General features: G+C 42.4%; 2 protein-coding genes across 3 annotated transcripts; both read right to left on the bottom strand.

Moving 5' to 3' along the window:
- Positions 1-4,551: 4,551 nt before the first annotated feature.
- Positions 4,552-70,622, bottom strand: RASSF5 (Ras association domain family member 5). 2 transcript variants are annotated; one of them, XM_075264189.1, is made up of 6 exons: positions 70,437-70,622; positions 58,087-58,196; positions 15,572-15,676; positions 13,434-13,728; positions 5,927-6,042; positions 4,552-4,765 (listed from the first exon to the last, which is right to left on the bottom strand). In XM_075264189.1, the coding sequence occupies exons 1-6, from the start codon at positions 70,588-70,590 to the stop codon at positions 4,613-4,615; spliced, it is 933 nt and encodes a 310-aa protein (XP_075120290.1). In that variant the 5' UTR covers positions 70,591-70,622; the 3' UTR covers positions 4,552-4,612. The 2 variants fall into 2 exon arrangements, with proteins under 2 accessions (XP_075120290.1, XP_075120291.1); XM_075264190.1 differs by lacking the exons at positions 58,087-58,196; positions 70,437-70,622 and adding an exon at positions 34,925-35,256.
- Positions 70,623-77,066: 6,444 nt separating this feature from the next.
- IKBKE (inhibitor of nuclear factor kappa B kinase subunit epsilon) lies at positions 77,067-116,769 on the bottom strand. Its single transcript, XM_075262682.1, has 21 exons — positions 116,664-116,769; positions 111,456-111,576; positions 110,186-110,326; positions 109,826-109,955; positions 105,876-106,057; positions 104,809-104,969; positions 101,662-101,772; positions 100,076-100,255; positions 99,761-99,957; positions 97,910-97,974; positions 96,535-96,626; positions 94,971-95,072; positions 93,734-93,806; positions 92,747-92,856; positions 89,085-89,161; positions 87,732-87,771; positions 87,542-87,643; positions 85,433-85,529; positions 82,050-82,156; positions 81,279-81,350; positions 77,067-77,337 (listed from the first exon to the last, which is right to left on the bottom strand). The coding sequence occupies exons 2-21, from the start codon at positions 111,540-111,542 to the stop codon at positions 77,322-77,324; spliced, it is 2,142 nt and encodes a 713-aa protein (XP_075118783.1). The 5' UTR covers positions 111,543-111,576; positions 116,664-116,769; the 3' UTR covers positions 77,067-77,321.
- Positions 116,770-121,896: the final 5,127 nt, after the last annotated feature.

Here is a 121,896-nt window from a genome sequence, read left to right as displayed (position 1 = left end):
TGAAATTGGACTTCACATCCCAAGCCTAGGGGGACACCAACAGAAGACATTTGCATGACATTGGGCTACAAGTCAGACATCCAGCTACAGGTGTTCCATTGACTTCATGCCACTACTCTCAAAGATGGTGCACAGCAAAACCGCAATGGAAGTGTATCCTCTTCATTGATGATTCCCACTTTTGTCTTGGATGTAATGATAGCCAGACAATGGTCGGGGAAAGTCGTGGACAACACGATAAAGGGATGTCATACCAATCCTATTCTTGGGACAATGGTGTGGGGTGGTTCCAACATGCTACATGCATGGCCTATACATGCTACCTTAGCCTGCATTGTCTCTGGATCTGTCTCCCATCAAGCATGGTTGGAAAATCATTGGTCAGTAATTGTAAAGGGAGCTGCCTTTAGGAAATCTTGATGAGTACCCAAGTGCTTTCAGCATGGCAAGACATTCCTTAGACAATCATTAATAACCTCATTCATGGCATACTAAGTTATATAAGTGCATGTACACTCACCGGCCACTTTATTAGGTACACCTGTCCAACTGCTCGTTAACACTTAATTTCTAATCAGCCAATCACATGGCGGCAACTCAGTGCATTTAGGCATGTAGACATGGTCAAGACAATCTCCTGCAGTTCAAACCGAGCATCAGTATGGGGAAGAAAGGTGATTTGAGTGCCTTTGAACGTGGCATGGTTGTTGGTGCCAGAAGGGCTGGTCTGAGTATTTCAGAAACTGCTGATCTACTGGGATTTTCACGCACAACCATCTCTAGGGTTTACAGAGAATGGTCCGAAAAAGAAAAAACATCCAGTGAGCGGCAGTTCTGTGGGCGGAAATGCGTTGTTGATGCCAGAGGTCAGAGGAGAATGGCCAGACTGGTTCGAGCTGATAGAAAGGCAACAGTGACTCAAATAGCCACCCGTTACAACCAAGGTAGCCAGAAGAGCATCTCTGAACGCACAGTACGTCGAACTTTGAGGCAGATGGGCTACAGCAGCAGAAGACCACACCGGGTGCCACTCCTTTCAGCTAAGAACAGGAAACTGAGGCTACAATTTGCACAAGCTCATCGAAATTGGACAATTGAAGATTCGAAAAACGTTGCCTGGTCTGATGAGTCTCGATTTCTGCTGCGACATTCGGATGGTAGGGTCAGAATTTGGCGTCAACAACATGAAAGCATGGATCCATCCTGCCTTGTATCAACGGTTCAGGCTGGTGGTGGTGGTGTCATGGTGTGGGGAATATTTTCTTGGCACTCTTTGGGCCCCTTGGTACCAATTGAGCATCGTTGCAACGCCAAAGCCTACCTGAGTATTGTTGCTGACCATGTCCATCCCTTTATGACCACAATGTACCCAACATCTGATGGCTACTTTCAGCAGGATAATGCGCCATGTCATAAAGCTGGAATCATCTCAGACTGGTTTCTTGAACATGACAATGAGTTCACTGTACTCCAATGGCCTCCACAGTCACCAGATCTCAATCCAATAGAGCATCTTTGGGATGTGGTGGAACGGGAGATTCGCATCATGGATGTGCAGCCGACAAATCTGCGGCAACTGTGTGATGCCATCATGTCAATATGGACCAAAATCTCTGAGGAATGCTTCCAGCACTTTGTTGAATCTATGCCACGAAGAATTGAGGCAGTTCTGAAGGCAAAAGGGGGTCCAACCCGTTACTAGCATGGTGTACCTAATAAAGTGGGCGGTGAGCATATGTTTGCCCATGGCACTCATACTCAGTACTAAATAAGTTGATATATTTTGAATATTTTTTCCTTTAGCTATCATTTGCATATCATTAAAATATCCATCATGAGATTTCCATAATTCCGAGATTTTTACTTGCTGTTGCAATTTCACTTTTAGGTGAGCACCACATGGCAACTTTGGTTGTAACTCATGTCGCTTGACTAAATATTGCCATGAAACCCTGCTGCTCCTTCAGTGATGTAAATAAATGGAGTTATATAGCAACCTAGAGAAGGTTATAAATGAAATTTTCAGTTGGAAAAAACAAAAAAAAGTGTTTTTTTTTAAAAATGAAAATTGCAGTCGCATTATCCCTTATGTTCCAATGTGACGCCATTCGCTTACATTGCCATGTGGCCCTAGCCTAATCCTATTGAAAGAAGACCTATAGGAACTACCATTAAAGGAGTAAATAATGTTTATACAGGTGTGAAAGTATCATCCACATAAATACCAGGATCCAAGGTTTCCTAGCAGCCAGTGTCTATGCTAACTGCTATGTATTGTTTGGTGTAATTTATCTGTCATGGCCAGAACTAACTTTTCAGTAATATGTGCTACAGTTGTCTTGATGACCTGTTACCCTTAGGGGGGAATTCACTTGGAGTAAAGTATCGCTGATTCTGCCACGATAACTTGTGGCAGAATCAACGCTAATAAAAAGACTCCCATTGACTTCAATGGGTTCCATTTTTTGCGCGGAACACATTGAAATCAAAGGGTTAAAAAGCCTCTCGTTGATTTCAATGTGTTCCACGCAGAAAACGGAACCCATGGAAGTCTTTTTATCAGCGCTGATTCTGCCGCGAGTTATCATGGCAGAATCAGCGCCACTTTACTCCATGTGAATGCCCCTTTAGGCTGGTTCTGTAGTTTTGTATGTAGTAACTACTGTATATTGGGAACAACCTGAGGCCATCTGATGCTCTCACCTAGTGATTTAGACATTGCAATTTTGGATAAGTCAGGACTATGCAGTGCTTTTAGGCGGGCTTTCCATGGTGTAGCAACCACTCTTGGCCCAAACCATGCCAAATGATTGCACAAATTTGTGAGTAATACCTAAGTTCACTCACAAATTCTTGTAGCCATTGAGTACTACAGGTAGGCAGGATTTTAGCCACATGCAATCACCTACATGTCCTGTGATGATGACCACAATCTCTATACTGTTTAAAGCACATAGTATCTGCAGTTTGAGGTGGATAGAGGGGAAACTAATGTGAGCCATGTAGAAAAAGTGACTATGACCATACTGCAGTTCCACTGTATATATGGCATGGCAGAAGATGAAGATTACTTAGGGGGCGTTCACACTTGCGCCCATGTCTGTCCTGTGTCATTCCCCCAGGTTTCCGTCCCAAGCCCCAACGAAACTGGACAGGGGATGGCTTCCTGGTGGTCAGCTTTAAAACCCATTCATTTGAATAGGTTTTAAAAGCAAACTGCTGGTGTCTGTTTGCAGTCTCTCCACGGTGAAACGTATTTTTGCAAAATACCAGGGATTCTACATAGAGTAGCCTGCAATAGAATCTGGTGAATGACAGGACAGGGAGCCTTCACAAGGCTCCCCGCAGTCATGACAACGGGATCCCGGCCCCGGAGCTTCCCCTGGGAAAATGGCACCTCAGTCAGCTTTGACCGAGGCGCCGGAGGGGTTAATGCCCACGATCAGTGTGGGCACTGACTGTGGGCATTAGCACTGGGTGTCTACTGTACAAAACAGTAGACACCCGGCATCTATGGCGGCCGCCATGTTTAAACACCCGGCATCCGCTATAATAGTATGGTGGATGTTGGAAAGAGGATAAAGTAGCAGAAATGATTGCTCAGAAAGGGTTGGGGCTAGATAAAAAAAAAAAAAAATTCAATTGCACCAGAATCAGTGTTGCAGCACCTACTGAAGAATGCAAAGAGGAGTTGCAGGAAGTAGTGAAATGTCCCCTGTATATTTCTTGTAATATGTCTTCCTTATTGATAAAACCTGAAAATAAAGCAACTTCAAACTATTTATTTCCACCTGAAATCAGGGTCATTTCTTTGTGCAGTAGTTTAGAAAAAACTAAAAAGAACATCGCTGTTCATTCATGTATAAATATATCTATCTGTTTAATAAATGAAAGCTATTTGCAGGTTAATACTTGTAAGGCTTGTTTCTTGACACTTCATACCTTATCATGGCAGAAAAACATTACTGTATTCCAGGCTTGTTAACAGTTCATCCAGTTATATAGACTTTTCACATTTAGACTTTTGGCTACTAAAGCTAAAATATCCCCTTAAGCATACCACCCGCAACGGCGTTTCTAAGCAGTCAAAATGGCTTGAAGCAGAGTTCACTATTCACTCACTATTGAATAACTTCACTTTGTGCAATAAATAAATAAATAGTACAATTATTTAATGGGAGGAATAGACATGGCTGCCACTGGAAAGCTCTGCCAGACCACCGAGATTTACAAAAAGGTTATTATGGCTCTTGATCTTCTTGACCTGACATGTGCCAAGCTCCTGATGCCTTGTTGCAAGGTGGATCTCAGGGACATCTTGACTTTCTTGTAAGTATAAAATACAATTTAAAGGCTATGACCCTGAGATGTTGGAGCCGTTGTGTTGGTCCATAACATAAAACTAGGTGTCTTAATGGGTCAAAAAGTGCAAATTACTCCTGCCTTTGACGTGTCCATTGAAGGCACAACTGTAATTATTATTCTCCTTCCTCGCCTTATGTCTTGGAGGTAGACGTCTACAAAACCAATAAATGTTTTTTTCAGCAGATGATCTCTGGATGCCACCTCCAAAAGGATAAAAATCCTTGTCTTCTCCATTGGAGAGTTTAAGTTACTGAGGTTTCATTGTAGCAACTGTGAGAGCTTCTTGCAAGTGCTGACGAAAGGCTGCATATTTCTTTTGCACCTGATGTACTTTCTCCTTTTCTTCTTTGTCCAAAATAAGCAAGAAGTTTTGTAGTTCTGGAACTGTAAAGGCTTCCCACTGTTAGGAGATAACATATAACAATTGTAGGTAACTTGGAAGTTGATTCCATAAACTACTAAGGCCTGGTTCAAATCTGCGTTCAGTATTCCGTTTGGGGAGTCCACTTGGGGACCCCCCGAAAGGAATACCAAACACATGACTGGTGCGGAAAGCACAGAGACCGCATTATAGTCTATGGAGTCCGTGTACTTTCAGTGCTCACCGCTTGCCAATGCGTTTGGTATTCTGTTTGGGGAGTCCCCATGCGGGAACGCAGATCTGAACCAGGCATAATCTGGACTCACAGGACTAAAAACAACATTTTGCTGTTGTAAAACTTATTTCCAGCTGTAATTTGGTTGTATAAGGGTGTGTTCACATGATGTAACATGCCGCGTGATCTGGCACGTATATGGCGTGTGCGAGTTTGCGCGCCGTAAAAGCTCCTATTGATTTCAATGGGAGTTAGGATTGTATTCGCCGCGTGATTTTGCAGCCGTGATTTTGCAGCCGCAAAATAACATGGTGCATACGATCCTAACTCCCACTTGAAATCAATGGGAGCTTTTACGGTGCGCAAACTCTCTCGCCGTATACTTGCCAGATCACGCGGCATCTTACATCGTGTGAACGCACCCAAAAAGGAAGCCAAATTGTATATAGATTGCAGGTAAGTCACAGTCGCATAACACTTGCATTGTTGTCTACACGGCCAAAGTTACATGCAAATTGCAACCAAAAAATCCGACATGATTGAATTTTACAATAGCACAAGAGTGCAAAGCAGCCATATAGATCATTAGATGTGATGTCACATTGCAATCTTCATGTCTTACCCCACTTGTAAACTTGTATAAGTAATCTACCTCCACCCAACATCACCCAATTACTTTAAAGCCTTAAAAAAAATCTGGAAGCTGAGTTGCATGGTGCTATTTGCCTGGGCTCTCATATGATAAAGCCATAAATCTACCCGCACAACTGACAGGAATAACAGAAATAATTTTCAACAAGATTTACTTTTTATTCTGTATAGGAGCTATTTAGTTAAAATAAATTGACCAGTGAACATGCTACTGCATTTTCACAAGGCCGCTGCATTCCCAGCCGCATTGTTTACACCATGTGGGGCTCCGGCCTAAAATGAAAAAACAAGGTTTTGTTTTACAAAATACTCACTTGGACTTCTCCTGTTTCATTTTCCTTTAGTATGAAGCTGAGCTTTTCAGTTTCTGGTCCAGCTAAAAGCCGCAAGTACAGTGGATGCTCTGTAAGTGCAAGTTTCTGAAAGAGAACTAGAGAACTGTAAGAGTTAAATTATGTAATGGCCTAAATGTCAACCAAATACAACCAAACCACACACAAATGTAAGCTGACATGTTTCAAGAAAAGTTGTGTTTTCAGGTTACTCTATACGTACACTAAGGCCTCACACATACGGCCATACTGCAGTCACATCTGTATTATGACTGAACTTTTTTCCCCTCAGTTGAGGTGTACAAACACTAAATGGGAATATCTCTGCGCCCTCGTGGTGATTTACCTATAAACATGTTTGGTAAAGTATACTGACTAAAATTATATACTTACCATATAATGGTCAATTGCAAATTCTGTATTTTTACATAAAAACTTAAAAGCTCTTAAAAGCTAATTTGCCATTTGCCTTATTTTATACTATATATACAACATTCAATGTAACCTTAGTTGGCTAGGGCTACAACATTGTGTTATGTCATTGTGTGTAGCGCTGAACACAAACAAAGCATTTATGTATATGGGGGAGTTTGACAAGATAAACAAGACCTTGGCCGACACAAAATAGCCTTAGGTGGAATACTCTCTTAGGTCCTTACCCAAGATTGGCCGATATCAATGTTTACAAGGCGACACTGGTTTGTATGCATCACAAAGACACATGACCACAGAGACCCAATCACAGGCCTTTAGTGGTCCCTCACATCAGGCAAGGTTTTCTAGAAAGAGGGCAATACTATGATTGTCCAAATGGCATTACCTAGTTGCACCCATTAGCTGTGTCGCTTATTGCGTGATTCAACATACAGTCTTCATGCACAATATTGTCGTCACATTGAGCAGGAAGGTTCTCATCTGCACCTTTGGGTCTTCTGTCTAGACCTCTATTGCTACTAGTCTGTCTGTCCATGCAGTACAATTGTTGAATCTGATGAGCAATGTGGCAATTCCATTTTGTGGCTGAGAATCAATTACAGTGAATGTTGAGCACAAACCAGTGTGAGAACTAGACAGTTGCTGTTTCCACCCTGGACTGTCGTTCTCACGCTGAACAAGTTGTATTGTTCTTGTCATATTGGACTGCTTACGTTGTTCCCAGCTGAGCAAACGGCATTAACCTTTATTGTGCTGAACATCATTGTAGTTATGTGCTTCTTTCTACCCCACCACCTAATATAGAGCTCTGCATAAATAGTTTTAGCTCTGTAACATAATTCTCAGTGAACTCATCCAATAGGTTTTTGGTTTTTTTGTCAAAAATGCAAATGGTATATAAAATAAGAAAAAAAACTGCTCTTAATACCCCTTACTATGCAAATAAGAATACATGAAATAGATTTAAAAAAATAAAATAAAACCTCAAAGGGATTTGCATTTCTTCCACTCGGCTTCCATTCAGGATCAATTATTTTAACTGCAGTATGTCAAGCATTAAAGAACAGCTAAATGAATCACTTGTTCCTATGGTGTGTGACTGCAGAGCCTACCGCCTGATGATTGGCTCCTACCGCATGTAATCTACAGTGCACCCACTCACTCATTTCTCGCTTCTATTTTTCGCCCACACAGGTACTCCAATTATTTCTCCTCTTCCACGTTGTTCCTTTCTCTCCACTGACTTACTGGCACACATAACAGTATATGACTAATGTGTTATATACTATCTCAGTTTTTGCTGCCAGGATGATTGAGCAGTAGTATTGAGTAGTATGCAACTTTCATAACATGAGGAAGGTCAGGGGCCACACGGTGGCTCAGTGGTTAGCACTGCAGCCTTGCAGCGCTGGAGTCCTGGTGTTCAAATCCCGCCAAGGGCAAAAATAAAAACATCTGCAAGGAGTTTGTATGTTCCTCCCAAGCTTGTATGGATTTCCATCCCATATTCCAAAGACATACTGATAGGGAAAAAATGTACATTGTGAGTTCTATGTGGGGCTCAAAATCTACATAAAAAAACCAAAAACATAAGGAAGGTCACATGGAACAAAAATGGCTTTCAGACCCTCACTGGCCAGCAACATACCCAGGACAAATCCCAGCAGCGAGAGCTAATACACGGTAAGTTATTAGACATACTGTCAGACCAAAAATTACAGGTGCAATAAAAACAGTAAAATGTATCAGCATTATATTCTAACATTTTGGGCGATTCTCTCTTGATGTCTTCAAACATTATTTTTGCTAAAGTAGACTACAGTCTAACAAATTACCCATGCCCTACTAACATTTGCTGATAACTTCCCTTTCCATATCATGAATCCCAGTAGATTACTCCTTTAGGATAAGGTCCCACAGGATGGAAATGCTGTGATTTGCCCGTGCGAATCCCATGCCAACTTTGGGGTAAAAACTGGCGCTTAAGGCTAAGGCCTCATGGGATGTCCTGCAGCAAAAAAGCGCTGCAGGAAAAACCGTGGCAGCAACGCATTACAGTTCATCCCGCAGGCATTTAGATTCCTTATTCCCTAAGCTTTACACATCTTAAGCAAGCCAACAAACCCCACACATCTTAAGTATGATGATAGTAAAATAAAAAAAAGTAATTAAGTTTTGTTATGCATGTAAAACATGAGTTTCACCTCAACATCAAGGCATCCCCCTAAAAGGGAATGGTATTGCTGGTGGTAGCCATGGGCCATGACTCTCTTTATCCTTCTTGACTGATACTTCTATAGTTTATAGAAAGTGTCCTTGTCAGTACTGGTAGAAGTTCAGGTAGTCCACGTTCTTCTGGATGTCACTTACATATGTCTTCAGTCATGGTTCTGAGCAGGGAGCAGATATAATAAATGTGAGCAGTGCCTGGCAGGGTTGTAGAATGGCATCAACCCAGCAGTAATACTAGTATCTGCTCCTTTGCACTGTCAGAGCACTACATAATGACTTCTAGCAGGCCACTGTATGTTTCTAACTAAACTGTTGGGGTCATGAGGGCCTCACATCCTGTAGCTGTTCCCAGACCAGCGCCATGCTTGACTGGCATTCACCAAAGAAAACTGGCAGGTCGGCAAGAGCTTCCCATTCACAAGTAATCAAAGAATCTGGAATATCCTTGGATGGTTACACAAACCTCATGATAGCCAACAGTACCCTGACTGCTGTTAGGCGTCAGGATGAACTCCTCAGTCATTATAAACCTTACTTGTGCTGTCAGTGGCCCTGGGCTGTTCAGAAAGTTTGCAATCCTCCTTAGTGCCAATGATTTCCCCGACCGTATAATCATATGCAGTCAAATGGAACAGAGAGAAAATCTAAAACTATTACATCTAGTGACATGTTCTTGGATTGTAGACACTAGGCCTTTGGCCTGAACTGTCCAGGCGTGATGAGATAATTTCACCACTCATCCCGCTTACTCATGAATTATGGGCCACTTTAGGTGAATAGACTATGTGGAAAAACAATGGAGCAGAGAAAGCAGTTGACTTGTTTGCTCTGCCACGGTATTGATAACGCTTAGTTATCTTTAGCCACTGCTAAGTAGATGACAAGGCTTCCCTGCTGTGTCAGGGATGAGCACTTCGAAGGAACCTTGTGCATTGCTGTTTGCTATATTCCCTGAGGAGTCCTCTCTATTAGATTAGAGGGACAAAACGGGATAGAAAAAGGGACCTAACAATTTGCCTTAATCAGAGAGAGTTACGAGACCACCCTTGTTAGGGTCGAACTCTAATTTTGGGGTGTTAGGGTAATATTTAGGACTAATTCCCTATGGTTTCTTTTTACTAACTCTGACTCCCCACCTAAACCTTAATCCCTTAGAGGGCATTCACACTACCATCAGTGTCCGACAGGTAGTGTCTGCTGCTAATGTCCGTTCAAAATCTTGCACGGACATTAGCAGAGGACACTAGCTGTGTCCATGACATTTTTCATTCATTTAAATGGGGATTGGGTGCGTTGTTTTACACTCCGTGCCTGTCCTTAAGTGTCCGTTCCTAAAGATGCCCGACTTTTCAAGTGGACAGAAAAAACCTACATGTCAGGTTTTGCTGTCTGCTTGAAAAATCGGACATCTTTAGGAAAGGACACTTAAGGACAGGCGTGGAGTGTAAAACAACGCACCTGATCACTATTTAAATGAATGAAAAATGTCACGGACACAGCTAGTGTCCGATGCTAATGTCCGTGCGAGATTTTGAACGGGCAATAGCAGCGGACACTACTTGTCGGACACTGACTGTAGTGTGAACGCTCCCTTAGACTGCTCTTGGATATATCCTTGTAAGGCAGTTTCAATTTATTTCATTGAATATCTGTAGTAAGTTATTACCAGTTGGACATATTTGAATTTTTATGCTATGATTATGAATTGTTAAAGGGGTCATCCGGTTTTGAACATTGATGGTCTATCCTTAGGATAGGTCATCAATATTAGATCTGTGATGGTCCAACAACCAGGACTCCCACAGGTCATTGATACAGAAACAATGTGGTTCACGGTATTGTTTACACTCGTCATACAAACTGTAGCAGTGAGTGTGGGTACAGGAGGGAGCTGCTGCATAGATTTAAATGGGACAGCACTGCAGTATGTAAACTCGCTGCTACAGTTTCTGTACTGGTGACCTGTGGGAGTCCCGGGTGTTGGGGACTCCTGCAGATCTAATGTTGATGGCCTATCCTAAGGACAGGCGATCAATGTTAGAAATCAGATAACTCCTTTAAGTTTTCATTTATTTTCTGGTACCCTTGCTTTGAACTTATTGTAGTGTGGGGTGTAATAGATTTTTGATATAGGTGTCTTTTTACTTTGCCTTGTTGCATTTATGTTGTCTTCATTATTCACTATTTTAGTACCATAGTACCGTATAATAAAGTTAACACAGTAGTAACACTTTATGGCAACAATTTAAAAAAAAATTGCTTTTTTACATTTTTGTCTCTCCCAAAAAATAAAATTAACAATTGTTATCTACCATAAAATGGTATGAATAAAAATGGCAACTTGTCTTACAAATAAAAAAAATACTTATATGTCTATGTTGATAGGAAAATAGAAAAACTTATGAGTGTTGCTTTTGAAATGCAGCAATGAAAAAGTGATTAAAAAAAACTCAAAATAGGCCAAGCCTTTACTTATTCATATTATGACTGTTCCTTTCCATACAAAATGTTTCCTTCCCTTCCATTAGAATGAATGGAAACCCTAAGGCTGGCCAGAATCGCCGCGATTTACCTGCAGTTTTGGAAATTGCAGCATGTCAATTATATCTACGGAAACACTGACAGCGTCCTCGTAGATATAATGGTAACAGAAAGTACACGGAGGAGAACTCAGTGAACTTTTTGTTTAAAGCAATGCGGGAAGAACTGTGATGCGTTCCCGCCTCAGTTTTAAAGTGCTGCGGATTGTCCCTCGGGGCCTTAGCCTAAGAGGAGTTTCCATTGCTAAACTTCCATGTAAACTTAATTCGTGTGGGTAGAAGTCCCATCGCCTTGTCCAAGTAGTTCCCAACAGCACATGGGCATGACTAAATGAGTAACAAACAACAACAAATTAACATAACAAATGTATGACTGATAGATACCTTCACTAATTTCTATATTTGCTCACTGAGGCTACTTTCACTCAACATTTCCCTCCCATTCCACAAGAAGAGCAGCTTTGGATTACCGTTGTCAGCTCCAACATGTAAAATAATGTGCAGACTAATTCAACAGGACTAATCCTTCATGCCTTTATATCACCGTTAGAAAAATATTGTTAAATGACTGCAAAGAAAGTCAGATAGAAAGACCATGACAGCTGACCACGACAAAGGGGAACTTGGAATGTTAGCTGTCTATTGACATGCAGCAATATAAGGAAGCCTTCACATGGAGTTATGCTCCGCTCATTCTGAACGTAAACTCGTTCAGAGTGAGCGGCGTTAAAACAGATCCCATTGACTTCTATGGGTGTCAGCATACGCGCGTATCACATTGAAAGCAATAGGTAAAAAAAAAAAAAAGCCTCCCATTGATTTTAAATGGGGAGCGCGCGTATGCTGGCACCTATAGAAATCAATGGGATCTGTTTTAACGCCACTCACTCTGAACAAGTTTACATTCAAAATGAGCGGAGCGTTTACTCCGTGTGAAGGCTCCCTAATCTGCCTTCCATTGCTTTCTGTGAGAGGCAGAGAATACAGCAGGATGCGGAAAAAAATCAGCATCTTACTCGATCTACAAAGGATCAGACGTTCCTACCATTTAGGCCCATTCATCTGGGCATCGACATTCCATTGTGGCAATCCCACAGCTGAATAAGGCTGCGCAAAATGAAGGAGAATCTACGGCAGCCCCCTGTTGTCTTCAAAGTATATCCAAACTTTCAACCAACTTTTGATTTTCTGGCAATATTTGTGTCAGTAATAAATTTCTTAACAAATTTTGAATCCTTTCTGTGAAAGCCTGCATTTCTTTATTCTTTCTCTTGCTGACACAAATGCTGCAAGAAGTCAAAGGGCTAGTTCACACGGGGACATGGAGGAGGATTTTGACAGTGGAATCCTTGTCATAATCCTCCTCCATACAATGTTAGTCTATGTAGACTGATAGCTTTTTTTTTCTGCTAGCAGATTTTTCTGCTACCAGAGAAAAAGAAGTGACATGACCTTTCTTCAAGTGTTTTCCGCCTGAAGAAAACAATAGAAGTGAATGGGAAGCGTTTTTTACCACGCGGGTTTTTTTTGTCTTAAAGGATGGGAAAACCGCTTGGAAGCAGTTTTTACAAAAAAAATGCTCCACAAAAAGCGTGCCAAGGTCAAAAAAACGCTTCCTAATTAGGAAGCCTTTTTTTCCAGTGCCAAAAAAAGCCACGTTATTTACGTGTGAACTAAGCCAAAGGATGAATTTCAATTCTTACAGTACTTTACACAGTTTGTAAAGTGCATGTTAAAGAGGACCTTTCATGTTGTGGGAGATGGGTTGTTTTATATACCGCTAGAAGGCTAACTCCCTGTGACGGAACTCTTCCATAGCCTTGTACTATGAATGGGGCGTTCCTCATAGCCCAGTGTTGACATTAGGCTGTATGGTTTGCCTTTCTGACAGTAGAGAGATGTCAGTGCTGACATACGTGCATAGCTGACAGTGTGTTGAATACAGTGCACTGTCAGCTTTCTAGCAGTATATAATACCGCCCATCTCCAAAGACATGAAAAGTCCTCTTTAAGTATACGAAAGACACTCTGCGCTACTACTGTGGTGCTCTGTAGATAAAGCTTGTTAAATCTGTTTCATCTGGTCATAAACTGCATTTCAGGGGACATATAGCATTACATGACAGAGCAGTAGCCACTTTTAGTGGCTCATAGAAGGAGATCCTGATCCTCTGTGATGACTAAATGGTCTAATATGAGTGTATGGATGAGACTGGTTTTATAAAGCCTTTAAATTTAAAACATTTATTGTGTGGTGTGAGAGACCTGATAATCCAACGTACCTTGACCATCCTTTTGCATTTGCTTAAACAGTGCAAATCTGAGGGGATCGTCCACCACCTGGAACTTCTGCAGAAGCCCCCTGATGACTTCACTGGCGGTTGTGGAACTGCTGATGTGAAGTTGTTTCACAGCATCCACGGGCAGGTAGAAGGAAGTCTTTTTCTCGGCCGGACTATTTAATGACATTGGTTTCATGGTGATAACGGAAGGAGCCTGAAGTGTTTCAGTTACAGTGACTGGACGTTGAAGCTTCAGATGCACCTTAATGAATCCAGTGTAGGTGCCATCTTCTGTCTGAGCATTGCAAGAAAATATAATATAGTTCAAGTCCAAAAAGCAAATTTTTAGCTATAAAAATATGTATGGAGATATATTCTATAACAGGTCATAATCGTAACATTGGACCAACTTTCAGATATTGGATTAGTATACAGTGCTGGCCAAAAGTATTGGCACCCCTGCAATTCTGTCAGATAATACTCAGTTTCTTCCAGAAAATGATTGCAAGCACAAACTCTTTGGTATTAATATCTTCATTTATTTTGCTTGCAATGAAAAAACACAAAAGAGAATGAAAAAAAGTCAAATCCTTGATCATTTTACACAAAACTCCAAAAATGGGCCGGACAAAAGTATTGGTCCCCTCAGCCTAATACTTGGTAGCACAACCTTTAAACAAAATAACTGCGAACAACCGCTTCCGGTAACCATCAATGAGTTTCTTACAAGGCTGGAATTTTAGACCATTTTTCTTTGGCAAACTGCTCCAGGTCCCTGAGATTTGAAGGGTGCCTTCTCCAAAATGCCATTTTGAGATCTCTCCACAGGTGTTCTATGGGATTCAGGTCTGGACTCATTGCTGGCCACTTTAGAAGTCTCCGGTGCTTTCTCTCAAACCATTTTCTAGTGCTTTTTGAAGTGTGTTTTGGGTCATTGTCCTGCTGGAAGACCCATGACCTCTGAGGGAGACCCAGCTTTCTCACACTGGGCCCTACATTATACTGCAAAATTTGTTGGTAGTCTTCAGACTTCATAATGCCATGTACACGATCAAGCAGTCCAGTGCCAGAGGCAGCAAAGCAACCCCAAAACATCAGGGAACCTCCGCCATGTTTGACTGTAGGGACCGTGTTCTTTTCTTTGAAGGCCTCTTTTTTTCCTGTAAACTCTATGTTGATGCCTTTTCCCAAAAATCTCTACTTTTGTCTCATCTGACCAGAGAACATTCTTCCAAAACGTTTTTGGCTTTCTCAGGTAAGTTTTGGCAAACTCCTGCCTGGCTTTTTTATGTCTCTGGGTAAGAAGTGGGGTCTTCCTGGGTATCCTACCATACAGTCCCTTTTCAGACGCCGACGGATAGTACGGGTTGACACTGTTGTACCCTCGGACTGCAGGGCAGCTTGAACTTGTTTGGATGTTAGTCGAGGTTTATGGTGGTTTATCCACCATTCGCACAATCTTGCGTTGAAAGCTCTCGACAATTTTTCTTTTCCGTCCACATCTAGGCAGGTTAGCCACAGTGCCATGGGCTTTAAACTTCTTGATGACACTGCGCACGGTATAAACAGGAACATTCAGGTCTTTGGAGATGGACTTGTAGCCTTGAGATTGCTCATGCTTCCTCACAATTTTTCTTCTCAAGTCCTCAGACAGTTCTTTGGTCTTCTTTCTTTTCTCCATGCTCAATGTGGTACACACAAGGACACAGGACAGAGGTTGAGTCAACTTTAATCCATTTCAACTGGCTGCAAGTGTGATTTAGTTATTGCCACCACCTGTTAGGTGCCTCAGGTAAGTAACAGGTGCTGTTAATTACAGAAATTAGAGAAGCATCACATGATTTTTCAAACAGTGCCAATACTTTTGTCCACTCCCTTTTTTATGTTTGGTGTTGAATTATATCCAATTTGGCTTTTTGACAATTCTTTTTGTGGTTTTCCATTGAAGACAAATTAAATGAAGATATTAATACCAATGAATTTGTGATTGCAATCATTTTCTGGAAGAAAATGAGTATTATCTGACACAATTGCAGGGGTGCCAATACTTTTGGCTAACACTGTAGATCCAATTAAAGTTTGTATTTATTAATAGTGTCCTGAAATAATAATTGATGTTGCAATGTAGAATATCTTACCATCTTCATGATTAGGCCATTCTGAACCATTGTGTTGAAGGTTTCTATTCTCTGCCTTAACTCTTGAATACTCGGCTTTTTGTCTTCTTTTGGTTCATCTTGAACCTGCAAATGTAGAAATAAAAATTCTTTAGTAAACATTGAAACTGTCGTTTTGGAACGTACTGAACAACACACAGTGATGGTGCTAAAGCGATTTATACTAAGCGAAAAATACAAATCTATACTGTAATGCACATATGACTTTAGCACAGTATTCATGCCAAGTGATGTAGCATCTTTTTCTGTAATTTATTACATATTGTGAAGTATTGGCATCACTATGTACCATTGTTGTGCCAAACTTGCTATGATGTCCCTTTACTTTTCCTCCTGGGAGATTGCTACCCCTGAATCAGTGGGGTTTAGCGGTATAAAGCTTGACACTTGTTTGTCAGCACTGGTGGGACAGTGTTAGTCTATGTAGGGACACATGCCATTGACAAAAGTATCAAAAATGCACAGTTGTCAATACTTTTGTACATTTTCAGTAGACATTAAACCAGACAAACAGCACGTGGAATATACAGTTCGAAGAAATGATGCAGGTATTTACAAAAAGACATGTCAGGCAGGGTGATGGGTTCTAAAGGGTTCCATACATCTTCTGTTAGCTCTTTTTTAGAGTACGTCTAATTGTGGTGAATCATACTACTGATATACACTCACCGGCCACTTTATTAGGTACACCTGTCCAACTGCTCGTTAACACTTAATTTCTAATCAGCCAATCACATGGCGGCAACTCAGTGCATTTAGGCATGTAGACATGGTCAAGACAATCTCCTGCAGTTCAAACCGAGCATCAGTATGGGGAAGAAAGGTGATTTGAGTGCCTTTGAACGTGGCATGGTTGTTGGTGCCAGAAGGGCTGGTCTGAGTATTTCAGAAACTGCTGATCTACTGGGATTTTCACGCACAACCATCTCTAGGGTTTACAGAGAATGGTCCGAAAAAGAAAAAACATCCAGTGAGCAGCACTTCTGTGGGCGGAAATGCGTTGTTGATGCCAGAGGTCAGAGGAGAATGGCCAGACTGGTTCGAGCTGATAGAAAGGCAACAGTGACTCAAATAGCCACCCATTACAACCAAGGTAGCCAGAAGAGCATCTCTGAACGCACAGTACGTCGAACTTTGAGGCAGATGGGCTACAGCAGCAGAAGACCACACCGGGTGCCACTCCTTTCAGCTAAGAACAGGAAACTGAGGCTACAATTTGCACAAGCTCATCGAAATTGGACAATTGAAGATTGGAAAAACGTTGCCTGGTCTGATGAGTCTCGATTTCTGCTGCGACATTCGGATGGTAGGGTCAGAATTTGGCGTCAACAACATGAAAGCATGGATCCATCCTGCCTTGTATCAACGGTTCAGGCTGGTGGTGGTGGTGGTGTCATGTGTGGGGAATATTTTCTTGGCACTCTTTGGGCCCCTTGGTACCAATTGAGCATCGTTGCAACGTCAAAGCCTACCTGAGTATTGTTGCTGACCATGTCCATCCCTTTATGACCACAATGTACCCAACATCTGATGGCTACTTTCAGCAGGATAATGTGCCATGTCATAAAGCTGGAATCATCTCAGACTGGTTTCTTGAACATGACAATGAGTTCACTGTACTCCAATGGCCTCCACAGTCACCAGATCTCAATCCAATAGAGCATCTTTGGGATGTGGTGAAACGGGAGATTCGCATCATGGATGTGCAGCCGACAAATCTGCGGCAACTGTGTGATGCCATCATGTCAATATGGACCAAAATCTCTGAGGAACGCTTCCAGCTACTTGTTGAATCTATGCCACGAAGAATTGAGGCAGTTCTGAAGGCAAAAGGGGGTCCAACCCGTTACTAGCATGGTGTACTTAATAAAGTGGCCGGTGAGTGTATAAATCTACAACTAGAAATAAACCATATATAAGCACTCCAGTAAATATCTCTGCTTTCATTATGTACCTGTTCCCCCTATACATATACAGTATAGCTGCCACCTGCCCCAAATTACCTTAATTTGTTATTCCTTCCTATCTGCAAATTCTGACCTGCTAAGCATACCATGTCTCTGTTTCTGCTCAGTCACACCAGAACTTCCTAAATCTGCAAGGTCTGTTCCATACAGGCTCTACACAGACACAAAACAGCAGTATGTGGCTAGCCGTATAGCGTCCTAGGGCACAAACTAATTTAGTTTCAGTATGAAAGAGTTTAAGATGAAAATTTGGGTTATTATTAATGGAAGAGTAGCTAAATTTCTTGAAGGGAGATTGTCAGCACAAAATTGAGAAATAAACTAACCACAATACCTACTTGTCTGACATCTGACTCCTCGGCCTCAGTACACAGTACTAACTGTACTGTGTATGTCTGATGATGACATACTGCACCCGGACGTGAAGAAAGCTGGCTTCAGCTGAAGATGGTCTCTCTCACTTCCAGGTAAGTGTGTCATCACCAGACATGCACAGTAGTACAGTTAGTACTGTGTGCTGAGGCCGAGCAGAGAGATGGCAGTGAACTAGTGTGGGTGGAGCAGAGCAACAGTTAGCAGCAGCAGATAATGAAGCCCATTGATTAAAGCAACTCCCTCTAAAGCCCTTTTCTGCTCATCTGCATAGGGAAAAAGGCCGATTTTTACAAGAATGGGCCAGTGGTCCTGCATTAGGAATACATCATTGTAAACTATACTGACAGCCCTACAAGGTACTACTGTGATTAGTTTAGATATCAATTTTGTGATGACAGACTCCATTTACATAACATTTACTTTTGTAAAGCCTGTGCAAACCCTTTACATAGCTGGCTGTCTGGCTGCTTCTGACATGGGACAGCACACCTTTCCTGTGATACTGCACTTTTCTATCTGACCTCCCCTCCCTTCTTTCACTGCAAAAGATAACAAGGTGAGGGAGAAGCTTGTATGTGGCAGAGTAATATGCATTAGCCTCTCCATGGAAAGAAAGTACACCGGCTACATTAATGTAGAGTGAGAGATGAGGTAATCCATTGAAAAATCTGAGTGATAAGCAGCAACAACCTGAAGAGGGAAGAACCTTCAGAAGAATCTGCTGGGAGGGGAAGGAGAGAAATGAGAGTGTATGTGTCAGTACAGTGTAGATGAGATTATGCCGAGACTGTATTAAAAGGTCAAAGTGGTAGAGATGATGAAGCTGTGCTAGAAGATGACAGCCAGTGAATACAGGACTTCACATCTAGCATGTATTACTGGGAGGTTATAAGGGTCAAAGCATAATTTCTATATTACTGCGCTTAACATTCACATTAGTGGGATTCTGAGCTGGGATTCAAATTTTCTAACAGGTTCCGTGGGTAGACTCCATCGAAGAGGGCTGGGATGCAAGGACGGCAGCAAATTATGGGGGGGGGGGGGGGTAGTGGGTAGTATAACACAAAATTTTCAGTAGGCGGAGGAGAGGCAGCATGTAAAGCACACTGTTAAAATTTTCACAGGTCATCAATATTACATCTGTGTTTGGTCACACTGCCAGGACTGCTGCAGGTCAGCTGTTCCAGTACATCATGACAACTGGTAATGTTAATATGCTGGGAGCTGCAGTGCTCACCCACCATATACTGCACCGCTGGTGTGCCGAATCCCACCACTACACATTGTACGGCGAGTGAGCAGCACACTTTCCAGCATGTTAACATTACTGGTCACAGGACTGAGGGGATATCGTCACTCCATAGGGAGAGAACCACCATTTAGGTGTGTGGAGTCTTATTAAGCCATGAGCGCTCCACTGCAAAGGAACACGGGAAGAATATGCAAATCTGACTTCCATGATGTAATTAGGATGCCAGTGCCTCAAGTATGCACACCAACAGAGGACGCTGACTGAGAATGTGCAATTCTATCTTCCATGATGTAATTAGGAAGACAGAGTCTCAGTCATGCAAACCTATAGAGGGCGCTCCCTTTAACATTATGCTGACCTTCTCAGAGGCCTTTGTTTGCAATGATGTTGGGATTATACCAGATACAGTCTCTCAGCCAAGGACAGCTGTTTCGATATATTTGCATCTCATCAGCTTGGCGCAGAGAGGACAGATCTGGCAGAGGTGAGAGGCTTAGACTGGGTTGAGGAGATATTGTCACTGGTCACAGGACTGAGTGCTGCAAGCAGCGCTTTTCTCTCCGCAATTTTCAATCTTTTGGGAGGAAACCGAACGAAAATTACGTGGACCCAATTATATATGTGAACCTAGCCTTAGGCCCATTAGCCGACACTTACTATTGTGCATACTGAAGAATTGGAGAAAGTTCAATGAAGGGCAACCAGATTAATATGTATTTGCTATCTTATATTCATAAATGACATATTCCATACCGCATATTAAGCAGGGAAGAAAAGGTTCAGATATCATTTCTCTCTATATCTAACCCTTATAAATCCTATTGCAAAAGATTATTCGTGTAGCGAACCAAACAAAGAACAACATGGGTTCACTGCTTAAGGTTAAAAGGATGTGCACTTTTGTCACAAGGTTCAGGAGCATTACTTTACTGTCCAAACAATAAAATTATGGAACATGTTCCCACAGGACTTTGTAATGGCTGAAAGTGTGCTTTTAAAAAGGGTTCAACATCTTCTTTGTAAACCACAATGAACAGGACTGCTGGTATTAACGTATAATATTGATCCAGGGATCTGGCAGATTGCCAGGGGTCAGGAAAGAACTTTTTCCACTTTACAGGGAATTGGTTCTTGGCCACTAACAGAGTGAGATTTGCCTTCCTCTGGCTCAATTTGAGTTTAGAAATATAAAAGGATTGTACTTGATGGACTTGGGTTTTAATATTATGCTGTACTGGTCAGGGCCCTTTTTAACACATTGGTGGGCCCAATTTCATAAGTGGGACCCCCATCACCACCACTTAGACATATCTGACCTGCACAAATTATAATTCCTGCTCAGTGGCCTCCAAATAGTATAATGTCTTCTTCGTGGCCCCTCAATGGCCCATCACATAGTCAAATGCCCATCACACATTAACCTGTCCTTCCTCCAGTGGCTTCTCAGATATTATATTATAATTAGAGATGAGCGAACACTAAAATGTTCGAGGTTCGAAATTCGATTCGAACAGCCGCTCACTGTTCGAGTGTTCGAATGGGTTTCGAACCCCATTATAGTCTATGGGGAACATAAACTCGTTAAGGGGGAAACCCAAATTCGTGTCTGGAGGGTCACCAAGTCCACTATGACACCCCAGGAAATGATACCAACACCCTGGAATGACACTGGGACAGCAGGGGAAGCATGTCTGGGGGCATAAAAGTCACTTTATTTCATGGAAATCCCTGTCAGTTTGCGATTTTCGCAAGCTAACTTTTCCCCATAGAAATGCATTGGCCAGTGCTGATTGGCCAGAGTACGGAACTCGACCAATCAGCGCTGGCTCTGCTGGAGGAGGCGGAGTCTAAGATCGCTCCACACCAGTCTCCATTCAGGTCCGACCTTAGACTCCGCCTCCTCCGGCAGAGCCAGCGCTGATTGGCCGAAGGCTGGCCAATGCATTCCTATGCGAATGCAGAGACTTAGCAGTGCTGAGTCAGTTTTGCTCAACTACACATCTGATGCACACTCGGCACTGCTACATCAGATGTAGCAATCTGATGTAGCAGAGCCGAGGGTGCACTAGAATCCCTGTGCAAACTCAGTTCACGCTAATAGAATGCATTGGCCAGCGCTGATTGGCCAATGCATTCTATTAGCCCGATGAAGTAGAGCTGAATGTGTGTGCTAAGCACACACATTCAGCTCTACTTCATCGGGCTAATAGAATGCATTGGCCAGCGCTGATTGGCCAGAGTACGGAACTCGACCAATCAGCGCTGGCTCTGCTGGAGGAGGCGGAGTCTAAGATAGCTCCACACCAGTCTCCATTCAGGTCCGACCTTAGACTCCGCCTCCTCCAGCAGAGCCAGCGCTGATTGGCCGAATTCCGTACTCTGGCCAATCAGCACTGGCTAATGCATTGTATTGGCGTGATGAAGCAGTGCTGAATGTGTGTGCTTAGCACACACATTCAGCTCTACTTCATCGGGCTAATAGAATGCATTAGCCAGCGCTGATTGGCCAGAGTACGGAACTCGACCAATCAGCGCTGGCTCTGCTGGAGGAGGCGGAGTCTAAGATCGCTCCACACCAGTCTCCATTCAGGTCCGACCTTAGACTCCGCCTCCTCCAGCAGAGCCAGCGCTGATTGGCCGAATTCCGTACTCTGGCCAATCAGCACTGGCTAATGCATTGTATTGGCGTGATGAAGCAGTGCTGAATGTGTGTGCTTAGCACACACATTCAGCTCTACTTCATCGGGCTAATAGAATGCATTGGCCAATCAGCGCTGGCCAATGCATTCTATTAGCTTGATGAAGCAGAGTGTGCACAAGGGTTCAAGCGCACCCTCGGCTCTGATGTAGCAGAGCCGAGGCTGCACAAGGGTTCAAGCGCACCCTCGGCTCTGATGTAGCAGAGCCGAGGGTGCACAAGGGTTCAAGTGCACCCTCGGCTCTGCTACATCAGAGCCGAGGGTGCGCTTGAACCCTTGTGCAGCCTCGGCTCTGCTACATCAGAGCCGAGGGTGCGCTTGAACCCTTGTGCACACTCTGCTTCATCAAGCTAATAGAATGCATTGGCCAGCGCTGATTGGCCAATGCATTCTATTAGCCCGATGAAGTAGAGCTGAATGTGTGTGCTAAGCACACACATTCAGCACTGCTTCATCACGCCAATACAATGCATTAGCCAGTGCTGATTGGCCAGAGTACGGAATTCGGCCAATCAGCGCTGGCTCTGCTGGAGGAGGCGGAGTCTAAGGTCGGACCTGAATGGAGACTGGTGTGGAGCGATCTTAGACTCCGCCTCCTCCAGCAGAGCCAGCGCTGATTGGTCGAGTTCCGTACTCTGGCCAATCAGCGCTGGCCAATGCATCCCTATGGGAAAAAGTTTATCTCACAAAAATCACAATTACACACCCGATAGAGCCCCAAAAAGTTATTTTTAATAACATTCCCCCCTAAATAAAGGTTATCCCTAGCTATCCCTGCCTGTACAGCTATCCCTGTCTCATAGTCACAAAGTTCACATTCTCATATGACCCGGATTTGAAATCCACTATTCGTCTAAAATGGAGGTCACCTGATTTCGGCAGCCAATGACTTTTTCCAATTTTTTTCAATGCCCCCGGTGTCGTAGTTCCTGTCCCACCTCCCCTGCGCTGTTATTGGTGCAAAAAAGGCGCCAGGGAAGGTGGGAGGGGAATCGAATTTTGTCGCACTTTACCACGCGGTGTTCGATTCGATTCGAACATGGCGAACACCCTGATATCCGATCGAACATGTGTTCGATAGAACACTGTTCGCTCATCTCTAATTATAATCTAAAAAAGTTGCCAAAGGCAGCACTCACCATCCATAAATGAAGTCACTTCATGAATAAAGTAACCTTATTCATGAATGTTGAGCGTCGCCTTTTGTTGCTTATTTTTCTTGAGACTATAAAATACTGTTTATTTGGCATATATGGGATAGAAGATCCTACTGTTTCCCCTGAATTTAATGAACTACAGTATATTTGAAGAGGATAGTCCCAGCTATTTTTGTCTATATTTTTGATATTATAGTATAATGTCTGCCTCTGTTTACTGTCACAGTATAATGTCAGTCTGCAGTTGTCCCTACAGTATAAAGTTCTTCTCCCAGTGTACTCACAGTATAATGTTCCCCTCCACTTGAACACACAGTTTCATGTCCCCCTCCTTGTTGCCCCCACAATTTCATGTAACCTTCCTGGGTGCCCCTACAGTTTCATGTCCCCCTCCTTGTTGCCCCCACAATTTCATGTCCCCCTCCTGGTTGCCCCCACAATTTCATGTAACCTTCCTGGGTGCCCCTACAGTTTCATGTCCCCCTCCTGGTTGCCCCCACAATTTCATGTCCCCCTCCTGGTTGCCCCCACAATTTCATGTAACCTTCCTGGGTGCCCCTACAGTTTCATGTCCCCCTCCTGGTTGCCCCCACAATTTCATGTCCCCCTCCTGGTTGCCCCCACAATTTCATGTAACCTTCCTGGGTGCCCCTACAGTTTCATGTCCCCCTCCTGGTTGCCATCAGATTTCCATGTCCCTTTGTTGGTTGCCCCTCCATTTGCTTCAACAGTTTCATTTCTCCTCCTGGTGCTCACCGTACAAAGGCTAAAAAAAACCCCCAAAAACTAATACTTACCTTTCCCTGTTCCCTTCCGTCTCTGTTCCTAGAGTCTTCAGGGCCTACTGCTCCCAATTCACCAGAAGCAGAAACAGGGGCTAAACTGTGAACCATTATATTCAACTCATGTATGCCTGGAGGATGCAGATTAGTTCATACCTGGGCATACCGAGGAGGCTCACTGTGTGGAATAGCGAGACAACACTTTAAATACTGGACTTTCCCAATACTCCAATGGGGCCCCTGCTACCATAGGGCCTGGTGTAAGTGCACCATTTTTCCTATGACTAAAATGACCCTGCTTCTGGTCTCCCTTAAATTGCATATTGTGCTGTATTTTTTATTTATTTTTTTTAAAATCAGAAGTAGTATGACAGTACATTGAGAATGCACAATAAATGACATGACATCATACTATGTACTGTCTCATGAATCATTTCAAATGAAAAGCGGAATCAACATACAAACTCTTGCTGCACTTCCTCTGTGGCAGGATGCTAATGCACAGACAAAACCACAGCCCTATAGAGGCTACAAACTAAAGCAGTATCAGGCAACCACCATGTATTCAATGCTAGTATCACATACTAGTGAGGTATCTAATGGAAGCCCCCTTTAATCGCCTTACTAGTGCGCGTTGTACTGCACAGTTATTATATTGTGGACTCTTAAGGTTTTTCATTTACTTCTTAAAGCGTAACTAATCGTATAATTTTTAGGCAGTATTTGTGTCATTAGTTCATTTTATTAACACATTTTGGCCAGTGCATCCTCCTGGGGCACCTGTTTATTACCTTTGTGGAGGGCAGATGGGGAGGCCGTAACGCTGTCTGGAAACATTCTCTGGAGTGATAACTTACATTTCATTATCTGGCAATATGATGGACCAAACTAAGTATGGTAGATGCTGAAAGAACACTATCTATGACTGAAATTAATAGTGTTAAAGAAGGCAAAATAATGGTGACTCAAGACTCTTATTTCCAGCAAAGATTAAAATGAATGCTGTAGAATACACAGGTATTTTAGACAATTCTTACCACTTTGTGTCCATATTTTAGGGAAGGCCATTTCTATTTCAGAATCACTGTGCCTCAGTGCACAGAGAGCCTAAGGGTAAGTTCACACGTAGTTTTTTGGTCAGGGTTTTGAGGATGTATCCGCCTCAAAATCCTGACCAAAAAGAGTTTTTTCCGGGAGCCGGAAAGAAGCGAGGTGCTCATTCTTCAGGCCAAGTCGCCTCGCGATTCGGCCTGAAGACACTCCCTCCTCCGGACTTGGCCTATTCATTGGGTCTAAATCAGGAGCGGAGTACGCGGCTGGATGCCGGTGTAGTGCACTGGCTTTCAGTCGCGGCTACCCAGCTTTTGGACTGGAACCTGAGGCAGCCTCCGCCTCAGGTTCCGGTCCAAAAAACCCAGTGTGAACTTACCCTAGCCTCAATCCCATCATGTTCCTTTGGATTAAATTGTAAACTCCAGGGTCCACACCCTTTCGAACATATAGCAAATGGTACATTTTAAGGAATTTATAATCCCGGATCCCCTAAATGTACAGATTTCTCTGCATATGTCTTTGCAAACCAGATGTTTCAATGTCTAGTTGGTTAAGGACCTGCCTTTTATATACTGTATTACCAGTTATATTAAAGAGAACCTTATGTGTAAGCCATAGTCTCCCATGTGATTCTTACTTGTAATTATGTCTAATACCATTGCCAGGTCTAGGTTTACAGTTCATGCTACCATAGGCACTAACCCTGAACATGCCCCATGTAAGGTACATCTCCACCTACCAATTATTGTACTCAACATTGTCAGATTCACTAGTTTCTGGGCAGAGTGAGAATTGGATAAAGATATATTATTTTAATTCTCATTGTTTATCAGCCCTGATGCCAAAAAATAAGTTCTCTTTGACATTATTGAAAAATGTCAATGTTGCTCAATAATCTGTACTGAGCTCAGTATATAGATTTGTCCTGCCCCAAGTAATAAATATACAGTGAAAGAATATTACCACCATGCCTTAAAGGGGTAGTCCCATGAATGTAACCATTTTTAAACTTGTAGATAATGAAAAGTTAAACATTTTTGAAAATAGAAGTATTAAACATTTTGTAGAGTTTTAAAGAATTTCTATACATATCTTGTGGTCACAAGTTCTTGTCTTGATCAGTTGCCATAGCTGGGTTCCTGACAAGTCCTTACAGTATATACAAATGTACTGTAGATATGATTATGTTCATGGGAATACCCCTTTAACAGAGTAATACTCTATTAACATCACTGTAGTATGACTGAATAACTCCAACATACTGTAGATAAATAATACCACCATACTGTAACTTGCAAACCATGCCATATTGTTACTTTTACCCATAATATTCTTGTGTTTCAGAACAATGATCTGAGGCTATGAATAAACACAAGGGGGGACATCCTATGCCAGTCTTAATTCCCCTGCTGGACTGAGATGGGGCAGAATTAAAACAGATTAAAGATAAAACACACTAGTTTTCTGACATGAGTTATAGTTAATCTGATAGGCCAAGGCACCTTGACCCACCCTGATACCCACCCCGCCACACCTATTTTCATAAAACGTAATGATCAGAGTGGGGTAAACATTAAAGTGGCACAAATCTGGACCGTAAGCCACAACTAGCTTTCTGGAATAAATATGGTAATAAATTCCCCCAAGTCAATCTCCCACACGTGAGGCGGACTCTTTCATACAGCTTTGTGAGATCTATCTGATGCTCAAATACTTACCCACCTACAATTGCAAAGTCCAGTAATATATGTTGCAGTGACAACAGCCTTGTGTTTAGTGCTGTGGTCACTGTATCTGCTTCCTGTAGATGATGAAAGATTTTTCTTTATAAATGATCTTTGTGTCTCTAACATGTGTGTGGTTATATAGGTCACATTCTGCCTTTTCTGTGCCATAAGCTCACACTACATAGGTCATATTCTGTCTTTTCCTGTGCCATAAGCTCACACTACATAGGTCACATTTTGCTTTTTCCTGTGCCATAGGTTCACACTACATAGGTCACATTCTGCCTTTTCCTGCACCATAGGCTCACACTACATAGGTCACATTTTGCTTTTTCCTGTGCCATAGGCTCACACTACATAGGTCACATTCTGCCTTTTCCTGCACCATAGGCTCATACTACATAGGTCACGTTCTGCTTTTTCCTGTGCCATAAGCTCACACTACATAGGTCACATTCTGCCTTTTCCTGTGCCATAGGCTCACACTGCATAGGTCACGTTCTGCCTTTTCCTGTGCCATAGGCTCACACTGCATAGGTCACGTTCTGCCTTTTCCTGTGCCATAGACTCACACTACATAGGTCACATTCTGCCTTTTCCTGCACCATAGGCTCACACTACATAGGTCACATTCTGCTTTTTCCTGTGCCATAAGCTCACACTACATAGGTCACATTCTGCTTTTTCCTGTGCCATAGGTTCACACTACATAGGTCACATTCTGCCTTTTCCTGCGCCATAGGCTCACACTGCATAGGTCACATTCTGCCTTTTCCTGCACCATAAGCTCACACTACATAGGTCACGTTCTGCCTTTTCCCTGTGCCATAGGCTCACACTGCATAGGTCACATTCTGCTTTTTCCTGTGCCATAAGCTCACACTACATAGGTCACATTCTGCCTTTTCCTGCACCATAAGCTCACACTACATAGGTCATGTTCTGCCTTTCCTTGTGCCATAGGCTCACACTGCATAGGTCACATTCTGCTTTTTCCTGTGCCATAAGCTCACACTACATAGGTCACATTCTGCCTTTTCCTGCGCCATAGGCTCATATGTACTGTATCCCTCTCCATCCTTCTGCTTCTGGTAGGTGTGATCTGGCAACAAGTCCTTATGTGATGCCTTGACATGCCATCATGGGGTATGTACCCGACCACACATGTAGAATGTTATCTTTAAACTCTATGGCTATGCAGTGGATAGCTTGTAACAGGAAAAAAGAACTCCAATCACTATGAAGATGTACTAAAACATAACCCATATAAGAGAATATTTTGCTTGTCCTGTATATGATATGAGGGGTCACTGAATCATATTTACAATATCTCATTATATTAGAGTGATATTCAGCATTGGCCAGTAAACCTATAAATGGGAGCCACTTGGAGAGATGTACTTAGAAGTCATGGCCCCCATAGCAAAACTTAGAATTGAGCCCTTTCCATAAAAAGATAAGGATAAAGAAGGCCAGTGGTTTTAGAAATATGAACACAAAATATTGCACCAGTGCTCCGCTAGCACCAAGAGCATTTCCGCAAATACCTACTGTATATAAAAAATACACGAAAATTAGTTTGTTTCTACATTTTGATAAATATAATTTGATAAAATTGTAAAGTCAAGAAACTCATAGTGATGTAAGCTAATATACTGTAGGAATTAGCAATAATGCTCTTGGTGCTAGCAGAGTGCTGTTGCAACGTATTGTGTTCACATTTGTATTGCGGCCACAGTAATGTGCATATGCATTTTTTGTTCACATTATTTGGCAGTCCTGACCAATTTATGTGTGTTTGTTGCATTGTGCTTTTGGGGTGTGTGCCCAAGATTAATTTTGGTTGTAGAAATAGTGTCCCAATGTTCATGAATCTGCCCCAATGTGTCTTCTCTTAACATTTCCAAGTGAATGCATTTGCAGCCTGCATTGTCTACCAGTCCAGCTGACAGATAGAATACTCTAACCCTTTTGGCTGCAGTTTCCCAAATTCGACTACATACTTGCTTAGTGCTTAAGATACTTAGACTGGAAAACATCAAAGTGTTGTAAGAGGGGCCTGTAGGCCCTCTCCCTCCTTGGGCCCCATAGCAGTTGCCTACCCTGCCTCCATAGTAGGTACGTCATTGACACATTGATGCTGTTATTGCAACCAGACTATTTCCTGCTTTCTCGCTTATTGTCAGATCAAACAGGTTGTGTGTCCCACTAGTCTATACTGACCTAATTGCTAATAGAAATATTCGCGCAGAGTAGGTCAGAGTAGAGCAGTATCGTCATATATTAGGAATAAATGGAAAGCCCTACTCTAATCTAAACACCCTCACCCCCCACCTACTTTATAAATAACATAATTACTCAAAAATGTATATCTAACCATATCCCTTTGGCAGTCATGTCACCGTCCCAGGGACATTTGCTGTTTATCTGGTGATGATCCGTTTCTCATTTCTGGAAATGGAACATCACTACTACTCCCCTTCCCATCAACTCCATCATACTTACCTATCTTTTTCCTCCTCCTGTGACATCTGCCCGCACAATAGACCCAGCGCTGGTCTGTGCAGCCGATAGTCCACCTCTACTGCGCAGGCTTGGGAGCAGCATCAGAGACCTGTGCAGTAGAGGATTGTTGGCTAAAGAGCAGCGCTGGGTCGACATCAGTCAAAAAAGGATGAGTGTCCCGCAGGAGGAAGACTGGAAGGAAGAGGGGTAAGTATATAATGGGATCAGGGGGTTGAGCTGAGTAGGTAGGGAAGGTCGAGTTGTTGTGAGTGGGGTAGCTAGAGAGACAGGGAGAGGATGTATGGGAGGGAGAATGGAGAGAGAGAGGAAGGGGGGAGTGAGGTGAGAGGCAGCTAGTGTGGAAGTTACATAGCACTAACAGACCTTTTTTCTTTTTTTTATACAAAAACTCTTTTTGCCCGGAAAAGTACAAGACATAAATGTGGTTGCCATCACTGTTATGGCATACCTGGGTCATCTAAAAGGAAAAACTCCAGTATCCTGATGTATCTGTCCCTGATAGATCAGATAGGTCAGATGTCACAAAAAAAAAAATCCTATAAAAGTTTTGACCATCTCAGGCTTAGCTGATGGCATATATGCAGGGGTGAACCTTCCCCTTTCGCCGCCCGAGGCGAACTACAGAAAGCCGCCCCCCCCCCAGGAGGAGGGGGTGTGGCCAAGCGGAGGGGGTGTGGCCAAGCGGAGGGGGCATGGCCGAGCGGAGGGGCGGGGCTTAGCGCCGTTCGCAGGCAGAGAGCAGGCATGGAGATGACCTGCTCTCTGCCTGAGCGTGAGGGGAGGCTGCTGGAGCAGCGCTGCTCCAGTGGCCTCCCCAAACCACCGCTCGGTGCTAAGCCAGTCCAGGACAGCTTGTCCTGGACTGGCTTAGGGAAGCAAAAATGCCGCCCTCCCTGGGGCCCTGGCATAGTGCCGCCTGAAGCGCTCGCTTCAGGTCGCCTCATGGGAGGTGCGGCGCTGCATATATGGTGTATCCACATTGAGTAAAATAATGCAGTAAAATGTCTCTCTTAAAGGGGTTATCCACAGGATAGGTCATCGGTATATAATCTGTCAGGGTCCAACACCGGACTCCACATAGATCTTCTGTTCTAGCATCCTCTGGGTATAGTGGAAGGCACAGCAGCCCTGTCCTCTGCATATCAGTGGTTCCATTGAACCACAGCGCCATTCCTATGATTGAGAAGCTGCTGCAGCAGCGGATCTCTGAGGGTCAAAGTGTCCTGTGAATAGGTCATCAGTATGAAAAATTGGTTTGGATCCAGAAAACCCTTGTAAGAATTTAATATATGTCTTATAGAGACTATCGGAGGTAAAGTTAGGATACGGCATCATTATCAGATCGCTGGTTGTTTGATCACTGTTGTAGGCACAGAAAATGGAGAAGGAAGTAGACAGCTCCATTTTCTGTGGACTGCAGATCAGCTTCCATTCACTTGAATAGCAGTGACACAGTTCAGCCACTACACTACAAAGAGAACGGATCTGTCTGCTTCCTGCTCTATTCTTTGTGTATTAGCTGCTGAAAACAGCTGATCGGTGGGGTTGCCCTTAGCACAGATTATCAGTATTTCTAGACTAGAAAATTCCTTTCATTTAAAGGCCTGATTTCAGGCAAGAAAAGTTACAGAAGCATTGAAGTGCACCAAATAGTCACCTTTCCACTGGACAGGTGATTAACAGTTAGCACAGTGGCTGTACAACTAATGGGATTCAGTGGTGGAATTATGCTGTAGCTGCCATAGCGGGTAATGGCCCTTATTTACTTAGTAATCCTCGTTCCTGCTCACAGCTGCCTCATCATACTTGGTGAAGGGGCCAGTGTGGCATATAGTCACACCTGCCATGGGATCATCGCCAATCATGAGAATGGGGGGTCCCTGTCCATTTTATGACTGAAGTGGCAGATTGACTAGGCGTCCTGAGGCTCCTTTCATCTGTCTGGGTCTGCACTCAGCTATTTTGAACAGTCCTATAAAGTTAATTAGAGCAGTATTGTGGATGTCTGACCTGCTGCTCATATAGGAATTCCCCCTCCCCCCCCCCTACCGATTTTACTCTAAGGGTATGTTCATACGGCGGAAAATGAAGAGGAAATTCCTCTTCATTTTCCGCCACAGCATTTTCACACAGGCTAGCCGCAACAGGATGCCAATGCAGTGCATAATCATTCCATCGCGGCATCCCGCTCCTGATTTGACCCAGATGAATGGGACTAATCAGGAGGGTGTCTCAAGCTGCAGCACGATCGAGCAGGATGCTTCTTTTTTCCAAGTTCTGCTGCGATCTCTGCCTCCCACTGAAAACAATGGGAGGCGGATTCCAGGAGGAATCTGCTCTGGATTTGGGGGCGGAGTCCACCTCCAAATCCCCGGCACATTCCTCTGTGAGAAACTGACCCTAACATAGCTTTGTAATGTCAGAAAGGAAGTTAGTTACTGCCCAGCGATGACGTTGAACTCTGAGAAACGTCCCCTATGACACTACAAGTCTATGTTAGCGATGACGTTGAAATGTGAAGAACGCCCCCTCTGACAGTACAAGGCTATGTTAGCGATGATGGTGAGTTGTAAGGTCAGCCCATCTGACTGTGGGGAAATATCGGCACTGAGATCTCAAGCATCAGGGCACATACCAGGAAAGCTGACAGAGTGCGGAATACAGCACAATGTCGGCTTTCTTCTATGTGCTTTAAAAGAAGGTGACCATAAAACTCAATATTAGAAGCATTATTTCTTAGAACTGTTGTTTTAAAAGTGGGGCTCATAGGTTTCTCCCAATGACAACATCTTCCCATCCCATAGTTACAACGATGCTTGTTGAATTCTTGCACATGCATTTGGCGTTTTCAGGCCGGAGCCCTTGAATGCTCTAGCATGCTCTCATTGCACTTGAGACTCCTTTGCATATTTGTAAAGATGGACTTTTTAGAGAAATGCTGCATCTATTGAACCATCTGCAAGTATGATGGTGCTCAGCATTATATCCTCATCCATGCACCGGGACTGGTTTGCAGATTGACACCTGCCCATTTATTTCTTAGGAGATGTTGACAAACTTCGTCAATAACTAAATTTCTCATTGAACTGATATAAATGAATCCATAGATTATCAGAAAAACAATAACCTTTATGGAATTATTGCCATCAGATTAGGAAATTTCAGGGAACCGCCATTCTAGAACGGAATCATTTTGCTCGTTGACTTTTAATGAATATCTTAGCTACTAGAGATGAGCGAACAGTGTTCTATCGAACACATGTTCGATCGGATATCAGGGTGTTCGCCATGTTCGAATCGAATCGAACACCGCTTGGTAAAGTGCGCCAAAATTCGATTCCCCTCCCACCTTCCCTGGCGCCTTTTTTGCACCAATAACAGCGCAGGGGAGGTGGGACAGGAACTACGACACCGGGGGCATTGAAAAAAATTGGAAAAAGTCATAGGCTGCCGAAATCAGGTGACCTCCATTTTAGACGAATAGTGGATTTCAAATCCGGGTCATATGATAATGTGAACTTTGTGACTATGAGACAGGGATAGCTGTACAGGCAGGGATAGCTAGGGATAACCTTTATTTAGGGGGGAATGTTATTGAAAATAACTTTTTGGGGCTCTATCGGGTGTGTAATTGTGATTTTTGTGAGATAAACTTTTTCCCATAGGGATGCATTGGCCAGCGCTGATTGGCCGAATTCCGTACTTTGGCCAATCAGCGCTGGCTCTGCTGGAGGAGGCGGAGTCTAAGATCGCTCCACACCAGTCTCCATTCTGGTCCGACCTTAGACTCCGCCTCCTCCAGCAGAGCCAGCGCTGATTGGCCGAATTCCGTACTCTGGCCAATCAGTGCTGGCCAATGCATTCTATTGGCGTGATGAAGCAGTGCTGAATGTGTGTGTTTAGCTCAACTACACCGGTGGAGTAGTTGAGCTAAGCACACAGATTCAGCTCTGCTTCAATCAGCGCTGGCCAATGCATTCTATTAGCTTGATGAAGCAGAGTGTGCACAAGGGTTCAAGCGCACCCTCGGCTCTGATGTAGCAGAGCCGAGGGTGCACTTGAACCCTTGTGCACCCTCGGCTCTGCTACATCAGAGCCGAGGGTGCCCTTGAACCCTTGTGCAGCCTCGGCTCTGCTACATCAGAGCCGAGGGTGCGCTTGAACCCTTGTGCACACTCTGCTTCATCAAGCTAATAGAATGCATTGGCCAGCGCTGATTGAAGCAGAGCTGAATCTGTGTGCTTAGCTCAACTACTCCACCGGTGTAGTTGAGCTAAACACACACATTCAGCACTGCTTCATCACGCCAATAGAATGCATTGGCCAGCACTGATTGGCCAGAGTACGGAATTCGTCCAATCAGCGCTGGCTCTGCTGGAGGAGGCAGAGTCTAAGGTCGGACCAGAATGGAGACTGGTGTGGAGCGATCTTAGACTCCGCCTCCTCCAGCAGAGCCAGCGCTGATTGGTCGAGTTCCGTACTCTGGCCAATGCATTCTATTAGCCCGATGAAGTAGAGCTGAATGTGTGTGCTTAGCACACACATTCAGCTCTACTTCATCGGGCTAATAGAATGCATTGGCCAATCAGCGCTGGCCAATGCATTCTATTAGCGTGAACTGAGTTTGCACAGGGGTTCTAGTGCACCCTCGGCTCTGCTACATCAGATTGCTACATCTGATGTAGCAGTGCCGAGTGTGCATCAGATGTGTAGTTGAGCAGAACTGGCTCAGCACTGCTAAGTCTCTGCATTCGCATAGGAATGCATTGGCCAGCCTTCGGCCAATCAGCGCTGGCTCTGCCGGAGGAGGCGGAGTCTAAGGTCGGACCTGAATGGAGACTGGTGTGGAGCGATCTTAGACTCCGCCTCCTCCAGCAGAGCCAGCGCTGATTGGTCGAGTTCCGTACTCTGGCCAATCAGCACTGGCCAATGCATTTCTATGGGGAAAAGTTAGCTTGCGAAAATCGCAAACTGACAGGGATTTCCATGAAATAAAGTGACTTTTATGCCCCCAGACATGCTTCCCCTGCTGTCCCAGTGTCATTCCAGGGTGTTGGTATCATTTCCTGGGGTGTCATAGTGGACTTGGTGACCCTCCAGACACGGATTTGGGTTTCCCCCTTAACGAGTATATGTTCCCCATAGACTATAATGGGGTTCGAAACCCGTTCGAACACTCGAACAGTGAGCGGCTGTTCGAATCGAATTTCGAACCTCGAACATTTTAGTGTTCGCTCATCTCTATTAGCTACCATAGAGGGGGTCATTACGTGTCATGTCATATATTACATCTTTACACAGGCCTTGTAACATAAACTTTTATCTCTAGACATGGCAGGACCCAATGCAAAATGCCACACAGCCCGGGCCTCTTGAGGCGCTGACACAGCAGCCTTTTAACACATGGGTTGTTTTTTCTACACCAATAAAAATCACTAATACTGATAAAAATTGCAGAATACACGTGGATCCCCAAAACGCATGCAAGGAAAAATGAAGATGTGTAATAGCAGCCTTACACAGATCGAAAATGCAAAACGTGTGGTTACCAGAAACACATTCAGCAACGCGAGTAAAAATGCAGAAGTGGAATAGAAGCCTACAAGGAGTCAGCCGCTTTAACCCTTTCCTCCCAGACACTTCAGGCTTCTTACTGAGAACACATGCCATCCATAATGGCCATCGACTGCTTTCAGTCAGCAGCATATTGCTCCCTTTATACAGAAGGCACATGGGCAGACAGCACACGATACATCAGCGTAATGGGGTTAATTACCTTCACAGTCTTCCTGGATAGATTCTCTCTGGCAGTAAAGAAATAATCTTCAATGTCCTCCTCCAGGCTGCAGTAGCCACTGCTCATACTTCCGCTGACTGTCATGAGCACCTCAGTGATGGGAGAACCAGTTCTAGGGAGTCAACAGTCCAAAGAGACGATGTACTCCATATCCCTTAACTGTGTATATTATTAGAGCCAGTCACCTGTTATGTTTCCTCTTACACAAGAGGGCGGTGATGCTAGCACAGGTATCCCCCTGTTCCTGCCATTCCTGAGGTACCTGCACGGATGGCTGACACTATATGCAGCTGCTGCTGCTGCTGGGCTATCAGTCGGTAGATGCAGAGCTCTGTAGTTCTCAGCCTCTCCTTCCTCTGCCCCCCTCCTTCCTCCTCCTCCTCTAATGCAGTTTATATTTCTGTTAAACCACTTCCCTTATGTCCCTTCTCTATGCTGCGATTTCTAGGTGCTATAACAGGAGGTAAATGGTGACACTGCCTCATAAAGGTCCTTGTGTGTGACATTACCAGAACTCTACAGTATTCTCGTGGGGTTTTCGCTTATCTGGGGGGTTTACTCATGAATCCTGCCTCTGTTTTCCAGTTTACTCGGACATTTCCTTAAACTTACAGAGGGGATTTTGAATATATATAACTAAACCGCAGAGTCATGTCTCTATGGTGTAAAAAATGTACCGCAGGTTTTTAGCATCTGGAATAAAAGGTATTTTGTAGAACATAAGATGCAGAATTCTCAGTATACTGGGGCAAATTTATTAAGACTGGCATATTGTACACCAGGCTTTATATACAACTCGAAGACTTTCGAGATCATAGAGACTGAGAGATTCATGGGGGAAGCGACAACCTGTGCTAGAATATACATTTACACCAGTCAGGAACTTGTAGATTGTAACTTACACAAGAAAACTGCACCACACTACCCACATTCATAGAATGTGGCGAGCGAGGAGCTGATCAGAGTACAGTCATGGCCAAAAGTTTTGAGAATGACACAAATATTTTTTCACATTATCTGCTGCCCTCTGGTTTTTATGTGTGTTTGTCAGATGTTTTTATCACATACAGAAATATAATTGCAATCATATTATGAGTAACAAAAGCTTATATTGACAGTTAGGGCCCCTTCACACGGCTGATACACTGGCTGCTTTAGAACGTGTAAACGTTCCAAAGCAGCGGCGTCTAAAGCAGTTCCCATTGTTTTCTATGGCGAGCGCGCGTCTGCCGACTCCCATAGAAAACAATGCGATCTGCTTTAGACGCCGCTGCTACGAAACGTTTACACGTTCTAAAGCAGCCAGCGTATCAGCCGTGTGAAGGGGCCCTTAGAATGAGTTAATGCAGCAAGTCAATATTTGCAGTGTTGACCCTTCTTCTTCAGGACCTCTGCAATTCTCCCTGGCATGCTCTCAATCAACTTCTGGACCAAATCCTGACTGATAGCAGTCCATTCTTGCACAATCAATGCTTGCATTTTGTCAGAATTTGTAGGTTTTTGTTTGTCCACCCGTCTCTTGATGATTGACCACAAGTTCTCAATGGGATTAAGATCTGGGGAGTTTCCAGGCCATGGACCCAAAATCTCTGTTTTGTTCCCTGAGCCATTTAGTTATCACCTTTGCTTTATGGCAAGGTGCTCCTTCATGCTGGAAAAGGCATTGTTGATCACCAAACTGCTCTTGGACGGTTGGAAGAAGTTGATCTTGGAGGACATTCTGGTACCATTCTTTATTCATGGCTGGGCTGTGTTTTTAGGCAAGACTATGAGAGAGCCGATTCCCTTGGCTGAGAAGCAACTCCACACATGAATGGTTTCAGGATGCTTTACAGTTGGCATGAGACAAGACTGGTGGTAGCGCTCACCTCGTCTTCTCCGAATAAGCTGTTTTCCAGATGTCCAAAACAATCAAAAAGGGGATTCATCAGAGAAAACGACTTTACCCCAGTCTTCAGCAGTCCACTCCCTGTACCTTTTGCAGAATATCAGTCTGTCCCTGATGTTTTTTCTGGAGAGAAGTGGCTTCTTTGCTGCCCTCCTTGAGACCAGGCCTTGCTCCAAGAGTCTCCGCCTCACAGTGTGTGCAGATGCACTCACACCTGCCTGCTGCCATTCCTGAGCAAGCTCTGCACTGCTGGTAGCCTGATCCTGCAGCTGAAACACTTTTAAGAGACCGTCCTGGCACTTGCTGGTCTTTCTTGGGTGCCCTGGAGCCTTTTTGCCAACAATGGAACCTCTCTCCTTGAAGTTCTTAATGATGTGATAGATTGTTGACTGAGGTGCAATCTTTCTAGCTCCGATACTCTTCCCTGTTAGGCCATTTTTGTGCAGTGTAATGATGACTGCATGTGTTTCTTTAGAGATAACCATGGTTAACAGAAGAGAAACAATGATGCCAAGCTCCAGCCTCCTTTTAAAGTGTCCAGTGGTGTCATTCTTACTTAATCATGACAGATTGATCTCCGGGCCTGTCCTCATCAACACCCACACGTGTGCTAATGAAGCAATCATTGAAACGATGTTAGCTGGTCCTTTTAAGGCAGGGCTGCAATGATGTTGAAATGTGTTTTGGGGGATAAAGTTCATTTTCTAGGCAAATATTGACTTTGCAAGTAATTGCTGTTAAGCTGATCACTCTTTATAACATTCTGGAATATATGCAAATTGCCATTAGGAAAACTGAAGCAGTAGACTTTGTAAAAATTAATATTTGTATCATTCTCAAAACTTTTGTCCATGACTGTAGATCGGAGCTTAAGGGCCTTGTGCGGCTCAATATCATCATCAATGATAAATTTGCTCCACTTTGTTAATGTAATAGTCACCTGCTAAATCACAATAAAGTATCAGGGTTTATATTCTATTCTACATTTTATTTGGCAAGTAATCGTATAAGCATCTATTTTTAAAGGGGTATTGTGGATTTTGTATATTAATGGCCTATCCTTAAGTTACTTGGGATCAACACTGATCCGCTTATTGATTAAGCACAGTGGCCTCTTCTTAAAGAATTATTCTTCTGCAGCTCAGTCCCAAAGCTGCTACACTCTGTATGACGCTATGCCTGGTAACTAGTGAAGAGGTCACAGCTCTTGCCTTGAGAGCTTCAACCCCTTCATTCAGCTGATCAGTGTGGGCGCTCTTTTCCAGGCACCCACTGATATTGACAGTATAATCTAATGATAAGCAATCAGTATTCCGGGAGTCCCTCTATACTTTAATAATTCATTATTTCACTACAATGCATAAGTCCTGAACTTTTTTTCAGCTACAAGTTTGGATTTGACCTACCCACAAAACTTATTAGACTCCAGAATATAATAAGTAGATGCCCTGGGGAGGTGAGTAAAAATAACAAACTGTTATACTCATTTTGCCTCACCTCTCCTGGGAATCCGGCGGTCCCCTGACAAAATCTTTTGGCCTATCCAGCCTCTGGCTATAGACACGTGCCCTGGGGTCACCACTGAAGTCTGTGATTGGGCCTCAGTAGTCATATGGGGCGTGCCAACTTCATGATGCTGGATCAAAGTCAATGTGGCCCACGTGACTGCCAAACAAGTTTGGTCTGAAACAAATAAGTGAGCCAAGCTTTATGAATATTTGTCTAAATTAATCTGGTAAGGTTTGTCCATCTCTAGTTGCAAGTCACATGTGGCTCTCGAGCTACTGGTATCATCTGTTCTATAAGGTAAAGTTGAATGAAGGCTATTTCCAACAATCAGGTCTATTTTTACTTTGATCTTTTGTACGGTCTATGAAATGAAACCACATAAACATGATTTTTTACTATATATATATATATATATATATATATATATATATATATATATACATTAAGATGCATAAGCCCTGTTCTCATATGAGAAGTAAACTTTCTGTACCTTTCTTAACTTCCTCTTGCAAAAACCCAGCAGCAATGATTCTACGTAGAACATCCGGAGAGGCCGCTAGCAATAAGGGTGATAACATTCACACCCACAGATGAATGTTTCGTAAAGGTTAAAACATTGCTTGAACAGCTTAGGCATAGTAGTCCATAAACTGCAGCTAAACATACAGTAAATTAAGAGCTATATTGCAAGTAACTGCGGTCTATAGCATGAGGGGTATTTTTGTTATATGGCACTCCATTTTAGGCTGCTGAATGCAGATTTAGGGTTCCAACCCAATAATAACTTAGAAGAAATACCCCCATCTCCAATAGATTCAAATGCTTATTGTGCAAGCAGCCCAGTGGAAGCATTTATGTCCATATGGACCTTTCTCAGACACAATAGCTGCATTTCTGAAAACTATGCAGACGCATTACTATATGGCTGTCACATACTAATGTGGAGTTCTCTGATGTTTTTTTACTCCCTCTCACCACATTCACCTCAGAGTAAGTTCACATCCAAGTCAGAGTCTCCGGTCCAAAAAACGCTGAAAGTTGGCAGAGAGAAGAGTCCTACATAGTTACATAGGAGATGATGTTGGATGAAGACACCAGTCCAACCTATAACCCTACAATCCCTACAGTGTTGACCCAGAGGAAGGCAAAAAACCCCATGAGGCTCATGCCAATTGCCCCATTTCAGGGGAAAAAATTCCTTCCCGACTCCAAATCTGGCAGTCAGTATAAAAACCCTGGATCAACGTGTCCTTAAAATTTAGAGTCCATAACCCAAAATATTGTTCTCTTCAAGAAAGGCATCCAGGCCCTCTTTGAAATTGTTTAATGAATCCACTATCACCACTTCCTGGGGCAGAGAGTTCCAGAGCCTCCCTGTTCTTATTTATTTATTTATTTATTTATTTATTTATTTATTTATTATGCTTACTTATATAGCGCCATCATATTCCGCAACGCTTTACAGATATTGTCAGTCACTGTCCCATATAGGGCTCACAATCTACATTCCCTATCAGTATGTCTTTGGTATGTGAACAAAAAGTAGACACCGAGCACACTCATAGTGCAGATAATCATAAATATTCTGTGGCAATTTGAAAAACCCACAAGTGACAGATAGACCTGATTGGCCTCTCACCTAATGTGACTGTGATCCCGTTCACAGTTACGTTTAAAAGATTGATGACTAGGAGGAGGGAGCAGCACGTCACAGGAACACCAATAGGAAAGGACCAGGTGTGAAAGAAATGGGTGCACTCCAGTTTTTCCCAATAAATCTATTGACCTGTGAGCGCGGTCCTTTTGGTTTTTTACATGTCTTTGGTATGTGGGAGGAAACCCACGCAAACACGGGGAGAACATACAAACTCCTTGCAGATGTAGCCCTTGGCAGGATTTGAACCCAGGACTCCAGCGCTGCAAGGCTGCAGTGCTAACCACTGAGCCACCATACTGTGAAGAATCCCCTTCTATGTTTCTGATGAAACCTTCTCTCCTCCAGACGTAGTGGATGTCCTCTTGTCACTGTCACTGGCCTAGGAGTAAAAAGATCCTTAGAAAGTTCTTTGTATTGTCCCTTCATGTATTTGTACATTGTTATTAGATCTCCCCGTAGACGTCTTTTCTTTATACTGAATAACCCCAAGTTTATTAATCGTTGTACTCCAGTCCACCCATTCCCTTAAGAAATTTGTATAGAGACATAACTCTGTCCTTGTGATGAGAATCTAGACCTCTTTTGATGCATCCCATAATTTTATTTGTCTTGGCAGCAGCTGCCTGGCACTGGTCACTAAATGTAAGCTTGCTGTCCACCAAGTCTTTTTCATTGGCAGTCTTACCCAGTAATTTACTATTAAGTACATAGTCATACATTTTATTACGTCGACCAAAGTGCATTACCTTACATTTGTCAACATTAAACTTCATTTGCCAAGTCTCCGCCCATGCTTCCAGTTTCCTTAGATATAAAAAATGGCAGAAACCAGTTATAGTCTATGGGGTCCACAGATAACCGTTGTTTAACAGCCAGGTGACCTGAACGACAGAGAGCCCAATGCAAGTGTGAACCTAGCCTGAGGTTTCATGTGCTAATGGACATGCATGCCCAGTAAATCAATCTTAATAAGAAGTAGACTGTGTTCACATCTGCTTTGAAAGTTTCATGGTACACCCCCACTGCTGATTCTGTCAAAAATGCTGGACAAAATAGAGCAGCATGCAGCTCTTTTTTAGCTGGGCCTAAGTGACATTTAATCATAAGACCATCCCACTTAATCCATAATTCTCCAATAGGGTATACGAAAATGGGTTTTCTAAACTAGAGATCTCCTTTAGGCTAAGGCCTGATGTAGTGCCCCGCAGCAACAAAGTGCTACGGGGAAAACTTTGGCGACAACGCATTGCAGTTTTTCCAAGAACGCGGACTTTCTGCTTCCACTATACCTATAGGAAAACAGCCAGTGTTTTTGTAGGTATAATTGACATGCTAATTTCCCAAACTGTTATGGAAATTGCATCGTTTTCTCCGTGTGAATTTTTCCGCAAAGTGGGGTGGAATCCCATTCACTTTGATTTGACTGTAAAATACCATTTTTTATTTTTTTTTACTGTAGTGTTTCCGCTGTGGGCTAAACCATGGCATTTGCTCCATGTCGGGCCCTGGCCTAAAAGCAAAACTTTATCTTTGGAGTCACTTTAAAAATGGATTAAGCTATGCACAGAGACGGTACAATGCTGTCATGCTGTATGCTGTGGCCTGTCATTAGCGAGAATGGCAATAAGAAGGAACCAGGAACCATCATCATGATACTTTTACAGCCTTCACCCTCAATAAAGCCTGCTATCCGTCACATAAAGCAAGCCTTATACTGCTGCTGCTTTCCATTTCTACAAGGTAAGAGTGTTGACTACAGGGTCTTGAGGAGGATGCATTCAGGCCAGGACAAGCTGGGTGAGTGATTGTGATGAATGAGAAGAGTTCACAGACTGAATGCTTACTATTGGGGTCATTAATAATATCTGGAATATTCTGTCAACATGAAGATAAACTGCAGCTGCTTTCATTTACTGCTCAGGAGACTCTATGGCATTCTTCTTACAGTCTACAATTTATTAAATTAGCCAAGATATTTTTTTTTTCATTTTTTTCTAATGAAACTTATAGGTTGTCCCATATAAATGCTAATTGTATGTTTTGTCAAGCTCATCCACATTTTTCTTTATTTTTTACTATACTGTCAAATGCAATTCTGTTTTATTGGTTTTCTTATTAAATAATATCAATGGCCAAGCTTACTTAGCATTACCTATTAACGTGAGCATATTGTAAGCATATTCATATTATCAGGTTTAGAATAACACAGTGCTCATGGGCTGCTGGGTGGGCACATAGAATGCTTTACTATATGAGGAGTTGTGTAAGCCGAGTAATGTGTGACATCACGAGAACAGGAGGGGGCTTTAATAGCAAACATGAAATGGTGCAGAATATTAAGGTGCAAAGTTTTGCTTCTTTTATGATTCCTAGGCCGATACCCCAGCCCATATTTGCTAATTCTAAGACATACAGTATGGTTGTTATTCATACAACAATAAACAAAGTGCTTTACTAAAATCCACAGAAATCTGAAAATTGAAGGAACAGTAAACCTAGTAATGAATTATTATGTAAGCAAGAAATATTGGCGTCACTTTTAGTCAGTCTGCTCTCCTGTCAGACTAATCTGATCAGTCTCTATGAAGAGGTCAGTTGTAGACTGGACACAGGTAATGCAGTGAACGTGGTGTATCTGGACATGGGTAATGCAGTGGACGTGGTGTATCTGGACATGGGTAATGCAGTGGATGTGGTGTATCTGGACATGGGTAATGCAGTGGACGTGGTGTAACTGGACATGGGTAATGCAGTGGACGTGGTGTATCTGGACATGGGTAATGCAGTGGACGTGGTGTATCTGGACATGGGTAATGCAGTGGACGTGGTGTATCTGGACATGGGTAATGCAGTGGACGTGGTGTATCTGGACATGGGTAATGCAGTGGACGTGGTGTATCTGGACATGGGTAATGCAGTGGACGTGGTGTACCTGGACATGGGTAATGCAGTAGACGTGGTGTACCTGGACATGGGTAATGCAGTGGACATGGTGTATCTGGACATGGGTAATGCAGTGGACGTGGTGTATCTGGACATGGGTAATGCAGTGGACGTGGTGTACCTGGACATGGGTAATGCAGTGGACGTGGTGTATCTGGACATGGGTAATGCAGTGGACGTGGTGTACCTGGACATGGGTAATGCAGTGGACGTGGTGTATCTGGACATGGGTAATGCAGTGGACGTGGTGTATCTGGACATGGGTAATGCAGTGGACGTCATGTATCTGGACGTGGGTAATGCAGTGGACGTGGTGTATGTGGACATGGGTAATGCAGTGGACGTGGTGTATCTGGACATGGGTAATGCGGTGGATGTGGTGTATCTGGACATGGGTAATGCGGTGGATGTGGTGTATCTGGACATGGATAATGCAGTGGATGTGGTGTATCTGGACATGGGTAATGCGGTGGATGTGGTGTATCTGGACATGGATAATGCGGTGGATGTGGTGTATCTGGACATGGGTAATGCGGTGGATGTGGTGTATCTGGACATGGATAATGCAGTAGACGTGGTGTATCTGGACATGGGTAATACAGTGGATGTGGTGTATCTGGACATGGGTAATGCGGTGGATGTGGTGTATCTGGACATGGGTAATGCAGTGGATGTGGTGTATCTGGACATGGGTAATGCGGTGGATGTGGTGTATCTGGACTTTTCAAAGGCTTTCGATACTGTACCACATAAAAGGTTGGTATGCAAAATGAGAATGTTGGAACTGGGGAAAAACTAATGCATTTGGGTTAGCAACTGGCTCACTGATAGGAAACAGAGGGTACTTGTTAATGGTAAATATTCAGACTGAGTCACAGTCACCAGTGGGGTGCCACAAGGGTCAGTATTAGGTCCTCTCTTGTTTAATATCTTTATTAATGACCTGGTAGAGGGTTTACAGAGCAGTGTGTCCATAATTTCCAGATTATATTAAACTATGTAAAGTAATCAATAATGAGGAGGATAGTAGAATATTACAGAGGGATGTAAGGAAGCTGGAAGCAAGGACGGAGACTTGGCAAATGAAGTTTAATGTTGACAAATGTAAGGTAATGCACTTTGGTCGACGTAATAAAATGTATGACTATGTACTTAATAGTAAATTACTGGGTAAGACTGCCAATGAAAAAGACTTAGAGATTTTGGTGGACAGCAAGCTTACATTTAGTGACCAGTGTCAGGCAGCTGCTGCCAAGGCAAATAAAATTATGGGATGCATCAAAAGAGGTCTAGATTCTCATGACAAGGACATAGTTATGCCTCTATACAAATCACTGGTACGGCCACACTTAGAATATTGTGCACAATTTTGGGCCCCAATATACAAGAAAGACATAAGTGAACTTCAAAAAGTGCAAAGACAGGCAACCAAAATTATTAAGGGAATGCATGGATTGGAGTACAATGATAGATTTGTAAGAGGTGCAGGTGACTGGCGACAAACTCACTCAGACAACTGAGTAAAACTGGAACGTCTTTACTTGTTATGATTCTTGAACACAGCAACAGGCTCTTGAAATATTGCAACAGATAAATCATATAAAGGAGGCACATTGTCTCTATAAGAACCTGGGTAAGTAAAGGAGGGGTATAGCTACAGCTTTAGTGGCACTGTGTCACTTGTTACAGTCTCTCAATGGGCTTTGCTTACTGATACTGCTGGAGGGCACTGGACTCCTCTGGGGCTCATGCTCTGTCTCTCCAAGGCAGTACCTTCCTCCTGTTTGCAGTGGAGAAGCTGGCTGCACACTCCTGTGTCCTTGCTGCACTTCACTCACTTGCACTGCTCTCTGTTGCTCTCTTTCTTCAGTGCAACCATGTGCTCTGCTTGCTGCAGCACTTCTGTACTTCACTGGGCTGTTCTGCCTGGCTCCGGTTACTACATCATACCTCCCAACTTTTGAAGAACCGAAAGAGGGACAGAATGTGTGGCATCATACGGACGCCAATGAACTGAATACATAAGCCAGGGGTCCTCAAACTGCGGCCCGCCAAGGACTTCTGTCCGGCCCGCCAACAATGCCGGCAGGCATGCATTTATAATGAAGCTCCTGGGGAGATCAGGCCAGGCCATGGAGCACACTTCACTTTACCTATTGGAAGGCACCGCTCCTGATGTCTGTGCAACCTGCGCTGCTTCCGGTGTATGCCTGTGTCCTCCTGCCACATCGCTTGTATGCGATGTAAGGAGGATACAGGAGGCACCGCTCCTTATGTCTGCGTGGCCTGATCTGCCTCCGGTATCCTCCTTACATCGCATACATGCGATGTGACAAGCGGACATCGGAGGCAGAGCAGGTCGCACAGACATTGGGAGCGGTGCCTCCTGTATCCTCCTTACATCGCATAGAAGCGATGTGGCAGGAGGACACAGACGGAAACCGGAGGCAGCAAAGGTCGCACAGACATCAGGAGCGGTGTCCTCCAATAGGTAAACTGAAGCGCGCTGTCTCCATGGCCTGGCCCAATATAGTCAACTGTGCCCCTCCGTCACCCTAGCAAGGTGATCTAACCTGACGCAGCCCAAATTACATTAAGCAAAGCCACTACCGTACTACAAGTTTGCTGTGTCGCTTAGCAGTCGTCTCACTGGTCAGGTTTAGTGTCTGCTGCCTTCCTTGAGGGACCCTACCTGTGCCTCCTGAAGTAAGCAGTATAATATCTTACTGTAGGATAAATAACACCTCAGAGGGCATGACACTGGGGCAGATGAAGGGGGGGGGGAGAACGGTATGACACTGGAGCAGATGAAGGGAGGGGGAGAACAGCATGACACTGGGGCAGATGAAGGGGGGAGAAAAGCATGACACTAAGGCAGATGAAGGGGGGAGAACGGCATGACACTGGGGCAGATAAAGGGGGGGAGAACAACATGACACTGGGGGCAGATGAAGGGGGGAGGGACAGCATGACACTAGGGCAGATGAAGGGGTGGAGAACGGCATGACACTGGGGCAGATGAAGGGGGGAGAACAGCATGACACTGTGGCAAATGAAGGGGGGGAGAGCGGCATGACACTGGGGCAGAGACGGGGGGACATGAAACTGTGGGCAGATGAAGGAGGGGAGAACGGCATGAAGCTGGGCAGAGACGGGGGGACATGAAACTAGGGAGATATGAAACTGGGGACAGAGATGGAGGGGGGACATGAAACTGGGGATAGAGATGGAGGGGGGGACATGAAATTAGGGGCAGATGAAGGATGTATATGAAACTGGGGGAGAGATGAAGGGGGGACATAATTTACAGGTGACTGTAGGAGGATTATACTGTGTGGGAACACATGAAAAATGAATGACAATGGGCGGAGTCAACATAAAAGTGGGTGGAGCCAAATGTGCAGCACATTTTGTCCCTCTTTTTACTTTTCAAAAGTTGGGCGGTATGTTACTATATGACACCACTCCTGTTTTCTGTTGGCAGACTCTGCTTCTGCTCTCCAGCACTGCAGTCTTCTTCCTCTGGAAACCCTGTGTGACCCAGACTTCCTGTGCCCCCAGCTTCTTCTTTCCCAGGTCACTCTATTGTCTCTAGCTGGGAACTGGCTCCCCCTGCTGGATTGGGATGATAACAGCAAGTCTCCATGTTCTATCATTGCAGCCGAACCTCCTGGCATTACAGATTAACAAACTTGGGTTTATTCAGTTTAGAGAAAAGACGTCTACATGGAGATCTAATAACAATGTACAAATATATGAAGGGACAATACAAAGAACTTTCTAAGGATCCTAGGCCAGTGACAGTGACAAGGGGACATCCTCTACGTCTGGAGGAGAGAAAGTTTCACCAGAAACATAGAAGGGGATTCTTCACAGTAAGACAGCGAGGCTCTGGAACTCTCTGCCCCAGGAAGTGGTGATGGTGGATTCATTGAACAAGTTCAAAAAGGGCCTGGATGCCTTTCTCTAACATATTAATGTTGTCCAGGATTGATCTATATTTTAAACCTAAGACCCCCATGTCCCCCTCCAACTTTCTAAATAACATTTATTAACAATTTCTCTTAGTTTTACTATCAAATATGTAGGTCAAGTGACCTATATGTATTACATTTTTTGCCTTTCCATGGACATTGCGGGGTCTTGGTCTGCGGTGGGGAATCCTGCTGGCACATAGTGCCGTATACCACATGCGCAATCCATATTATACAGTGCAGGGGCCATTGTGGAGCATGTTATACTGTGCAAAGGCCACTGTAAATCATATTATACTGTGCAGGGGCCACAGTGGATCTTTATACTGTGCGGGGGCCACTGTGGAGCAGTATACAGTGTGGTGCCACTGTGGAGCATTGTATACAATGTGGAGCATCATACTGTTGGGGAGGCTCAAAATTCCAGCTGGTGGCCCTATGTGCTATGTCTGCCCTAGGCCCTTCAGTCCGACACTGTATATATGAAAAAGAGAGAGAGACATACATTTCTAACAGTCATTACGATACATATATATATATAGAGAGAGAGAGAGAGAGAAAGAGAGATAGACAGTAGTTGTCAAAATACTCATGTTTATGTATGTATGTATGTATGTATGCATAGCTCCCAACTGTACCGCATCTGATGGGACAGCAGTGTAAAATCGGGACTGTCCCGCCGGATGGCTTACGGTTTGTCCCGCTATGCCTCCGAAGTGTTTTGCTGTTAACAAACTTTGTTAGGGTAGGCTAAAGGCTAAATGGTAAATGCTAAATCCTAGTGGGCTAGAACCTTTGATGACATTTTGACCATGTGATCAGACTCTTGTGTGGGCAGAGCTATTCTAGATACTACAGAATAGTAGTGTGTGGCGTTACACAGAAAAGCTGCTGGGAATGGAGACTGATGGAAGGTAAGGAGGGGAGAAGAGCCAGCACGTGTGAGCAAGAGGGTGAACGGGGGGCAGATGAAAGGGCAATTAAACTGGGGGAAGATAAAGGGGGACACTAAGCTGGTGGCAGATAAAAGGGGACATTAAGATAGTGGCAGATGAAGGGGGACATTAAGCTGGTGGTAGATGTAGGGGTAATTAAACTGGAGGCAGATGAAGGGGGACATTAAGCTGGTGGCAGATAAAGGTGGGGCATTAAACTGGGAACAGATAAAGGGGGACATTAAACTGTGGTCGAATCAAGAAACGAACATTAAACTGCGGGGGCAGATGGAGGGTGACATTAACTGGGGGCAACTGGAGGATGACATTAAACAATGGGGGGGGTAGCTGGAGGGGGACATGTTTGTCTCTAGTTTCCCTAGTATACTATTCCTCCAACCACCCCCACTGTTTAACTATCTGCTGCTGGAGCTGACTTCTTAAGCCTCCTTGACGAGAAGACTCTCAACAGCTGAGTCGCTGCCGAAACATCCTCAAAGTGTGGACTGGAGGGGGGTGGACTGACAGGTCCCACTACCAACCTACCCGCCATTCCTAAAAATCCAGCCCAGTAACCAGAACTTTGAAATAACCCTCAGCAGATAACTATTGTTATGAACTAAATGTTCTTTCTGGAGTTTTCTCATCTTACCCACCTTAGTAGTCTGGGTGAGATGTACACCCCCTCCATTACCTGGCCGGCCATCAGCTTACATATCCCCCCCCCCCTCTTCTCCAGACCGGAGGGCTGGGCATTTGTGGCCATCATACAATGGACCCTTGACAGGGCATCAGCATTTCCCAATAATTTCCTGGGTCTATGCTGCACACTGAAAGAAAAGTTTTGCAAGGATAGGAACCATCTGGTAACCCTAGCATTTCTGTCCTTGTTCATTTTCATCCATGTAAGAGGAGCATGGTCAGTTATTAAATTAAATTTTCTGCCCAGGAGGTAGTACCTCAGGGCATCCAGTGCCCACTTAATGGCCAAGCATTCCCTTTCCACAATGGGGTAGTTTTTCTCTGCAGGGGACAGCTTCCTGCTCAGGTACATCACTGGATGCTCCTCACCATTTACCACCTGGGACAGCACTGCTCCTAGACCTGCATTTGAGGCATCTGTCTGCACCAGAAACTCCTTCCTAACATCAGGGGCTATCAACACAGGCTGCTGCCTCCTCTGCCTCTGGTGTCCAGTGGATCATCCAGTGGACTTCCCACCTTTCGTCAGGTCAGTGAGAGGAGCTGCAATAGAGGCAAAGATTGGCACAAACCTCCGGTAATAGCCAGCAATGCCAAGAAATGCCCTGACTTGCTTCTTGGTCAGTGGTCTTGGCCAATTTTGTATTGCCTCCACCTTATTGATTTGGGGCTTTATTACCCCTTTGCCAATGACATAGCCCAGGTACTTGGCTTCCTCCAGCCCTAAAGCACATTTCTCAGGGTTGATAGTAAGGTCTGCCTTGCTTATGGAATCCAGTACTGCCTGAACCTTACAGAGGTGACTTCCCCAGTCTGGGCTATGAATGACAACATCGTCCAGGTAAGCCACTGCGTAGTCACGAAGTGGCCGCAAGATCAGGTCCATCAACCTCTGAAAGGTAGCAGGAGTTGCATGCAAACCAAATGGCATAACCCTGTACTGGAACAGCCCTTTGGGAACAACAAAGGCTGTTTTCTCCTTGGCTTCCTTAAACAAAGGTACAGTCCTATGAAAAAGTTTGGGCACCCCTATTAATCTTAATCATTTTTAGTTCTAAATATTTTGGTGTTTGCAACAGCCATTTCAGTTTGATATATCTAATAACTGATGGACACAGTAATATTCCAGGATTGAAATGAGGTTTATTGTACTAACAGAAAATGTGCAATATGGATTAAACCAAAATTTGCCGGTTGCAAAAGTATGGGCACCTCAACAGAAAAGTGAAATTAATATTTAGTAGATCCTCCTTTTGCAAAGATAACAGCCTCTAGTCACTTCCTGTAGCTTTTAATCAGTTCCTGGATCCTGGATGAAGGGATTTTGGACCATTCCTCTTTACAAAACAGTTCAAGTTCAGTTAAGTTTGATGGTTGCCGAGCATGGACAGCCCGCTCTCAAATGATATGAAAACAAAGATTGTTCAACATAGTTGTTCAGGGGAAGGATACAAAACGTTGTCTCAGAGATTTAACCTGTCAGTTTCCACTGTGAGGAACATAGTAAGGAAATGGAAGACCACAGGGACAGTTCTTGTTAAGCCCAGATGTGGCAGGCCAAGAAAAATATCAGAAAGGCAGAGAAGAAGAATGGTGAGAACAGTCAAGAACAATCCACAGACCAGCTCCAAAGAGCTGCAGCATCATCTTGCTGCAGATGGTGTCACTGTGCATCGGTCAACAATACAGTGCACTTTACACAAGGTGAAGCTGTATGGGAGAGTGATGAGAAAGAAGCCGTTTCTGCAAGCACACCACAGTGTAAAATCGGGACTGTCCCGCCGGATGGCTTACGGTTTGTCCCGCTATGCCTCCGAAGTGTTTTGCTGTTAACAAACTTTGTTAGGGTAGGCTAAAGGCTAAATGGTAAATGCTAAATCCTAGTGGGCTAGAACCTTTGATGACATTTTGACCATGTGATCAGACTCTTGTGTGGGCAGAGCTATTCTAGATACTACAGAATAGTAGTGTGTGGCGTTACACAGAAAAGCTGCTGGGAATGGAGACTGATGGAAGGTAAGGAGGGGAGAAGAGCCAGCACGTGTGAGCAAGAGGGTGAACGGGGGGCAGATGAAAGGGCAATTAAACTGGGGGAAGATAAAGGGGGACACTAAGCTGGTGGCAGATAAAAGGGGACATTAAGATAGTGGCAGATGAAGGGGGACATTAAGCTGGTGGTAGATGTAGGGGTAATTAAACTGGAGGCAGATGAAGGGGGACATTAAGCTGGTGGCAGATAAAGGTGGGGCATTAAACTGGGAACAGATAAAGGGGGACATTAAACTGTGGTCGAATCAAGAAACGAACATTAAACTGCGGGGGCAGATGGAGGGTGACATTAACTGGGGGCAACTGGAGGATGACATTAAACAATGGGGGGGGTAGCTGGAGGGGGACATGTTTGTCTCTAGTTTCCCTAGTATACTATTCCTCCAACCACCCCCACTGTTTAACTATCTGCTGCTGGAGCTGACTTCTTAAGCCTCCTTGACGAGAAGACTCTCAACAGCTGAGTCGCTGCCGAAACATCCTCAAAGTGTGGACTGGAGGGGGGTGGACTGACAGGTCCCACTACCAACCTACCCGCCATTCCTAAAAATCCAGCCCAGTAACCAGAACTTTGAAATAACCCTCAGCAGATAACTATTGTTATGAACTAAATGTTCTTTCTGGAGTTTTCTCATCTTACCCACCTTAGTAGTCTGGGTGAGATGTACACCCCCTCCATTACCTGGCCGGCCATCAGCTTACATATCCCCCCCCCCCCCTCTTCTCCAGACCGGAGGGCTGGGCATTTGTGGCCATCATACAATGGACCCTTGACAGGGCATCAGCATTTCCCAATAATTTCCTGGGTCTATGCTGCACACTGAAAGAAAAGTTTTGCAAGGATAGGAACCATCTGGTAACCCTAGCATTTCTGTCCTTGTTCATTTTCATCCATGTAAGAGGAGCATGGTCAGTTATTAAATTAAATTTTCTGCCCAGGAGGTAGTACCTCAGGGCATCCAGTGACCACTTAATGGCCAAGCATTCCCTTTCCACAATGGGGTAGTTTTTCTCTGCAGGGGACAGCTTCCTGCTCAGGTACATCACTGGATGCTCCTCACCATTTACCACCTGGGACAGCACTGCTCCTAGACCTGCATTTGAGGCATCTGTCTGCACCAGAAACTCCTTCCTAACATCAGGGGCTATCAACACAGGCTGCTGCCTCCTCTGCCTCTGGTGTCCAGTGGATCATCCAGTGGACTTCCCACCTTTCGTCAGGTCAGTGAGAGGAGCTGCAATAGAGGCAAAGATTGGCACAAACCTCCGGTAATAGCCAGCAATGCCAAGAAATGCCCTGACTTGCTTCTTGGTCAGTGGTCTTGGCCAATTTTGTATTGCCTCCACCTTATTGATTTGGGGCTTTATTACCCCTTTGCCAATGACATAGCCCAGGTACTTGGCTTCCTCCAGCCCTAAAGCACATTTCTCAGGGTTGATAGTAAGGTCTGCCTTGCTTATGGAATCCAGTACTGCCTGAACCTTACAGAGGTGACTTCCCCAGTCTGGGCTATGAATGACAACATCGTCCAGGTAAGCCACTGCGTAGTCACGAAGTGGCCGCAAGATCAGGTCCATCAACCTCTGAAAGGTAGCAGGAGTTGCATGCAAACCAAATGGCATAACCCTGTACTGGAACAGCCCTTTGGGAACAACAAAGGCTGTTTTCTCCTTGGCTTCCTTAAACAAAGGTACAGTCCTATGAAAAAGTTTGGGAACCCCTATTAATCTTAATCATTTTTAGTTCTAAATATTTTGGTGTTTGCAACAGCCATTTCAGTTTGATATATCTAATAACTGATGGACACAGTAATATTTCAGGATTGAAATGAGGTTTATTGTACTAACAGAAAATGTGCAATATGGATTAAACCAAAATTTGCCGGTTGCAAAAGTATGGGCACCTCAACAGAAAAGTGAAATTAATATTTAGTAGATCCTCCTTTTGCAAAGATAACAGCCTCTAGTCGCTTCCTGTAGCTTTTAATCAGTTCCTGGATCCTGGATGAAGGGATTTTGGACCATTCCTCTTTACAAAACAGTTCAAGTTCAGTTAAGTTTGATGGTTGCCGAGCATGGACAGCCCGCTCTCAAATGATATGAAAACAAAGATTGTTCAACATAGTTGTTCAGGGGAAGGATACAAAACGTTGTCTCAGAGATTTAACCTGTCAGTTTCCACTGTGAGGAACATAGTAAGGAAATGGAAGACCACAGGGACAGTTCTTGTTAAGCCCAGATGTGGCAGGCCAAGAAAAATATCAGAAAGGCAGAGAAGAAGAATGGTGAGAACAGTCAAGAACAATCCACAGACCAGCTCCAAAGAGCTGCAGCATCATCTTGCTGCAGATGGTGTCACTGTGCATCGGTCAACAATACAGTGCACTTTACACAAGGTGAAGCTGTATGGGAGAGTGATGAGAAAGAAGCCGTTTCTGCAAGCACACCACAAACAGAGTTGCCTGAGGTATGCAAAAGCACATTTGGACAAGCCAGCTTCATTTTGGAAGAAGGTCCTGTGGACTGATGAAACAAAGATTGAGTTGTTTGGTCATACAAAAAGGCGTTATGCATGGCGTCCAAAAAAAAACAGCATTCCAAGTAAAACACTTGCTACTCACTGTAAAATTTGGTGGAGGTTCCATCATGCTTTGGGGCTGTATGGCCAATGCTGGCACCGGGAATCTTGTTAAAGTTGAGGGTCGCATGGATTCCACTCAGTATCAAGCAGATTCTTGAGAATAATGTTCAAGAATCAGTGACGAAGTTGAAGTTACGCCGGGGATGGATATTTCAGCAAGACAATGATCCAAAACACCGCTCCAAATCCTCAGGCATTCATGCAGAGGAACAATTACAATGTTCTGGAATGGCCATCCCAGTCCCCAGACCTGAATATCATTGAACATCTGTGGGATGATCTGAAGCGGGCTTGCTTTCCATGCTCGGCGACCATCACACATAACTGAACTTGAATTGTTTTGTAAAGAGGAATGGTCCAAAATACCTTCATCCAGGATCCAGGAACTGATTAAAAGCTACAGGAAGCGACTAGAGGCTGTTATCTGTGCAAAAGGAGGATCTACTAAATATTAATGCCGAGCCGTACACGCAGCGCTTCCCATTCACTTCAATGGGACTGCTCGTAGTGAAAAAAGCAGCCCATTCATTTCTATGGGGAGCGCTCGTATGCCGATTCCCATAGAAATGAATGGAACTGCTTTATACGCCGCTTATTCTGAACGTGTTTTACATTCAGAATAAGCTGCCGTATACGTAGTGTGAATGAGCCCTAAGGTTGTAAATCTTGGCAACATGATAGGAAAGTCCATTTTGATATTTGCTTAGGACTCATATGCCAATGACTTATAGTGGGTGAAAATTTGGTGGGTATGGAAGCAGCATGCAATAGCTATCATGAGAATTGGAGATCTACCTTTCCTTGAATCCTTATTTAATCCTAATTGAGAAAGCTGAGAAGGAAGATTGTTATTTGTATATCTAGTCTTTGAGCAATCGCATTACCCAGATATTTCTCTGCCACCTAAATACCCTATAATGCCCTATAATGGGGGGAAATAATGTTCTAAAATGTACCTATACCCTGCCCCTTATCTACATCTTCTTACATCACTTGCTTTATTCAACTGTGCCACCTTTGTAAATATAGTAATAGTATACTAATACTATACTATACTAATACTATTGCATAGTAATAATTTGAACATTGTGGTTGCCCCTTCTGCTGTAGTTTGTACAAAATAGCATTGTGGACACCCCTGCCAACAGGTTATACTTATGTCAAATGATAGCTTGTGAAACTTTGGGCAGAATAGTTATTTTTTTCCGAAACAATTTCAAGTACATATCTTTGTGTGCTGCTTATATAAAGAACTGGCATATAGACATGTAATAATCAAAACCTCATATTTCACAAAGCAACTGCTGCACATGTTCCACCACCCACGCATGAAATATCTTGTTCAAGGTGTATTAATGTGACAATAGCCATGGCAACTAGTATATTGCATTAATCAGGATCCTTCTCCTGCCTAAATATCAGCGCAATGGACTATAGAAAGATAAGGACCATCAGTCCAACATCAATTATTGTATTATCTGCAGTCACTTATCACTCATTTAATATAACGTTTCACTAAAGTAGTTATTCTTACCACACTCCTGACGTTGGGTATTGACATGTTTATATGGCATATTTCAGTTCTTTTAGATGTATTTGTTATAGTTACAATCGTTGCTATTACAATCAAATAGTACTATAGACCACTTATAGGCTGATATCAGATTTTTCTAAGAATGTAAGCAACTATTTACATAGTAGAAAGCCCATGACAAAGAACAGACTAAATGGGTTATTCCAAGGATTAGAGATATGACATCATATTCTAATTGGTTGGATTCTTATATCTTAGACGTCCACCATTCCAAAGACAAACGGCCACTTTTGGTTTATATCCTGCAGAGCAGCACTCAGCGGTACCCACTCTGCAGGAAATTAGTACTCAGTAGCGTATTCCTTTAAATAATGGGTGGAGACCCCACAGTCAGCCCACCACTGGTCACTATATCATTCAATACGGTGGAAACCAAAAACAAAAGAAAGCAATACTCTCTACTTCTTGTTTCCTCTTGACACAAGTGTTCAGCTGCCTCAGCCAGTGGCATTTCCTGGTGTCAAGATGTGCCAGGACGTATAGACTGGAGGGGAGCCCGGGCAACATTATTTAAATATTGGATTTTAAATTTAAAGAGATCAGGAAAAATTGGGAGCACTCATCGGAGTATTCTTAAAAAGCAGTCTTTATTCCAAAAATGTCCAGAAAAACATTCATGTAGAGAGAGGAAAATATAAAGCAGGTTACGAATCGTCTCATGCTGTAAGCACTTTTTAAAGCCTTAAGATGTTACATCTAAGATTGAAAAAGACTTCTTTTTAAGAATACTCTAGTCTAGTGAGTGCCCCCATTTTTTTCCTGATCTTTTCCTATTTAAAATCCATTGTGCTGTGTTTTGGGATGCGAGCACCACCTGATAGAGTTTCATTGTTTTGTCCTCCTAGTGCCGACCTACATTGATGAATATATGTCAAAATAATTTAAGTGTCAAAGCAGTGCCACCCGTCCTTTTTACTTCTTATATATGCATTACTTAAATATCCTAGTGAGAAATCCATCCTTTTATAATTATTCTTACTAGCAAAAAATAATTTAAAACCACCGCTATAGCATGCACAATATATAAAACTGCTACCAATGCTGATATCACAATACACCAAACAAGAATAATAAAAAGTAAACCAGTACAATAAGTTAATGCCCATATACATGAATAGACATCTAGGAGCTGTGTCCGTTACATTTTGCACTGATTTAATGGGACATCGGGTGCGTTCTTTTACAGTCCATGTCTGTCCTTAAGTGTCCGTTCACAAAGATGTCCGATTTTTCAAGCATTGGACACTAGATGTTGGACACCGACGGTAGTGTGAACGCCCCCTTAGGGAGGAGAATTTAGGTTCCATAGATGCAACTTAGTATCTGGAAGCAAACTGCTGACAGTGTGAGGCGTGCTACATGTATAATAGCTTACGATACTAGATTAACTGATTGATGGCACAGCCAAGTGTAGTGGTGACAAGCACTTGACAATGTAGATCAGACCCAGGTTCAGAGTATCTCATAAGGAATCACTAGACTTCATTTGTTCTTATTTTGGGTACTACAGCTATAACAGACACCCAATGTACTATAGCTGAATAGAGAACATACGGCCAGGTCTGCTACAGTAGTGGTCAGTAATAAATAAAGGCTATATACGGTGTATAGATAACTTAAGCCTGCCATGTCATATGGATGTGTATAAAACACCATAACTCAAGTAAGCGAAGTGGTATTCATTCATGGTACATATAAATGTCCCAGTTTATTGTAACTGGGTCCAGACTTTTATATCATCATACAGATAAGACAGCACAATAATACATAGACCCATTACAATAATACAGTACATGGACCTATTTCCAAGGTTGTACAAAGTCTAACAAAGGGACAAACCAGGGTCTCCTGATGGAGTTATCCATTAGCTTCTATGAGAGACAAACACAAATGGTCTTTCACATCACACTATTGTTTAACCCTTCATTACCAGCCTCAATCACCAATCAGTTTGCATTGTCTTATTGCTGCAGAGGCCTACTGTTGTTTGGGCACATATCCCTGATTCACAGAGCTAAGAGCCTCCTTCCACACAGCTACTGAAAAGGGCCCCCTAGGACAGTAAGGGCCTAGACAAGGACAGGCAAGGACTAAGCAGCAAGCTACTATTGCCGTTTGTACTATGTACGCATAGGAACGAATTTTACTGGTAGGCCCTAAGCACTCCAGTCCGCTAGTCCTCCAGCACTCCAGTCTGCCAGTGGCTAGGAAAGAGAGTTAAGGGCCCGTTCACACGGGCACAGAGGGTGCGGATTATGGCGCAGAATTCACGTCATAATCCGCCCCCTCACAATGGTGGTCTATGGAGACCGCTAGTGTTCGTTTTTTCCACTAGCGTTTTTTTGCCACTAGCAGAAAAAAAGAAGCGACATGACCTTTCTTGAGGCGGATTCCTCCTCAGGAAGTCAATAGAAGTGAATGGGAGGCGGTTTTTGCCGCACCTGGCGTTTTCTGAAAATGCTCAAAAAACGCCTCAAGGTCCAAAAATCGCTTCCTAATTAGGAAGTGTTTTTTTTCTGGACCAAATTACGCCACACGGTATTCACGTGTGAACTAAGCCTCATATGACAAACGCTCCATTCTCTCTGGTTGTTGAATGCTGTATAATATCTAATAGAGTCCTGACTCTCTTCTTAGCATTAGACATGCAGAAAATGTTCACAAGGGAAATCATCTGTTTTACTGTATTTGCTAATAACCATACTTTTATTGTACTGAGGGTGAATTTACACACAGGTTCTAGTAATTTCTGTAAATGTAACATCTTTTCCGTATATCTGAATTGGGGCTGTTTGTGCAGCATGTGCTTAGATTTCTGGAAGACCTATTGAAATATAGGAAATGAGGCATCACAATAAGGCTGGCACCTGTGACTATAAGATGTTCACATGTCTCTTTAAGATTCATAAATCAAACTTTAGTGAAATTTTTCCATCAGGACATTAGCACTCGACCTGCAGCGCATTGACCCGCACTGCGTATAAGTATAGTAGTTTGCTTCTAGTCATGGAAACAGTTGGTGTTGCTAGGAGAGGGTGCGAAAGACTGGTATTTTGTGGTGTATGTCTAATCTGTGCACTGCTGAGACACAGCACCAAGCGCGATAAAGGGAAACACTATATTCAGCCTTTCTGTACCTGAATAATAAATCATTTATAGGATTTTCTATAAATAGCACTCGGAAAGCGTAGCTGAAAATAGCAAATGTATCTGGTAACAGAGTGATAAAACATGGAGCAGAAATGTTACCTTCTGTATATGGAGGATGAAGGTTTTCTCCGGAGGTAATGGGTCAGCTCCATCGTTTCGCTCTAGATGTATCAGGCTCTGACATTCCCAGTGACGAGATAATTTATAATCTGCGTATAATGAGAAGGGCAGGTTATCAGAGATAGCATTCAATGACTTGTGATCTCTCATAGCGTTATTCATAACGACAACTATAGGTCATGTAAGCTTAAGATGGGGTTGCACACACACCGCACTAAGTTCGCTAAGGGACACTGATGCTGAGAAGGGTGTGCTTTACTTGTCCACCACCCTGCAAAGTTCTGTTGTAGGCTGTCCTTGATGTCTACACAAATACAGTGGTCCCTCAAGTTACAATGGCCTCAGGATACACTGAAGCCAATTTAGGGCAGGTGCACATCTGCGCCCCGATCTCCGCTTTCAGGTTTCCGTCTTCTGCCCAAGAAACTGGATAGGAAACGGAAATCAGCAGTCACTTTTCAAACCCATTCAAAGTATCTGCAAAGTATCTGCCCGTGAGCATCTTCTGGTCTCTGCGGCGAAACCGTTTTTTTTTTTTTTTTACCCGGACACAAAGTCGGACATGCAGGACTTTGTGTCCAGTTAAAAAAAAAAACTGTTTAGCCACGGAGATATCAAAACACTCACGGGCGAACAATGTCTGCCGGGTATCTCCTGTTGGCAGAAGACGGAATCCCACAAAGCGGAGACCAGGGCGCAGATGTGAACCCGCCCTTATTATGCCTTGAGTGTCAGTTTTCTGATGCACAAGGTATAAAAGTTACAATTTTCTGCTCAGCTCACATTTTGTGCAAAAAATTGTGACTTTTCTTTTCTTATTACTTCTGTGCCTTTGTCACTTCCCTGAAAAGGGGACATGGCAAGAGCGGGCAGGCTTTGGGGCCATTTGCCCCACCAAATTTATCATCATTTATCATTAATACATTTCTTGTCAAGAACCAAGGCCTGGTGGAGAGTGTGCATGATTTATGAGGAGGCGGGCACCTTGTCATAAATGAGGCACCCTCTCCACTGACTCAAAGGCTATGGAGATTGCCATTAATAACACAAGTTTTCATAAACATGCCCCAATACTGACAACACAAAATGGTGTTTTCTAAGCCATTATAACTAGATACCAGATTCAACATACAATACTTGGCTGGAGGTTCGAACAAATCAGTATTTTTCATTTCACTAGCTTTTTTTTTAGACCTTTATGTGTCTTTACAGTCCAATGATTGGATCTAGAGAATTTAACATGTTCTGATGACAGCACTGATGCTGTTTTTGCCCCCTGACATGGCAGCACTTGCTTGTGTAAACTACTAGTTTTACATAGTTCATGATGGAAATAAACTGGCAATTACAATGTACATGTTCCTGTGAAATGAAAATGAAAGGCTCTAATTAGGGCTTAATTACCAACATTGCCTTGCTTACGTAAGTAAAGTCTCTTTTCTTCTGTTCTCCTACAGGGTAGAGATGACAACAGGAGTCGTTTATTACAGTGACACCTTGCTAAATTCTTACAAGATCAATTAAAGGGAGTCTATCACCAGGGTAAAGCATATTAAACCAGCTACACAGTTAGATAGGTCAGGCTTACCTGAATGTAATGATTGCTTCCCAGTATAGTATATATATATATACAGACAGTATACAAATACAGAATATACAGATAAGCAGTCTGGAGCACCAAGGACAGCTCCATTGCTCCAAACTGCCACACTCTACACTGTTCTGACCCTCTGCTTCCTAACTCTCTTCTCTGAGTGACAGGGCCAAGGACTTATACAGAAACTGACCCTGTGGAACATAGCTATTTGGAGCAACTGGGCTGTCCTTGGTGCTACAGGCTGCTATGTATTTGTATATTCTGAAATAAATGGATCTCTGCAATGGAGTCACTAATAGTTATAGAGGGGAAAAAATTTAGACTCAGATGATCCTGACCTATCTGTATTAATGGTTTAATATTCTTCACCCTGATGACAGGCTCCCTTTAAAGGCTTGTCCATAATAAGACCTATCCTTTAAGAAAGCTTTTAGGCTAAGGCCCCACGTTATGAGCCACAGCCAAAAAGTGCTGTGGGAAAAAACACGCTGGAAACACATTGTGGTTTTTCCTGCAGCACTTTTCACAGAAAGTCCACAAAGTTTTGTGAACTTTCTGGTTCCATTATACCTATACAGAAACAGCCAGTGTTTCTGTAGGTATAATTGATATGCTGTGATTTGCAAAACTGCAAGTGTTATTGATATCATGGCATTTCCACTGTGGATTATTTTCTACAATGTGTAGATGGGATTAGCGAGAATCCCATACACTTAGTTGTTAAGGTAAAACACCGCAGCATTTACACTATGTGGGGGCTCAGCCTTAACCAGATTTACTAGAAATGAATAGATTGCCACTTTGTACATTGCATTTTTTTTTATATATCTTTTTTTTAATGTCACAATATGATTGAGGTTACAAGACTAAAGCCTTTAATATGAGCAACTTTTAGTTCTCATGTATTCTCACTAGGGTTGAGCTGATCTTGAGATTTCAGGATCGTTTTTAAAATCCGATTTCCGATCATTTTCCATTCGAACCCGATCCCGATTCTGATCCCAATGCAAGTCAATGGGATTTTTTAAATAATCGGAGATCAGATTTTAAAAACGATCCTATGAACGCTTTAATTTTTAGACTCCACGCTGTGTAGTGATTAAAAAATCCCCCGGCTACTTAAGTCCCCCCTGCTGTCCACTTACATGCACAGAAGCAATGCCGCTGCAGATCCACGCTGCTCTCGCTCCTCTTCTTACTACTGCGCATGTCTGCAGAGCACTGTATGTGCCCCCGCCTCCCAGGCTAGTGTTACTGATGCTGCAATTTTTCCTGCGGTGTACTGTACCCGCCCACACTCTTCTAAGCCACAAGTCCCGCCTTCTTCCTAGGTCTGTAACACTAACCTGGGAGCTAGGGGTGAGCACGGACCAAGAAGAGAACAGACAGGGAGAGGCAGCGGATCTGTGCAGGTAAGTGGACTTGTCTATCGTCTCTTCTGCTTCATCCCTGCTTTATCATATACTCAGCTCTGCTACATCTGAGATGTAGATCTCAGATGTAGCAGAGCTGATGAGTATACAATAAAGCAGGGACAGAGAAGAAGAATACAGTCCTATGAAAAAGTTTGGGCACCCCTATTAATTGTAATAATTTTTAGTTCTAAATATTTTGGTGTTTGCAGCAGCCATTTCAGTTTGATATATCTAATAACTGATGGACACAGTAATATTTCAGGATGGAAATGAGGTTTATTGTACTAACAGAAAATGTGCAATATGCATCAAACCACAATTTGACCAGTGCAAAAGTATGGGCACCTCAACAGAAAAGTGACATTAATATTTAGTAGATCCTCCTTTTGCAAAGATAACAGCCTCTAGTCGCTTCCTGTAGCTTTTAATCAGTTCCTGGATCCTGGATGAAGGTATTTTGGACCATTCCTCTTTACAAAACAATTCAAGTTCAGTTAAGTTTGATGGTCACCGAGCATGGACAACCCGCTCTCAAATGATCTGAAAACAAAGATTGTTCAACATAGTTGTTCAGGGGAAGGATACAAAAAGTTGTCTCAGAGATTTAACCTGTCAGTTTCCACTGTGAGGAATATAGTAAGGAAATGGAAGACCACAGGGACAGTTCTTGTTAAGCCCAGAAGTGGCAGGCCAAGAAAAATATCAGAAAGGCAGAGAAGAAGAATGGTGAGAACAGTCAAGGACAATCCAGAGACCACCTCCAAAGAGCTGCAGCATCATCTTGCTGCAGATGGTGTCACTGTGCATCGGTCAACAATACAGCGCACTTTGCACAAGGAGAAGCTGTATGTGAGAGTGATGAGAAAGAAGCCGTTTCTGCGAGCACGCAACAAACAGAGTCGCCTGAGGTATGCAAAAGCACATTTGGATAAGCCAGCTTCATTTTGGAAGAAGGTCCTGTGGACTGATGAAACAAAGATTGAGTTGTTTGGTCATACAAAAATGTGTTATGCATAGTGTCCAAAAAAAAGCATTCCAAGAAAAACACTTGCTACCCACTGTAAAATTTGGTGGAGGTTCCATCATGCTTTGGGGCTGTGTGGCCAATGCCAGCACCGGGAATCTTGTTAAAGTTGAGGGTCGCATGGATTTCACTCAGTATCAGCAGATTCTTGAGAATAATGTTCAAGAATCAGTGACGAAGTTGAAGTTACGCCGGGGATGGATATTTCAGCAAGGCAATGATCCAAAACACCGCTCCAAATCGACTCAGGCATTCATGCAGAGGAACAATTATAATGTTCTGGAATGGCCATCCCAGTCCCCAGACCTGAATATCATTGAACATCTGTGGGATGATTTGAAGCGGGCTGTCCATGATCGGCCACCATCAAACTTAACTGAACTTGAATTGTTTTGTAAAGAGGAATGATCCAAAATACCTTCATCCAGGATCCAGGAACTGATTTAAAGCTACAGGAAGCGACTAGAGGCTGTTATCTTTGCAAAAGGAGGATCTACTAAATATTAATGTAACTTTTCTGTTGAGGTGCCCATACTTTTGCACCAGTCAAATTTTGGTTTCATAGGACTGTAGATATACAAGTCAATGTACAATAATGCAGATGTAGCAGGGTCGAGGATACGGCATAGCAGGGTCGAGGATAAGGCACAGCAGAGAGGAAACAGAAGAGTAGATACCATCCTCCCTGCTATGCCGTAGGAATGAATGGATGCCGCCGGTGCGCAGGGGGTTAAGCGGCCAGACACCGGCACAGGCTGTGTGCCGGCGGCATCCATTCATTCCTAACATTGTTAGCTTTTCCCACAATGCTTAGCCAGTAGCAAAGCATTGTGGGAAATAACCTCCAACTTCGATCCTGCGTAAAAAGATCGGGATTGGAATTCCGATCGCTATCGTGAAATTTACTTGATCACCGATCGGAATCCGATCTTTTCCGATCTCGATCGCTCAACCCTAATTCTCACCCTTAAAGGAGCACTCTAATGGTTTTATTATTGAGTAGCCCTGTAGTACAGGGAAATTGCAGCGTGTCCGCGCTGCAGTTTTAAACGCAAAGTGGACATGGGATTCGCAGGAATCCCATCCACTTTGAAGTTACGGTAAAATGCTGTGATTTTTCCTATGGTGTTCTGCCATGGGCAAATCACGGCATTTCCGGCCCATGGGGCCCTGGCCCAAATGTCTGTTGCTCTCAGCCAGTGATGGATAAGAACAACTGACATTGGGCAACAGTAGTATGAACCCACCCTTAGCTGAAGCAACATTGTAAAGAAGAGTAAGCCAAAGTTATAGTTTCTCTCCTAGCCAAACTAGTTTCCCTGCGCTGTGCTGATGAGATCCAACCAGATTGAAACAGTGCTGTCCACAGCTGGGAATCTGTTCCTTTTGGAATAGATATGCTAATTTGGCAATAATGCCACATCATGGTATTAGGCTGTCCGAAAAAAGCCATACCTGATGTTTAAGGGGGGCTGTCCTTCTGGCAGCAAAAAGAGGCATTGTTTTCCTAATTACATCCTGGAAAACAGATTTGCATATTCCCCAGAATCCCCAAGTGGAGCACAAATGGCTTATAAGTCTTCATATGCCTACAAAGGTTCTCTCCTTAAGGAGTTCTCTTAGTCCCTGAACTGAGACTGGAAAAGTCAAACAGAAAACAATTAAAACAAGTTATAGCAGCTGAAGTTGGTTATATAACCTCCTGGTGAATTTTTTAACAGAGGTTTTCCATTTTGGCTTAATTTTTGTTGAATAAATAATGAAAAAGTTGAATCCATTGTGTTTGTTGTTGTTCACCTGAGGACGTATTTAAAGTTCCAATATTTACCATAATGGTGTGGTAGATATTGGAACTTTAATCACGCAACAGATTTAGGGTCCTGGCTGCTTTACAGGGGAGAGGCCAGACAGTGGTGCCTGTGATCAGGAACATTTCTGATCACAGGCACTTAACCTCCTCAGATCCCATTCTTAGATGTGACCACAACACTTGAGGGGTTTCAGGATTTCCTTTCAGTTTAATTTTCCCCTCTGAACATTCCCAAGATTGTGGAATATGTTATGTTGCTATGTCATTCGGGATCCTTTCAAAGGTTTTCCATAAAAATTTAACTACCGAGGCCTATCTTTAGCAGATTTCAATAGTTATACAGGGATTTTACCATAGACTGCAATATGGTTGTTATGGCATGATACAAGCGATCTTTCTCTTTCTCTAGAATGCATTTAAAGTAAATAAACAAAACACGTTAGGCATCCCAAAATGCTTAGACTAAAAGAATATAAACGTATATATCCCATAAGGTAAATGCCATAGCAGGAAAAAATTAAGAAGTGTGAAGTGACCTTTTTTGCAGTTTCACCTCTCAAAAAATGAATCTATACTGCTAGTTTATGTGAATTTAAGACTTTTCCTAAACACATTGCTTAATCAAAACTGCTTTGTTTGGCCTCTATCTTAATTTATTCACTTCATTGTTTACACTCTGTTTCTATGGCCACGAAGCTTATCTGCTCAGTTCCCAAGTGATGTAGCTGCCTGCTCTCAGGGGGGAGGGAGGGTTGTGCATAGGAGATTAACTGACCACTATCTAAATCACATTAGCGTCTTATGATATGACTCCCGTTTCCCCCATGGCATTGATGTTTAGCATTGATGGCATTCTCCCGCGCCCCCCTATGGCTAAACATCAATGCCAAGGGGGAAACGGGAGTCATATCATAAGACGCTAATGTGATTTAGATAGTGGTCAGTTAATCTCCTGTGCGCAACAAAAGCCTCTGATGATTCATGCTGACAGGGAGAGTGTTAGTATGTTGAAACGCCGCATCAGGCAAAGATTAAGATAATCTCGGCTATTGTTTTAGCTCTAAAGCAGGCAAGGGGAATTGAGCTGTCTGAGCTGCATGTGATTTATCAGCAGCAGAGCAGCTTTATCAGCAGCAGAGCAGCTCTACCTACCTACCTAACTACTTTAGCCTTAGATAGGTGTTACTATCCGGTTACTCTGTATACCAGCCTGCTAACAAGTCCTCTTTTGTAGGCATTTTATTGCACAGCAGAGAGCTTCAGTGTTTTAACAAAATGAATTATTAACTGTAGCTCCAGCTTATGGGAAGGAAAAATCTATAGCAGTGGAGTTATTTGCCAGCCAGTACTCTATAGATAACAAAGGCGGCTATAGCACATGTTTTTCCAGCCCTGCTCTTTAACCCATTATCCACAACAAAGATAAGAAGTGTAACACTACTGGGGTAAATAAACGATTGTGGAGGACGGTGTGTCCCACTCCCCCACAGGCTAGGTGGTTGCACATAATCATTACCTTTGTGAATTTTGGGGTATTTTATACCACATTTTTGTTATGTTGTCTTGTACTAAGTATAGCTTTTAATACATATCAATAAAAGTGAAATTTTAAATACGTCCCTGATAGTTACTTACCTATCTCCAATTTTTGTTTATTAACTGGGCACGTAGCATTGGTTATCTCTACTTTAATTTTTAATTTAATGCATTTACAACCAACCTCTCATTACTGTCTACAAACATAGCAGATAGCAGAGCGAGTGAAACCCTGCCCTCCAGTGTGCCGAGAAAACCAGGAAGTGAAGAGAGCACACAGCATGCAGGTTGGTGAACAAGAGTTATGGGAATACCCCTTTAAGGATATCACAATATTGTTACACAAACAACATTTTCTTTCTTTCAAAGTTTAGTTTTTTAAATATCGTATATTAAAATATAAAAAATGCTGTAAAAAACAAAACAAAACAAAGAAAATTGTGGTTTTTCTAGTACCACTCCATTCTGATTTTTTGTCCAGCTTTCTAGTACATTGCACAAAGAAGTAATGGCTTTTTGAAGATGTGGAGTAAAAAAATAAATACAAAAAAAGTCCAGATGTTTTTTTTTATTACCTTCTAATATGTAAAACCATAGAATTTAGAACATAGTTTTTCTCATAACTGTGCATGGATTTGTGACTGCGTATAGCTATTTGCTGATAACAGTGGTAAGGTGTTTTCCATAGTCACTATGGCCAAAAATTGGCAACCATGGCCATTTGCCCATGTACAAACACTTTATGTGATGTCCAACTTAGGCTAAGGCCCCATGTTGCCGAAATGCAGCATTTTTGGCTGCTCTGGAAACAATGCAGCGATTTATAGTACCAGAAAAGTGAATGAGATTTTATTAATCTAATCCACACATTGAGAGGAAAAAATCTGGAAATACTGTATCTACCAAAAATTTTTTGAAAAACGCAGCCTGTTAATTTAAGCTGCAGAAATGCAAGTGTTTTTCCTTTACATTTAATAGAAGAAGAACATGCAGCAAAAATTCTATGAAAATCGTTGCGGAAAACAACATGCTGCGTTTTTTTCTGTAGCGTTTTCCTTACCTGTGTGGCATTACGTGGATCCTTAGCCTTAAGTGGATTCCTATGGATAGCTTCAAACAAGCCATAGAAGTATCATAGAATTAATGGCGCACAAATCCGTTATTGCTACAAGATATTGCATTCAATTACAATTAATAAATCTTTCTTCTACTCGGATTTAAGAGTTAATTCCTGTGTGAGAGGAATCAATTACTGTTGGCACAGCTTACCCCTATATAAATGTTTTCCATCTATATGGCTGGCATGTTGCCATAGTAACAGTGGGCATAAAAGCCTTTCCAGAAGCGCCCAAGAATCCCTTCTGCAATGATGGCAGTGTTGCTGAGTTACTATGGTAACACTGGCGCATCGCTGCAAATGAAATCAGAAGCTTTAAATATTCTATTAATACCTGACAAATTCTATATTAAAGAGACGAATATATCGCAGTAATGAGACAATAAAGGGATGATAACAAGGAATCTGCAAGACACTGTGAAGATCACCAATAAGGTGATTATAAGGTGGGATGGGAGGGAGAAATAGGAAAGGGGTTTCTGTAGCTTTAAATTGTTTCACAGAGGAAACAGTGGGATTCTCGGTGAATCGATCCTCAGGCCTGTCTTCTTCTGATCAGTTTCTCCATCTGTAACTGAGCCTTGCACTGGAGCTTGTGACCTTTCTTCTGGTGTTACACAAGTCATCGATTATCTGAGCTGCTGGGACTGAAATGCGCTAGTCACTAGCTGCATCTATAACCCTTTCACTGCAGGGCCCAGTGTAACGTATGGAAGTGATAGAGACAAGGAGGGCAGCTCGAAGCTCTTGGTCCAAGGTTCAAAAGCTTAAACTAACACTTGCCAACTTTGTACTGTACACAACCACATCGTGCTGTATTGGACCTATATATGTTATAGAAATATCACCTGGGTAGAAGATAAACTACAACTGATACAGTATACTGTATGTGGCACTGAAACACAAATATATAGTCAGGGCAACCCGTACAGCCTCTGTAGGTCCAAATATTCACCCAACTTGGGCTAGTCCTATTTCAGTTTCCTATAAATTGTCTTTACTTGCGCAGTATTCAGCTGTCCTGGGATAGAGAGGTACAATGGCACGAATACCAGCAGCAGACTCCTTCTACACTACATACACTCCTACCATTAAACCTATGGGTATGCAAAGCAATTGGGAGATACAGTCCTATGAAAAAGTTTGGGCACCCCTATTAATCTTAATCATTTTTAGTTCTAAATATTTTGGTATTTGCAACAGCCATTTCAGTTTGATATATCTAATAACTGATGGACACAGTAATATTTCAGGATTGAAATGAGGTTTATTGTACTAACAGAAAATGCGCAATATGCATTAAACCAAAATTTGACCGGTGCAAAAGTATGGGCACCTCAACAGAAAAGTGACATTAATATTTAGTACATCCTCCTTTTGCAAAGATAACAGCCTCTAGTCGCTTCCTGTAGCTTTTAATCAGTTCCTGGATCCTGGATAAAGGTATTTTGGACAAACAATTCAAGTTCAGTTAAGTTAGATGGTCGCCGAGCATGGACAGCCCGCTTCAAATCATCCCACAGATGTTCAATGATATTCAGGTCTGGGGACTGGGATGGCCATTCCAGAACATTGTAATTGTTCCTCTGCATGAATGCCTGAGGATTTGGAGCGGTGTTTTGGACCATTGTCTTGCTGAAATATCCATCCCCGGCGTAACTTCAACTTCGTCACTGATTCTTGAACATTATTCTCAAGAATCTGCTGATACTGAGTGGAATCCATGCGACCCTCAACTTTAACAAGATTCCCGATGCCGGCATTGGCCACACAGCCCCAAAGCATGATGGAACCTCCACCAAATTTTACAGTGGGTAGCATGTGTTTTTCTTGGAATGCTGTTTCTTTTTGGACGCCATGCATAACGCCTTTTTTATAACCAAACAACTCAATTTTTGTTTCCAAAATGAAGCTGCCTTGTCCAAATGTGCTTTTTCATACCTCAGGCAACTCTATTTGTGGCATACGTGCAGAAACGGCTTCTTTCTCATCACTCTCCCATACAGCTTCTCCTTGTGCAAAGTGCGCTGTATAGTTGACCGATGCACAGTGACACCATCTGCAGCAAGATGATGCTGCAGCTCTTTGGAGGTGGTCTGTGGATTGTCCTTGACTGTTCTCACCATTCTTCTTCTCTGCCTTTCTGATATTTTTCTTGGCCTGCCACTTCTGGGCTTAACAAGAACTGTCCCTGTGGTCTTCCATTTCCTTACTATGTTCCTCACAGTGGAAACTGACAGGTTAAATCTCTGAGACAACGTTTTGTATCCTTCCCCTGAACAACTATGTTGAACAATCTTTGTTTTCAGATCATTTGAGAGCGGACTGTCCATGTTCGGCGACCATCAAACTTAACTGAACTTGAATTGTTTTGTAGAAAGAAATGGTCCAAAATACCTTCATCCAGGATCCAGGAACTGATTAAAAGCTACAGGAAGCGACTAGAGGCTGTTATCTTTGCAAAAGGAGGATGTACTAAATATTAATGTCACTTTTCTGTTGAGGTGCCCATATTTTTGCACCGGTCAAATTTTGGTTTATATGCATTTTCTGTTAGTACAATAAACCTCATTTCAATCCTGAAATATTACTGTGTCCATCAGTTATTAGATATATCAAACTGAAATGGCTGTTGCAAACACCAAAATATTTAGAACTAAAAATGATTAAGATTAATAGGGGTGCCCAAACTTTTTCATAGGACTGTATATTCATCAATGCCGTAGAAACTTAATGTGAAATGAAATTACGGATGATCATTTATTAAATGGGTTTACGTCACCTACTGGATATTAGATAGCACATTGCAATAACACAAGGGACAACCGGGGTAGAAAGAGACCCCAATAAGTTTACACACAAAAGTCAAGTCAGAAAGATGAATGTGTTTTTTTTTCTAGAACATGGGTGAATTTACCATTAAAAAGTTGTTGTTGCAAGTATTGCATCGATGCGGAGGTGATGTCTTGTTTACTTGTCCGCATACACCTACTGCATCAAAAATGGGCTGCATGGCAAACCAAAGCCTTTTTATATTTGCATTGGGATCGCTGCCCAGAAGGCCAAAAATATGCTGTGTCTATGATTCCTACTTCATCTTAAACATGCTTTGAAAAACTCTCTCTCTATATATATATTCATATTCACAATATATGACTGTAATGGCAGCTCTGTTGATAAGCTGGACTTGAATTTCTGCTTTGGGTTTAGTGTCCCCTTGTATAAAACCAATATCTGGAATAATATTCTGTAGTGCTGAATATATTAGATATTAAGTCGCAACAGTCGCTCAACTCAAAGGCTTACAATCTAATGTCCACATTTCAGGGCCAACAGAACAGAACAGTTAAGCTAAATCTAAGTCCAAATATATATTCATAGTTAGAAATAGCACTGAGTGAATAATACAGTGGTAACTAGGCTTTTCTTCACCCTGGGCAAGGATTTCGATTGCTGCCCTAGCTCTATATCTAAATATCAAGGCCAAGATAAAGTGGTTTGTTTATGGCCCCAACACCCTTATTTTCCCCGACCCCACAGCGTGATACCCTGGGCACATTCCCAGCGATAACCCTGTGAGGTTATGATAGACTTGTATGTCTTTTACTCCATAGAGTTATCTTTTTCAGATATATGTATGAAGATAAATCGATATATTGTGAGATGTGGACTGTGTCCAGTAAAACTATACTTGAAATGGAAAACTCTTAACCAACTTTACTTAACTTGTAGAATACGGCATGTGGACATCACTTCTTATAACTGAAGCAAAATAATCAAGTACAAGCCACAGGAACTGACTTCTCTTAACTCATACATAGCAGACATACCTTTCACTATCAGTAGCTCATGGCTGGGTGTTGGGAGAAGCTGAAAGCCTTCCGACCATGACTTTGATTTGGGGAAGTGCCGGAAAAGGCTGCGAATCTTCTTAGTCATTACTCCAAAACATGCCACCGTTGTCTCCGTTCTCCGGTGTGCCATTCCCGTGTTCAGTCTCACTCATTGAGGTCAAACTCCACAGGAAAACCAAGAAAAGCAGATGATGTCTCTCTGCGCACCATCATTATCATGCCCTAATGGAAGAATCAATTGGCAGCTCTGACAGTCCACAAAAACAGCAAGACAATTAGCAGGAAGTATTTTCCAAAGAAAGTAGAAGGCAACGATGACGGCAGAGCTCATGAAAAGCCTTCATATAGCGAGAACAGGGCTGCTTTCCGTCACACTACAGGACCGTGCTGCAGAGGAACAGTTTTTGATTAAGGAGTTTTGTTACTCTCTGTCGCCACAGTGAATAGGTAAATAGGAATGAAATTCAGGCTGACAACAGATTCTGGGCTGCACTGGCTTATAGACAGATTTCTCAGCCAAGATTCGCATCCGTCTGTCTTGTCTCTGTACCAGCTCTTGGAAGAAAAAAACAACTTTCTATTTCTGTAAGATAAGATAAAAAGCTGGAGTAGCTGAGACTGTAACCTAAAACCCTCCAATGTTCCCAGGGACCAACGTGCATACTCCTCTCCCTTTCTTTCTGTCAAATATCTTCAGATTCTCAATCAGTTCCAATCCTGTAACCCCTTAGAAGCATGACAAGCCAGTCAGGCACATATTGCACCACCCACAGCGGCAGGACAAGTTTTCCAGCAACACTTACAAGCAACGTTGAAAGATTTTCATAGACGTCAGCTCCTTAATAAAGAAATAAATAAAAAAAACACTAGTGCTTAGATTATACATAATGACTCTCGGTGTGGGGCTTTTCAGAAGCTTTTATACAGAACCTTTACATAAAAATCTCTATTAAAATTAGCATTATGGAATCTAACCTCAGTGAAGTGGAAGGATTGGCACAGGGTATTGCGCAAGAAACTCCGCTGCATGGAAAAATTACAGCATATAATATATTTAGAAATATCCCGAAATCTCTCAGATGTAAGAAAATTTTTAGTAAATATTGATTGAAATGCAAGTTTCCGATTACAAGTGGAGATGAACCTATTCAAGTACCCAGTATAAGATATATATAAATTAGTAATCCACTCAACACTAGGAGGCATTGTGCAAATCCAATTGCCATAACTACAGGCTGCGTTTAGAAAATGAATAATTGATTTGCCCATTTTGCTACTGGGAAACAGCAATTTTTTTTATAATTTGAGACACCTTTATATACAAATCAAATCAAAAAAGCTTTATTGGCACGTCCGAATATACATTTGGAGTGGATGGGTGATTAGAGGGGGCAGTAATGGGGTATTACAGTCCATGGGGTTTCATCTTCCCCTCAGTTGGTGGCAGGTGGACACGTATTGGACGGCAATCTCAATAGTGGCCTCCTCTTCTCACAATAGGATGTGGAGTTTTCTCTTCTCATCTACAGGGGTGAAATCCAGGATGTGGGCAGAGAGTCTTTGGAAGTAGGCAGCCTTCACAGCTGAGTATTTGGTGTAGTGTGGCAGGAAATGGGCCTCGTCTTCTAGGGCCCCCTGGTCACAGTGCTGGCACAGTCTGTTTTTCTATGACTTGTACGTCTGCCTGCACCATGCTCTCTCCATTTCCAGGCTGTGGGCATTCAGTCTGTACAGATTCAGGGTATGTCTGTGTTTGGGGTGGGGTATTTTTTCCAGGTAGGTGACCATGGTCTAGTCCCTTTGCAGTGACTGGTAAACGGTGAGGTTCTTGGATTTGTTTATTGCGCTTCTCCATTCTCAATGGCCCCTTTTATTTGAGCCTTGTTCAGGGCATCTTGGGGGTTTTGGTTTGGCAGACGGCTGATGCTTGGTTGGGGGATGTCGGGTTTGCACAGGGCTCTGTGGCTCAGCCAGGCTTGGTGGTGTTAAGAGCTGGGGCTGCTGCCCTGTATGTGTGCCCAGAATGATAGTGCCCTCTTCTGCATGGTGAGCCATAGGGGAGCCTGCCTAGCTCTGCCCGGCATGCCATGTTGGAGGTGCTGTGATGGACATGGAGGAGGTACTTGAAGAACTCTAGATGGAAGGTCTCTGTTGTGCTGGATATCCCACTTTGACTGGTCTGGGTAGGTGGCCGGGGCCCAGACCTCATTGCCTTAGAGAAGGATCGGAGCAATGACTACATCAGGTGGGTGATGGTAGGTTCCCAGGTTGTAACAGAGTCCCATGTGTCCACAGTAAAAGAAAGAAATACCAGTCAGCTGTAGGCATCTTCCCACTTCAGCAATAGACACCGAAAATCATCTCCTTGAAAGAAGTCCGCACTTTCCTGCAGGTCTCTCCTCCAGCTTTGTCTGCTGCATGGTGTCCATGTGGTTCTTAGCTCGTGGGGGGATGTTAACAGGCACATATGCACAACAGGAAAAACTCCAGGTCTTGAGTCTTTGTCCATGCTTTAACAATAGACCCTCACTGGTGGCTTCAGGTGGTACAGTTGTATTCTGATGGCATAGAAGTTTGTGCTGGATTTTCCTTTCAGGCTCTCTATTGCTGCTTTGAAGCTCCCTGATTGGTTGAGCTCCAGTCCCAGGTAGGTTTAGATGCTGGTTTTCTTCAATGTGGAGCCATTTACTTCGAGGTGGAGGATGGAGGCTTTATTGTGGCTCTTCTTCTGGAATACCATGACTTTAGTCTTCTTGTGGTTGATGGGTAGTGCCCATGTGGTGCTGAATTTTTCCAGTACTACCAGGCTGTCTTGGAGGCCTCTTTTCGTGTGGGACAGAAGTAGGAGGTTGTTGACGTACAGCAGAAACTTCACCTTGCGATCATGCAGGGTAAGGTCTGGTGTTGGTTTGGCCTCCAGGGCTGTAGCTAGTTTATTGATGTAGATGTTGAAGAATGTTAGGCTCAGGCTGCAGCCCTGTCTGACCTCTCAGGCCTGCTGGAGGTATGCTGACCTCTTCCCGTTCACCTTCACGCTGCAATGGTTTCTGGTGTAGGAGCTCTTGATGACATCATACATTCTCCCTCCTATTCCACTCTTTAGGAGTTTCAAGAGCAGGCCTGGGTGCCACACTGAGATAAACACCTTCTTAAAGTCCATGAAACAGGCAAATATTTAGCCTCTGTGGGTCTTGATGAGGCTGTGCAGGGTGTAGATATGGTCCATGGTGACTTGGGCATGTTAGATGCCCCCAGGCATGCTTCCCCTGCTGTCCCTGTTGCATTCCAGGGTGTTGGCATCATTTCCTGTCATAGTGGACTTGGTGACTCTCCTGAGTCGAATGGTGGCATCTCCTGAGTCGAATGGTGGCATCTCCTGAAACGAAGCATTTTTCCATATAGATTATAATGGAGTTCGATATTCGTTCCAATAGTCTAATATTGAGCGGCTATTCCAAACGAATATAGAATATTTTACTGTTCGCTCATCTCTAATAAGGACTTTGAGACAGCAAACAGAAGATGAAGGTTTCTGCCGGCCACTGTCATAGACTGTCTGGGTCTGAACAGCTGGCAGCCACAGTCCACCACCAGTTGAGTATCTCTGCTCCTCACTATAACATTAGGTGGCAGGTTTTAAAGTACTGGTAGTCTAGCATCACTGGTCATGCCTTGTTCAAAGTTACTCAATTTCTCCATTATAATGTGAAGTCGCACTGAATCTGATCTATGGAAAACTTGCAGATTTATTGAAATGGTCCTAAAGCAAACCTGTCTTAGTTGTCCATAGTAACCAATCACAATACAGCCTTCATTTTTCAGGAGCGGTATACAAAATGAAATTTGTACTGTGATTGGTTGCTATGGGCAACTAAGACAGTTTTGTTTTTAGACCATTTTAATAAGTCTGCTCCATTGAATTCTTTGGGAGAATTTTGTGATCACGGTCTGTGATCTGTGCAGGGAATCTGTCCTTCCAGCTTTATAACAGAGGTGTTACCTTTCATTGTAGTCCTGCCTGTGGTGATAATGAGATGACTGCTGAAAGGACTTCAGGATAATGGCTTCATCTAGATATCGACATGAAAATCTAGTTATTCTTTAAAGAGGACCTTTCACCACTTTTGGGCACATGCAGTGTTATATACTGCCAGAAAGCAGCACACTGTCGGCTTTCCCGATCTGTGCCCGGTGTACAGAGCTTACGGTGCCGGTACCGTAGTGCTCTATGGTCAGAAGGGCGTTTCTGACCATTAGCCAGGAACGTTCTTCTGCCTCGCGGCGCCTATCACGCTGTGTTGTGGAGCGGGGAGGAACGCCCCCTCCCTCTGCTCACACCGCTCGTCCATAGACGACTATTAGCAGCAGAGGGAGGGGGCGTTCCTCCCGGCTCCACAGCACAGCACGATAGGCGCCGCGAGGCAGAAGGACGTCTCTGACTGACTGTCAGAAACGCCCTTCTGACCATAGAGCACTACGGTACCGGCACCGTAAGCTCTTTACACCGGGCACAGATCGGGAAAGCCGACAGTGCGCTGAATTCAGCGCACTGTCGGCTTTCTGGCAGTATATAACACTGCCTGTGCCCAAAAGTGGTGAAAGGTCCTCTTTAAGTGTTTATTTTTAAAACTATTTGACAAATTGACTATACATTCACTTTAAGCCACACGTATATTCTTGCACTAGAGGACAGGATGGAAGACAGCCAGTTTACCTTTGTGGGAATGGAGGAGACCCCTCGGGTTCTACATCTCTCACCATGACATCTATATCCTTGATTAGAAGAATTATTGTACAACCAGCATGCTTGCGTGTGTGTGTAGATGTCACTTTTTTTTTCTTTGTGATTATGGATAAGTAAAGCCATTTTTCTGCTGTCATGGAAATAGTGACTTTAGCGTATGCCTTACCATTAGTAGTGACACAGCGCCATCCAGTTCTGAATGCCAGCAATTACCACAGAGCTAATCGCAAAAGGTTTATTGTAAAAAGTAGTCACGAGCCAAAATGGTCCAAATGGTCAGACACTTAACTTCACATTTATAGATGAGATTGCAAGTAGTTACTATGGAAATTGTGCCAAGTTACTTGCTGTCTCCATTGAATGCTGAATTTACAGTATGAAGGATCCCTCTTCCATCATATGTAATATAATACATGGACAGTAAACACCTAGACCCCACATAAAAAATTACTTATATATGAAAAACAGAAGATGAGACAACTATTTGTCATACGAACACCTAAAATTAGAACATTCTATGCAGAGAAACACAATACACCAAAAACAAAAAAAATAAGAAAAAGCAAAGAAAAATAATTTTTATGACAGACTCCCAGAAATAAAGAAACATCTATGGTATTCTGGCCTCATGCGCGTCTAGAGATTTCCAATCTATTTTAACAGCGAGTGGCTGTACTTTATACAAGCCCCATCCCCGTAAGTGGAGAATATTCAACGATGACGTATCACTTATTATTAATGTATGGCAGAGACACCGGCCCATTTCTGTCACCAGTGGAGGCCCCCGTGGTCATTTTGTATACAACATGCCTTTGCCTATAGGTTGAGATTTAGAAGAAGCTGCTTTTTCTGTAGCAAAGACAAATTATTACAAGTAGGACTATAGTTTGACCTTAATAAAAGTAGAAGATGTCAAAGAAAACAAATAGAAAAAAACATTTTATGTTCTGTTCTGTAAAGATGTGGCACCTAGAGGCTGCAAGGGTGAGGGTAGAGTGCCAATATATCAGTATAAGCTTTGGCAGTGTAAACTGAGACATGACTGCGTTATTGATATTGATATAATGCTATATCATTTCTAATAATATCTGAATTTTCATTTCTAAATAAATATTTTTTTCATTGTCATGGTAGAACTGGCACTGACTGCTGCTATGGGGTGCCATCTTTCTATGTTTATGTTCTTTTTGTCAAGAATATAAATATAGTCCCTGCCTTGTCCCTATTGGGTGGGCTAAAGCAGTATTGGTTATTTTGGAGGGATAATGCCATTATTATTGGTGTTCAAGGTATAAGGTAGTTAATATTTGATTTATTGATGAGCTACAGTAATAGAAGGAAAATGGTTTACGGACATGCACAAGTTGGCTCTTTTGGCTGAAGACGCGTCCGATGACACGGCAAAGAGGTAGTCGGGAGAAGAAGATGGAGGCGTGGCTGGAGAGTCTTCGGACAGCACTCGGGATGCCCCCTGTGCTTTCTGAAGACTCATCTGCATATGGTGAAATAACACCGGAATGGCGGCACGGATCAGAATAATAAAGTTAGGAGCAGAATAGCCTTTCTTAAGATTATTCTGACATGGTCTTAGTTCAAAAAGGAATTCTAATGATAGAATCACTTTAAGGAAATGATCTAAGCTATCTGGAGTGTTGTACCTCCTAACCTATAGACACATATGCTTTTCACCAATATTTTCTTGATAAAATGTGTGCCTTATAGTCTGAAAGATAAGATAATTCATATTATTTAGTCGGCAAATTGAAAATGACAAAACACAAACAACAAGCATATGAAAAATGACTTATGTTAACAACTTTCCCCCAAAACATAGTAATAAAAAAGAACTAAAACCCAAGAAAAAGAGTTTATCTCAATGGAAACAGCACAATGTTCAGAAATGTCATCTCCTAGGAAAAGTCTGCACAGTCCTCCGGTTCACATGTCTGGAGATCCTCTTCTTTACTTTCAAGTATATTAAGAAAATGTAATAAAATGTGTTCACATTAGCTGATTCTGCCTTGTTAAATTTGTTCCAACCGATTTCTAGAGTTGCTTGGTTACAGTCTGCGCAAACATACTGCACAGCCATTGTTCCGTACTCCAATACTAGTAGATCAAGACACATTTAACCTGCAAAAGGCAAGATTAGACAAAATGTATTTTATTGGGAAAGAATCTGTAACTTGCAAACACTGCCTGAATGAGGAGTTAGGTCAAGCCTCTACAGCTGAGTTTATAAGGAACACTTTGGGCAAATACGTTTTGAATCCTTGTATCATACATCACTTCCTTCACACACTGCACTAGGCCCAACACAATGGAGCAGGTTCCCTGCAGCAGAACTAATGGAAATGATAAAGTTACTTTTTAAATGATTTTGTTTTACCGAAATTAAAGGGGCTCTATCAGCAAAATTATGCTGTATGAGCCCCACATATGCCTGAATGGCACTGCTAATCTTATTTTAACCCCCCCCCCCCCCCCGTTTTAAGATAATACCCTAAAAATGATTATTCAAATCATACGTAACTGTGCACTGTGGGCTGTCATGTACTGTCGGACGTCATCTTGCTGTCACGCCTTCCTCTTCTTTCTTCTTCCAGTGACGCCCTCCTGTCCTCGCTCTTCCACGCCTTGATCTTCTGTTCTTCCAGAATGAAGAACTTCACGAATGTACTGTGCATGCACAGTACGCTCACGTAGTTCTAAGGGGTACTTAGAACTACAACAAAAATGGCGTCGGAGCATGCGCAGTAGCGCTCTGGAGGGAGCAATAATGCGCACACGTGGGATTTGAACACAACGCGCCGGAAGAACAGAAGATCAATGCGTGGAAGAGCGAGGACAGGAGGGCGCCGCTGGAAGAAGAAAGAAGAGGAAGGTGTGACAGCAAGATGACGTCCAACAGTGCACGACCGCCCACCATGTATGGGTAAGTATCATTTGAGTAATTGTTTTTACGGTATTATTTTAAAACGGGGGGTTGGGGGGTGTTAAAATAAGATTAGTGCTGCCTGAATAGCTTTTTTAAAGGCTATTCACGCATATGTGGGGCTCGTACAGCATAATTTTGCTGATAGAGCCCCTTTAAGATGCATTTTATAGTCAAGAAATAAGGTGCCAGTAAAAAATAACAAGTAAGGTTAGGCTCACATCAATTGCAAATTCTGACGAAAATCGTCGGAGACAAAAGTCCTGCAAATTTTTCTCTTCACTGGGAAACTGGCGGAAACCCGATAGACCCCACTACAGTCTACGGCAGTGGTCCTCAAACTGCGGCCCGTGGGCCACATGCAGCCCGCCAAGCACTTCTGTCTGGCCCCGCCGACAACGCCCGCAGGCGTGCATTTATAATGAAGCTCCTGGGGAGCTCGGGCCAGGCCATGGAGTGCACTTCACTTTATGTATTGGAGGGCACTGCTCCCGATGTCTGTGTGACCTGCTCTGCTTCCGGCCCACTGTTTAAAAAGTTTGAGGACCCCTGGTCTACAGGGTCTGCACGTAACCGCTTATTTAGTAGAAGGGCTCTCCATCGTTCGGGTCCCCCGTCAGAGAGCCCAGTGCTAGTGTGAACCTAGCCTAATATATAGTTTTAATTGACTACAATAGTAGTAAAATACCATTATGTCATCCATTGAACCCTGAAGGAGAAACTTGCAATTAAAGATCACCAAGACAAATCTGTTTCTTTTTCTATTGATAAAGTTCTATAACATTGCTGACACTTCACAGAAGAATACACCATATAAACTAAAGTATATGCACTCTCCTGCTTATTGAGACCAGGTCTATAAAATTAGGCATACGGGGGAAGATTTATTATCATGTCGTTGCCCACAACAACCAATCACAGAGTAATTGTCACTTGTATTTTGTCTCTGAAAAATAAAAGTTGATCTGTGATTGGTATGTATGGGTAACAAATACAGTTTTCTTGTAGACATGACAGTAAATGTATCCCATAGTCATGCAGAATGAGTCATGTGAGTCATGTCATCTTTATGTAGCGCCCTTACTATTAAAGTAACCATATTTAAATTTGTAGACAATTAAAACAATTGAAACATTAAACACTTTTGCAAATATAAATTAAACAATTTTTCAGCACTTTAAAGATTTTCTCTAAGCATTGTAATAGCCAGAGTCTTTTGTATTAATCGGTCGTCAGTTATACAGTCATGAATACAGGAACTTTCTATGGTCTGGGATTTGTCAGAAACCCAACCATGATTTCCTTATTGTGGAAGGATTATCTCCTAATACATGTAGTGTCCCTGCCTGATAACCCGGCCACAATAGGAAAATCATTGCTGGTTTTCTGACATGTCCCAGACCACAAAAAGTTTCTGCATTCATGGCTGTATCCATTGGCGATTAAGACATAAGACTTTTACCACTAGCACTAGGTTCACACCTGCGTTCAGTTTTCTGTTGTTTGTGTCCATTTGGGACCCGAAAAACAGAAACCCAATCTGTTTAAAAAGCAGCTACCCGTGGAAACCCCTGAACCCCATTGACTATAATGGGGTTCGCCGGGTTTCCACCTGGTTTCCACCCATAAAATACAGATGGAAAAGTCATTAAAACTCTACAAAATAATGAACTAAATGAACTAATCTTCTGAATAAAGTAGATGTCCTATTACTATTCTGAAAAATCCAAAATCTAATTTGTGTGAAGAGATATGGTATCTACTGTACCCTACTGTATTTTGTTATTTTGTTTCATCTCAAGGCTATGGCTCCACATTTGCGAAAGCGCAGCCTTTTTTTATTGCAGATGTTGTTGTAGTTTTTAGAGCCAAACCCATGAATGGCTTTGAAAAGGAGTATGAAATCTATAGGAAAAACGTATACTTCTACCTTCTGCTCAATCCACCCCTGGCTTTGGCTAAAACAATTACGCAACAAAATCTGCAACAAAAAAAGAAGCTGCATTCCACAACGTGGGGCCTCGGCCTACGGTAAACAATGTAGGAAAAAAGCGGCCTTTTACAGTCATTGCAAAGCAAATCTAGCGAATCCCATCCACACATTGTAGAAAATATACGTACAGTGGACAAAATGCAATTTCTAAAACTGTTGCATTTTTGGAAAGCGCAGCATGTCGATTATACCTACGGAAACACCATTGGTTTCTCTATTGGTATAATGGAGGCAGAAAGTCTGTAGAGGAAACCATATATACCTATAGATATGCTGCTATTTATAGAAAATCAGTTCTTTTACAACTAGATCATGTGTTAAAGGGGTTGTTTGATTCTCCCATCTACCTTCTAAATTACTTAGGTTACTAAAAATCTATATCTAGATCACCAGGCTGGTCCTGTGACCACCCCACGCACATTTTACAGTGATGTTCTGTTTCTGGAAAGGGAAAACTGGAACGTTACCTATACTAATCCCTCCCCCCACCCCATCATGGATATCTGTCTTCCAGTCTCGACCTTATGGGCATGAGACTTAACTTCTTCTGGGCCATCGTCACCTCCTCTTCTTGATGTCTGCCAGACACACACACCCGCCCAATAGAGCTAGCCTGCTTTTTACAGAATTTCCCTCAATTATACCTATAGGTATAATTGATATGCTGCGATTTACAAAAATGCAACAGTTTTGAAATCACATTTCCACTGCAGATTTTTTCTGGATTGTGTGGAAAGGATTAGTCAAAATCCCATCCACACAATCCCACTTTACAGATACTGTATATGCAGTGTTTTTTGCTGCGGCGGAAAAACTGCATATTCGCAACGTGGGGCTCCGCCCTTAGAAGACCCTGTCACAAGGGAATACATCTAATGTCCTACCAGTAGCTCCTAAAATAACAACAATAGTGAGCCAGCGCTTCCCAATTTTTTGTTAAATGTAAAAGGATGGTAGGGTAGTGTCATGTGGTCTTGGCTCATAGCGGGAGGAGCATATTAGTCAAGCCATTTGGTGAGTGGAATCGCAAGTTTGGCATTATAATGTTGTATATCAAGGAGCCTGGCTTTATTTAATCCCATTTCACTATGAAAGGGTGATTCAAAAATGCATTAAAGAATAACATGTACACAGACACAAAATTACCTTTCTATAATACCATTGTTTTTTTCTAATTCATAAGAGACGCTCTTCATTTGATCTCTGAGTTTAAGCATTCTGGGGAGAGAAAGAGACAAATGTCTTACTGGATTTATTAACCACATGAAAGAAAGACACCCATATATGTTCATCAGAAACACAATACGGAAGGGAATTAGATTGTTGTTTCATTTGGTGTACACCACTGTATAATATAAGTTGGCCTTCTGATGGCAAATAATAACATAAAAATATATAAAAATTACATTTCACAACCAATAATAAAAAGCTGGGATACTTCTTGATACTGCTTAATGCTTACAACACATGCCTGTCCCTAGAAATTAAAGGGTTGTCAAGGATCATATTGGAAAAAAGCAGAAAATGTGATTAAAATAGTTAGTACTCGACTAGTGGTCCCAAATATCCTGCTTCTCCAGCACCACCACTCCAGTGGTCCCAAATGCTCTGCTACTCCAGTGGTCATAAACACCCTGCTACTCCAGCAGTACCACTCGAGTGGTCCCCACTGGTTTTGCTTACTTTGTAGCAACAATGATGTGCCATACATGTAAATGACTGCTTTGCTTTGAGTAATTTTGGGATTCCTGGGCAACTTCTTCCTGCTTGCACTACTGACATGCCCCAGCTCCCCTCATTGCAAATATTTACATTTCTGATGTTTGTCATATGAAAACCTGTTGGGATTTTATGCTGCCTGTGGTTCTACAAGAGCCCACCAGGACACAACATACAATTTCCATTCCACTAACTCACCTAGCCGTTAGTTCCTGTTGTGCTGGGCCATTGTATGAGGAGCCCGGGCTATGATTTGGTTGTACTACACATGTTTGCTGCACTCTTTGGGCTAATCTGTCCACAGTCTGAAAAAAAATAGAATAACTACTTTTTTTATCTGTATCAATGTTAAAGATAGCAGAAACAAAAAAAAAAAAGTACAAAACAAACATACAATAATGTAAAATGCATAAACATATAATAATCTGTGATAGAGATGTTCATCCACCAGCATTTTGACACTTTAGATCTGGTATCTGATCTTTACAGGTGCACACTTTTCATTTTACACTTTCTCATTTCAGTTGTTGAATTGCCGCACATGTATTTTTTTGATGCAATAGTTATTGATATGTATTTTCGTAGTTTTTAATCTTTACTCAGTGAGAAACATTTTAAATAATTTATAAAACAAATCCCCAGTCTAAGGACAGGTTCACATTTATGCCAGGTTCTCTGGCATTTGGATCCACCGGGGACCCGAACGACGGAGAGCCAGACTGCTATGATAGCGGTTACATGTGGACACTCGGCAGACCCTATTATAGTCAATGGGGTCCGCTGAGTGCCTGTCGTTTTCATACTTAAAACAGTGGATAGAAAAGTCCTCTGTACAGGACACTTGTCTCTCCTGATTTTTGGAAATTTCTGTCTCAGAGTCACCAACAGAGAACCCAGCCTTTGAACAGATAACTGCAGTGCACAAAAAGATACATTTAGCAACATTAACTATCTGTGTGTTGCTTTGTATAAGTATAGTATGGGAACCTTTACTGCTTGTGTAGTATTGCTGCTAGTTTAGGTTCCATGGACTGTCATCAAATCCTAGGCCTAGTGCTTAAAGCGCAGTAGCATAAGATACAGCTATAATCAATGCAGTGGCGTAACCAGGGATGGCGGGGCCCCGTAGCAAACTTTTGACATGGGCCCCCCCCAACCCCCGACTGACGCCCGCCAAAGACCCCGACCGACACCCCCCCCCCCGCGCGCAGTCCTGCGCTCTCCATTATGCCCTATAGTGGCCCCTACATACAATATTATGTCCCTTAGTGGCCCCTTCACACTATTATGCCCCACTGTGGACACCCATGAACAATTATTACACTCTGGTGTCTTTTCAGACCTTAGAGTATAATAATCAGAGACCGAAGGGGGGATAAAAACATAAACAACAATGTTACTTATCTATCCCTGGCTTTGCTGCAGTCCTCAGTGGTGTCGGCCATCTTCAATGACGTCCGTGACGTCAGGGAGAGTCACAGAAGTAGGCCGAAGCCTGCCCGAAGAGGTAGGTAACACGTTTTTTATGTTAAAGACCCCTGAGTATAATAATGATGTTTGTGGGGCCCGTGGCATTACTTACTGATCCCGGCCACTGCCAGGATCGGTAAGTAAATAAGGCCTGTTACCAGCTGGAGTAACTCCAGCTGGTTATGGCCTATTAAGAAAAGAAAAATACGCAGGGGTAGCAGCTGTTGCCAGGCCCCTAATGTCCCGGGCCCTGTGGCAGCTGCTACCCCTGCTACCCCACTAGTTACGCCACTGAAACAATGTATTTAAGGGGTTGTCTCCTTCTCATATTAGATCCATTTGCCTGAGTTGATTTTGCTGTAATAGGGAGAATGTTACAGCCTGTGTTCAACCTTCTTACTGAGTTGTTGCTAAGGAAAGTCTGCACACATCTGTATTGCCAGTATGTAGAGCAGAATCATTACTCAAACAGGGGGATAATCACTTTAAATAGCTGTATCTCTAATATTAAACAGAGGGTATAAAGACAGTTTTATCTCAGGTTCTTTTTATAGCCATGGCAGTGTGTCAAAGTTGAAAATATCAGCTTTTTTTCATACCAGAACCATTTTTAGGTGTTATAAAACCATATGAAATGACCATCCTCCCAGAAGGATTTTGGCTTATGCACATACATTTTGTCAAACTGCAGTCTAGCTTTTTTATGTCTCTGTCAGCGGTGGGGTCTTCCTGCATCTCCTGCCATAGTGTTTCATTTGAAATGTCAACGGATAGTTTGCACTGACACTGATGCACCCTGAGCCTGCAGGTCAGCATGAATTTCTTTGGAATTTGGTTGGGACTGTTTATCCACCATCCCTACTATCCTGTGTTGCAACCTTTCATCAATTTTTCTCTTCCATCTACGTCCAGGGCAACTAGCTATAGTGCTATGGGTTTGTAAACTTCTTGATTATATTGCACACCATGGACAAAGGAACATCAAGATCTCTGAAGATGGACTTGTAACCTTGAGAATTTTGATATTTTACCCAAATTTTGATTCTTAGGGGGCATTCACACTACGTATACTGAAGCTTATTCTGAACGTAAAACACGTTCAGAATAAGCGGCGTATAAAGCAGCTCCGTTCATTTCTATGGGAGCCGGCATACGAGCGCTCCCCATAGAAATGAATGGCCTGCTGGGGGCCACACGGTGGCTCAGTGGTTAGCACTGCAGCCTTGCAGTGCTGGAGTCCTGGTGTTCAAATCCCGCCATGGGCAAAAAACCATCTGCAAGGAGTTTGTATGTTCTCCCCGTGTTTGCATGGATTTCCATCCCATATTCCAAAAAAAGACATACTGATAGGGAAAAATGTACATTGTGAGCTCTATGTGGGGCTCACAATCTACATAAAAAAAAAAAAAAAAAAGAAATGAATGGCCTGCTTCTTTCACTATGAGCAGTCCCATTGAAGTGAATGGGAAGTGCCGGCGTGTACGGCTCGGCATGAGCAGAGCTTGCCGTACACGCCGGCACTTCCCATTCACTTCAATGGGACTGCTCATAGTGAAAGAAGCAGCCCATTCATTTCTATGGGGAGCGCTCGTATGCCGGCTCCCATAGAAATGAATGGAACTGCTTTATACGCCGCTTATTCTGAACGTGTTTTACGTTCAGAATAAGCTTCAGTATACGAAGTGTGAATGCCCCTTTAGACTTCTCTCTTCTCTTTTTGTTTTCCATGCTTAGTGTTGAACACACAGGTACACAATGCAAATATAGAGTCAACTTCTCTCCTTTTTATATTGCCCACACCTGTTACTTGCCACATGTGAGTTTGAATAGGCATCACTTAAGGTGCCAACAATTTTGTCTAAATGATTCTTTGGACTTTTGTGTGAAATTATGTCCATTATGCCAATTTGTGTTTTTGTGTGTTTGTGTGTGGGGGGGTTTCTAATACACACAAAGGAAATGAACACATGTAAAACAAAACATGTGTAATTGAAATAATTTTCTGGGAGAAATACTTAATTTTCTGGAAAAATTTCATGAAAGCCAACACTTCTGGCCATTACTGAAAATAGGATTTACACTTTAAAGTCAATAACTATATATTACTGTACATGGTTAGCAGACTCCTCATAGCTCCTGAGATCTTGAACACAGGTTGTCAAATATCCGTTCACAAGTCTTAAATGGTTCTGAATTTCACTGATTGTCCTATGACAAAAACATAAACAAGTTTATTTTTTACGACTATTATTTCATGAAGTGATTTCTATTCTATATTGCCATTTCCTAGACCAGAAATTTCAAACTTTTGTTTTAAAAAAATATTAATCTTGGAAATGGAGTGTTTATATTAATATATTAGATTATTAAATATGAAACAACTATTTGCAGAAAAAAATCAGTTTGCAATCGGACACTTAGGGCTAGTTCACACGTAGGCAAAGGGGCGGATTTTGACAGCGGATTTTGCTTCAAAATCCGCCCCTTTACAATGGTGGTCTATGTGGGTTGCCGCTAGCAGAGAAAAGAAACTACATGCCCTTTCTTCAGGCTGAGCCCGCGCGGCTTCCGCCCCCGGCAGCTCCCTCCTATGTCGGCTCATTCATTTGAGCCGACAGCGGAGGGGAAAGCCGTGACCGCGATGGTCGCAGCAGGCGGGTTTTGACAAGAGAGAGACGCGGCTCACCGCGTCTCTCACGGTGTCAAAACCTGCGCGGGCAGTTCACGTGTGAACTGACCCTAAGGGAACCTGTTAGGTTCAGTAAATGTTGACTAGACTCCTTGGAGGGACAGTGAGAATCCTGCCTCCTCTACCCACGCAGTCTCATTGACCATTTTCCTTGTATTTGTGTGTGTACAGAGAAGGTAGTGTAGGTGGGGTAGCTGGACTCTTACGGTCATATTGCCAGTGGCATAACAATTGCGGTCACAGGGGGTGCGACTGCATCTGGCGAGGTATGGGACCATGGCGGTCACATGGGGGTGTGGCAGCACAATGACATCAGTGTACCCCACATGCCTACTAAGGCATAATCATAGGCCTCAGCAGTGACATCTAAAGAGGGCTGAAGATGTTGAAGACAGCAGGATGGAGTGAAGATGCCCAGGAAAGGAGAGGCAAAGTGAGTATGAGTGTTTGTTATTTTTAATCACCTTCCCTGGGCCTACGATTATTATGGTCTGGGGTCTGAGGAGACCCCAGAGGATAATAATAGTACTCAAGTGAAGGACGGCTTTTGGGAGCATATAATACTGGGTGGGGCCACTGTGTCGAGCATATTATACTGTAGTGGGGCCACTGTGGGGAATATAATACTACGTTGGAGTCACTGCGGAGCATATAATACTGTGTTGGAATCGCTGTGAAGCATATAATACTGGGTGGGGGGCATTGGGGGGCATATAATACTGGTTGGGCGCCACTGTGGGGAGCATATCATACTGGGTGGGGGCCACTATGGGGAGCATATAATATTGGGTGGGGCCACTGTGGAGAGCATATTACACTATGTATGCTGCCACTGTGGAGTATATTATACTGTGTGGAGCATATAATGCTGATTGGAGGCCATTGTGGAGCATATAATGCTGTATGGGGGCCACTGTCAAGCATATAATAGTATTTGGGGGCTACTGTGGAGCATACTATACTGTGTTGGGCCCCGTAACTGACACTAACAAGAATTTGTCGTAGGGAGGGGGCCCTGGACAAAAGTTTGCACAGGGGCTCACAAGACTTTGGAGATGCCACTGCCTATTGCCTTTCATAATTTAGTCTGCTTTTTCTAGCTGATGTGAAGAAACTCTACAAGACCTATGTTGTAATCCTCTGTTTTGTTAAATACGTAAACAGCAGCAGCATTTTTAATATTGAAAAGTCTGGTCAGATAGTATTATTCTATTGAATGCTTCTGTTTCAATGATTGTATATGTTTTTGTATAACTACCTATGTTGTATATGACATTACACTGGGTTTGTGTCACACTGTACCATGCATCTGTTCCCGTTCTATTATTTTATTGGTGTGCTTGCTGAATAAACACACCCTTTTTTTTTTACATGTTTTATGCTATAGGAAACGGCGGTGTGCTAAAGGTAATAGGTTTTATTCCCTTCAAATTGTCACATTATAGGGGTTAGAAATTAGAAATTATCTGTGGTTTTGCAAATTCACATTTATTACTTGTCAAACTGAGTTCTTCTATTACTACAAGCATACCTCATCCTGCTGCTGTGTCCTGAAAGGGCTGCTTGATATTTTTGCACAATTTCTTCTTGAAATATGGTAAGAACTTTCTTGGCTAAGTTAGCTAAATTTATTCTAGGAGGAAAGAATAAGAATAAATAAAACATTACTCAGGAAATTTGTCAGTTTCAATTATGAAACTGTAATACAAAAAGTTACTCACTTGTCCAGTTTATGTATCTGTTCTTCGTTATATGAAAGTCCTTAAACAAAGGAAAGGAACACAATCATACATGCTTCAATATGGACTACACATAAGGGGCAACACAGTGGCTTAGTGGTTAGCACTGCAGCTTTGCAGCGCTGGAGTCCTGGGTTCGAATCGTGCCAGGAACAACATCTGCAAGTATGTTCTCCTCGTGTTTGTGTGGATTTCCTCCCTTTCTACAAAAACCATACTGATAGGAAAAATAAAAAATGTACATTGTGATCCCTATATGGGGCTCACAATCTACATTAAAAAATGGACTAAACATGAGGGCAGGGAATAGAAATGGATACTAATGTTTATATTTTAGTCTAAGTCACTATATGGAAAGATGATACTAATCCTAATTTATTGATATAACTAATTAATATAGAAATACAGAGGAGCAAATGTAGTCAAGGGGCCTCAAAGAGTAGATTAAATCGGTGTTAATACTAACAAAATCCTAAATAAAGGGTTTGTCCAGTTCCAGACAAATATTGAGACAAATGTTTCTTGTCTGTATAATTTAAAGTGATACAGTTTTCCAACATACCAGGGATAGAAACATACTTGACAGGATGGTTAGAAGGGTCAGCTCTGTCCTGGGGAGCCCCTTGGACCCAGTACAGGTGGTGGGTGACAGAAGGATACTGTCAGTGGTGACCTCCATGTGGGAGAACAAATCCCACCCCATGTATGAGACCATGACAGCACTGGGCAGTACTGTCAGTGACTAACTGCTTCACACTAATTGTGAGAAGGCGCGCTATCGGAGGTCCTCCTCCCAACTGAAGTCAGGCTACATAATCTACATCAGGCTAAGCGAAGATCACTCCTCACAGAGAACTAAATGATCCTGAAATCTTTCTTTTCTTTTTAGTTGCTATGACTCCCAGTATATTTTTCTATCTGCTATTCTGAGCTTGTATATGTTCTTTCTTATACTATATTACTGTATTATCCATGCTGCTGTAACACTCTGAATTTCCCTATGGTGGGACTATTAAAGGATTATCTTATCTAAATATTACTTAATAAAGATCTATATATAGATATATATAGGAAAATAGGATTTATTCCCCTTGCCCTTATTTTTGGGGCCTGTTTATAGGAGGGAGCCTGCAGAGTTTCCTACCACTCAATAATACATGGAAACTTAGAAATCGACCTCACTGCTTGCTGTCTTTATCAATCTCATAGACTTTGAATGTATTGGTGCCGAGTATGCATGACTACCAATTTAATGTTTAACTGACCCACATCATAAGACCATCATAACACAAGAGAATTATTATAGCATGCAAATATATGCACACATTCACTTACTTGGGTTATGTTTTCGCTTCTTAAATTCCTTGAAGATCAATTGCATTTTTTGTAGACAGTGCTTCAAACGATCAGTACTGGATAAGAAGAATTACAATTGCTTTTACTCACAGCACATACATTATTATTTAGTACATGCACAGCTGATTTGTATATAGACTATAAAGGAGTGTTACCACATAGGAACCTGAAACTGATTTGGGCACAAATTCTGCCTCAATGTCAATGGGAGAGATTGCATCCTTCATGATTTTCCCATGGATGTCACGATTCCCCACTGATCAGGCCCATTTATCTGGGCCTAATCAATGTTGGAAAGCTAAGATGGACTGCCAATACTCTGCATCGACATTCTGGGATGGGGAGTCGGGAGCTGGAAAATGAAGAGGAATTTCTCTCCATTTTCTATTGTGTGAACAGCCCCTTACAGTACGCTATCTGGTCATATACAATGAGAGAATGTATGGATTAGTGATCCCAATTATGACTTACTTAATATTACCTCAAATGTAATTTTCCAAACTTAGGCAGAAACATACAGTGAGACTGATATGCCATAATAAACTTCTATGATATGTAAATCAGTAACATCATTAAGGATACTTTAGAGGGACAAAAACAAATCTCAGTGGAAGAATAACAATGTATGAATTATCATTTCTTTAATTATATCATTGAGTGTTGTAAGAAGTTATAAGTGCAATTTCCGTAATTCCTGCTGATTTCAATGAAAATATGCCCCCTGTATGTTTCTGTCTTTCATAACCTATCAATGGTGTGGACCTGCTACCATGAGTGACATGTTAACTAGAGATGAGCGAACAGTGAAATGTTCGAAGTTCGATTCGAGTAGCCGCTCAATACTTGACTGTTCCATCGAGCCTCATTATAGTCTATGAGGAAAAATACTCGTTTAGGGGGAAAACAATGTTCGACTCAGGAGGGTCACCAAGTCCACTATGACACCTCAGCAAATGATGCCAACACCTCTGGAATGCAACTGGGACAGCAGGGGAAGCATGTCTGGGGGCATCTAACAAGCCCAAGTCACTGTTTTACCCCAACATCACAGCCTATCAACTACACACTTTCCACACTCAAAAAACCCACTATGAAAGTGGAAAAATACCTGGAAACCTTTTTTCCTCCCCAATTGGATGAACAGAAATCCAAATTTTACTGTAATGAAACCTTAACAAGCATCCCTTTAAATCATGTTGCCCATGACAACCATAGATGGAATAGGCAATGGGAAATCCAACAGTACACACCTTTAACTGTCATTGTGGATGTGTGTGATGTGGTAAGACCTTCCAAAATTCACTTTCCTGGCCCTTAACGTGAGCCCTTCCAAATTAAGTTAGAGGCCCATAAGCTGAGTTACCAGCAGAGATTCAGGCCCTTTAGGTGACCTCAGCCTCTTACCAGCAGAGTTTTAGGCCCTTTAACTTAGTTGAGCCTTGCACCAGCAGTGTTTTTGGCCCTTGGAGTGAGTTGAGCCTCTAACCAGCAGTTTTTGGTGAAATCAGGGAGGATTCAGCCTCTAACCAGCAGAGTTTGGGTGCATTCATACAATGTATTTTGGCTCGTAATCTGGCATGTAGACACCGCGGGAGCTTTTGCGGGCCGTATACGCTCCCATTGATTGATTTTGCGGCCTCAAAATCACGACCGCAAAATAGCTCCACGTATATGATCCCGGCTCCCATTGAAATCAATGGGAGCGTATACAGCCCGCAAAAGCTCCCACGGCGTCTACGTGCCAGATTACGAGCCAAAATACATCGTGTGAATGCACCCTTTGGGGAAATCAGGGTGGATTCCGCCTCTAACCAGCAGAGTTTGGGTGCATTCATACAATGTATTTTGGCTCGTAATCTGGCATGTAGACACCGCGGGAGCTTTTGCGGGCCGTATACGCTCCCATTGATTGATTTTGCGGCCTCAAAATCACGACCGCAAAATAGCTCCACGTATATGATCCCGGCTCCCATTGAAATCAATGGGAGCGTATACAGCCCGCAAAAGCTCCCACGGCGTCTACGTGCCAGATTACGAGCCAAAATACATCGTGTGAATGCACCCTTTGGGGAAATCAGGGTGGATTCCGCCTCTAACCAGCAGAGTTTGGGGAAATCAAGGTGGATTGAGCCTAGAAGGATCAGAATTGTGCAACGCAGATGGTGGAGGAATATGAGGAGGAAATGTAGAGGTTGAGCACAGTTATATAAAGATAACATCTCGTCTTTTATTCTGGTAGAGGGAGGGGCCAATCGCACTAATGACTGCCACAAACAATTGGTGCAGAATATGATGGAGATGTTTCCATCAAGTGTCGTTGGCGGCAGAGAGGGCAGTTCCTCAATGAGGTGAACAACTGCCATCCGGTCCACACCCACAAGGGGTACACTGTCTAAGCTCTGGGACACGTTAATGGCACCCCCTCACCAAACCACCGCCACTGAGGGGTCTAGTGTCACCAGGCGGGAAAAGTATAGGCGCATGTTGCGGGAATACCTGTCCGACCACAGCCCTGTCCTCTCCAATCCCTCTGCGCCCTACACTTATTGGGACCTATGGCTTGAACTTACCCTATACGCCTTGGAGGTGCTGTCCTGTCCTGCCGCCAGCGTGCTATCTGAAAGGGTTTTCAGCGCAGCCGGCTGTCAACTGAGAGTGTCGACCGGCTGACTTTCATCAAAATGAACAGCCACTGGATAGACCCATCATTTTCGTGCCCACCAGTGTCAAGGAAGTGGTCGAAACGTTGCTCTTTTCAAAGCCCCTACTCAGTTTTGAGTGGCAAATTGTGCAAACTGCACTATATTTGTCCTCCGCGCATTCCTTGAAAAATCTCCACACCATCAAGCAACGTGCCTTCGATGAGGGATTTTTTCTGGGCTGGCTATAATAGGGAACATCTCGGGCCATTCTGGGTGTGGCCTGGCTTCGGCAAAGCAGCTGACCTCTGCCTCTGGACATGCCTCTGCCTCTAGATACCCTCTTTGGTGCTGCACCTCCCTCAACATCGACACTGCTTTCCCCGCTTGACATCCCCCCTGTCCAGGTCGGGTCAGTGTCCTCGTCGTCCACCACCTCCTCTGCCAATTCCTCTCTCGTCTCCTCCTCCTGCACACCGCACAGTGTATCCCACTTAGCTTAATTCCCACTGCGGAAAGCTGGGTTGCGCAGATACAGCCTGGCTTAATTGCTGCGAATCCCACTTTAGCGTTTGTGGGTAGACACTGTGCCAAGCTTGTTTCAGCTTCTCCCTTTAGTGTAGAGTTGTTGTGGTTCTTCTTCTTTGATATTCCTGCCTAGCAGAATCTAAAAACCTAACCAGCACAGAATGAATCGGAGCTGATGCCGCCTGTTCGTTTGAATCTGAGGTCACATGTTCTCAGCAGCCAATGGCTTTTTCCTAGTTTTTTCAATGCCTCCGTTGTCATAGTTCCTGTCCCACCTCTCCTGCTCTGTTATTGGTGCAGAAAAAGCGCCAGGGAAGGTGGGAGGGGAATCGAACTGTAAGTGCATTTTCAACACGGTGTTCGTATGGAATCGAACAGTGCTCATCTCTAATGTTAACACATTATCAGAATCTGTTACAATATTAAAAAAATCATGTAAAAATGCAATAACTAAAAGTCTTTTAAAATTATTACCTGGTGTCCATGCGAATGTAATCTTGGTCTTTGGTAACTTCTAAAAGTAAGAACCCAAGCATGCTTTCTTTGTCTTGGCTGTGAGAACAGCTGGACAGAGTATTCCTTATCTGCAGAATAATAGGGATATGGGTATTTATTTATTTTTTACTAAATCAGTCTAATGTGACTTTTATGTAATTAGTTATAGAAATGAATCTATAATGCATCTAAAAATCATACTTGCTTACCAAAAATTGTCACGGAAGACTCACGGCCCACTAATACATGGAAATGTCCCAAAACTTGCATTAGAGACATTCAGCGCTCATCCTACAATTTCTGCAGTATGATAAAAGACTAGTGTTTCTAAGTCCAGCATAGGAGTGACTATGAGGCAGATTCCCACCTTAACATGTTAACCCCTTAACGACCAGCCTTTTTTAGATTTGAAAGTCCAAGCAATTTTTTTTATTGCTTTTCAAGATCCATACATTTTTATTTTTGTGCCAACAAAGGAGGGCTTTTTTTTGCTGGGTGAATTGTATTTTTCAATGATACCATGGACTACATAAGAATTATTAACTTGTGTTAAATCTTTGTTGGTGGGAGATGGAAAAAACAAGTATTCCAACATTAATTTTTGTATGATAAACTGTGCTGTAGGTTCCTACTTCCATTAAGTTTGTTTCTGCAAGCCTTACTGTCTGCTGAACTTATGTTCATATGCAGCAGCCAATCAGAGAAGGTAGAACTGCAGGCGGAAGGAGAGAAGACAGAGGCTTCATTGGAGAGAAAAGAAAACTCATTTACATATGGAAGACAGAAGATATTTCTCAGAAACGGCGGTGCGGAGCAGAATTATAAAGGTAAGAGAAGAATAGCCTTTCTTAAAACTATTCCTATGTGTATTGAGTTGATAAAGGGATTCTAGTGGTAGACTCCCTTTAAATTCCATCAAGTCAGAATCAGAAACATTAGGAATATATTCTAGAACCACAAACTTACTAACTGTAGCTTCTTTTGACATTCCCCTTGATCCTGTATATCAATGGCAGATTCTTTATAGGCAGCATTGTATCTATAACAAAAAATAAAAAAAATCACAGATTATTACTTTCTTTCATTGATTTCTCAATGTGTGTTTGACATCCAAGATATTCATGTATGGTTCAGGCATTTCTTCTAGTACTGAATTTATAATATGAAGAACATAAAACATACGCACTGATGTAAGCAACGTGACCTCCTCGCTGTTTACATCCCTTTGCATAGTTTCATAGCAGTCATGCACTGTAGTTACAGCATCATCCCATTCTCCTCTGTGGGACAAAGCTGGAATGACATTGCATGGCTGCTACAGTAAAGACAAGGTGCGATTTAAACAGAGAAGGGGTTTTGTCTCTAGTACAAGTGTCGGAGCCCCTTCCAATAGATAATCAGCGGGGTTCCTAGGTGTCAAACTATATTGAGTATAGGTCAGCAACAAAAGTGAGCTAGAAAATCCTTTTTAGTTGAATCTTATAATTTGCTGCTGTGTAACAATACAAAAAAGGCCATTGAGCAGTCCAGAAAAAGTTTTGTTTGTTTCATTGTGTTTAACAATGTTAACTATAATGTTAACTATTTAAGGGGTTATGCTACCTAAGAATCCCTTTCAGCTATCTATAACTGTCACAAAGAAATGAATGGAATAGACTTTTCCGACCACTGCTTCATTAATGCTACGGAAGAAAAGTACTCATTCTCATAACTGGTGGGATGTCCCTTTAAGATATATAGATATAAAGATATATATGTTTGTGTGTGTATATATATATATATATATATATATATAGTGTAATCACACTGAGTATACGCTGACTGATTCTGAACGTTAAAACATGTTCAGAATCAACGCGTGTATCACGTTGAAACCAATAGGAAAAAAAGCAGCCCATCCATTACTATGGGGAGCGCACGTATGCCGGCTCCCATTGAAATGAATGGGATCTGCTTTGTACGCGCTCATTCTGAACGTGTTTTAATGTTCAGAATCAGTCAGCGTATACTCAGTGTGAATGCACCTGTGTGTTTATTATGTATGTATTAATTTTACGTATACAGTATTTATTTATTTAATCAGTTGTTCTCTTTCCTACTAACATCTGCAATGCCTTCTACAGTGTGAATGGTACTGGCCTGTTTTATACTGCTATCAGCTCTGACAGTTTAGAAGGTAACCCATACAGCATTGCATCCTTACAGTCTTGTGTTTCTGTTTTCAGTGCTGTATATGCAGTGAAAGTATGACATCATGGCTGACTTCTTCTCAGTAATCCTGCAGCATTCTGCTTTCAGATTCTCACTGTGAAGAGGAATATAATAATGGTTAACCAGATGTCTGTGCAGTTATATTCATGAACAATTTGTAAAACTAAATTTAACACAAAATAGAAAATCATTAAGATGATGGAACCTAGCAGTGTAAAACAATGGGGGGGGGGGGGTTATTAATATAGTCTTGAATTTACTGAACAACTTAAAACTAGACCAGACAGGCAGGCGGTGTCCCATATTTACAGATATTTACTGCAGACCAATACATTAGACCATTTTTAGATACACCTCCTTTTCCACTCCCTTTCCTAAATGCATTTGAGAACTGATGAGTAAGACACAAAATGCGTCTAAGGGTTGGTTCACACTAGCGCTTGTATTCCGTCCGCAAGGAGTCCGCATGGAGACCCCCCGGACGGAATGCAATCACAATTGCAAGCGATGTGCTTGCAAAGCACACGGAGCGCATAGACTATAATGGGCTCTGTGTGCTTGCCGCACACTGCCTGCACGAATGAATTGTGCGGGCAGTGCGCGGCAAGCACATGGAGCCCATTATAGTCTATGGGCTTTGTGTGCTTAACTGCACAGCGCTTGCATTAGCGTTGATGTTCTGTTCGGGGAAAGGGGGTCTTCATGCGGACTCCTTGCGGACGGAGGACGAACGCTAATGTGAACCGGGCATAAGGCTAAAGCCCCACAGAAAAAAATGCTGCATTTTACAGTACCAGCAAAGTGAATGAGATTCTGACTAATCCTATCCACACATTGTGGTGAAAAAAAAAACACTGCAGAAAAGCTGTTTTCAAAAACGCATGCGTCTTAGAAAAGCAGAGCATGTCAATTATACCTGCAGAAATGCTTTTCGTATTTTCCCTATAGCTTCAATAATAGAAGAATATCCTCAGAGAAAAATGCAGCAAAAGCACAATGAAAAACGCTGCAGTGATTTTGGCGTACTTGGTCGAAATTTAACATTTTTAATTTTATAGTAAATATACCCCAATATGTATCAGAATAAACTTATTCCTATAAAATGTTTGTTTTAGAAATCACAGACACATGTGCAATTAGAGAAAATTTGCCACATCTCTGTGTAGGGGCCACCAGGTTTACACCAGATTGCCACCCAAAATTGGTGAAGTGAAAAGTCCTGCTTGCATATTTTAAGCAGAATGGGGGACACAGTTCCTGAACGCTAGTGTGACTGCAGCCTTACTGTAATGTTGTGAGACTTGAATTGGTAATAGTAAGGTCTATGCTTTGGATTACATCACAGAATTACTATACATTTGTTCATTAATTCACATACATAGCACATTCTATATTTTTTTCTATGCCCTCTAAAATTGATTATCCATAGTTCATGGTTCATAGACCACAGTATGAGCACTGCAAGTATTGCTGCATAATATCTGCCTTATAATCCCCAATCTTTTACATCTGTATAGCTAATATGTCCAGGAAAGTATAATAAAATTATAACTAACATGAGCCAATACGTTCCTCGGAGTATAAATTCTTGACATGTCAACAGCGACTGTGTCACTCGCAAAGTCTGGTAGACAGCACTGACAACATTCTGCAATAATAAAATATTTGTTACTAAACTTTTAAGGTCACCTACAGAATCCTCACACAATAAGGGTCCATGCACACAGAGGAAAATGGTGAGGAATTTGGTGTGGAATTTCAGCGCTGAAAAAGGAACCCTCTGCAGTCAATGGGAGCGCTGAAATTCCACACCAAATTCCTCACCATTTTCCTCCGTGTGAATGACCCTAAAAAGGCATACTATGGGTCGGTATATACAATTTTGGAATGTGTGGTATGCATAGATAAGTTGGAACCCACGACAGCTAAGTGGTTTCCACTTTTTCATGCCTTTAGTGGTTAATCCGCCTTACATCCCTTGCATTTGTTTTCTATTTTTGCTGTGATTGTGGACAGGAAACTTCTCGCAGTTTCCCAATTCCCATGAAAAAGAAAGTCAGAGGGACACTTAAAAGAGGTTTTCTGATGCTTGGAAACCCCACTCTGAGTCATTCATAAGAAGCCACAATTAAATTAAAAAAAATTGGATTTATTATAGAGTTCAGTAGGAGCTCCCCCTAGTGGTGACTGCAAACAAAACTCATGCAATAACATACCAGTATATAAATATAAAGGGATACATGTGATCTGGAGCTCTGCATCATAAAACGGAGCTTTGAAAACATTTAGATTGAATAAGATTAATATATAGGTAGAATTTTCTGTCCTAAATATCATCAGTTGACCCTTGCACATTCCAAACCACCATTTATTGGGTGTGAAATAGGGCTGCCAATTGCTTGTAAAATCCTGAAATCCTAGTCAGGCATTCTGTGCCCGGTCTCCGTTTATACAGGAAACTGGGCAGGAAACGGAATCCTGCAGTCAGTTTTCAACCCAAAGTGTCCAGCCGTGAGCGCCGGTGAGCGTTTTATGCTTTCCGCGGCGAAACCATTTTTTTTAACCAGAGACAAAGTTGGACATGCAGGACTTTGTGTCTGGTTTAAAAAAACCAAAACGGTTTTGCCGCGGAGAGCATAAAACACTCACCAACACTCACGGCCGGACCCGGTCTGACAGGTTTCTGTCTTCTGCCAGCAGAAGACGGAAACCTAAGTATGGAGACCAAACGCTGGTGTGAACCCAGCGTCAGTCTATATAATGTTGGAAATACATTTGCGGGCACAAACCTCTTAGAGCATACGGCTAGCTTGCACTATTTCCCTTTTTAAGGGCCACATTGGAGCTGTGTGGGTTGTTTCTCGATTACGGCTATATCAATGTGGATTACTTTAGTAAAAAACCAAGCTGAGAGAGATAATTTTTACTTACTTTTGCAATAGAACAATCAGCAGTGACATCAATGGAGGGCAGAAACCTAGGAAAGTCAAATGCAGCTGGAAAAAAAATGGAAATATGTAAAGTACATGAATTGGTGTTGTAGAGTCTCCAATAATACAAGAGTAGCATCTTATATCAACAACATGAAGACCTATGAAAAGAGGTCAATACTTCTGCTATTCAACTATGGTTAAACACACATACACTATTACTAGATATAAATATGCAACCTCAGTACTAGCTTTGCTAGTCCTAAACTATCCACAACCAATGACTGATAGGATTATATAGTAGGTTTCTATAATAAATTAATTTGCAAATGCGAAAAGTGGAATCAGCTGCAAAAATCTTTGGCAATTCCACAAGATATCTAGGAATCTGTAGAATCTAAAAAGCTTTAGCACGGCCATTGAGTGGAAGATTTTTTTTAACACCACCCACTAGGATTGTACTGTAATTTGTTTTGGAATTTCTATGTCACATTTTATTATTTATGTTCTCTGGTTCCCTACATATAGACAATTGCTATTCATCTGAGGTTTGCATAACATTTGTGATGTGTATATACAGTGTTACCACACGCACCAGTGGAACAATTAGCAATATGATGCTCACTCCACGGTGCTTAGCACCCCAGTCCTCAGTGACCAACATACCACTTGGCTGGTTGCCCTTCATGGAGCAGCCACCCAGTGGCATTGCTCCATTCTCTTGTAGGTCACCTTCACAGGTGGTGGAATGGAAACAAACCCACATAAAAAAACATTGGGACCTCTGTGATAGTTTTATTTTACTTTTAAGTTTGCATAAACAGATACTGCTGAACAGGAATAGCAATACCAGCAGATTTTTATTTACTAAGTTTGCACGAACAGACTGCTGAACAGGAACATTAGTACCAGCATAAATCCATGCCATCGGGGGGGATGTGTGACACCTTCCTCCTAAAACCCACGTCACCGCTAGTAGAATCTCACTAGCGTCCTAGTTCCAGTTACATTGACTGTACCGATGTAGCAGAGTTCAAGGGGTTATCTGGTTTCTAATAGCCTATCCCTAGACTGTAAGTATTGTCACACTTCTCTATTGAAGTCTATGAGACACAGATGCAGTACCTACACTCACCGCTACAACTTGCATGCCAAGTGAGCAGCATGGCTTGCAGTATGTAAACCTTATAGAGAGCTAAGCTTTCACTGTACAAGTCTGACACCAGGGACACACAAAGATCTGATATTAATACACTAAAACCCATATAACTCCTTTAACCAAACTTCTACAATGAGTGGCTCAGTGGTTAACACTTTAGCCGTGCAGCACTGGGGTTACAGGTTCCAAACTAACCAAAGACAACATCTGCAATGAGTTCATGTGTCCTCCCCGTACTCCAGTATACTCACACAGTACAAAGACATACTTATAGAGCTCACAATCTACCTTCCCTATTTGGAACAGTGATTGACAATGTCTGCAATGTGGTATCTTGTAACAGAAGAAAAACAAGGGATGTTTTTCCAATGACTTTTCACTGGTTTTTGGTGTCTTCTGCGGCAGTTTAACCAATTGCAGAAGTTCAGATTAACTCTACTACATCTGTATATGTTTTCTCACACTCGAACCCTCTGAATAAGAAAAATGTTTATCTTTGTACTGCATTAGCAAGTGGATATGAAATGTAAAGATTGAGAGTCCTCAGTAGTTGATACCTTTTTTTAATGGCTAACAAAAAATGATGACAGATTGCGTATACCAGCCTGATGAAGGGACCTTAGCAGTCCCGAAAGCTTGCAATCTGTAAAGATAACAGCAGTTTAGGGATCACTAGAAGTATATTCAACTTACGATCTTTGTAAGCTACTCCCATTCTTCCTTCGTTCTCACAACCAATTACTATGAATGGATGTTGTTCTGTAGTCTTAGAAAGGTGCTGAGCTTGTAAGGTTGGATTGATAGGGTACAGGTGACCTTCATAGAAATAGGCCTGTCTTTCTGGTGCCACTCCAGTTTTTTTGGCCACAACATCCATTAACTTAGCTACCCTGTTTAAAAAATAAATAAAAATTGTTTCAACAAATCCGAAAGACTTACACCTTATAATTACAGGGTGTATATGTGTGTGTATATACACACACATATACTAGGTCTGACATGGCTTACGAGTTATAATGATGTATATAAACTGTGTGCATTCTGGCTTGTGGCAAGGAGAATACATGGATGACCATCCTCTCTAGAATATTGTTGGTCTCAGCAAAGAATTGGTCAAAACCCCAGCATTTCTCTTGGTCAGCTTCAAGGATATTAGGGAGGATGGCTTCCAACTGTGTCCTCAGTCCTCTGTAAGAAAATAAGGGAACAATGAAGGATAATGTTGACTAGTGTAGGCTGTCAAATTAACTTATAATACTGAAATAGATATTAGGACTATAGATAAGATGATCTGGCCAGATACAAGATATTTCGAAAGCTCATATGAATACAGTTGGGTTTAGCTTTACAGTGTTTCCCTTTATATCTCTGATGTAGATGAAAGACCTTGCTGGCAGAAAATCCCCTCAAAGCTTTGGGGACCCCCAAATGGAATACCGAGCGCATTGGCAAGTGGTGAGCTTATGAAAGGACACGGACCCCATAGACTATAATGGGGTCTGTATGTTTTCCGGGCAGTGTCCACATGAAGCATGCAGAGAGAAAAGTAGTTCATTATTTGCCAGACTCCTTGCATTTGCCAGGAACATTTAATAATACCAATAATTTTATTTGTTAGCTGGTTATAGAAAACGTAAATACTTTAAATTGAGCCTGACTCTAGAATACTGCTGAAAGATCTTGACAAGCTGGCAGCACTGGCAAAAACATGGCATATTGTATCATGAATTTTAGTGTTTATAAATGTAGGTAATGTCCCTAGGCATCGCTGCGAATCCACTAAATGGAATAACACTGAGGACAACACAGTAAGAGAAGGACTTGGGTGTTCTGGTTACAAGTAAGCAAAGCTGCAGTACTCAAAGCCAAGTAGCAGCTGCAAAATGTGGTTACACAAGAAATCTCTAAAACTCTACAAAATTCTTACGCTGGGTTCACACCTGCGTTTGGGGTCTCCGTTCTATGGTTCTGCATGGCAGAAGACGGAAACCATAGACCGGGTCCGGCCGTGCGCGGCGGTGAGCGTTTTGCGCTCTCCGCCGCGAAACCGGATTTTTTTATCCGGACACAGAGTACTGCATGTCCGACTCTGTGTCCGGATTATAAAACCCGGTTTCGCGGCGGAGAGCGCAAAACGCTCACCGCCGCGCACGGCCGGACAGCTTTCTCACCCATTCAAATGAATGGGTGAGAAAGACTCCTGCAGGTTTCCGTATCCTGCCTGTGTTTTAGGCAGGAAACGGAAACCTAAGTACGGAGACCGGGCCGCAGATGTGAACGAGCCCTTACTTATATTTGTAAACATGTTTAATTGTCTACCAAATTTAAATATGTGACAATTGTGGGAAAACTATAGGAACTAGATTTCTGTAAATGAGGGGTTGATCTAGAAATGTATTCTGCCTAATTTGTAGTCAGTAAGGAATTTCCCCCCTAATATACTGTAATTGGTGTCTGTATCATAAGGGGACTTTGTCATAGTCTGAATCAGAGGAGGATGAAGAATATCGCAGTGTTAAGAGCATACGCTATCACCGGCACTGTACCAGCTCACTACAATCTGTAATAAATAATATCTTAGTATAGCCTCTTACTCTGAAAGGCGACAGGTCACTGGCAATTCATAAATCCACTGAATGGATCCATTCTCTTTCTGCTGCACCCCTGCAATGGCACCCGGTGGCTTTTCTGCTGTAATTTTGTGCCTGAATGTAGAGGATATACATTAGTAATGTCGTATTCCTCTTATCTGCATTATTACTACATACATCTTAAACATGATTCTCATTCTAATATTTCAATATACTTAAAAAATTAAAAGTAAGAAAACATTCAGTTATTGAAGTATCTCTAAGGCTCTATTAGGAACCTCTGAGGCAGAGACCATCTAAGATCACAGACTTCTTCATTCATTGAAATCATGGAGAACATAACAGATACCCAAAAGACCCTATTTAAAGGGGTTGTCCCGTCGCAAGGATCCTATATATAATGCTTGTAAATGTGAATGTAAGACTTTTCCTAAATACAATGCTTCAGCAAAACTGCTTTGTTTGGCCACTATCTCACTTTATTCATTTTTTTGTGGCCACAGCCCTGACCTGAGTCAAGTGATGTGTCTGCCTGCTCTCAGGAGGGAGGGAGGAGGGGCTAAGTACACGGGAGCGAGCCTGGAGGGAGGGGGGGGGGGTAGTTTACCCTTTGGGGGACAGGTGAAGCCAGCAACATCGCTATGCTTCTGCCCTGCATGAAGACAGCAGCGGCAGAAGCGATGCTGCTATTCCGGGGCGGGAGGGCGGAGGAGCGGAATAACAGCATCGCTTCTGCCGCTGCTGTCTTCATGCAGGGCAGAAGCATAGCGATGTTGCTGGCTTCACCTGTGCCGGCATCTAACTCCCCGGCGTCCGCTGTAATAGGCGGATGCTGGGGACTGTTAGACGCCGGCACAGGCACATCGCTATGCTTCTGCCCTGCATGAAGACAGCAGCGGCAGAAGCGATGCTGTTCCGCTCCGGGGTCACATATGCAAAGCCAAGCGGCGAGATGCCGCCGGCCCAAGCTCATACACCAGTCTAGCCTTCACAATGCTAATACAGACCCGCAGGGTGTCGGGTCTGTATTCGCATTGTGAAGGGTAGACTGGTGTATGAGCGCGCACGCAGGGCCGGCGGGATCTCGCCGCTTGGCTTTGCATATGTGACCCCGCCCACCAATGACGAGACAAAGCTGGAAGACAGAAGATTTTAGAGGAACGAAGACGGGTAAGTATGCGACGTGGGAATACCCCTTTAAGTCAGTGCTTTCCCATTAAAGGGGCTCTATCAGCAAAATCATGCTGTTAGAGCCCCACATATGCGTGAATAGCATTTAAAAAGGCTATTCAGGCACCATAAAAGTTATATTAAACTACCCCCCCCCCCCCCCCCCGTTTTAAAATAAAACCCTAAAAAAGAATGTGATCTACTTACGCATCGTGCACGCTGGGCGGGCATTTAGGGTGCGCCGTCTTCTTCATCCACGCCTCTTCTTCCTCCGATGTCCTCCGGCGCTCGCGGACTGACACTGATAAAAAAAATGGCCTGGGTGCCTGCGCAGTAGCCGCATGCTACTGCACACGCGCCCAGGCCATTTTTTTATATCAGTGTCCGCTCGCGAGCGCCGGAGGAGGACGGGACCGGAGGACATCGGAGGAAGAAGAGGCGTGGATGAAGATGAAGACACACCCTGAATGCCTGCCCACAGTGCACGATCCGTAAGTAGATCACATTCTTTTTTAGGGTTTTATTTTAAAACGGGGGGGAGGAGGGGTAGTTTAATATAACTTTTTAAAGGCTATGCACGCATATGTGGGACTCTAGCAGCATGATTTTGCTGATAGAGCCCCTTTAAAGTCTATGTAAGCATTACTGAGAGCCGCGCTGTTAGGTTCCTGTTATGTAATAACTGTAATAACTATTCCTGGTGGTTACAACTGCTTAAATACATTAGTCATGAGATGATCAAAGTAGTTGATCCAGAGGGGTCCAGACCCGGAACCTCATACCAGACCATAGTCTTGGTAACCGTGGCCCGTGATCTGGATTCAGATGGAGTCAAGTGATAAACAGCGGACTTTTTAAAACAAAGTCTGCAGAAATAGAATGAGAGAAGAAAAGTTTGTCAACAAAAGCAAGTATGAATTAATGGAATTTAAGAAGGACCTGTTACTTAATAATATGGGTAACGGAAACATGAAAGAACATGAAAAGTACAAAGAGGTTGAATATATTTTATGGGCACTAATGCCATACAGCACTGTACAGTAAACAGATACTTTATCCAGGACATAACATATCAGACAGCATCAGGTTATCAGGTTATCTTATCTAGAATATAGGAGTATAGGGCTTTGGCTCTCTATCTGTATTAGTGTACCCCTGCAGATGGTTTGTTTAATCAAGATATTTGACTACCTGCCCCTGATCCTATCCTCATAAGAGCAAATACTATTGTTTCAGTAATTGTTTGATACTTTATTATATAGAAAACAATATGATTTCAAGTCTTTATTTCAGAAGAAATCACTTCTTCAGGTTGAAGAAATCAATCTTCAACCTGTGCTTATAAGTGTATAGAGTATGTAGAGTATGTATGTTCTATGCAGGGTTAGACTGTATTATCATAGTTGGTAACTAGGGTTGAGCGATCAGGATCGGGAAAGATCAGATGCCTATCAGCGATCGAGCAAATTTCACAATCGGGATCGTCTGGAAAATCATCAAAAATCGGATTTTAAAACGATCCTGAAATCTGAAGATCGGCTCAACCCTATTGGTAACACAATAAATGATCCCAAAGGTTCAGCAGAAAACATACCAAACTAAAACTGACTTTGGAGCCGGTCAAATTTCCCTAAGGTCTATTCCTTAATAGACCCTACTGATAATATGTCCTGTATGCATGATACATTAATGGTGCATTTAGGAGGGGATGTGTACATGTTCTATATACATGGAGGGTGAGACCTCATATTCCATTCCTCCTGTAGATCCAAGTTAACCCAGTACAAAACTAATTTCATATGTAACTTTTTCCTCTCTTTCCCTACATCAGGCAGGTTAATAGTTATAAGAGAGGCACAAGAAATAATCCAAACCTGTATCTGCTCTCTGTATACATGATAAAAAATAATTAGTTTAGAAATTAGATTTCCCTAAATAATTATAAGTACAGCAAAATGACTTAATAGAATGTCTCCTCACATAATCTTCTTGTTATTTCGAGGTCCACCATAAGGGATAAAGGGCAGGCTACCGCTGGCAGCATGATAGAATGTAACTCCAATACTCCACAGGTCAACCGTGACGCCATAAACCTTCTGCTGGGGTTTTCTTAGCACTGCTCTTTCATACATATCAGGATGCTTAAAAGGAAATTAAAACACTTGGGTTATGATAATGGGAAATTCTGGATTTGGCAAGAGCAAAGTGACAGAAGAATTGATCACAACTTAAAGGGGGTCTCCCCATTACATATTTTAATGACAGTTCAATTAAATCAGATATATTATAATGGTCACATCAGTGGTGGCATGAAAAGTTATATATTTCCCATTCTTTGGCTCTAAAAACGGCAAGAAAATCTTCAAAAAAAGCTGCGTTTCTGCAACGTAAGGTTCTCAGACCTAAGCTGCACTAACTTGGTTCAGCCATTACACCGAGCGGTCTGCTCTAGTTTCTGTGTCTCAGCTGCTGAGAAGACGTGATAGAGTGATGGGTGTCAATAATCTGTCCTAAGGATAGGACATCAATGTTATTAACCCAGAAAACACCTTTAAATATAATCGTATGTTCCCACGTGCAGATTTTCTGTCCAAATTTGTAGATGAAGAATCTTACAAATGTAAAAAATTTTATATATATCTATACTTTCCAATAGAATCAGAACAGGAGTTGCCAAGCAGTGTATGCAGCGTGACTTTTCAATCCACATGTCAATCCTTTCTGCTGATTTTCAATGTGGATTATACAGATTCATTCTGTGATGCATCTAGAGTTTGTATAAATCTAAAATCTAAAAATTTTCACAATTTGTACATCATGTGAGTAGTTTAAAATAGTTAAAAATGGAAGTAATTTTGATCAGAAGGACTCACATACAGCTGTATCACCAATATATATTTTATATACTCATAAAAGGTGTCTATAGATTTTATAGTTCTATACTGTTCCGCTGCCTGTATACGGTTTTATACTAGCAATAAGAGTTGACATTATGATTAAGTAGTTCTCACAGAAAAGCCATGATCTTTATCATCACATATGCCTACCAAGTATTCTTCAGTTCCATATAGAGATATAAATGTCTCATCATCCTGAAGCTGTCGAGCAGCACCAAAGTCAGTCAGCTTGTAAATACTTCGCCCGTCCTCTCCTATTAAACGCATAATGTTCCCAGGTTTGATGTCCCTGTGGACAATTCCATTCTCACGTAAGTGATTCATCCCTGCCACTGACAACAGGAATAAACAGGTTTTAATACAATAATATCACCATCAATAGGTATAACCTAATACAATACACACAATCTGGGAAAAAAGGAATACGGAAGTTTTATAATGGACTGTTTGTTCAGTTACAACAAAAGTCTATTAAATTCAATCTACCTATGATTCAACAGTTTAAAAAATAAAAAAAATAAAAATAAAAAACAAGAACAGGTGACTTTTCTATTTATAGAAAAAATATCTTACTTGTAGTTTCTTAGTGGACCACTATATGTATAGGCCCAGCCACTAGGGAAAAAAAAGCTGGCTTTTGCTATGATAGCTTTACCTACTCTATATACATTGACCGTATTATTACATACATCAGCACATATCTATGGCTAGGCTTTTCTTCCCCAGTGGCAAAAATTACTTTTTGTTAACCTGCCTCCCAACCCAAACACGTATACACACCCAGACTCAGACCAAGAAGCTAACTAAATGTATTCATCTCCATAAAATACATATTGCTGTACCACATACATGCATAATACTGCTATATGGTGCTTGCTGTTACTGTTTGTACTTGTGAGTGAGCAATGCAACCCTCCCAAGCTACCTCTTTACTGGTGATCTGTGGGGGTCCCGGGTGTCAGAAGCCCATAGTTATAATATTGACCTATCTTAAGGACCTTTTTAATTTGCTAATTTTATAAAACACTCTTTGTAACTGAAGATAAGCAGACAGTTTTTTTCTGAGACTTAGAAAAGATAAACTAAGCCATTAGGTTACCCATCATAAAACTCTTAAAGGCTCAAGACACATGCTGTTGAAAAACAGTGTTTTTTTGTTGCAGATTTTATAGCAGTTTTTTGAGCCAAAGGCAGGAGTAGATACAACAAGAAGTGCTGTCCATTATATTTCCCATTTCTTTTAAAATGATGCTTGGCTTTGTCTCAAAAAACTGCAGCAAAATCTACAATCTGCAGCATGTGATCTCACGTAACGAGGACCTTTCATATCCTTGGGTACATGTGGTTCTATATAGCGCTAGAAAGCTGACAGTGCACTGAATTCAGTGCCCCATTGGCTTTCTCGTTATGTGCACCTGGGCTGGAGATATCAGTGTCATTATCCATCTCCGCCCACTGTCAGAAGAGTGTTCCTGACCGTCTAGCTAAGCTGTGAGGAATGCCCCCCTGACAGTACTCGTCCATAGCCCAGTACTGTCAGAATTGGTGTTACTTACTGCTCAGCAATGACGCTAAGCTGTGAAGAACGTCCCCCAGTACTAGTCTATGGATAAGTACAGTCGGGGGGGAAGGGAGGTGTTTTTCACAACTTAGTGTCATTGCTGGGTGGTAAGGAACACCCCTCTGACAGTACAGGGGTATGGACGAGTACTGTCAGGAATGCCCTTCTGACAGTGAGCAGAGATCGGTGCTGTTTTAACGGCACCAATATCTCCAGCCCTGGAGCAAATAATGGGAAAGCTGACTAAATTCAGTGCACTGTTGGCTTTTTGGCGGTATATTAAACTATATGTGCCTGAGGACATAAAAGGTCCTCTTTAAAAGAAAACACCACTTTAATGGGGTTTTCTCATCTCTTTCTGTTGCAGTAGCTTTGCCTGCCATCTCTTCTTTCATTTCCTGTATTCTTCAACAAGCTGGTGGGAGAGCTTTGACTGTTTGATGAACAGGACCCTATGGAATATACACTAGACCTATACTAGATATAGAAATTGCCTTTACCATGAGAGATTATTATCATTACTAGATATCTAATGTAAATGCGGATAAAATAATATGCACAGTAAACATATATTACATTACATAGGTTTGGAGAGAAAAACAAATTTGCATGCCGCAGAGGAGAAAATGGATTTGCAGTAAATTCAATGTTATCTTTGTACTTGCATTGAAGTATATTCAACACTGTCCAAACCTTTATCAGCCAACTGTAATTAACTGAACTGATTGGCAGAGCTGTACATAAGAGTGAGAGAACTCAGAGAGCAGTGAATCATCTTCCTGACCTGTGTTCTGTCATGGTCTTTGATGATGTTGTTTGTGCTTTGGTTACCGTTGCAACCAATCTCTGGCCTCATCAGTCATGTCCCAATTGTGTACAGGTCACAATGATTTGTTGCAGCTACTGTAGGTGCATAGCTATATGGGGTGCAGAGTTAGCAGTTGCTACAGGCAGGGGCTACTAGCCAATACAAAGACTGAGCCCCATAGCAAACTTTTGACTTTAGCCCACCACCCACACATGGCATAGCACCCTTTTTCCTGACCCTATTTTCACACACTATAATGTCCCATAGTAGCTTTCAGACAGTATAATATCCCATAGTGACCCCTCCACACAATATAATGTTTCACAGTAATCTCTCCACACAGTATAATGTCCCACAGTGGCCCCTACATTGTTCGTTGCAAATATTGCAGAAATTTCTAAATTTTTGCGGTTAACTACCCACAAACTATTATTATACTCCAGGGGTCTCTTCAGACACAGAAGTATAATTATTGGAGGCATAAAAACCAGTGTTACTTACCTCTACTGGGTTCCAGCACAACCTCCTGCTGTCTTTGGCCCTCTTCAATGACGTCACAGACATGGGTTAGGCCAGTGTCATGAGTTATGACTCTGCCCTGACCCACATGACATCTGCGACATCACTAATGAGGCCCAAAGACAGCAGGGAGTCGCACTGGATCCCAGAAGAGGTGAGTAACAGTGATATTTATATTTGTTACCTCCACTGGGCCTTTGATCATTACTCTTCAAAGACTGAAGAGGCCCCAGAGTATAATAATAGCAGTTCAAATATATTTGATGAATCTTGTGAGGTTCACTCAATGAATACTCTTGCCACGGGCTCATGGATTTACTAACTAATCCCTGCTACTCCTCGCTGCCGCTTCCCCTTTCGCCTTCTGCCCTTCAGTAGCAGGTGCCGTCCAGGCCCTATATGGTGGCACTCTCCGCAAAGGCTGCTTTGTAGTTACACCACTGCTATTGGGTCCTTAAATAAGAGAGGGCCTCAAAGGACCCTCTGCCAAATAAAATATACCGCTATTATAAATGTCACCTGGCAAGTGGGGTCCCAGGAGCTTCTGGCTGAAACAGTAAGCTGAGCACCAAGGAAATATCATCAGAAGCTGTACCAAAGACAGGTAATGCCAAAGCCTGTGCTGGTGGATGTAAAGTCCTGCTAACATATTTCTAGCAACATGTCCTGAAATTTTTTTTTTAATGTAATAATGCCGTTGATGGGGCAAATATAATAACAAAAACATTACTCACTTCTCCCTGGTCCTTTATTTCTAATGGTGGCAGGTCTGGTCTTCTGTTTATAGACCCCTAGCTGATGCCACTAGTGATATTCCATTTGTGCTATGGGACCGCTGAAACCAACCACAGGCCTCAAAGGTGACCTCTCAACAAATAGAGCAGTCACATGCCATTTGTGAAGAGGTCACTGCTGAGGGTTATGATTAACTGCAGTGGTCATCTAGTACAAATGCAATGTCTCAGTTGAGTGGCCTGTACACAGAAAAAATACCCAAAACACCCCTTCAAGGAATCAGGACAACGCTTTACCTTTACAGTACCTACATCTATAAAGATTCATCTGTCTCTTTCTATCTTCTTCGATTAATAATTGTAACATTTGCTTTATTAGAAAGATATTAGTCAAATTACAGATGAAGATCTTGCCCTTACAGAAAGTACACGTTATAAGTGACCTACACACACAAATTTATCTTATTTTGCATCTCACCCACGCATTGTACCACGATCAGAAACTCTGACTCAGAAAGCCCAAAAGCGTTTTCTGGTTCCTCCAGGACAGATAGAAGACTTCCACTTGAGCAGTACTCCATGACCAGCACCTTCTGCTTAGGGCTACCCTGGGAGAAGGGAGAAATATAAGCTTGGGATCAACTAAAGACAAAAATTACCAAAATAGTGAGTGGAACCTACTAAGATAAGATATAATTTAACGGCACGTAAATAAATGGTCTGAAATGAATTTATTTTTCTTTTATAGCATTAGGATTATGTAAATATTGCTTTCTTGTGTTTAAGGGCATGAGCTGTAGCAGAACGAATGTTATTTAGCAGGGGAGCAGAGACTCACAGTTTCCTCTACAGCAAAGAGCTTGACAATGTTGATGTGGTTGAGTTTCCCCAACATCTCAAACTCTCGCATCTGTACTTCAAACGGCCGGAGGTAACTTGTGTTATTAAACACCTTGACTGCCACTTCCTCTCCAGACTTCTGCAAGGATAGAACACAAAACATGTCAACTTTCACTATGGTTATATATCCTATATTATATATGTGCAAAAACTTGATAGTCATCACAGAGGCCTCAAGTGGATTCAAAGCTAATCTAACATTTTTCATATCAATATCTGCATTCTTGCTGGCTTGAACCCTGCCATTTATTTGAGTACCGTATATACTCGAGTATAAGCCGAGTTTTTCAGCACAGTTTTTGTGCTGAAAAAGTCCGCCTCGGCTTATACTCGGGTCATTACGGTAATATCATAGTTGCAGACCCGGCATACAGACATCGGGACAGGTGCCGGGCCGCAGCATCGCCACGCTCATAGCAGGAGCGTAGCGATGCTGCTCATTTCAAACTGCAGAAGTACTTACGGTACTTCTGCTAGCAGGGCCGGAATACAGACCCCGCCCCCCCACACACACACTTTATCACACGTGGCCACGTAAGGCCCGCACCCGGCATGTATTTGCGTTCCGGCCCTGCTAGCAGAAGTACCGTAAGTACTTCTGCAGTTTGAAATTGACAGCATCGCTACACTCCTGCTATGAGCGTGGTGATGCTGCGGCCCGGCACCCGCCCCATTTTCTGTATGCCGGGTCCGGATGCTGGGTCTGTAATTAGAATGGTGCCGCTCTGCTTCACAGTGGTCACCATACCAACCAGCACCTCGGAGCTCCCTGCAATCATGCCTGTAATCAGAGATTGCAGGCATGGGGAGCTAGAACATCTCCGCTGTAAGTGTTACAGCGGAGATGCTCTACGATGTCCCGGTACAAGGAAGGGAGGAGGGAGCGGGCGAACCTAGGAATTGCGGCCGGCCGACGGCAGAAGCGCTTCTGTCAGGAATTCCCCTCAGCGTTCCTGCCGCCTGCCAGCTGCAGTTCTCCTTCAGGTCCGGCCGGCTGAGGATTCCCTTCAGAGCTCTTGCCGGGGATTACCCTCAGAGCGCCTGTAAAGGCTCCCCGGCTGGCAGTGCTTCTCTTTTGCAGGCTGCTCTATGCTGTTAGCAGGAAACTCCTTCAATTTCCCATATGGGAAGCAAATCTAGAGACTTTTCTTCCAGTGCATCCATAGTCTTTAATTCTACAACTCTGAATGATCATTTATGTTTCCTACCTTGTTCCGTGCCTTGTACACACTGGCAGTAGCACCTTGACCCAATAAATCTTCCAACTCCCACAGGTAATTTGGAGTACTTGGCATCTTCCAATATGGAGTGTTTGCATTAAACAAGAATCTGTAGGGATTTGGACAATCATTTAGCAAATACTCAACTATGCAGATACTTTACCTAACTTATTCTCCATTGATTGTGCCTTTTAACTCGTCTCTTCTTTGTTCACATCGAAATCATTTTGTTGCTATTAATATGTAACTTCACATCTCTCAGCATCCATTCAGTGCAATGCATGTCTGCATAGAGTATGATTAAGAAACGACAATTGTACTGGATTTAATTACGCTATTACAGAGGAAATATTTATTTAATTTTTAAAGTTGTCAGAATTGATGATATTCAAAAAAGTGATCTTTATTGTACATCAGCTCCCACTCCAACATGACACATAGGAAATGACTGCTCAGCCAAACAATGATCAAGGCGGGGAACTGCTGCAGCCAGAAACTGCAGTAACTGTGTGTTGGAAGGGATAAGGGAATAGAAACCAGTTATGGCCCTGGAGCGTCAGAATTGGAGCAAGGGTGAATTGGTGACTATTACGTTTTTATGCCATACTGACTTTGAAAAAAATATACTGACTGGAAAACCCCTTTAAGGGTGTGATTGTCATCAAAGCGCTAAAGATTCAATAGGTAACTGGCAGATTTTTCTGATATGCTTTTTGATAATGTACTCTGAATAAAACATGATATAAATCAAGAACAGAAAAATAAAGCATTTAAAATGCAAACACAAACTTCAGATAAAAACATAGGCATCAAAACTGAGGACACATTGCCTCTAATTTTCTACTCCATTTCTATTTTGGGAATGAAAGATGGATTATAATTTATGTATATGTTTAATATCACACTTTGCTAATCTATTGATATATCTGGAAGTCACCTAAAATAACGTTGGGTCTCATTAAATCCTAGGCAGGGAAAGTACTGTATATATCACTATGCACCATGCTCAATCGCTTTTACAAGTGGCATAAAAACACAAAGCTCAGACTCTTTCTAACTAATAAGTGGTCTTAAAATTATCCAATATGCTTTAATGCAAATATATTGAGTTTTGTTGTTAAGCACAGAAGCTTTTTGGGGGAAATTGCATTTTTTTTTTTTAATGAATTATCTATTGGAACATAATTGCTAGAAGTAGGCCTACACTGTCTTGTATACTGAGCAAACATATCTACTCTGCTTTTACATACACTGTGGTATACGGCTTAAGAGAGCCTTCGCATGGAGTTACGCTGCGCTCATTCTGATTGTTAAAACACGTTCAGAATGAGCGCATAAAAAGCAGCTCCCATTGACTTGAATTGGAGCTGGCATACGTGCGCTCCTCATTGAAATCAATGGGAGGCCTTTTTCCCTATTGCTTTCAATGTATTACGCGCGTATCACATTGAAAGCAATAGGTAAAAAAGCCTCCCATTGATTTCAATGGGGAGCACACATAAGCCAGCTCCCATTCAAGTCAATGGGAGCTGCTTTTTACGCGCTCATTTTTAACGTGTTTTTACAATGATACATAATTCTTAGATTTTACAGAACTCATATAAAAGGAACACAATGCTGCTGGCCAATATAGCAGTAAACCAGATTTAAAAGAAGGTTGGTAATGCAAAGCTGCAGGTCCTTAGTAATCCTATAGGGAAAATGCCTCTTTCTCCAATTATCAGTCCTTCTTCTGCTCCCCTCCTAAATTGATTTTCACCCTAAAATAACTGCTGAAAATCCTATCTTTTACAGAAGGGCATAGCTGTGTCAAATAACAGCTCACATTAGAAGTCTATGGAGAACAGAAGGGAAACAAGCAGGAGCCCAATGAGAGAGGAGACAGAGATACAGAAGAGATCGCAAGCGGCTAAATAATTTTTCTCTCACTCCCAGTGCTTTAAACACATCAATATACTGTAGGTTAGTACTGTCATGACTCAGGGAGGAGGAATTTAGTTCCACTCTGAGTTACATACCCACCTTTTTACATCACGCAATAACCCCTTAGGAGATTCCCACCCCCAAACCCAATAATGAGCAGGGCACCTGCATTGGATTTAAATTTGGCCTGTACAGGCCGATTTATTAAACATAGTAACAACAACGATAAAAAATGAATCACATGTGGACCGCCATAACGGGCGGTACATTAACATACATGAAATACTGTACCTAAAAATATTAAATACACTACCTATACTATCTTAAAGTGCAACATAACTAAACATCACAACCAATGGCGGAAATCTCCGCCCCTGAGTAACCAGGTGCATGAAACACCACCTCGAGTACAACTTCTGACTGGTGACTAGACTAAGTGGCCCAGCACTCACCCTTGCATTGCCTTATAATACCTCTGACCTCTGGCACCCCCTTTTTTCCCCGCTCTGCACATGCTATCCGTTAGGCTCTCCGTGACCTGATCCTCCCCCCAGTCATGTAGTCCCTATCCCTTAGTGTCTAGGGCCTTGTCTTAGTACTGCAACTATTGAATCTGTCAGAGAGGGCTATGGAGCAGATTTTCTTCTACTTTCTGTGTGTTGTCTATGGCAGACATCATAGAATATAATCTCTACCAACAGTTTATGAATTACAGAAAATTAGAGATATAGCATTGGAAAACCACTAACAATGCAACAAACAAGTCACATAAAGGGCAGAAATAGTGAATACTCCTCATGTACATACACTGTACTATTAGTGTATGCAAAGTATTTTCAAAGGTTAGATACACGTTAAAGCCTACATTAGAAAGAATGAGTTGTTTGCTGCCAGGCTGTAAGAAGACGTGTAGGAAATTACCAGATTGTGGCTGCTATTCTCAGAGAGCGATTCTGCTACTGAGAACACATTCGGGAACTGAAGATAATATCATTTTTATAATAATAAAATTGTCTGTGTAAATCCAACCAGAGCTACATTTTAATTTCATCTCATATCATTCATCCGCTTTGTTAAACAAATGAGCTAAATAGATAATGATATATTTCAGAAGAATTGCTTCCTGATTCCTCTTTACAGACTCTGGTTTTATATTGGAACCATTGACATTTAGCTTGATATATAAGCTAGGCTTTGAAGCCATGCTTTAAATGTGTGGAAATAGTTAAAGGGGTTGTCTGGCCCCAAACTGATAGAAATAGATCATCAGTATGTAACACTCAGACCCCGCACAGATCTGGCAGCATCTGGATGCTGGGATCTATAGCAGTGGATGGGGAGCGACTTCAGGCATAAAATGAATGTGTGTCTTTGCCCTAACCATTAGAATGGTGCACAGAAGCGCAGAGTGTGCAGGGAATATGGAGGAGTCTGGCCCAGTGTGCGGATGGCTATTACTACCTTGTTAGGATATCAGAATCATTTTGTAATGCCTGTAAAGGGAGTATTTTCCATAATAACTGATAATATAATTTCCCCATAACTACCAACCATTATTCCATCACATAACCCTATATAACTGTGGAGACAAATTCAGCATTCAGATCAAGCCAGTTTTCTGGAGCAAAAGTGGCACATTTTTGGCAATGGCATATGTTTAAAAAAATGTACCACTTTTCTGACCTCTCGCCACTTTTGATAATCAATATAACTAAAGGGGGAATGTACTTTGCATCAATCTGTGCAGAAGGTCATTGTGAATGCATGCTAATTGATCCGATAAATGAATAATTGGCACTCGCCAGCTCAACATTCCGCCAGTGTAAATGAAGCTTAAGACCTCATGTAGAGAACCGCAGCAAAAAATTTCCTGCGGAAAAGACCACCACGGAAATGCATTGCGTTTTTCCCACAGTGTTTTTTACAGAAAGTCTGCCCCTATAATACCTATATGATAACTCCACTGTTTCCACAGGTAGAATTGACATGCTGCAATTTTTGAAAATGAAGCTTTTCCACTGCGCATTTTTTTTCCACAATGTGTGGATGGGATTAATCAGAATGTTGTCCACTTTGCAGGTGTTATAAAACACAGCGTTTTTTTGCAGCGGCATTTCCACTGCGCCCAAAATGCTACTTTTTTGCAATGTGGGGCCTCGGCCTAAAGAGTTCTCTAAGATTAAATTTTGATAGATTATCCTTAGGATCAGTCATCAATATTGGATTGGCGAAGGTCCAAAACATGGAACCATCACTGACCACCTGTTTAGAGAACGGCGATCTGATATTGATGACTTATCCAAAGAATTGGAGAACCCCTTAAAGTGTAACAGTGCACCTCTCTTGCCTAAGATACTTAGAAATAGTCTAGCCTGATTTTTTATTTTTTTTAATTTCCTTTAGGCTCATGAACACATTTTTACCTACTGTCCAGTAATTTATAGCAACCCTGTTCAGAAAGTCTGTAAACTATCATGTACAGTATATGTTATTAGTGTAAACTACATATATGATTTCCAATGTGATGCCCAGTGACTAAAAAGTAGTGACTAAAACTGAGCGATATTAGGGATGGGTCTCTTATCGACAATAGGAAGACTCCTAGAATGCTGAGATTCTGGTATTGTATTGAAACCTGATAAAAACTGCCTTTTGATGTGCCTTAGTTTCAGAGTATATTTCTAACTCAGATTTTCACACCCCCACTCAAGTCTGAGCACTATGAATGGCACATATTACCCAAATATTATTATACAGTATACCAACTCTGCTCTAATCTAAGAACATCTATATATTACTGTCCACAATTCCTTTTTACTAATGGCCCAACCAAAAACATCCTATAACAGTAACAAGCTCTCTATGGAAAGTGCAGGTGAACTGCGGTAAATCCATAAGGTTTCTTGTACTGGTTATGTCTATATAACCTTGTATGATTGCTATAATAAAGAGGATGAAAGCCCCTTTAAATCCTCAAAACCTGACATTGTATCAGTATATTTTCTTCTGCATATTTTCCTGAGGACCATATGTAACACCACTTATGTTAGCTTTCTGTGAGATGGGGTAGTAGTAGGATATTGGGGTAACTATAAGAGATGTTAAGCTTTAAAGCTTCAGAAAAATTAGGACAAAAAGAAAATGAAATATTGAAACAATTCTTCTGTATTTTCTGTGTAGACTTCTAGATGTACACAGGATACACATGTTACACATAGAGGCAGACAAGCGCTCACCCTACAGAGGAACAAAAAGAGGAATTATAATACTGACCTTGCTGTTAGACTGGGAAAAGTAAGTCCACATATACAGCATACATACAGTAGACGTCTGTCCTATAACTTCTCTGTCTTCCCGGAGTCCCTGACTTAAGTCACATGCACACATTAATACATTGACTTCCTTGTTTCTCTTTTGTTTCATCAGCTGAGACAACCCTCTTAAAGGGGCAGAGCACCTATACCAGGACGGCTACATTGCAATGAAAAGTTTACTCTGAAGCTTATCTGAGCTCCATTGTGTTAACATAAGAAGTATAGAACTATTTTCATTTATTTTTCTGCGTTATGTACAGTAGATACCTATACTCCCTAGCTAGAATAAACTTCCAAATCTTTAACAGATAGGTAAATGCTACAATTTCATATCAGGATGTCAGCCTGAGCTTTAATATTTACGTACAGACATGTTTAATGGGAACAGGATAAAATTGAAGTCTAATTAAAATCAAGCTTTTGTTCACATTTTATATAGACCCTGGAGAAAACTGATGAAACCCACTGATTTATTATAAGGTCAGTCACAAAGACCTGATACCATGACAGAAAACACACGTCTTTACCTGTGGCATTGTACATATATGGTATGAACAACTAATATTCTTATTTACAGAAGAAGCAGACATAAGAAGCAAGATAGATATTCTCATGATCGAATATGTCTTCATGGACTGCATCTTTCTACATGGACTTCAGTTTAGGATGTGTATATATATATATATATATATATATATATTTTTATATATATATATATATATATATATATATATATATATATATATATATATATGAATTTTGACAAGTAAGGGTCCATTCACATGGAGGAAAATGGTGAGGAACATGGTGTAGAATTTCGGCACTGAAAAAAAACAAAGCCTCCCATTGACTTCAATGGGTTCCTTTTTCTGCTAGCAGTTTGTTCCGGCTCCTGGAAAAAAGAAGTGACATGCTCATTCTTCAGGCAGTTCCCACGTCCAGACGTCCGCCTGCAGACATCTCCCTCCCGACTAGACCCATTCATTTAGGCCTAATCTGGATCGGTGTGCCGCGACTGGATGCCGCTGCACTGCATCGGCATCCCATCATGGCTGCCCGTTTTTTGGACCGGAATCTGAGGCGGCAGTTCCATTTAGCTGACTTGACAGGGTATTTCACAGCTGAAACTCTAACTATAGAAGCATATTTTCACATTTTTCCGCTGGCCCCAAAAAGTATAGCAATACCTTTTCTGTTTTTGCAGATTGGGATAGTCCTCTTTACTGTGTCCTGTGGAGATAAGTTTTCTAGATGAATAGCCTTATCAATGTCTATGCAACTACTAGGGATAAGCGGCTGCCACATTCTTCCCAGGCTGCTGATTTTGGAGACAAAGATAAGAATTGACTTGTAAACCCAGACAATGAATGCTGCTTAACCTCTGCTCATAGTAAGCAAGTTGTGTGGCTGCAGTGAGACAGAAGTATATAATGGAACATCTCCAGAGAAACAGATCACAGGTAGAGACCTGCAGAAATTCCCAGCTGTTAATAAGTGTCAAGGAAGAGTTAAGTCTTTCTGCAATACTTCCTCATACTGCAGTAAAAGCAGAGAACAGGAAGGTGGAAATATTGAATCTTCTATTGCTTTAACCAGCAGAACCTGTGAACAGTATAGTGGGAAATTCCCAGTATGACAGTCCCTCCCCGCAGCCGTCACGTGAGCCCAGCTGTCACTATAGATAACCTATGTAGAGAACAACAAGGGCTGACCTATATAAAGGCAAGTGTCCCAAAATCTATGACCAAGGCCAAATGACCACATCTATCAGAGGTTCAGAACAACAGACATTATCAGAAAAAAATAATGCAGACTTATATAAGAAAAAAACAAAACTCCAGTTTACCATCATGAGAAACTACATAAGGCCAGGGCCCATGTCGCATATATGTCACAAAAAAACGCAGTGTTTTACAGTCACAGCAATGTGGATGGGATTCTAGTGAATGCCATCCCCACTTTGCAATAAAACATGCACCGCAGACATGTGTAATTCAAAACGGATGCGGTTTTGTAAATCGCAGCATGTCAATAATACCAATGGAAACGCCAGTGGTTTCCCTATGGGTAAATTGAAGTAGAAAGCCTGCAGAGGAATACTCTGCAACTACCTACCCCACCTAGACATAACTCTTGGGTGGAACAAGCCACATTGTATATATCTGCCCACTGCCTTTATGGGTTCTTATTACAGTTAGGCCACCACCATTTACGGGATTTATCGGGGTTTAGAACTACTCACAACTGCAAGCTTGTGAGCACACTTTTGTCTGACACTGTGTAATGCAGGGAAATGAATATGCAAATACGTTTTTCCTAATGGAAAAAAGAAAATGGTGACCTACAAAGGTGATATCTCCTTAAAGAAACCTCTTATGATCACTGTATAATTCAGGCATGTCAACTCACCTGGATTTCCCAGAATTCATGTTTTTTCTGCCTCTACATCCAATCACTGCATTTACTGGACATACATATATTTTTTTAATGTTATTAAACCTTAGATACTATCGTCAGGATTTCTCACATAAGTACTATCATGGTGTTTATGGGATTCCTCTATTGTCTCCCTTTTTTGAATTTTTTAAATATTCTCTAATTTGCTCTTATGCCCTGTTCACATCTGTTTTTGTATTCCATTCAGGGGGGAGTCCGCATGGAGACCCCCTGAACGGAATACAAACGTAATTGCAAGCGCTGTGCTGTAAAAGCACACGGACCGCATAGGCTATAATGGGGTCCGTGTGCTTGCCGCACACTGCCCGCACGAATCATGCAGACAGAAAAGTAGATGGTGAACTATTTTCCTGTCCGCTCGATCCCTGCGGTGATCCGGCGGTAAGCACATGGATCCATGATAATCTATGGGGTCCGTCCGCTTTTACAGCACAGAGCTTTACACTTGCGTTTGGTATTCCGTTCGGGGGGTCCCCATGCGGACTCCACTGGACGGAATCCAAATGCAGATGTGAACAAGGGCTAGTTCACACGGGGACAATGAGGCAGATTTTGACAGCAGATTTCGCCTCAAAATCTGCCTCCATACAATGGTGGTCTATGGAGACTGCTAGCTTTTTTTTCTGCTAGCAGTTTTTTGCTGCTAGCAGGAAAAAGAAGAAACATGACCTTTCTTCAGGCGGATTCCGCCTGAGGAAAGCAATAGAAGTGAATGGGAGGCAAAAAACTGCGACCAAAAACGCCTAGCGTTTTTTTTTTACAGTCTTTAGGGGAGGGAAAAAACGCCTCAAGGTAAAAAACCCACTTCCTAATTAGGTAGCATTTTTTTTTCGGGACCAGAATAAGCCAGGAGGCTTCTTACATTCATATAGAAACATAATTTGCTTTGGCTTTGCGTTATAATAAGGAAAAATTTTAGAAAAAGTCATTTCTGGCTTGTTTAGGCCAAGAGGGACCAGGTTGTATATTTATTATGGTGCAAAGTTCATGAGTTTCTAATCTATAAGTGGAAACACAATAATTGATTAAATAAGATAATTAGTTACGCAGCATGTCCATAAACATTAAAAAAAAGTTACATACTTACTATGGTGTGTCTCTGATCATAACTAACAAAGCACTGTACAAAACTCCACCAAATCAATACCACACTTTCTGTTTCTATTGGTTGAAAGGTGTGTGGGTGGAGCTTCTGATCAGATACTGGAATGTGGAATTATGGGGGAACAAAGATTGGAAGGAATCAAATGTGCCCCAGCCTCTTTGCTGCCTGAGGCGGCGCCCCCCCCCCCCCCCCCAAAAAAAAAAAAAAAAAAAAAAAAAGAGTTTACATCCTACTAGCTTTACACACTGCTATTGTCTCACAATATACACAAAGTTATAAAACAGTCTTTAAGAATTCTTCTTCCTGTATTAGGGTGCATTCACACTACAGATACGGTGACTGATTCTGAACGTGAAAACATGTTCATGATCAGCGCGTATAAAGCAGATCCCATTCATTTCAATGGGAGCCGGCATACGAGCACTCCCCATTGGAAATGAATGGGCTGCTTTTTTTCTCTACGAGCGCTCCCATTGAAGTGAATGGGAAGCGCTCGCGTGTACAGCTCGCAATGAGCCAAGCGCCGGGCCCCTTCACTCGCCGTTCACATTTCTTTTCTCTTCCCTTCGGACCGCCATGATCACTTCTTCCAGATTTGTCTCTGTAAAGGTTGCAACACAGACATCTTTACTCCTCACTTTTCCAGACACCTGTCACACATCGTCCTCACCTACACAAAGCCCCAATCCTGCTGCTTCCCTAATTATAATATATATGATGACCCTCCATAATGAATCTGCAAATTAATAATGTCCGTATGTACCCTGTATAAATGGTACCCTTATTAATACTGCCCCAGGTATTTCCTAATTATTAAGTTTTATAGGTTGTTAATAACAAAAAATCATTGGTGCTCAAAAACCCAGGACTCCCACTGATCAGCTGTGTGGATGAACTGTGGTACCTGTGTGAGCGCTGTGACAGCTTCTCTGTTTACATAGTTTAGACCGAAACGGCCATCCGTAGCTGAGAAATTGACTTGGTAAAAATCCCACATTATGCAGTAAAGGCTTCTGGGAAAGTCAGGCATGATGTTCAGGGTGTTTCCTATAGAGGGCAGCATAACAGAGGCATTTTCTCCCTATTTACATCTTGAGAGACAGATGTGCATATTCCTCCCATGTTTATATAGTGTCATTCATCTCCTAGTGGCCATGTAATGTAACTACAGTCTCTTCCTATACATGTCTATCTGACAAGCCTGTAATTACATCATACGGTCACTCAGTGGTGTAACTACCGCCATAGCAGTGGAGGCAGCTGCCACAGGGCCCGGGACATTAGGGGCCCAGTGACAGCTGCTACCGCTGCTATCTGCCGTCTTTTCGGACCCCCGAGTATAATGATTGGCGGACCGGGAGAGGTAAGAAACATAAAGAACATGTTACTTACCTCTCCACGATCCTGCCAGGCCTCCTTCCTGACGTCTCTGACGTCACATGAACCCAGCCTGCGTCCCGGGTCATGTGACGTCCGACGTCATTGTACAAGGACAGAAGACTGAGAAGACAGCGTAGGAGCCGGGGGACAGGTAAGTAACAGTAGTTTTTTATGTTTTTATTCCCCCGGGTCTCCGATTATTATACTCTGGGGTCTGAAAAGACCCCAGAGTATAATAATTGTTTATGGG

The sequence above is a fragment of the Leptodactylus fuscus genome, chromosome 2, assembly GCF_031893055.1.
Source record: "Leptodactylus fuscus isolate aLepFus1 chromosome 2, aLepFus1.hap2, whole genome shotgun sequence".
In the NCBI taxonomy this organism is placed as follows: Eukaryota; Metazoa; Chordata; class Amphibia; order Anura; family Leptodactylidae; genus Leptodactylus; species Leptodactylus fuscus.
The sequence above is the reverse complement of the archived record's forward strand: the minus strand, read 5'-3'. Positions and strand labels throughout refer to the sequence as shown.

Bases quoted from the DNA above. Each gene is read 5' to 3' on its own strand.
- RASSF5 (XM_075264189.1), bottom strand. From the start codon at position 70,590: ATGGCACACCGGAGAACGGAGACAACGGTGGCATGTTTTGGAGTAATG. The intron at 13,729-15,571 runs GTAAGATATTCT...TGCAATGCTCAG, and splicing joins ATGGCCTAATCATGAAGATG to ACAGAAGATGGCACCTACAC. The intron at 4,766-5,926 runs GTGAGTATTTTG...ATCTCCTAACAG, and splicing joins ATGAAACAGGAGAAGTCCAA to TGGGAAGCCTTTACAGTTCC.
- IKBKE (XM_075262682.1), bottom strand. From the start codon at position 111,542: ATGCCAAGTACTCCAAATTACCTGTGGGAGTTGGAAGATTTATTGGGT. The intron at 89,162-92,746 runs GTAATAATTTTA...CTTCTTATCCAG, and splicing joins TACATTCGCATGGACACCAG to TACTGATCGTTTGAAGCACT. The intron at 87,772-89,084 runs GTAAGTGAATGT...CCTTTGTTTAAG, and splicing joins GAAGCGAAAACATAACCCAA to GACTTTCATATAACGAAGAA.